At 46.8% G+C, this 142,889-nt stretch overlaps 3 protein-coding genes across 10 annotated transcripts; 2 read left to right on the top strand and 1 right to left on the bottom strand.

Annotated features, from left to right (window-relative positions):
* Window positions 1-16,059: 16,059 nt before the first annotated feature.
* On the top strand, window positions 16,060-22,935 carry znf507 (zinc finger protein 507). Of its 2 annotated transcripts, none has more exons than XM_085908527.1 (11): window positions 16,060-16,171; window positions 17,765-17,975; window positions 18,877-19,446; window positions 19,555-19,997; window positions 20,056-20,403; window positions 20,510-20,921; window positions 21,064-21,184; window positions 21,266-21,374; window positions 21,982-22,086; window positions 22,158-22,292; window positions 22,375-22,935. In XM_085908527.1, exons 3-11 carry the CDS (start codon window positions 18,880-18,882, stop codon window positions 22,724-22,726), a joined length of 2,592 nt encoding a protein of 863 aa, XP_085764653.1. In that variant the 5' UTR covers window positions 16,060-16,171; window positions 17,765-17,975; window positions 18,877-18,879; the 3' UTR covers window positions 22,727-22,935. The 2 variants fall into 2 exon arrangements, with proteins under 2 accessions (XP_085764653.1, XP_085764654.1); XM_085908528.1 differs by lacking the exon at window positions 16,060-16,171 and adding an exon at window positions 17,263-17,366.
* Window positions 22,936-24,981: 2,046 nt separating this feature from the next.
* On the top strand, window positions 24,982-37,745 carry dpy19l3 (dpy-19 like C-mannosyltransferase 3). 5 transcript variants are annotated; one of them, XM_085908397.1, is made up of 19 exons: window positions 24,982-25,160; window positions 25,401-25,547; window positions 25,648-25,775; window positions 27,614-27,704; window positions 28,828-28,949; window positions 29,058-29,203; window positions 29,398-29,521; window positions 29,610-29,744; window positions 29,849-29,980; window positions 30,450-30,551; window positions 30,961-31,034; window positions 31,487-31,645; window positions 31,711-31,833; window positions 33,181-33,292; window positions 33,897-33,953; window positions 34,388-34,470; window positions 35,937-36,069; window positions 36,727-36,885; window positions 36,967-37,742. In XM_085908397.1, exons 2-19 carry the CDS (start codon window positions 25,412-25,414, stop codon window positions 37,135-37,137), a joined length of 2,187 nt encoding a protein of 728 aa, XP_085764523.1. In that variant the 5' UTR covers window positions 24,982-25,160; window positions 25,401-25,411; the 3' UTR covers window positions 37,138-37,742. The 5 variants fall into 5 exon arrangements, with proteins under 5 accessions (XP_085764523.1, XP_085764522.1, XP_085764525.1 ...); XM_085908396.1 differs by having other exon boundaries at window positions 31,696-31,833; XM_085908399.1 differs by lacking the exon at window positions 24,982-25,160 and having other exon boundaries at window positions 25,483-25,558; window positions 31,696-31,833.
* Window positions 37,746-40,283: 2,538 nt separating this feature from the next.
* On the bottom strand, window positions 40,284-142,496 carry LOC147059742 (neural-cadherin). Of its 3 annotated transcripts, none has more exons than XM_085908218.1 (39): window positions 142,265-142,397; window positions 138,126-139,444; window positions 111,455-111,652; window positions 110,743-110,968; window positions 110,064-110,268; window positions 108,862-108,973; window positions 106,396-106,645; window positions 103,480-103,622; window positions 97,501-97,673; window positions 95,054-95,222; window positions 94,466-94,636; window positions 94,191-94,363; window positions 92,235-92,402; window positions 89,809-90,058; window positions 87,978-88,105; window positions 87,706-87,892; window positions 85,062-85,205; window positions 81,374-81,494; window positions 81,054-81,216; window positions 80,039-80,503; window positions 79,776-79,967; window positions 78,902-79,093; window positions 78,024-78,467; window positions 77,620-77,950; window positions 76,578-76,671; window positions 73,080-73,264; window positions 69,379-69,608; window positions 69,024-69,301; window positions 62,031-62,245; window positions 58,024-58,151; window positions 55,815-55,942; window positions 55,543-55,666; window positions 52,840-53,020; window positions 51,388-51,554; window positions 49,731-49,995; window positions 48,906-49,089; window positions 46,758-47,002; window positions 44,156-44,310; window positions 40,284-43,677 (listed from the first exon to the last, which is right to left on the bottom strand). In XM_085908218.1, exons 2-39 carry the CDS (start codon window positions 139,108-139,110, stop codon window positions 43,108-43,110), a joined length of 8,739 nt encoding a protein of 2,912 aa, XP_085764344.1. In that variant the 5' UTR covers window positions 139,111-139,444; window positions 142,265-142,397; the 3' UTR covers window positions 40,284-43,107. The 3 variants fall into 3 exon arrangements, with proteins under 3 accessions (XP_085764344.1, XP_085764345.1, XP_085764346.1); XM_085908219.1 differs by having other exon boundaries at window positions 138,126-138,267; window positions 142,265-142,347; XM_085908220.1 differs by lacking the exon at window positions 138,126-139,444 and having other exon boundaries at window positions 142,265-142,496.
* Between the last annotated feature and the right edge of the window lie 393 nt (window positions 142,497-142,889).

Genomic DNA, 142,889 nt, shown 5'->3' with positions numbered 1-142,889 from the left:
GCTCCATGAAAATTTAAACGCGGCGAAATGTGCGAATTAGGGGGATGCTAAATTTTTCAACGCTGCCAAATTGGCTGCACTCGGGACAACATTTGGACGTGCGCGCGTGAGGACCGTGATGGTTTTGACAGATCGTGTCAAGAGGAAGCATTGTGTCTCCTGTCACCCAAAAAAAGTACATTTGTCATCCAAATGAGCGATTGGAAGGACATTTTCAGTGCAGTGTGCTCGGGAATGGCCTTCCGCATACTTTGTGACTACAACCGTTTTGGGTTCACTTCAACAACTACAGTGTGCTTTCATGTGGCTAAGCCAGAAAAGCACACAAATACGCGGCACGACAAGCTGCCGTAAGCCACGGCTCACACTCACACACGGGACAAACTGACTCCTGACATCATCAACTTGCCACACCTTTGGTATAATCATGGAATCCTCACTTTTTATATATTTTTTATTGTGTTTTCATGACTGGCGTTTGTTTTTCTCTTTTGTCCCGAGTAAAGGGCTCAGCCCATCTCAGTTGAATTTCCACTTTTGCCGGCCAAATAGTCTAAGCGTCTTTATAAATGTTATAAAATTGCTTTTATGACTACAGACGTTTCATATGCTCTTTTTATTTTTATTTCCAGCGTTTTAATGGACTGGATGGATCGCGTTAAAGGCAGTAAAGTCGCGTTTTTGATGAAAACGTCGGCCGAGCATATGGACGTCGATTATGCTACGACGGCGTCACGGCTGGCGTGTAATTACTTTTATGGAAAGCATCACACTTGACAGACATGACAATGTTCCACGCCAAACAAGAGCGATTAAAAGCGACAGCCGTTTCCGCTCTACGCTAATTGAAATTTGCACTTTTTTTTTTTGGTGCTCCGACAGAACCTTCATTAAGCACAAAATCCAATAGAAGAGTGTCAAAAATGTTGCGTTTACAACAATAATATTGATATTTTAATTGTCAGGTTCGTGTTTTGATGACCTTATTTAGCTACGCGAAATATTAGAAACATCATGGTGTGATTTTTCACGGCAAAGGATTGTTCAATTGCTCGCTCCCACAGGATGGCTTTTTAATGAAGATGATATTTGGTTGGATGACATAAATCGTGTACCTCATTTGGAGAGTTACACAGATGACAGAGTTGATATCTTTGTTTGCTTGGAATTTGTTCCAAAGTGCATTCTTGAATTGTTCATAGTTTTTTTGTTTAAAGGTTTGCCATCTTGTCGATGCACAAGGTCGTTGATTTGTTAAGTGGGTTGCTTTATTTTTGGCTGGCCAGTTTTACAATGATGGAATTTTCACACGTTTCTTCTTTGCTGGTCAGTTTATTCAAAGGTTTGCAATCCACAATTTGTTCATTTGCTGGTTTAGTCCATCCTCATTAGGATCACACTAATCACGCATTGCAATCTGTTTATTGTTTGCTAGTTTGGAATTTTTTTATTTTTTTGGTGAGTTAATTGATGATGTGAAATATGAGGTTTGTATGTTTATTTTTTTGCTTTCGCAAAGTAATCCGTTACTTTGCTGACTTGGACTGCGTTGTATACTTACGCTAGCTAGCAAGCGTCGGCTAAGCATGAGCGTAAGCTAGCAAGCGATGGTAGCAAAAGACGAGTCAACTGGGCAGCATTTGGCCTGACTGGAAATAAATCATTTTGATGTGTGATGAAAATGGAAGTCTCATGTTAGCAAAACATTGGAGAAAGCAGTCAGCGGATAAAAGCTAGCGGTTTTGTTTTGTTTTTTCATTCCATCCGACTCGTTTGCCTCCTTTGCCTGTGTCTTTTTTGTCCTCTTTTTGACAAGGCTCCAGATTGCGTGCACATCAGGTGACAATTAAGACATAACAACGCAAATTATGTGCCGTCACATCCACTTAGCTTCACTCGCTGACAGTTTGTAGTGCGTTAAATTAACGGCGCCTCTTCACCGCCGCAACGCTCACCTGTAATGAGCAATTAACGCCGACGTCAGCCCATCTGTAAAACTTGATTTTCTTTCTTTCTTTTTTTCTTTTCCTCTCCCCAGACAACGCGACGAGCGGCGTCGTCAGCGCCACTTAACGCGGCACATTTCAAACAATGGCGAACCAAGCTCCTGAATAATTCAGCGGCTGCAAACATAAAACAACTGTTAACACGCCAGAATAATTAGTTATGCTTGCTTGACATGTTTGCGCCGTTAATAATTAATGCCTTTGTCTTAATTAACAACAACACTGCTTTTCGCCCCTCTTCCGAAAATAAAGGCGAAAACAGGCAATTACGCCATAAATATTCAGCGCGCCCGCCCGCCCGCCCGCTTATTTCCAGCTGGCGTAATGGGCCGAAGACATTCCGGAATGATCTGTTTCAAGAGGCCACTAGTGCTCTCGCCATTACAAGTTGCATAAAATGCAGGCTAATTATCCGACAGGAAGTATAAAACACCTCGGGCCGGGGAGCGCCGTTGCCGTGGCGACCGCTGCCAACCGCCGCCACTGTTGACCGACCGACCGATCGGCTGAGGCTTTTTTTCTTTTTTAACATCAAAGACACCGCCACTTGCATTTCCTTAAATAGCAGGCTGGCTCAATTCTGGGTTCGGAGGTCTGAAGACTAGGGTCCATAGTGAAAGCTTGATTTCAAAGCAGCTCTCAAAGCGCCATTCCTCCACACGTCGAGGCCTTTGACCCAATATCTCCTTTTATTTCTCGACTTGATTCTTCCCCCCCAAAACATTTGCCAGGTTCTCTGACTGACTCCATCCGGGCCACGGCGGCACGTATGATGAAGAAGCGAGCCGACGGTGACGCGTGAAGAAAAATGCCGGGCGGGAGTTTGCCCATCTAGTTGAAAGCGCTGTCGTCGCGCCAGCGTTTGTTGCGCAAAGGTCAGCGAGTAATACTGCGTCGGCTTACAAACACGCGGCGCCACTTCCCTTCATGCGTTGTCACAAATCGCGGCGGCTAATAAGCGCACGTAGGCGCCGTAAATTGGCTCTCGGGGATGATTTATACGCCCGCGCTGACCCGCCGCCGCTTGACAGTTGCTTTCATTTTCTTCAGCGCCAAGGTCGTTTGGCCGGCGCGGGAGGCTCTCCCAACTTTTGCTGGCTGCGACACCCCCAACCCACTCTTAGCCCCCCAAGCCTCCCCCGCCAGGCCCCGCCGGCCCCATGAATCATCCCGTCTTTCCCCATCGAACCGTCGGCCGCCGCCTCCTCGCAACCGGGCCGATCCTTCTTCATCGCGGCTAACAATTTGGTAATGAAATATTGATTTTTAGTTAGATTCAAATGGATGTTATTAACTTTGCATTGATAAATCGCTGGCCTTCCCTTCTTCTTTGTCTCTCGGCCCGCCTCCCCTTTGGGCGCGCCGCCTCCTGACCTACAAGGTCTACGAGGCGCTTTTGCAACCTTTATTGAGCCGAGGCGCGCGCAGCCGTGCCTCGACGTACGAGGAGGTCTGAACAAGCGATCAAATTCAAATCGACGTACCGTAAGTGGAATTTTCTAATCGCAAAGGTTGGAAAGGAAAACGTTCCGCACTTTATTCCATTGGTATCTAGGCTTTGCAAATGGAGCACTCAGGTGTCTATGTCTCGATTTAGATTGTGTCGCTATCCATAAGTTGATTTTGTAAAAAAAAAAAAAAATCCACATGAGACATAAAAAATCAAAGAGAGATAAAGTCACAGATTTGTTTGCGTTATAGTGGGGATGGCTGAGTATCGATATCTTATTCCAAGGTATCGGGTCTTTCTGAAATACCAAGCGCCGATACTAAACACAAAAAATGACGACCATGAAGAAACAAGTGAGTATTAAATTGCAATATTGAAAGGAAATTTTTCGGCTGATCCTGAAATTTCACCCGAGTGGCCCAACATTTTTCCCGGGCCGCGACTGCCGCGGTGTCCCGACCACTCGCCGTCCGACGCGATGACTCTATCGGTGCACGATGAAGCGAACCTTTCCAAAACATCAAAATTTCAGAAAATACACACACGACGGATTCATTTGAGACTCCCGTTGGTCTTTTAATACTTTCAAAAGCACAAGTAGAGACTGGAAAGTTGAATGCCCAAAAAGTCCATGATTGATACGGCTTTCATTTAAATGTCCAAAGAAAAATGCACTTTCCTGTCTGCTTTGTTTGCACACACGCACACACACACACACACACACACACACACACACACACACGCACGCACGCACGCACGCACGTATTAAAGGCGTTGACTTGACACAAGATGGACGTGGTGGACAGGCGGGGAGCCCAGGGGACACAACGGAGGGCTGCATGTGAGGCGCGGGCCAGTTACACGAAGGGCCATTTACATTTCTGTGCGCGTGTCGCGCCTGACAGCGACACAATTTCCTGTTCCGAGTGGCGAGCTCTTGACTGCGCGCCTGCGAATGTAATCTTTGGGGCTCGCAGCCAGAGCCGGCCGGCCGGGCCTCCCGAGAGGATTCCCTCCACCAAAAACCTTCAACTCCGACTCGGGTAACATTTCCATGCCGCGGGGACATTTTTGACAAATGATCCACGTAAATAAGCTTAATTCATTGTTGTACAGCGCAAACACGCTTGTACCATCCACAAAGTGACTAACACTAAACCGTTTAAAAACCAAAGGGCTATTTCCCACAGGAAATTATTGCAGGCTCGTCGATCCGTTCTGGACATTCAAAAAACAAAAGGATGCCTTTTGTGGAAGGTAACTATAGTTTAGCATCTGGAAAACAATCTGAAATAAATATCAGTGACTTATGAACGCTTTATTTAGTACCTCAACACCTACAAATTTGCTATCATGATAAACACGATTCCTCCCAAATTCCATTTGCAGAATTTTTTTTCAGGATTTGATCTTTTTTCCCATTTGCATCGGTCGGCTGCAAATTAGCGAACCCCGTCCAGCATTGAATCCCTGACCTAAACCCGAGTCCTGGTCCTACTTAGCAGTGCAGAAGAAGAACGAGCGGACATTTCCAAATGAGCTTCCCCCGAGCAAATTTGTTGCAGGAGCCGGCGCGCGTCTTTGATGCAAGCGCGATTGCGTTGACCTCTGTTGCGCCGGCCCAATAAGGACGCGTTCCATCAAGATAAGGCCCAGCGTATTAAGTAGCGCCACAGTCTCATGCTACATGTAGATAACCTCCCGTTATTAGCTCCCCGATGGCCAATCAATACGCCACTTCCCCGAGCCGCTCCCTAACCGAGATAATCATCTCCCCGCGCCTGACGCCCGATAATTGCTTGCCGCTCAATTGCGGGCCGCTTTGACAAGGCTGCTTTGCATATTCAACCCCAATAAACAGCCACGTATGCATCCTATCGGGAGATAATTGAGCCGGGAGTCCGAGCCCCGGAAGCCGAGAAGAAGAACGAGCGGCTGATTATTGGTGCCATGGCGTTTGGAAGCGGCCGCCTCCCTGCGGACGGCTCTTCGCGCCGACCAAACCGACACCGTTTGAAGAAACGTTTGGTTTCTTAACATCCGTCCGCTGCAAAACGGGACAAAAATGTCCACGCAACAAAGAACATTCAGAACCCAGGCTGGGCATTGTTTTCAAATTGGTGCCACGTCGCCTCGTATTTGGCCCTCAAAGTGAACATTTTGGTTGGGACCCGACTTCTTCAACAAACAAACATACAACTTGAGTTTTTATCAGGGGTCACTTTGGGTTCTTTGGCTGTCATGCTGGCGACGGTCGGTCCCCCGGCGCCCGAGGGCACCCGTGTGCCAGTCTTCCGACGCGCCGTGTCAGAACCGGAGTCCAAGCGACCGAGCGCTCGGCTGGCAGAAGCTCAACTCCGTCGCCGGGGGACGCCGTTTTTCGGGGGCACGGCTGCGGCCCCTCGCCTTGGGAAGGGGCCCCGCTTTTGAGGGCAGATGTTGTCATTGCTGGATCAGTGAAGGAGGTCTGGAGCTGCAGGTTGAGAGCGCAACCCCCAAGGGGAGGATCTCGACCCGAGCTGGAGATGCCGACCTCGGAGGCGCGCTAGCAACATGCGAACGTATTGCTTCTAGGTTCTGAAATGAATGTTCTGCTTGGATACTTTTGCAGGCGGACGTGCAGCATATGCTGGCTCTGCATCGATTAGCAATAAACATCGAGAAAGTAAGGCACGTAATTATTTGTGTGTGAGTGCGTGCGTGTGTGTGTATTGACAAGAAACTGACAGGAAGTTGATTGCGGAGCAGGCGTGAGGTGTGGCGTGTCTCGGTGGCAGCTGGGAGGCGCCACTGAGGAGTGACGAGACAATCAGCCAAGTGTGTGTGTGTGTGTGTGTGTGTGTGTGTGTGTGTGTGTGTGTGTGTGTGTGTGTGTGTGTGTGTGTGTGTGTGTGTGTGTGTGTGTGTGTGTGTGTGTGTTTACGTGACACGCGGGTGGCATTTACAGTATCACTGACAAGGTGAACGCTGATTTATGACTTGTCTTTTAGTTTTGGCCCCCACACCACCCAAACATTCCACATTTGACGGTCAGCGTGCCATCAACTTGTTACCTCCTCCAAGGAGCTTGTTATTGTTGAGTCTGTGCACGGATGACACTTTGGATAGAAGGCTCATCCACATGATTTTTGTTTTGTTGCATTGGTAAAAATAGAAATAGAATTTATTCTAGGGTCAAACAAGCTTGAATCACATTGAAATCATCTTGCACAGAAAAGTTGCTGACTGGTGACAACAAGAGCTGGTCAGTCTTATTGTTGTCAAAATGTGAGTGGTGGCAAAAGAAAATGTTTTGCTTAGCCGCTGCAGTGGTTGAAAATGGGACGTTTTGTGCAACTTCAAAACGTGAGTGGTGCCAAAAGAAAATGTTTTGCTTAGGCGCTGGCTGCAGTGCTTGAAAATGGGACGTTTTGTGCAACTTTCAAGGCGTTTTCCTTACCCGAAGACGACTTAAGCGTCGGGTCGCAAATATCAAGAAGGTTCAGTAAAATGATGAGGACGGATCCCAGCTAGCCCTTTCATCTCCGAGCCGCAAACGGACCTCCACTATGGATGCACGTGTGTGTGTGTTTGTGTGTGTGTGTGTGTGTGTGTGTGTGTATATGTATGTGCGCGTTGCTTTTAAATGTCACTTATGCAAATTTAATGAGCGTTTTTAATCGCATCTTTTCAATGCTCGCGCCACCGCACGGCCCGATGCATAATTAAACGGGCCCAAAAAAAAAAAAAAATCTGCTCCTTTTGCCACCTTTTAATTTCACACAAAACAATTGCATACAGATAACGCTAAAACAGGGCGGGGCCGCCTTACATGCTCCACGAAGGCAAAAAAACGTTACGATCCTGGAATACATTTTGAATCCAGATTCCATTCACATTTTTCTCGAGTAAACCAATCTAGACTCTTGTCCAGTGGAATCGCAACATTATCGAGGAAACCAGTTTACGCACACACGAGGACACTCACACACACGCTCACACTGATAAGAGAGCAAGAGACAAGCCACAGCGATAAAAAAGACATGATGGACACGTCTCAGCGTCTGGATGACAGCTTCATCAATAGCCTCAGGACACACACTGACCCCCCCGACTTGATTGACAGCTAGCAGGTGTCTGGTGTGCAGTGAGGCCAGCTGCTGCGTCGCCGTGACAACAGCCTCAAGGCGTGACTTGAAGACCTTCTTCGAGCTGATCTCCCCTCAATGCACTTGGAGCCAGTCAAACTAAAGATCTCACTTTTTTCTCTTCAAATGTCTTTTAGCAGCCAGAAAAAAAATCGTCAAGATCGGAGACCGCGAAACGCTTTTACGTCCACTGACTGCTTGTGTGCCGTCATTGGTTGGTCTCCATCCCGGAGAAGAAGAAAAAAGAAATTGTGCTTTGTGCGTTGTCTGCAATCAACTTAGCTGATTAGCAACAATCGTCACGTGAAGATGCAAGCTCCCTTTTGTTTCGACATGCAAACCGTAGGCGATTACGGAGGTGCTCCATAAGCCTTCCGGATCCCTTCCAAAAAAAAAAAAGGCCTCACAATATCCTTTGGCTCAACTTTCACTCATCTTTCCTTCCAACTTCTCAAGTTAAAGTATCTTACTTTGTCAGAAGGTGGCACGTTAGGAAAGATTAAGCACATTTAGTGGCCAGAAGAAATGAAATACACATGCAAGTTCATCTTTTGTCTGCTGGATCTCAACAGGTGACTTCTTTTCAGAAGTCCTGTGAAATTTAGTCAAACCCTGCTAAGATTTGGGGATTATTATTTTTTTTTTGCAAGATGTAAGGAAATCTTTTGCAGCCATTTGAGGAAGTCCGACGTGATTTAACGCAATTCTCGTGGGAGTTTATGAAAATCTTGTGAGATTTGTGGAAGTCGTTTGGCAAGATTAAATGGTTGACTTGTGAGGTTTGAAGAATGTTGCCAGATTTGAGGAAGCCTGGTGAAATGTGTAGCTGTCACAAGCAATCTGATGAAATCTTGCCAAGATTTAGCCAAAGATTTTTTTCCCGCGTGATTTAGCTGCAGCCAAAGAAATGCAAGTGGATGAAAATGTCCAAAGAAGGACATCATGACTGTAGCTCTGTAGCGCCCCCTCCAGAGTGTTGGTCATGCTCCGCGGCCTCAGAGGGCAAATAAATGGCCACATCTTATTGCGCTTCACATTTGATCTGGTGGGCCGGGCTCGCGCACAATCAAAGTCATCATTACGGACACAGCGAGCCAGCGAGCGTGGGGGGGGGGAGGAGTGCTGTGCGGCGCTTTTTCAAAATGGCTCCGAGGTGACCAGCGCTCATCTATTTATTTTTATTGGGCTTTTGCGCGTGAGCCACAAACTTGATTTATATCCGTGTCCTTTTAGGGGGGCGAGACCCAGACGTTCCCGAATGAAGTGGAGCGCTGCGAAGAATTCCAAATGCACTTTTAATACAACATACACACGCTGCCCCGCCCCGCCCCTCCCCTCCACCACCTATTGACGTTTAGCCGCGAATCCGTCTTTTTTATTTTGGTCATTTCTGCCATCGTTGGACTCGCTCGCTATATTTGTGCCAACGTGTGTGTGTGTGTGTGTGTGCGGCAACATTTATTTCCTCTCATCGTCTGTTGGGAGCAAGAAAGGAGGGGACGGGGGTGAGGCCGTGTAATGGTAATCTTTTTTTTTTTTTTTGAGTGCTCCCAGGGTGTGAAGTGGCCCTTGCAGAGGACTTTCAGATTGATCTCTTGCATGCAGATGCACACACACATACACACACACGCGCACACACTCCACGCACCCGCCTCTCATCCTCCTCATGTGTCGCCGTTTGATTCATGGTCCAAATATGCCAATAAAAACATCAACACAATTTCCTTCTTCGCCTAACACAGGACATCCGCAGAGTTGTAAAAAGTCCAAATGTGGTTTTGCATAATGAAGGCCTTCAATATACCGACTAAAATGAAACCTTAAGACTTCGAGATGCTTAAACAAATGACACTGCTTTGTTGATTGCTCCTTGCAGCTTGCCGTCAAATTAAACTATCAAAACAAATCTCTATTCAAAACAAGCGCGTCAGATGAATGCTAACACGCAATGCAAACTGTTGAGCACAAAACACAATGTATGTAATACTCACAAGCAGAGATTCTTTATCCTCGGCCAAAAAGGACTTTGACTTTTCATTGTTCTTCCAAGATCCATTGAAAATGGACAACCTGAAGATTAAAATACAATCACGGAGCTGCCTGATGATAATATTGGGGCCAGAGCCTGCACGCACAGCCAAATTCCAAACTTGTTGTGTTGAAAAAGTTGTTTTCCAAAAGAAAAGCAGCAGCAAATGCGGATAAATACTTGGCAGCGTCCTCAACATCAGCTGCATTTCCAACACGCTGACCACTAATTGACATTTTCATTCTCAGCGTATTTATGGTCCTATTTCCTGTGGGTGATAATGACCGTTTCCCCAGCGCTGTCCTAATGGACATGAAAGAACGCAGGAATCCTGTTTAATTATGCTGGGGGGGGGGCGTAACTGTCTTTTCACACTCTGTGGCCAAGGGCAATCATATTCACTAATCAACGACTTTTATTTGGAGGAAAAAACACTTTTCTGTTTGTATCTTTTGTTGGGTTACGTATGCATCAAAACAGATGTTTGCAACGGTGTGAAACCGAGGTCAGAGGTCGGACCAAAACATGTGCTTCAATATTGAGGCCATGTTGTTGTCCACCATCTGGTCCACAAATTTCCAGCTTCTGAATCCTAAAAATGTTTCAAACTGAAGTCCTAAATTTCAACTTTTTTTCCCCACCTAATGTCCACGGTTGAAAATTTCAGAAAAAAATGCTCCAAAATGTTCCGTTTTGGTCCAAAACTTGTCATTTGAGCCCAGAATATTTATAACTGGCAAGAGTTAGCGCTCTGACATTAGTCATGTTTCAGCGGACAGCGGGATTGACTGTACGTCCGTTTTCTTTTGTCTGTGTGTGTGTGCGCGAGAGCCACTCGGACGCAGCTAATGGAGACGTGAGCGCCGCCGCTGAGCCGTTAGCGCTGACACTCATCCTCTGGTGGAGGAGCGTACCAGATTAGATTAGCATCATCACTCGCTTTTCCAGATAGCGACAAGCTCTCGGGAATCATTTATTTGTCACTGTGTGGCATCTTTGACGCAGCGAGAAGGCAAAACTGAGACCAAAGGGTAAAAATGGCATCTTTCAACATGTGACTTTCACACAGAGCCCGGCAAAAGCCAATATATATGTGGCTGTGTAGACTCTTCCGTGCAGAAATCCAGAAAAATAGCCGGCATTTATTTGATGCCTCTGTCTTTCATACGGAATCAATCGTTGCCTTGTCTGCTTGTCTTTCACACAGAACCCAGTGAAACAGGCTATTGACCGGATTGTGCGTATGAAAATTCACTAGTATCTTCAAAAGGGCGGGTAAGTGCTTTGTTTAAATATTCTTTCATGCATCAAGGCCTTTTTACACAGAACCCAGCAAAGCAAGGTATTCTCATGTGGGACCTTCCAGCGACTGTGTAGCCTCTTTCATAGTGGATCCATCAGAGGCAGAATTCTGGCATTTATCCGTTGCCTTTGTCTTACGCATGATCCAGCAGGATATTGTAACTGTGTCGCTCCTTTTGAACAGAGATCCCGCAAATATAATACTGCTTGTGTTTATTTACCAGAAGTAGCATCTCTTTTTTCGTCTCTTGCCTTTCACACGAAACCCAGCAAAGCTATTGATATGTCCGTGTAGCCTCAAATACACAGTGGCTCCATAAAAATGTTATCCGGTATGAAAAGGTAAATCTGCCCTTTTTCTCCCTTTCGCACAGAACACAGTGAAGCCGGGTTGCTGAACTTTAAAAGTATTATCTTCCTCCGATAAATGAAGTTTCTGTATTTTGAAAAAAATAATTAGCAACCACGTTAAGAATTATGATGTATCAAAGGGGTAGGAAAAAACAAGCAATAGCTTTTCCCCTCTCCTTTTTTGAACATGTTGTTTGTTTAAAATTATGTGAAAATGTGAAAAAGTAATTTTGTGTTTGGTCGATCTTATGTTCAGAAATAAATTTCAACTTCATTTTGGTTGAAGAAATGTGCCACCTATGCAATGAATTGCCATTGGAGTATAAACAGCTGGAGTTTTAAAAAACATTTTTGAAATGTAAAAAAAATGTAAAGATGACATTTTTTGAGATTTTTAATCCAGGTCATATAACACGATTTTCCCGTTTTTCTTTCCTGCGTATCCATATCCTAACGAGCGCGTCTCTCCCGTATTCAGTGTACATTAATAAAGGCTGACTGCTTATTACGGCGCGTGGCCGTACAGTGAATAATTTTCAAATAATTAAGCGCAGGATAAACAAAACATAAATTTCGGTTGGGGGCGTGTTGCATTTATTTGGACGCGCGCTCAAATACGCGGCGCGCACGTTGTTTTAATTAAAAGATAAATCTGCGTGACACGCCGCTTCCCAGTTAATTATTCAGCGCCGTACAATAAAAACAAAAAGCCATTAAATATGCCACACACTCTATTTCTCCATTAACAGTAAAAAGCGCTCATCCTGGGGACGACATTTCACATCCGTGCTGCTTTTGCTTCTTCTTTTATTTCTTATTTCATCTTTCTTTTTTCTTCAGGCCCCCAAAGGCACATTTGCGTGCTTTGCTGCTCCTCGGTGCGTTTGAAAGTTTACAGCGCAGGAGGGATTTCCTGCAAACTTTTCCTCCACTTTTCACACAGCACGGCGGTTGCAATGAATGCAGATGCAGCACCGCTCGGAGTTCCTCCTGTTGCTTTCTTCAGCGGTTCATACTGGCTACGGTCTTCCCCTTTTTTTCAATGGTCTGGCCTCGCTGCTCGTCTTTCAAATTTTCTTTGTCTTTCCACTCGTACGAGACTCAACTTTGGTTTTGTTGTTGTTTTTTTAATGGTTTACATCTTTATTATGATTTTGTCTTTTTGCCTGTGTTTGTTGTTGTATGACTTGATTTTGCTTCATGTACTGCACTTTGCGGTGGTTGTTTTCAAGCGCTTGAGTTGATGAAAAACGCAGCATTTATGGGGCGTTTCAATGTGTATCATCAGAAAGTCTGCATCAAACTGTTTTTGTTCTCCAAATCCCAAAGTAGTGTAAGAAAATGACACAATGCAGTAGCGATTAGAACGTCAACGGCAAGGCCGTCGGATTAAAGCGAGCGGGACAATAGCGGGGATTATTTGGGATTACCGGAGTGAGACGATGACATCATCCTCAGAGACCGTCAAAGAAAATGCTGCCTCACAAAAGGTCATCTTAATGCATATTTACATGAACAAATTCATGATACACCAGCTAGTGCTATCTTTAAAGTTACAGTTCTTCTTCAGCGTTGTGAACATGCGTAATGTAAAGTTTGATGATAAAATCTTCAAGGCTCTTTATAGCAAACAAAGAGCCCCCATGTCATGTAACACTAAGGAGTACGCCGCCACGGCAACTCGCTTGGCCTAGCCACTTAGCGATCTTCACCACAACAAACGCGGAAATCCTCGACTGCAGTTGCAGCAACAAAAATGATCGTACCAATTTTGCCCCTCTTGGGACATATGTCGAATTTCTTTGGAAAATGTCGGTAACTGTCCAAACTATGTCGACGCAACATCAAGTTTTATGTTTTGGTTATTTTATTTGAACTTGTTGCTTTAAAACGAACAAAACAACAATCCTTGCTAACATTCAACTTTAGCAGCCAAACATCAGTAAACGTAACAATGAAAGATCTTCACGGTGACCTTGTAGCGTTGGTATTTGTCCGTGAGCGACAATATCGACTTTTTAGCATGAAGCTAGCGTGAAGTGGCTAGCGTCAAAGTTTTGCCACCCTCAAAGAGTCATTGAACACAATTTTCATTTGAACTTTCATACGTTCATGTATTTCATTGGCCTTCAGAACTTCTCTACAAATGTAGAGGACCTTATCCCATTTGACTTTACGACTAACTATTGTTGCACTACAATCCAATTAGCATAAGGAGCGCTACAAGACTAGTTGCGGGTCAGTAGTTAACGTGGCGGGAATTAAAGAGGACAAACGCGATTGGAATTTTGGCGCACCTCGGCTTTGCCGCGCTACATTAACAAACAAAAAGGGGCCATGGCGCTGCGTTGGCAGGCTTTTGGACGTTCCGCTTGTCTGAAGTTGCAGATAAACCGGGCGGGCGCTCCGCACGCAGATAAAAGGCAGATTATTTTCCATTAATTTCACACTCGCTTACATTACGTTAAGTCCGACAGGCGGAGGATTTCATCCCGTTTTACGCCAGAGCCCGAGCGGGTTACGAGCGCGCCGCGCTTTCTGCTGTTTGTTTGGGAAGAAAGCGCAATCAACAAGGCTTTATGCACCAGGAAATGAAATAGAAAAAGTTGGAGAAAGTTGAGTTAGTGGAATGGATGCCAGATTCTTTTTTGTTTGGGATTAAACCAGTGGCCCAGTTTAACTTTCTACCACTCAACTCTTTATTTTCTTCCTGCGTACGTTTGAAAATCTTTTTTTTTTACCTTCCACTCGGTCGGCAATGTGTTTCTCTGGTATGAAAACATAAAGTCGGTGGTCTTCACGTCAATTACCGCGTTGCTTCCGTTACACTTCTCATTCGCTCAATGATAGGCTCGCCAGTTACTTCACCACTTCTTTTTTGGTCCTAGGTGCAATAGTGTTTAAGTGCCACTCAATGATCTTCCGGGTCACAGTCTGCAATCATTTGTTCTGTCTACATGTCCATCAATCCATTTTTGGATTGGTAATTTCATCTATTGCCTGATCTGATATTCCGGTCTTGTGCTGCCCTCTACTGTGTGTGTGTGTGTGTGTGTGTGTGTGTGTGTGTGTGTGTGTGTGTGTGTGTGTGTGTTGTTATTTTCCGTCCTATTTCTATTTCTGCTGATTTTCCTCACTAACTGACTTTGTTTCCTTCATTGTTGTGTTTTTGCGGCAGCATTATTATTGTTATTATCATGATGATCAGCACGCAGCCTGGCCAAGAGCCTTTGAGAAGAAAGAGCAAAGAAAAGACAGAAATAAAGCAAGCCGTCTTGTTTTCATTAGTGTGCCACTATCTTAGCCGCTTAATTAACCCCCTAAGGCCCCGTCGACATGGAGATCATAGCGAAGCGTGCGCGGGCGCATGCGTGCACACGCGATGACAACGAAGGGTTATCGAGGACAGAGGCATACATTTGTTTGCGTTTAACCCGGACGGCCGGCCGGCCGGCTGTCTTTCTTCTTCCCTTCTCACAACAAAATTCTCCTTTTGGATTTTTTTCCAGATCGGAGGCCTTCGTTCAACCGTCAAATGACTTCAAAGTATACGAAAATGAGTCCGCCCGAAAATGTTTTGCTATTACGGTGATTGCGAAAGATCGCTTTTGGTTGGTTTTTGCCGCTTTCATCACGTTAGACTTTTCACACCGAGAAAAAATAGGTTTGACCTCGTGCACACGACGCGCCGGCTAAATATAGACTTTGGAGTGCGTCCGCTTGCAAGTACAGTTAAGCGCAGGCGTCAACAGATGGCGACGATGGCGTCCAATGACTTGCACGCCGCTTGGACCACAGCCAAAGACACAAATACGTACTGTGTGTGCGTGTGCACGCCGGGTACATAGTGTACATCGTATGTTTACATTCAGCCATATGTAAAATAATTCAAGGGGGAAAAAAAAAACAAGCTTTGTAATCGTATGAATTTCTTCCGAAATGCTGCGATTCTTTCCGGAAGACCGTTGAAGTGTGAAGAGGCGCACGAACGCACGTAGACAGAAGGTGTAAGCAATTAAATGTGCTAAACCATCTGTCCACTAATTATTAATTGATGCATTTTTATTTAGCGCATACTCACAAGCACACTCACACGCTGTTAGCCAATGAGCTGCTCCTTCCTTAAACTGTTAGCCAATCAGCTCTTTTCAACCTGTAATATGCAAAAATCAAAATGCAATGGAGCCGTGCACGTTTTACGCTTTGCAATGTTTTTGGGAAAAATTATGCAGACAAACCGAAAGAAGAAGAAAAAAGGACTTGTTTTTATCTGTATGCAATGCTTCACTTCTTTTTACACTTGATTGACTCACTTGAGTTTGAGTTTCAAACCTGAGTAAATGTTTTTGGGTGTTGTTTCAAACCGGGGGGACTCTTTCAAAGTTGAGTGTTGAGCCAATGTTAAGGCTTTTCAAACTCGGGTTCGGGTTTTCAACAAGGCTTTTCAAATTGGGGTCAAGCCAATGTTTGAGTTTCAAAGTAAAGTGCCAAAAATGTGGGTTCATATTCTACATTTGTCTCCTAATGCCAATCCCTCAATTACGTGAACATTAAAAACAACATAGAAAAAAAAAGGCGGTCACTTTCCTACGCACAAAATTAACAATTTGCTTTTTTAAACCTTTTGTCACTATCCTTAACACAACACGCGCACGCGCACGCGCGCGCTCACGAGAAGCACGAGAGTCCACCTCGTCCTCCCAAATAAGTTCCATTAATCACACCGGCTGCACTGTAATGTAACTAATACTTTACAATTAGACCAGACACCACACGCACGCACACATGCCATCCATCTCCCTTACCGCACAAGCGAGCGCGGGCGCGCGCGCACGCACCCACACAGGAAATCGACAAATGCACTTGATCAAATATTACAGGAGGTTTGTGGAACCATTGCTTGAAGGTAAGAAGCTTGGGAAAAAAGGATCGATTTTGTTTTTTTTAAAGTTACATTTGACAGAAAAGAAGCAAAATAGAAGCCTTTCTGCATAAATATTTATCCTAGTTTTAGTTGAATTCTGCATCAAACTAAAATCACTCAAGCATTTCATCTGTTGATTAAAATAGGCACTTATGAATAAAATTAACAATATGAATCAATGCTTAATTTGTATTGATGCTTTAAAAATGTTCAATCGTCATTTTATTCGAGTGATTTATACGCATCATATTGAGCTTTGCAAAATCCACTGAATTTTTTTCTGAGCAAAAACCCAACTCAATGCAAGGTGAACAAAAATGCCTAGCAGAGCATGACTGGCGCCTGGTGGTCACTGTTGGAACAGCAGCACAATTGCGAAGACGTTGAAGTCAATTAAGAAGAACCTAATGTGATAGGAAAAATAATGATGATTGGGCTGCAGCGCAAAAAAGAAACTTGCATATCGAATTAAATTGGCTCACCTATGTTATTTTCTTGAGTTGAATTTCCAGTCATTTAATTAGAATGGCAGATGTCAGTCATGTCAAATTGATGAACTGTGTCTCCATGTCACGCACACACCAAAACGTGTGAAGAGTATCTTGAAATGTAAAGGGAAAAAGTCATTTTTGTGTCTGGAGCAAGCACTGAAATGCTAGCCTGAAGTATGACTTTAATACAGCAATAGAAATAACCTGCTTTCAGCCACCATCTTTTTCCACGCCCGAGGCCAGGCCCTAATGCGCCACGGGAACTTTATGAGCCATCAGCTGGGTCGGACGCCGGGCGCCCACCGGCGTCCGATGAGGTCGGCGTCTACATGAGCGACGCTGATGAGCGTGCGCTCATAGCCCCCAGCCCGCTGATGGAGATGGAAGACAAACCCATCATGTGTGGACGGCAGAAAGGAAAACCACTTTGAACGGACTGACTGCAGAGCCCTTGTTCTTCTGTTAAGGCCCTCAAAGGGCTTCACGTTGACTGATAAGGCAGAATCAGGGGCAACAGTTTGAGGGTGCTCAAGGATACCTCCACATGGTCACAATGGACGGGACAGGTATTCGACCCCCGACCTCTGGGTTGGTAGACGACTACAACACCCCCTCGAGTATTAAGAACTAGCAAAATATAAAGGCTAACGACAATGAAAATTCCAACTTTATTCCAACCCCGCTAGGTAAGGATATGTTACGCAATGACGCCAAACATGGTTAGATGAAGTCCATGATGGACAAACTGCCGCTTGCATTATGTGTGGGCGACAGACACAAGTTTGTTTGACGTGAATGAACTCGCATATGCTGCCATCATTTGTGAGTAGAGCTATGTTGTGTTTGGATTTAGGCAAACAATTGATATGATTTGGCTTTCAATGAACTGTTAAAAGTCCGAGAAATGAAGTGTTCAAGAGTAACATGACAACTGTCATGTTTTTACACAAGAAATAGCTTTTTAATCAACAAGAAGACATTTTATCAAAACGTTTTCTATTCTTATTTTAGTATTGAATATGTTTGCTCCGTTAAACGGCGTTGAAAATAAGACGACTTTGTATTTTCCAAACTGTCTCTGAAGGTAGTGAAGTGCAGAAGTTTACTGAAGTCCCGTCCAATCGGCAGCTCGAAATTTGGTCACCTGACGCCAAACTCTGAGTCACGTGACCCAGGTTCCATCCTCGCCATTTTGCAATGTGGGCAACGGAGGCTACCTTTCAGTTTTTTATGACTGGCGAATAAAACCAACGTGAGCAGTTGCATGTTTGAACGACAAAGAGGGTGGCGACCCGGTGAGTATTTCACTCAATTTACGAGTCCAAGTGTAGTCATGATTCGGTTACACATTAACCGGAGATGAAAAGTCATGGCTTTCCGGCGGCGGGTTTTCCCACGCTTGTATGCTGGGTTAGCCTCGCAGCTAGCCGATGCTAGCGTAGCCAAACTTCACATTTCACCTTTGTCGCTGCTTTTGTGGCTCGAACACGCGATCTCGCCACTTAACACTACCGCGGGCGTCACGGACTGTTAGATTACACCACGTTTTATGTGTGTTTGAATCTGAAACCTACAAATGGGCAAGAAGGATTGACATATTTTTAGATGCGGACGAACAGGTGTTCGCTGGAGGCTGCCCGGGCCTCACGTCCTCCACATTGAGTCTTTCAACGTTTACTAACACGCTCAACTTTCAGATCATAAATACATGAATGGCTAAGGGTGTTCCATACGCGTGAGTCACTCTGCAAAGCAGAAGTGGTGAGAAAAGAGGAAGGCGATATGTAGTGAGAAAGTGACGGATTGGTGAAAGATGAAGGGAAGGAACCTTGTGGTCATCTTCTCTTCAAATGGCTATGTCAACAAAAGCACGTGTATGTGTCCTTATCACTAACTGCCACTCGCTGTCACCACTCTCCCACTTTGCAAGATCAATAGAGCTGTCCAAGTCACTTTTCCTCTAGGCACACATTGACACGATTTCAACGCACCAAACCAAACAAGAAATAGCACAACGATTACCCTGAAGTCTTACTAAACAAATTGGACTTGCTTTTGTGACTTGTAAAACTCCAAAACAATTCCAAGAAGGCAGAGAAAGGGCCAATTGAATCATTTATGCACACTTTTGCAGCAAAGACACTTGCGCCTTTGTGGATTCCAGCTTGTGCTGACATTTCATGTGTCTCGCGCTAGGTCATGGAGGACAACAGTGTTGCCGTGCTCATCGCTGCCGCCGCCTCTTCCTCGGCTGCGCCGTTGTCCGAGCCTCATGAGCTGGGGCGTGACGCCGAGGCCCCCGAGCGCAAGGAGGACACCGACTCTCTCATCCAGGTCATCGAGAAGCTGAGTCAAATTGTGGAGAAGCGGCCCCAGCGCCGTTGCACCCTGACGGGACACAAGAGGGGCCAGCCGAGAGGAGGAGGAGGAGGAGGCTCTCCTCACAAGAAGCTGAGCGTGGAACACGTGCACGGTGACCTCAACAACAATAACAGCGGCAGCCCTTGCCAGCTGAATCGCGCGGCCACGTGCTACCAATGCAGCCTATGTCCGTATCTGTCGCCCACGCTGCCGCTGCTCAAGGAGCACCTGAAGCAGCACAACGAGCACAACCAGGACCTCATCCTCATGTGCTCCGAGTGTTGCTTCAGCTCCCGAGACCAAGCGCAGCTGGAAGAGCACGTCAGGATGCACCTGGACAACGGCGCCGACGCCAAGGAGGGCCAAGACTGCGCCCGGAGGGACGCCGACCCGGCGGGCTCGGAGGTAAGCTCGCCGAGCTGTACTTCACTCGCTTGGAATCGCTCGTCTGCAAGATTGTCCCAGTTGTGCTACCAAAACGTTACTAACGTTTGCTCCGCTTGTCCGTGCCAGTGCGAGTGCGACGGCGAGCGGGGGCAGCCGAAGAAAAAGAAGTGGTATGTTTTTGAGGAGTACGGCCTGTACCGCTGCCTGATCTGCAGCTACGTGTGCAGCCAACAGCGCATGCTCAAGACCCACGCTTGGAAGCACGCCGGACTGCTGGACTGCTCCTACCCCGTATTCGAAGAGGACGACGCTACCTCGCCGACAGCGGCGCCCGCCACCTGTGAGGCGGACTCGCAGAGCGTCTCCGCCACCTTCAAACCGCACGCGCCACTTCCGGAAGGCAAATCAAGTCCGCCTCACCTCGCCAAAGAAGAGCAGGGCCAGTTCGCCGTCCAGGATCTGAGCCCCGAGGAATCTGAGTTGGAGTTGCACGTCGCCACGGAGACGGAGGTGGAGACGCCGTCTGCGGATGACAGCCTGCTGACGTCGGCGCAGAAGATCATCAACAGGTAACCGGTTTTAAAGGCACACGCGTGCATCTGTCGGCTGACGTGCTTTCATCCGCAGCAACCCCAACAGCGCGGGACACATCAACGTGATCGTGGAGCGCCTGCCCACCGCCGAGGACGCCGTCATCGCCGCCGCGCCGTTGCTGCTCGACCAGGAAGCGGACGCCGGTCAAAGTTTATTGGAGGTCAAAGAAGAGGTGGAGGGGGAGCGCACGCCAGGCGGAGACTTCCCCCCGGACGAGAACGTTCCGCCGGCCGGACGCAAGAGGACGCACTCGGAATCGCTTCGTCTTCACTCGCTGGCCGCGGAGGTCCTGGTCGCCCTGCCCACCAGGACCCCCGAGTTCAAATTCGAGACCACGACCGTGGCAGAGGATCGCCAGGACGGGAACGAGGAGCCGCGCAAGTATGCAAAATATCTGAAAGACTTTTTTTTCTTGGTTGATTTGACAACAAATGACCCAATTAGGGTGCAGCAGCAACAAGTCATTTGTGCCATTTGAAATGCCCAGGAATCCCGAAGGCCCCGCCGCCAACGCCGGCATCAGCTCGTCTCTGCTCACAGTCATCGAGCGTCTCCGCGAGCGTTCGGACCAGAACGCATCGGACGAGGACATCCTCAAGGAGCTGCAGGACAACGCCAACGCCGCCCCCGAGTGCCCGGGCGGGCCTCCCGACGGGAGTATGGTGGACTACGTGGCCGGCAGCGAGCGGCCGTACCGCTGCCGCCTGTGTCGCTACAGCAGCGGCAACAAGGGCTACATCAAGCAGCACCTGCGCGTGCACCGCCACCGGCAGCCCTACCAGTGTCCCATCTGCGAGCACATCGCCGCCGACAGCCGGGACCTGGAGACGCACATGATCCACCACTGCAAGACCAGGACCTACCAGTGCAAGACCTGCACGCACGCCTTCCACTACAAGGTCAGCCCCGCCGGCGGAAATTCCCAAAATATGATGAAATGAGCTTCTGTGAAGATTTCCGTGGGGCTCGAGCACCAGACACTGCAAGCATATGCCACCTACTACAGAGATGACAGCTTCCCGTTTGTGTTTGGCGCTTCAGAGTCAGTTGAGAAGTCACGAGCGGGAGCATCACAGCTTGGTCAGCGCCGACGCATCGGCGCTGCCGGCCGTGGATGAAACGGCCGCTGCGTCAGAGGAAGCCGAGCGCGACCCCGACGAAGGTGAGGGCCGTCGTTCCGGGCAGTGGATAATCTGTGGAACTGGTCAATGTGCTCATGGACTTTTTTTTCCCCCCTCTCCAGAAGGCGGCCTTCAGAAGACGTTCAAGTGCGACGTGTGCGACTATACCAGCGCGACATATGTAGGCGTCAGGAACCACAGACGCATACACAACTCAGACAAACCTTACCGGTAAGGCCAACAGTTGTTGTCTTTTTTTTGTTTGTTTTTTACCCCAAATGATTTGGAAACCCCCCCCAAACAACAAACAAAACAAATTAAATGGCTATGTCAACTAAAGTAAACTGGTGTTTGCTTTTTGAAGTTATTCATTGGTTATTTAAATGGCCCTTTCTCTGTATGCATGCTTACACAAATGAAGTTGAGCATCTTCTCTGAGCCTCCATGCTGTTCTACCTATGTCCACTAAGGAGCGGTAGAGAACCACAAAAGCTCTTTTCTCTGCTTTTATTGCAGGAAGGTCAAATGTTGGCACTTGAATACAAAGCAAGCTGCAGAAGGCTGTATTTTCGTTGTGTTTGTGATGCGAAAATGTTTATCTTTTGTCAAAGTGTGTGAAAATGGAGTTTGAAGAGGTAAAGGAATGTGTTTAGAAGCATTTGATCTACTCTGCAGATAGAACCTGAACTTCCTTTTCAAGCATTTGGGTGGTCTGGGCTATTGGGGAGTATTTTGCTCACAGCAACATTGGACAAATGGATTGAATGCAATCATGTATCTATATTGATGTTGCTGATGTGACAAGAGTGCTGCTTGACACTCTTTGTGGTGTGCGCAGGTGCTGCAACTGCGACTTTGCCACCACCAATATGAACAGCCTGAAGAGTCACATGAGGAGGCACCCTCAGGAGCAGCAGACCATGCATCTCCTCGAGCAGTTCAGGTGAGAGCCGAGGACCGGGCGTTTCGCCGCCAAACGCCGGTGCGCCTCATAACGCCTTTTCCGGGCGCCAGGTGCTCGCTTTGCGGCTACGTCTGCAGCCACCCGCCTTCCCTCAAGTCGCACATGTGGAAGCACGCCGGGGACCAGAACTACAACTACGAGCAGGTCAACAAGGCCATCAACGAGGCCATCTCGCATAGCGCCCGGTAAGCGCCTCGTGCAATACAATCATCGCTCTCTGTAGTGAGGGGGAAAGAAAAGTTTCAAAAGTATTTGGTGTTCATTCAGAATTTCCGTGCCGTCGTCAACGGGACCGGAGTCTCTGACACCGTCCTCGCAGGACGGCAACGACGTCCCGGCCGAGCCCTCTCCGGAACCTCCCTCTGCGCTCCCCAATAGCGGCTCTGAGCCCTCGCCCCCGACCCCTCAAGGGAGCCCATTGGCCCCGGTCCCTACCCAGCTGCGCGGTGGTGGCGTGGAGTACTGCGTGCTGCTCTTCTGCTGCTGCATCTGCGGCCTGGAGTCCACCAGTAAGGAACGACTGATGGAACACATGAAGGAGCACGAAGGTGACCTCATCAGCATCATACTCAACAACAAGGACGCGCACACCCACGCGCACACGCAGGCAGCGCAGTGAATGACCACCCAGGAATTGACTCGAATATTTCACACGCTTGTTTACCTCAATGGTCGCGCTTATCCCGTTAATCGTCTCAACCAGCTTCACAGAGCAATAGTCCAATGTACAGTTCACCTCCACCAAGGCCAACCAAGCACAATTTGGATCACATTCACAATTATATTCCTGTAGGGGTTTTTTTTTTTTTTTTTTTTCTTCCACCCCCCTCCTTCAATTTCAACTAAGCTTGTCACTTCAACAAATGTACAGCAGCAGCAGGAGGGCAGGGCAAAGCAAAAAGTTGCTCAACTAGTCAAATGACCATCCATCCCTGTCAGAAAGTGCCGCATGTCCTTTGCATATGGCCCTCCCCAAATTCACACCTCACTTCCTTGGCGGAGACAACAGAAAAAAGGACCCGAAACTTATTTCCAGCCATGTGGTGATGGAGCGCTGGTCCAAGTTCATACCTCGTCGAAACAAAAACCATGCCGGTGAAAGGCAGCTGTTTTTTTTATTTTTTATTTTAACAGCTACTGTCATATTTAATTTTTATTTAATGAAATGTGTAGAAACTCGATCACGGCGTGAGTTCACAGGTATTTATCCGTTTCTTTGTTCGCATGATTGTTCCACGACACTTTGAGAAATAAAAGTGGATTATTTTGAGTGAATTTGTATGCCGCGCGAGTTAAAAACAGCTAATGTTTAATTTTCAGAAAGGGGAAAAAGGGACTTGAACAGAGGAAATCTGCTTTTTAATTTTCCCGGAATGGTGCCTACAAACACAAATGTCAAACAGTGTCAACTGTATTTTTTTTAGCGTGTATGCATATATAGTGCCCCCTGACATGTATGTTCTATTTTTATATGTAATCTTTTTGTTCACTATTTTAAAGACTTTCTAACTTAAACAAGAAAACTGCTGTGTCCATCAACGCCCAGGTAACAATAAAATGTGTCCTGCCACAGCACCATTGTGTGATTGTTTCATTTTAACACGACATACTTTTAAGCTGAGCTTATTGCTCGTGTTATTTAATGCCCGTAATTCTTTTTCCTGCCATTGCCATCAACCGCCGTCTTCTAAATCCAATATGGGCTTCTTTCCACAAACATGTTGCATTTTTAAAAAGGTAAATGTAATCCCATTACTCCAACGTGACATCTGTACAAGTAGAATCTGCTTTTCGTGTCTTTGCAGAATTAAACCTCTTAAAAGAATGTCAACGGGAAGATGACAACGAAGAAGTGACTGAAATGAGGCAAGGATATTGACTCCTAAGCTCTTTTAAGGCAGCTTTTCTACTCTTATGCTTAATCCGCAGATTTTGCTGCTCCGTGGATACTAATTTGTGAGGAAGGAGACCAACTGAAGCTAAAATGTCTACAAACAAGTGAAGATGATATGTTTGCTTCTAAAGTAATTATCTTTTGACACCTGTGTTGCCACTTCCATCTCACAATAGCTCAGAGTGACCCTCCTGAGAAGAAGCGCTGAGGATCACGGATGCTTTAGTTCCCGGTTGTGTCACTTGTCGCCAGACAGAATTCATATTCCGCTGCACTGCAGAGAATTGGACTAGGAGAGTGGCAGCAACAAACTCAAATGCCGTCGATAATGGTTGCATTCTCCAGTCTTGTGAGGGCACTGAAATTCTCTGTCATTTGTTGCCAAGCAGAATTCATGGGGCACCACCCTTTGTGCCCTACAAGACAGCAGGGAAAAGGCAAGGCTGACAAACGCTCATTAAGTGCATGGACTGACACTGCAGCACAATCATGCTCTGGATTGCAAACATATAAAATAGACCAAAAAAAGATGACTTGGCATTAGCTTTGCACCACTGCTACATGTAATGTAATGCTAGCATAATAACTCATCACTGCTAACTACAACCATGGGCCTCTTGGGCACAGTATCGGTTAACAGTGTAATGTGTGAAATAATTCAAAATATATCAAATGTTTTTTGACGAGAAAACCTGGCACGTGACGGTGAGGTTTTTTTGTTTGCTCATTTTGACACTTTCTATTGTCTTCATGTACCGGATAGAGCCGTGACAACGACGGAGGACAAAATAAAATGTACTCACATGTGAAATGTAGTTTAAAAACTGCTGTGCGCACTATTTAATCGCGTTTTGGTATATTTCATTCAATTTATTAAAGGACAACAATAACATCGATCACAAGTTGTGGGTATAATTACATTTTGGGAAGACTTGTGATTTTATTTTGAAGGCAAACCCTGTCGAATTCCGGCGTGAATACTCAATCGAACCCCGGGAGGTGACAAGCCAGTTCAAGCAATGAATGTGTCTTCTCAAGGCAGACGAGACCCCAATAAATGGGCCGCGGAGCTAACCAAGACGGGTAGAAAGCAGACGAGAGCCGCCTAAGTGGACGTTCCTTGGGCTGCGGTTCGGACGCGTACGTTTGGGTTTTCCCGGTGCGTGTTCGTCTGTTTTGATTACGGGAACGCGCGCCGCAAAATCACAACAATGTCGCCTTATTAGTTAGTATAAGTCACATATGAGATCCTAGATCAATCTTGTGTACCAAAACGGTATATGATCTCATCTCGTTTATAGCCCCCCTCAAATATTAAACAAAGTCATCCAATCGACCACAGTCAGTTTCGAAAACAAACACAAGGTGGCGTCGTTGTTTACATTTGGATCTGTGACAGGGCCGCGCATCATGGCAGCGCTGCGCCATAGGAAGGGCAGCCGGGGTAAGTGTCCCCCCCAGAGCACCCCTGCCGACTGTAAGCCTCAGCAGCCCCATCAGTCCAACTGTTGCCCCCAGCATCATCACCAGGACGACCTCCTGCAGGGTGAGTTCCAGGTTGGCTCCATTCCATACCACCTCTCTGTGGGTGAAGTTCACTTGACGCTTCCTCCTCATGATCCTCACGCGTGCATGCACAACGGCAGGTGACTGGTCGTGGGGGTCCATCGTGTGCACGTCGGTGGGCTGGTCGGTGTCGGTGGGCCTGGGCCTGCTGTGCTGCATGTACATGGCCACGCTTCACGAGAACGACCTGTGGTTCTCCAACATCAAGGTTCTTGCTCCTTGTTCTATTACGCCAAGTTATCTGTATCATTAATGCGACAGACTCAAATTAGGTTTCCCCGTTGAAATGAATCGAAAGCCGTTCTAACATTAAGCCCGTCGGATCTGCTTTAGTGCTCGAGCTAACGGTCACAGCTGCTGCCTGTTAACTTTTTAAAAAAAAATTTTTATCCGTTAGACATGTGTTTATGTGTTCAGAACCTTCGGTGGGATTGAAGAAAAAAAAAGGTAGTCTTGCAACAAAGTCTGAGCTTGTTGTTGTAGCGCTGACTGTGTTACCACGGCAACAGAGTGGCCACAGCGTGTTTGGAGTTGACATCATCATTGGCAGTGCACTATGTTCTTCATGGACACACACAAACACACACTCCAAGAAGACGTTATCCAAGTATCAGACCTCCAACACTTTGGTTCTTCTGCTACAAAAGAAGCTTAACAGTTCCACCGCTATGTCATATCCTTGTTTAAATCCTTTTTAGATGAAATTGTATATTACATTTTCTGTAACTTTCTGTAACCTTGGGGGAAAAAAAAGCATCACATGTTTTTGACATTTACACTCATATTCTCATGGGACGCTGAGTTTCTTAGACGGATAACAAGGACAGAAGCTGGAAAGTTCATCAGTTAATCTTATTGTTAGATGAGCATTTTTATGAGAAATACTTTTTTAGTGATTAATGTCCTTGTTTGCAGTACAAAGTGAGTGGCGGGAAGTTATAAAAGTCTACCAGGGATTTTGTTGCGGAATGACACACAATTAGCAGTGCAGTTCATTTAGGGCAGCGGAGCTCGCTCGCTCGCCCGCCCGCCCGCTTTCATTGTGTGCCGCTAGCCAAGTCCACGTGGCTCGCAACAGGGAGTTAATTTGGGACGCAGCTGGACGACACATCCACAAGTGCGCTGGCGTTCCCAAACATTCCCCCCACTTCCTCCCTCCCTCCGTCCTATTCTTATAAAAGGTCAGGCGAGCCACAGTCCACCAGCTTCCCACTTTTCCATCTTGGTCCTGCACTTCGACTTCTGGCAGAGCACTTTTTTTTACTGGGGCCTCAACAAGACACCACAAAGGCACCGGAGGGGATTCAAGTCCAGGGCCAGCGCGTCCGCTTGAGATCCTGACCTGCTCCCCCGTTTTTTTTTTTTTTTAAGCAGAGCGGAAGGTCATAAAGGAGCTGCTCATTTCCCACGAGAGCACTTTGACATGTTTTCTCTGCCATGGAGCTTCAAAAGCTAAATGATTTGGAAGCACTTTGAAGACACCTCGGCCGCTCCTCGTACATTTTCTCCAGATTGATTCGGATCTCTTCTATTGAGCTTTTCACTTTGGTGATGGAGCTCCGCAAACGGCGACGAGGTACGACCAAGGATGAAGAGGAGGAGGATGAGGGGAGCTCCGGATCCGGCTCTCTAGCTCCAGGGCGAAGGTGGCGACGGACTGTTGCCACGGCGACAGGGCTGACGACGGCCGGCCTGCTGGCTTTGACGCAGGCCTGCTGTGTCAACGCCTTGCACGAGAACCTGCTGTGGTTCCAACAGCTCACGGTAGCGCCCGACAAAACATCTAAGAACCCGCAAATTCTAAAACGACAACACAGTTTGACCATTGGGACTCGAGGAAAATGAAGTCATTTTTTTTTTTTTTTTTTCAGCATTTTCGACAAAGCCTTACATATTTAACTTTCTTTCTGACACTAGTGCGTCTTAACAAGGTATAGCAAGAACTGTATGTTAATGCTAGATGGCTGCGTTTGGAGTAAGTGTCACCATATAAAGTTCAAGCAAATTTTAGAGGCTAAACTGAACTGAGCAACATTTTTGTTCCAGGAGGTAGAGCGTGAGATCTCCTTCCGGACCGAATGTGGACTTTACTACTCGTACTACAAGCAAATGTTGAACGCCCCATCCATACAGGAAGGTACAGGATAAATCACTTTATGCTAACTTGAAAGCAAATCTCATTAGGCCTTTGTTCATGACCTCAACTTAGAATTTAGAATCTTTATATTTCTGTTGTTTGAGTAAAAGCAAACGTACCACAGACAAATCAAGTGAGAATTAGACGAATTAGCATTAGCTATGTTACAGTGTGACTTCTGAGCGCTAACTAAATGTCATCATGCGCATGTTTTAACCGTGGTTCATTACCAAATATGTTCTCTTAATAAATGACCAAAAAGTTACACCTTCATTTCACAAATATTGTTGGCCTTAAGTGCAAAAAGTAAAAACAAAAGCAATTTGACTTATTGTTGTTCTTATTCTAGCTTACGTTAGCAGGACACATTAGCATTAGCTTGGCTACGCCCTCCATTTTGTGGCCCGACGTCAACAGTTTATTGCTAATGATGCACGTGGGTAAAATGACTCCTTGTTCCCATCATCGCGGTCATTAAAATTCCTTCTTTACCGCAATTTTCCACTACACTCTCTAATCGACTGACTGGCCGCGAGGAGAGGAATGAAGGGAAGGGAAGGGATTTTTACAGAACGAGGGAGAGATAAAGAGAAGCGTGTGGGTGGAAACGTAGACGCTGTTTCACGGAAAATGCGGCCGCTTCATCCACCGGAGCTTCGGGATGACGACAGCGGCCCAAAGTGTCTGGAATGTCGCAAGTTGGCATCAGGCAGCGTTTCAATCACAGCAAACTTGTTGTAACCATTTCCAGCCCCGCCCGCGGGTCTCTTTGGAATAATCACAGCAGTATGGCTACAGATTCATTCTGGATCAGAGTTGTTTGTTCTGGAAGAACGACTGTATTGTGGCGCACACTCGCAGAGATTTGAAGGAAATCATCTACATGGCAAAGTTCCTGTGTTATTTCGAGCAGGGCTCCTTGAGACATTTATCTCATGACGGACGTGTCGAGTGATTTTCATTTAGCTCAGTAAAAGTCACTTCAGGTGTTGAATCTGTAGAGCCTCGCTTCTTACGCTGACCGTCTCATCTAAATGTAAATTTTGAGTTGGTACTAATCGGACCACCAAATATTGTATTTTGTATGTTGAATTTTCATTGATTTATATTTGTTTTTGCTCAGGATTGTCAGAGTTGATCCATGACAACTTGACAGAGTCCAAGAGGACCATCAACCTCCTGCAGAGGATGAACATCTACCAGGAGGTCCTTCTCAGCATTCTCTACAGGCTTTTGCCCATACAGGTAACACACACAAACACACATGCACGACCACGTGAAAAGTTATATTTACAAAAAAAAAGAAAACCTTTGGCGGGGGTCATGCTGACAATTTTGTTGCCTGTTTTGCAGTCATACCTGGAGCCCATGTACTTCTACATCTACAGCGTGTTCTCGCTGCAAGCGGTCTACGTGATGGCGCTCTACCTGACAGCGTGGCTTCTGGCTGGCTCGTGGACGGCGGGCGCGCTGGCCGCCATCTGGTACATCCTCAACAGGTGGGCACCGAGCAAAACTCCCGCCAGCTAGCTAGCTTCTCTTTTATCTAATGTTCACAAAGATCAAAACAACACATTTCTTGGACAAATCAATAGGAACACAGCCTGTATTGATCTGTGGAGCTTCATCCACGACCATGTCATGTTGTGGGGATACTAACAGTGCTCAGGATGACTTCTAAATGTGTTTGTAGGGTGGACACGACTCGTGTGGAGTTCACTATCTCGCTGAGAGAAAACTGGTCTTTGCCCTTCTTGGCACTACAGGTTGCCGCCATCACGTGCTACCTGAGGCCTCGGCTGGGCACTTTGCAGCAGGTGGGCGCGCGTGGGCTAACGCCAATGCTAACTCCCGTAACTGCGTCAGCATTAGGACTTTTCTGTCTTTTCTCCTTCCACTGGGCAGAAGGTGACGGTGTGGTTGATGTTCGTGTGCAGCTTGTGCTTCTGCGTGACCTGGCAGTTCAACCAGTTCATCTTCCTGGTTCAGGCCCTCGTCGTCTACACGCTGGATTGTGTGGACGTGCTCACCGCAGCACAGGTATGAGCGTATATGGTCATTTGCTGCCCTCTTGTGACTGCGAGGTGGGTTTTTTTTGGTCTGTTCTGTCTGAGTGTTTTATTTGGGGGGTTTTTTCTTCCCAGGTGACCACGCTGTACTTGGTCCAAGTGAGCGCTCTACTGAGCGTCTGGCTGCTGCAGTTCTTCAACAGCATGATCCTGGGCTCTTTGGTCCTCAGCTTCATCGTGGCGGCCCTCCTCGTGCGTCACGTCCACGTGCGTAGACGCGCGCAAGATGGATGCCACGCCTGGCACGCACGCGCGTACGCGCGTACGCGCGAGCATGGCTTTGTTTAAGCTGCCGATAATTCCACTTTGTGAGCAGGGACACATTTCCCCGTCAAGTCTTAATGTAATTTATTCCAATCCGATCTTATCACGGTGACAATTAGGAAGATATTTAGCGTGGCAGCGAGACGGCGCAAGGCTCTAAATCATTCATATATGTATGCTAAGTTACTTGTTGAAAGTAGGCTGCTTTAAGAAAAAAAGAAAGCAGGATGAGTCATTCAGACGCTGTTAAATTAAAGTTTCCTAAAATGGAAGCTTGAATGATACCAAAAAAAAGACTGTTATGATTAGGTAGAGTAAAAAGTGTCCCCAAAATGAACAAAATTTATTATTTCTCGAAAACATTGTCTAAAATATGTGATTTGATTTTTTTTTTTGTGTGCTCCTGCGGCAGCGTTCTCTGAAGACGGGAAGTTTTGCGTCCCGGGTGTTCAAGCTGATTATCCACAGCACAGCCGTCCTCCTGCTCACCTTCGCCATCAACTTCCTGACCAAGGTCTGTCCGCCATTTCTCTCCTTTCTCCAACATCCATTTTCCGCAAGAAAAGGGTCCAAAGATGGCTTGCGTTTTGTTCTTTTCATTTGCTCTTATGTTGAGTTATTTCTTATGGTGTTTTGCACTTGAGGGCCAGCGACTCGGCGCCACCATCTACAGGGACCCGTTAGCCATGACAGCGCTTTGCTGTAAATAGTTGCATTCCACTTAATGAACACAAACGTTCACGGCAGCAGTGAATTACCGGTTCATTACAAGCGAGCGGGAAAAAGAGAGAAAATACATTTCCCTCCCTCTGCAGTTGAGTAAACACACTCTGGAGGCCACTCTTCATCTGACACGTGTAGTTTTGAGGCGAGTTTGTTTTTCTATTTCATTCCCAACCTTATCTGCACGCGTGTGTTTGCAGAAAGCGCTGCGGCTGCGATCCGACGAGCACATCTTTAAATTCATCAAGTCAAAGTTTGCCCGGGGGCCCACGAGGTAGGAACGGCAAACGCGCCTCGCGCTCGTCTCTTCGGGTTCTCAGCTCGTCCGCCGTTGTGCGTTTTATTCCTCCGACGCCGCGGCACCTGTGCGCGTGAATAATAGATGAGCGTTCGCACCATCGATTAGCTCGGTGCGTCGTCGCTGGCGAGATAACGCCGGCTCGCTGCGCGCCAGCCAGCGGCCCTTCAATTATTCAGCAGCTGGCACGCGATACGACGTTTATTGTGATATTCACACGTGTGTTGGATGTATATCTCTGCCATATCTTGCTGGCACAAAATGTACAAGCGGCATTATTAAAACCTCTGTGAAAATGCTCCAGAAATGTTTCCTATCGCTCCGCCGGCCAGCCCAGAAGGTTACAAAGAGCACAAACGCACAATTGTTGACGTTACCTATCACGCGCAAGTTTCCGTTGTTGACGGCTCCTTTTGCAATTTTTTCAGGGACTTTGACGCCAACCTGTATCTGTGCGAGGAGGCCTTCGGTGCGCTGCCATTGGACACTTTGGAGCGTCTGTCCGCCAGCCTCCTGCTGGGCCCCTACGCCCTCACGCTGGTGCTGATGGGCGGCGCCCTGGCGCTGGCGGCTCTACGCAACCTCAGGTGCACCCCCGAGGGAAACCCAACTAACTTAACTAACTTCAGCCAACTAGTCCTTCCCCCCACAGAACAAAAGGTGGCGCTGCGGAGAGGAAAGCCGAGGGTCCGGCGGTGGCGTCCTTTCGTCCGGACGTGGCCTACAACCTGCTGCACACGCTCTTCTACGGCTTGCTGGCCCTCAGCACCATGAGGTGATGGCAAACACTTTGCATTTCATCCTCTGCCTTGTTGCTCTCGCTACACTTTTTATTTTTTGCCGCCAAGCTAGTATGTTGTGCCTCGGGTGACTTTGCGGTGCCCTCCAAAGGTAACGTAATCCCATCCCTCCAATTCGGCACACAGCAGGACGCCTTCCTCGGGTCCAAAAGCCAATCGCCGGACGCAACCCTTGCGCCTGAACCCGAAGACCCCTCTTCTCGCCTCTTTGTCTCTTTTTCTTTTGAGCGGTGCCTCGCCGTTGTCACGGCAACCGCAGCAACACCGCCCGGCGCCGAGCTTCTCTTATTATTCTGAAAGCATAGTCGTTTCATAACCTACGCAATGAAAGCGTGTGGATGAGTACGTCCGTGCGCGTCACTCCGTGTAGCTCCTCTGTGACCAAGCCAGTGCGCCGACAACTGCAACAGCGATAAGTCGATAATCGGAGTTGTGACTTTTGCTTTGCGTCGGATTCATTTCAAGAATCTCGCAGCTCGTTACAAGCTCGGTACAAACGTGCCGCGCATTCTAGACCGAGTCGCTCACGTGTTCCATCTTTGGCGCCGGCATGGGAGCTTGAAATGAAGTCTTGAAGGCGGAGTCTGGCTTTCAAATGGCACTTTTTGCCCGGTTCACTAAAAGCCTGCTTCCTCTCGTTTGCTCGAGGTGCGTTCAATGACCGCTAACAAAGTAGGACACTTCTCAAAATAACGTCGAAAAAATGTATTCATTTATTAGGTTAAAAAAACAATGCCTGGCACTCGAGCACACAGCATTTTATGGCTTATTGGATGTAACGAAATCAGCCTCAGGGTGTAAAGGAGGGTCAGGGTTTCAAGGAAAGGCTGGGTAGGGTTTCAAATATGCCGTCCTGTCGACTTTCATTTGCAAGATGGGCTATGCGCACGCATTCAAATAAGGCTTTCGTGTTTCAAATGTGGACGGGCTTTTCAAATTAGCCTCTTAAAATTAGGAATTAGGATTAAAAAATCACTGTCAAAGGCAGAATTAGAATTGAATTCAAACCTTTTCACCCGCAGGTTCAGCTCACACGAAGCGTTTGGGAACGGCGTAAAAGAGAAGGCGGCGGCACAGTTGAGGCTGTGTGTGTGCACGCGTGTGTGTGCACGTGTGTGTGTCTGTCTGAAAGCATTAAACAGCAGCACAGAGACAGACTGCACACAAACTGACAAATTGGATTTTTTGGCTCCCTGTAAGTGCTGATGAAGAGCAGGAGGCCAAAAGTGCAGGCAGACTGCGTTTCTTGTTTTTTTTCTTTGGCTTCTGCATCTTGAAAAAGTTTGTTTTCGCCAAGCTTTCACATTCTTTGTACCGAGCAGGATGAAGTACATCTGGACGGGACATATGTGTGCCGTGGCGGCGTACGGCGTGTGCGGGAGGGACGTCTGGGCCGTGCTCCTTCACGCGCTCCGATGCAACACCAAAGTCACGGTCAGTGTGAACGCCACCAACGAGGCAGGCCAGGCTTTGGATCTTTCGTTTGGGTACCGTTACAAAGGCCTGGCTTTCAAATGAAGCCTTACAGAAAGGGAGGAAGAACGAGAATGACCCAGAGCTTTTCAAGTAAGGCAGAGTTGAAGTCGGCTTTCAAAAAGTTGAAAAAGTTACGATTTGAAGACAGCGGGACTTTTTTGGAAGCAAAGATTGCATCTTCAGACTTGCGATTTCCAAATAAGGTTAGCAGTGGCCCTTCCAGACACCGTTTGGGTTTCTGATTTTTGGTTTTTTTAAAATGAGAATTGGAAGTTGACAAGTCATGCCAAATATTGAACAATTTCAGTGAAGGCAGAATTAGGATTTTAAACAGACGCTCAATGTACCCGCAGGTACCTTTTATCGCCAATTTGCGGGGGGAAGGGAAAGGGAAGGGGGGAGCGCATCATTCATTCCCAGAGGCGTCCAGACTGGCAGGCAACCTGCTGCGACGTGCCAAGTGCAGGGTTGCGGTTAGAGGTGGCCACCAGGGGGCAGTGTGGCTCTTAGGCTTGGCCTTGAGTGACTTGTGCCTCTTTGCTGTGTGTCCTCCCTCCGCCAGCTGACGTTGGTCCGCTACGCCGCGCCCGCCGCCGTCTTGGCCTTCCTCTCTTACAAGGTAGCGCAACACAACAATACGCAAACAAGAAGCGGCCATTGTGCGCCTTCAACCAGCCACCAAGTCCTTTTATTCTTTCACCCCCCTCCCTTTCTATTATGTGACCGTCATCTCATAATACCAGCAATATTTTTGTATACAAGCAGCAGGCAAAAAAGAAGCAGCAACACCTTTGAGCATTTTCATTCTGCTGCTGCATTGTGCGCTCGCTCGCACACAGAAAAAGACTTTACACTTGTCAAATTGACATTCATAAATCATTTGCAGTTTTCAATGCCAGCTATTTTGAATGACGGTATTGCTTAATGTCTCAAATGTTTAAAATTCTAAACACCTACTGTCGACTGCATATTGGGCGCCACTTGGCCGCAATGACTCACTTTAACGTTTGTTTTTTTGGGGCATGATGACATCATTTTCATGGTCGCCTGCAGTTCTGGCCCAAGATGGTGGAGGAGCTGTCTGACTTGAGGGAGTTCTACGATCCAGACACTGTGGAGCTCATGACCTGGATTAGGTACACACACACACACCATCATCATCATCTCTGACATCAAAGGCAAATCTTATTAGTTTCCCCACTTTGTTTGATGTTCTTGATTAGGCCGTGTGTGTGTGCATTGTGTGTGTGTGTGTGTGTGTGTGTGTGTGTGTGTGTGTGTGTGTGTGTGTGTGTGTGTGTGTGTGTGTGTGTGTGTGTGTGTGTGTGTGTGTGCATTGTGTGTGTGTGTGTGCGCGGGTGGCCCCTGACTGATGAGAGCCCAAGGGTCTTGATGAATAAGAAATAGTAGTTGTTGGAAGAGGCCCATCTTCTGGCAGTGCTCCGGTAGCCCCCTCCCCAAGCCCGCCACGACCCACCCCACGAGGGTCTCCGTGGCCGGGCTGCTGATCAAGAGCGCCGGCCTGGTGGGATATGGGCTTTGGAAGTCTGGCTGCGGCTGCTGTGCACTTTCCAGCGGCTGTCTCACTACTTCTCACTTAATTGCTCTGAGGGACTGCTGACATGCTGCTGTTTTGGTTAGCAACTAAGTTGCAATGCAGCTCAGCTCAGGTAGCAACGCTTTCATTTGTGCGTATTGCTGGCTCGAGTCAGGCTCGGTTCGCGAGTTTCATAATAGGCTTCGACAAATTCAAGTCGGCTTTGGGGTTCTCAAATGAAGCTTTGGACACAGTCGGCGCTTAAAATGAGGCTTTCCAAAGCGAGTCGGGCTTTCGCAGCAGGCTGGCCCAAGTCGATTTGGTAGGTGCTGATGATTTGTTTAGCGGAGAGTTCAACCGCTCCCAGCTCTTTTCAATCTGATGTTTGCGTGTGACCAATTTGAGCGTCACCACGGTGTTTTCGCGACACCGCTTTTACAAGGCTGCCATTACCCCGATTGTCGTGATGACTGCGGCTGCTCGTGCTAAAATGTGTGTGCGTGCTCTTCGCCTCAGGAGCTAATCCCATTAGGATGCCAGGATTATACGGGTTGCGCGGAATTACTCGGGCGGGGAGGGGCTAAACCTGCCCGCCGCGCTAATTACATTCCGGATGAAAGCGTTACGGCGGCGAAGGAGGCTCGTCTTACGGCCGCGGCGTCTGAGCTGAGTTATTAGCTTCCGTGCACGGGAAATCAGGCTGACTTCAAGCCGCGCCGCCTAACAAGGAGCGAAATGAAAGATGGATGACTCGGCGCCGACGTTTTTGGTCATTTGGAAAAACACTCGTTTGAATTTGTCGCCTGATGCAAGTCATTATTTGACACCGCGGGCGTTCAAAATGGAACAGCGGGAAATACGTACAGCATTGACTTCCATTTTGCGTCCAGGTCGGGTGGAAGATAGGGTTTGAAAATAAGGTTAGCTTTTCAAACAACCACTTCAAGCTCACGTGGCCTCCGCAACAAAGCCGACACCTTCCAGATTCCTTTGTTGCCTGGCCCCTTTTCTCTCTTTCCGCCGCGTCCTCTCCTTAATCCGCCGGTGCTATCGTTCTGTCGGCAGCACAAAGACGCCGGAGCGGGCCGTCTTGGCGGGAAGCATGCAGCTGCTGGCCGGCATCAAACTGTGCACGGGGCGAATCATCACCAACCACCCGCATTATGAAGACGCCGACCTGAGAGAGCGGACCAAACAGGTAGCGTCAACACACACCAGCTGGCAAAATGGCCGCCCGGGCGGGGCCAATCAGTGACGCAGCTGAGACGCGGCCAAGGTCTTCTTGTCTCAACTGAGGTTTGTTCTTCATCAACATCTGGAAGGAAAGAAATCCAACAAACCCCAAAGGCCTTTTTCAGTGCAGCCAGAGGAAATCAAATGTTTTTCCACCTTACCAGACAGATGTTGGTGTCTTTAATGATGGAGCCCCAAAAATCACAGTGAAATGTTCCCAAATGGTTCAAGTTGCAAATTTACTCCTTGAATGGGAAGAATAAAACTCATCTAGCTCTTAGGCTTTTATGATTCAGGCTTTAGTACTTACTGCAAGTGTGGGCTTTCTTTGGGTACTTTGTCTCTTTGGACCTTCTAAAGGCTCAGTAGATCTAATTGGGAGGTTTAGCTCAGTGCATAAGTCTTCGTAGACTTGCCTTTGATTGACATTGTGGGTTCAAACCCATATGACATTAGTCATGTGATCAAGTCAGACTTTTAATTATTCGGAAGAAAAGTTTAAAGAACACAGTTTCTCGAAGACATGGTAATTTATTCATTTTTTTTTGCTAAAAAAGCCTATCACGAGTGAAGAAAGACAATTCTGGCCGCCTCACGCCGGTTGTCCCGCTTTGCCCTGTAGGTGTACCAGGTGTACGCCCGGCGCTCCCCGCAGGACATCCACGCCATCCTGCAAGGGATGGGCGCCCACTACGTGGTGTTGGAGAACTCCATCTGTTACGAGCGCCGCCACCAGCGAGGATGTCGCCTCAGAGACCTGCTGGACCTGGCCAACGGACACGTGGGTCCACTTCCAAATGAACACCAGATCGTTTTATCCTCCTGTTTGTGACGGTCACGTGATCTCCTTTTGTCCAATCAGATCATGGACGGTGAAGGGGATAACGACGCCGACCTGGTGGCCGCCGCCCACCCGCGATTCTGCGACGCCGTCAAGACGGACTCGCCGGAATACGCCGCCTTGTTCAAAAGAACCTTCCAGAACAAAACCTTCCATATGTACCGAGTCAAGAAGAAAGCCAAGAAGAACTGACGCATACTTTGTGTGTACCAAGAAGCACATATCTTTGGCACCTTTGGACAATGCACAAGAAAAGGAGTGCACGTCAATGGCTCTGGAAATGCTAATATGTTGGGAGTCGGCGACAGTGATTTTTTTCTTTTTTAAGGGCAGACTCATGTGAGGTCTAAACTACAGTATTTTACTGCCAAACAGATCAAATGTTAACAAAAGGCTGCCAGTGATTCTTCATTTGAAAAAGTCAACCACTACAGCATCTGAGCGCTTAACTGCCAGTGAGAGGCTACCAAAACATTAGCAAGACGTGACCAAGTGGTGAGTCACGAAAGAGGCAAAAATCATCTTTTTGAAACAAGTTGATGTTTTGTGGCCTAAATGTTACGAAACAGCAAACCAAATGACAGCAAAACACACGCACACACAGCTAGATTAGTGATGTGCATTCCAGTTCTTTTAAGTGGACTGAATCTTTATAATCAGTTCACTCAAAAGATTCGGTCAAACGAATCGTTCAACAAATCGGCGTCGTCCCCCGCACACACACAATCATGGTCAAAGCTTTACGGAAAGTGAAAAGTGCCACACCCGCCCTCACCCCACTTTCTGATTGGCTGGTTGATCTGTGACGTCACTCGGACACTTTATTAGGTACACCGCCATTTTCACGTGTTCCTAATCACGGGCCACTTTATTAGGGAAAAATCATGGTCAAAGTTGAACGGAAAGTGAAAAGTGCCACACCCAAACAACCCCCCACTTTCTGATTGGCTGGTTGATCTGTGACGTCACACGGACGCAGGTGTACCTAATCAATTCATTAAGGAAAAAGTTTAAGTGAAAGTGAAAAGTGCCGACCCGCCCTCACCCCCACTTTCTGATTGGCTGTTGGATCAGTGACGTCACTCGGACACTCCATTAGGTACGCCGCCATTTTCAGGTGTACCTAATCACAGGCCACTTCATTAGGGAAAAATCATGGTCAAAGTTGAACGGAAAGTGAAAAGTGCCACACCCAAACAACCCCCCACTTTCTGATTGGCTGGTTGATCTGTGACGTCACACGGACGCAGGTGTACCTAATCACTTCATTAAGGAAAAAGTTTAAGTGAAAGTGAAAAGTGCCACACCCGCCCTCACCCCCACTTTCTGATTGGCTGTTGGATCAGTGACGTCACTCGGACACTCCATTAGGTACGCCGCCATTTTCAGGTGTACCTAATCACAGGCCACTTCATTAGGGAAAAATCATGGTCAAAGTTGAACGGAAAGTGAAAAGTGCCACACCCAAACAACCCCCCACTTTCTGATTGGCTGGTTGATCTGTGACGTCACACGGACGCAGGTGTACCTAATCACTTCATTAAGGAAAAAGTTTAAGTGAAAGTGAAAAGTGCCACACCCGCCCTCACCCCCACTTTCTGATTGGTTGTTGGATCAGTGACGTCACTCGGACACTCCATTAGGTACACCGCCATTTTCAGGTGTACCTAATCACAGGCCACTTCATTAGGGAAAAATCATGGTCAAAGTTGAACGGAAAGTGAAAAGTGCCACACCCGCCCTCTCCCCCACTTTCTGATTGGCTGTTGGATCTATGACGTCACACGGACACTCCATTGGGGGGACACAAACTCATATAACAACGTAAAACACATATCAAATGTCAGATTTTTATGTTTTAATTGATGAATATAAAGACACGGAATAAAAGACCAGACAAGGTTTAACATAAATGTTTATTAAAATAATAATAATACAAGTAAATCCAAACCAGCAATCTAATGTGAAATAGCAGTAGCTATATTGGACAACAATATTTCGGCGTATATATGCATACACGTTATTTAAAAACTACTATAAGTGTTATAAAATAAAGTGACCCCAAGAGAAGCATAATCTCCCCGTTCTTGCATAACGCTTGGAGAAAACGTGCATAAAAAAGTGGTGTGGAGAAAACGTGCATAAAAGAGAAGTGGCGTTTCATCTTCGTTTTGTTTTACGGTGACGTCGGTGACGTGGCACGGGCTTCAATGCGCATTACCGACACCCACTGGTTGAAGTCATATGAACTGAAACTTTAGAAAGTGATTCATTCACTGAAAAGATTCGAAGCGTTCACTCACGAGCCAACACTACTAGCCATAAGTAGTCTGGCAAATTCACATGCTAGCAAATGGCTTGTGAAACGCAATGAAATTGCTTGTAAAACGTGAGCAAAGTCATTTGACTGCATCGGTGCTTAGTAGTTGCAGTTGAGGTTCAAACCCCTCGCTAAATGCTCACAAACATTGCAAAGTGCCACCAAGCAGCTAGCGAAACGCTATTAGCCGGCAAGGGAGCCATGTTGTGATGTCTCTCATGTTTTTGCTTTCCCTTCACCACCGCTATTCTCATCAGTCGAAGCTTCAACCTTGCACTCCAATCATCTCAGTCGCACACTGCCATGAATAATGGAAGCGGTGAGGAAATTGCGGCGCTGATTCTCCGCGGCAATCCACAATAGCACCAATGAGTGTTGCTGCTGCTGCTGCATCACTTGTGGATGAAAGGAAGCTTTGCGGCGGCTGAGGGGAGGAACAATTGGACCCGAGTGGAGAACGTGCCAGACTGATAGACAAGCGGCGGCGGTGCTGCCGGTGCCGGCGGCGGCGGCGGCGGCCCGATGCTTGTCGTGATGACTGCTGCGCCCGCCTCAGCTCAGATGCTTTGGATTCAGTGGCTGCGTCGCCGCTCGCATAGCGAAAACATAAAATCGTATAAAATAAGTCAACATTAAGATGAGGGAGGATGCCAAAAGAATGGAGTTAGGGAAAAAATAAAAAAAAATGACAAATAAATGCTTTAAAAAGGTAAAAAACAAGGAATAAAAGAAACTTCCTTTTAATATTTATACAAGAACACAAATGTGACAACAATCTAATTCTAACTGCCAAATACAACTGAACTGCTACTCAGCAATGATTCTAAACATGCTTTCATGAGGGGAAAAAGAATGTGTTGAATAAGATCATGAAAATGAAATGATTAGAACGTGGAAGAAATCAATCATTTGGTGGCTTTCAAAACAGGATGACAATGGATTTTTTTTTAAGCGTGGCAAAAACATCTTCAAAATAATTAAAAATGTGTATTAAAAATGATTCAAAGTGCAGAAATTGTCAAATGTCAAAATCAAACTTATGTCAATATCGAGGTTTTCGTCCAGCCATGTTGATGACATTGGTCCAACAACAAAAGCACGTTTTGTATTTTGCAGCAGCGGTGCAAACAAATGAAGTTTATTGAGGAAAACAAATGAGAGCAAATACAAAGCACAAAACTCTTCAAAGCTCATCATCACACACAACCTTTAGAAAATGATTTCGTTTTTTTTTGTTTGTTTTTTTTTCCACTTGGCTCTCGCTTTCTCCTGTTTGTCGCAGGCGGCAAGAGCGAGTGTGTCACGTAAATAATCTTTTCCTCTCTTTATGTACAAGGTCGGGCGAAAAAGCACAACATGCGTGCCCTCAAAATGACAATGCAAGAAATTAAATGACTGCGAACCAAAGTCAAAAGAAAAACACCCTTCGTGAAAACCACATGGACAAAAGTTTTGGGACAGGTCTCTTCATCCATCATTTGGTGTCCACGTTTGGATAAATTTGGTGCGAGAGTGCTCGACTGAGTCATCAAGATGATGTGTGACTATCAAAAAAATAAAAACTTTTTGGACATCACATTATTATGGCCTTTTTTTTTTTTTTGCAGAACAGCCTGGAAGTGTCTCAATACTTTTGTCCATTTAGCCTTGAGGCAGTTGTTTCCATAAACCTGTTTCAGTTGACATCATAACCATCCACTCATCGAAACATTGGCATTTCTCCACCAATTTGAAGAATATTTTCACGTGATGAAAACCTGCCTCCACCTCGGTGAACCGACAAATCAGGCACTTGATGACATTGTCAATCTTACTTTTGTCCTGCCTCGCAAACACACTGAGACGCGGTGGGTGTGTGTTTGTCTTTGTGGCCTGTTAAATGTTTTTGCCGTTATTGATTGGGGGTTGAGGGGGTCAGCGGGCGGAGGTGAGCGAGGAGATAAAACAGCTCCTCGCAGCTCTCTCCGTTGCAAGCTCGGCAATCGCGGAAATGTACAAGATGTACAAGGATTTCATGGAAAAATGCCCACTCAGCAGAAACAACTCACTGTTTCTGTGTTTTTGAATGGAAATGGACCGTCGAAAATTGTTCCAAATATTTGTGAAAATGAGGAAAACTTCAATAAATACCACAAAGATTGTAATGACTGCAAAATTACAAAATGATGAAAAGGGGCTTTTTGTCTTGACTCGTGAACATCCCGTGACCAAACAAAGACAAAAGGTCAGCCCTGACGTTGGCAATGCTCGCCCGGGGGCACTTTGATGGCAAGTTTAGTCTCCAGCAGGGGGCGGTCGAGAACAAAATGGCCACCCCCTGTGATGGCTGCCTTTATCTCCTTCATCCATATTCCTCAAATGCAATATTAATCACAAGGGAATGTTTAGACAAGTGGGGGGGGGGGCACATGAAAATATAATTGCAAAGAACATTTCGGCCTTGAAATCCCATTTAAAATCACGAGTCAAACCAAATTGTGCAAATGGTCTCGTAATGAATGAAAAGGGTCATCCATTTTCTCAGTAACATCGATCGGAGAAGCAAGTGAGTGAGGAGGAAAACAAAGAGCCACAATTATTAACTCCTTGCTGCTTTGATGATCAATAATGATTTTTCTTTTAATCAACGCAATCACAACAATCACCTTTTCTTCACGGCGGCAAAGCGGCGAGACCAGGCCGGGCCACAACGGCGACCCGCTTGTGTCACGCGTGTCCTTGAGCGTTTTGGCATTTGTTATTTTGCCGCCAGCCAGCCAGCCCTTCTGCAAGCGGCCGCTTTGTTTCCTGGCTGTCGCAATGCAAATAGGGACAAGAAGGAGAGCGCAAGATCAAGTAGCCAGATGTCGCGCCAGAAAACACGCCGTCGCTCCGCGCGAGTCCTTGTAAACGTGTCACGCGCCATCTTGGGCCAGTTTATTTGGCACAGAAGAGATTTGTGGCAACAACAACAAAAATAACAAAGGTGGACTTAGTCTGTTCCTGGCTAAACTCGTGGCGTCAAAAAAGTTAGAAAAAAAGCTCCCTTTCAGAACCCGCACACAAAAAGTTCAAAAAGTCATCGTGAGCGAAAGTGTTCCACGCCGCAGCTATGCGGTGAAGCGACACGTTATCATAGCCGTTGCTAACGATTCCAAATCAAGTTGTTTTTTTTGTCAAATGGACTGAAGTGAAAAACAGCCCGTTGGCAAACCTTTACGTGAAGGACTCGCCTCCCGAGAACAGTCATGAAGTCATTTTAAAAGCTGTTCACATTTTTGTTTCAATCTGTTGGTAAATTTTCATCGCACTCATTTTCATTTGACCGCTTTTCCATTTCTCACCACGTTTTGACAATTTCTTTCTTTTAACAATGAATATTCTTTTCATTTTTAAAAACTCTTTCACTCACATTTCTGACCAATGTGATGAGTAGTTTTGTGCAATTTTATTGTACAATTCCTAGTTTGTGTGCTGACAGTTTTGACCCAGGAACAGATCAAATCCATCCCCATTCCATTACATATAGTACGTGCTTTTCTGTGTACCTAATAAAGTGGCCATTTGGTGACACAACAAGAAACAGGCAAAGAGGCCAAAAATAAATTTTTCGGTGTCTCTGCTGTGCCTGCATATATGTATATAAAAAAAACATTTGTTTTCACATTTAAGGGCCCTCGGTTGACGTCCATGACGGCGACGGCGTGGCTCTGCCGGCCCACCCCAAGTCAGAGCTCAAATGGCACCTTCCATTATCCAGCCGATTGATTGACAGCAAATAACATCGAGAGTCTGTACGTGTGTGTGTTTGTGTGTTTGCGGGAGGGTCACCTTTCCCCCTCGAGAGGGTCCCGTCCGGGCGCTTAGAGGTCACTGGCCTCGGCCCGCTCGTACAGCGCCCTCAGCTTCTCGAAACGCGGCCCCCACTCGCCGAGCGTCTCCTCGCGCCGGGCGTCGGCCGCCCCGTCATCCAAGCCCGCCGAGCTGAAGGAGCTGAGCGAACCCGCCGGGGAGCCGCCGCCCTCGGTGGAGAAGACCTGCAGGGAGTCGAAGGGCCCCGTGTCCGGGTGCTGGTCGGCGTCGCGGATGATCTCGCACAGGTAGCGGGCCAGATCCTGGCTGGAGAAGGAGAGCGAGCGCCGGCCCAGCCGGGGGGGCTGCCCCTGGGCCGGCAAGCGCGCCGGCGGCACGTCCCGCCGCGACCCGCAGGCCTTCCCCGAGGCGGATGAGGACGCCGACGGCGTGCCGGAACTGGCCGTCCTGCTGAGGGGGTCCGGCGGCTGGACGCAGGCCGGGGGCGTCGAGGCCTGGTGGAGGAGGTGCTGGTGATGCGCCGGCGGCGGGTGGTGCAGCGCCCGGGATCGACAGTATTGCACCGACTGGGCCGGGCTGGGCTGCAGAGACTTCTGGAGCTCGGCCATGTCGTACGCGTTCTGCACAAAGACGCCGACGCACGGGGCCTCATTGGCAAAGAAAAACGTTGCGCTTCACGGATGAGCTGGCGTTCTTTGGACCAGATTGGATTTTGTCCAGAGATGAGCCGCGGCTAATTGGGATGAGCTTCGGCATCACCCGAAATCATTGGGTGGAGGAGAAGCTCTTCTTAATTGACCCCCCTCGGAGAACGGGCTCGCAGCACGAATGCGACATTGCGGGCGTGGAAAGGCCATGCTTTCAAGTAGTTCTTGTGGGCACACACTGATTGTGTTGATTTTGTCTCTTGCACAGCACAGACAAGCGACGCACATGCGTGCCTGTGCTTTCACCAACAATCCGACATGGTTGAGCTTTGCCGTTGCCACGGTTACAGCATCAGCATCCGACGCGCCGAGCGCGCTAATGACACATTGCGTCCACGGCCCGACCGAAGCAAGCATAGCGTATGCTGCGTGTGTATATTTTGCGGGGTACCTGGTCCTCCTCGCCGCCGCCCTCCTCGTCGTAGTTGAGGACGTTCTCTCGCACGTCCTCCCAGCCGTCGTGGTGCGCCGACACGTGGTACACGCCCTCTTTCAGGCCCTTGTAGCTCCTCCAGCGTGTGTACAGGAAAATGCCCAGCAGCAGCACTGAAATGATGACAATCATTTGGATTATTTTTGCCAGCAAAAAGTTCTTTTATCAGCAAAATGTTGGTGATCTATATTTTTGGCAGTTTTGACGCTCTTTTTATTCCCAGATTGATTTCATTCTCACTATTTTGGGAGGCTCGTTGTAAAAATGTGGCCTCGCTGTCACTCGGGTCCTTAAAGGCATCAATCCCAATTAGGTTTTGGCCATTCTTTTATTGTGTCGTCCGTCACGGCGACATAACGCCGGCGCGTTTGATTCCCGTCATCCGCACATCACGAGAAGACGACGGCCGCGTGTCACGAGCTGACGAGCGCCGCTGGTCGTCAGCTGACCGTCAAATACGCTCATCGGGACGGAAAAAGACGGAAGAGTGAAGGAGAAGCAGGTAAGGGCCGATCGATAGTCATTTACGGCTGCGGCGTAACTCCATTCTGGCACATTTGCTCCATCGAGAAGAAGGAGGACGAGTTGAGGAAGAGATGGAGATATTTGGTGAAATGGTTCCCCCCAAAAAAGCAAAAGAGAAGTGGCCGGGAAAAAGATAGAGAAACAATCAAAAAGTGAAAGCAGCTAGATATTAAAAATAAAAAGCCAATAAAATGAGAAGCCAAAATAAAAAGGAGTCTGAGATCAGTTTCAGTAACTGATTGGTTCTTGTTTGGCCAAGCTGGCAGATCAAAGGGAAATAGAAAATAAAAAAGAGTGGGAATGTGAAAGCAACACCAGCACACACGGATACGAGATGAGCTGCTGTCAAGACACGCGCTTCGCTAGCATCGATTTCCGACGCGAGCAGAGAGAGAGAGAGAGAACAACAACACAGCCTACAGGGCCGACCGAGTGCTGCGTACTTGTGCAGAGGTCAGGGCCAAGAACAAGATGGATATTGTTGGCTCAAAAGGCCTCTCTGGAGGACAAACACAGATATAGAAGAACTCATCAGTGCTTCTGACAGTGTGTGTGCGCACGTGCGAGAGAGTGAAACATGATGTGTTTATTTGTTTTCGCAGCCTCCAAAGTCCCAAAGCTTCCTTCTTCCGTTCAACTTTCCCACTCCTTAACTCTCGGGTCAATGTGGACTTCAAGTAGATTTAAAACAATGCTTCAAATTGACGTTTCTCACTTTCTCTGAGAGGAAATATTCACACAATTGGGAACGGGAGTCTCTCGGGTGGGATGAAAGCGGATTTGGCCGTGAGACTATAGGGGGGGGGGGCATTTGAGGAAGAATGAGAAATTGGACAGTCAGCAAGATGTTTTCATCGTAGTAGTCCCCAAAATAATTGTGAGATAACAAAAAGGGTCAAACGAAAACAATAGTTAACAAATGACTGAAAGTTGTTAACAAAGAAGAAAAATGGCGGCGGGAATTCTATTGCATCATTGGCGTCTTTAAAATTTAGGTGAAAAATGAAATCAAGGATTTTTTTAGTTTTATTATTTGTATTGTATTCAATTTTAATGAATGAGTTCATTTCAATTTGTTTTGAATTGCCAATTCTACTTTCAGCAAGCATCTTTCATGTCTTCAGCTCATTCCACATTCTGTCCGCATGATCAACTGCAATCAGATGAATCATTCATCTCGCACGGCCAAACTTTTCTCGATGAGGCAAAGACAAACACCCCACTGGGATTGTGGCTCCGATCGGCGCAGGCCGACGACACTGGGCTGAATTGAAATCAGCGGCGAGATTGCTCCCGACTGACTGATCATTGGCGCCTACGCCACGTCGGTCACGCTTGTCAATCACGGCGCCGTTGACATCTTGCCAAGGTGACAAGATCACATCAGACCGCCAGCCACCATGACAAAGGGATTGGCAAGATTGAGGAAGATTTCAGGACAAAAGGCTTTATTTGACCCGTCCAAAACCACTTTTGTTTTTGGCTTTGTGGAGAGAAGAAGGCGAGAAGCGCCATTGAGGAGGAATGGCTTTTGCCGTCCGTTTCTCATCTTCCCCTTCTTCTTTTTGCACGTCGTGTCTGGTTACGTCGCTGCGTGATCTGCGCCAGCCGCCTGCTGTGTGCATGTGCAGGCGTGCGCCATTGTGCTCAATTAAATAAGGCCAAGATTGTAGCGGCGCTGACAACAGCTCGTACCCCGCGGCACCTCCTTGTCACCTCGGGCGGCCTACGAAACGGCAGAAGGGAGGAGGCCGCCGTTCGCCACGCTCGCGTTTAACACCACGAGGATGTGAACAACATGCAAGCGTGAATCCTTTTGCAATTATCAAGTCAAAGTAGATGGAAAGTGTTTCTACGCAGCAAGGAAGGGGACCTCAGCTTTGAGAATGATGGACATTATTTGGCTGGCTATACAAGAGCATATTCAATCACAGACAGAACCCTAACCCTGACCTCTAACCCTAACCCCCCCCCACACACACACACACAAGCAGACGGGCAACAACAAAGATGGCTCCAAGATGGCCGCCATTACCGAGAAGGGCCATGAAGCAGATGCAGATGGCGAAGAGCGAGCCGAAGCTGAGGCCGACGTCGTCGCTGTAGACGGCCAGCGCCGTTTCGCACAGGCGCCCCCGGTGGCCGTCGGGGCAATGGCAGGTGAACTTGGTCGGCGACTGCGCCACGCAGGTGCCGCGGTGGCACGGGCGCGTGGCGCACACGGTGTACACGCAGGATTTGCGGCTGCCGTTCACGCGGATCATGTGGCCCGGAGGGCATCTGGGGAACAAAGGCAAGAAAGGATTGCATTGAAAAGACAACAAAAATCCACTGTCGATTACGACGACAACAACCTATGAAACGAAACAGAAATCCACTGGACAGAAAAAAAAATAGCAGAGTACCGAGAAATCAAATGAAAAACAACACTCGACTGCCAAAACGACTCTGAACCAGAATAACTTTCACAGCAATGGAATCGCCAATTGGCGCCAATAACTACAAAGTCAGATATTGTGATTAGCTTTAAAATCGTATAAATGTCATGTCGACTCCCCTGCTTGACCTTTTTACAGGCAAGCGCGTGTGTTTTTTTACGGGACGTTTTACGGCAACATTTAACACCTGCTCGCGTCCGCTCTGCTCCCACCGGACACTCAATCGGGCCTGCCGATTGCCTCCGCTACTCTGGAAAGCCTAATTGGGTTTTATCCATCCACGCCGCTAGCTCCAATATAAAGAAAAGATGACTTCTCAAAGACGAGCAAAGTCATTGATATCCAGAGTGATCGCTGGCGACTTGACGTGAGCTGACAGAAAAAATGGCGGCCATCCGCAATCCACTCTGATAGAGCAGGTGATGTTAGCAAGGAGACGCCGTTAATGAAATCTGAGTGTAAAAATTCTGCTTTCGGGAGTGGAAAGGCACCAACATGTTTTATGCATGCAAATTCTCTGCCCAGAAATGTCCCCCCCCCTCCCGCCCCCTAAACGAAAAAAAAAAGAAAGAGAAATAAAAATGAAAACGTCTGATTTAAATGTAGTCTGCAGCTCCCGACGTCATTAGTAGACTTTATCACTGACACTTGACGCTTTACGGCATCGTTAGCGCGTCGCCTCACTTGCCGTGAGAAAAAGGCAGACGATGCGCCTAAGGACTCCTATGCTCCTTTTTTAAAAAAGAATTTCATCAGCTAGCGGGTTGTTGCCGTGTTGCAAAAGAACCCCTCCCAAAACAAACCTGGCGTTAGGTGTTTATTTTGAGAGTAAACAGTGAGAAGAGTCACAATTGCGCGTCTGATCCTTGTCTGCGTTTTCTTTCCAGTTTGCATGAATAACTTGAAAAAAAAAAATCTCTCTTGGTATCTGTATAAAAGCTGACATGACTTTCAACCACAACAGGAAAGAAAAAAGAAAAAACAGATATTAAGCACCATAGTCTTATAAAATAAATAAATAATAATACAACATTCTTTTTCATTGTGAAGTACAATTAATCTGACGTGAAAAAATAAACAATAAAATGTCTGGACCACTGAAAAATAAAACAAAAGAACAATAGTCAGCAGGTTTGGCCCACGCCTGCGACACAGCCGTGCAAAGAGAGAGAGCACTTAGCGGCGCCCAGCGCGGGTCAAGACCGAGACGGGACGCGGAGGAGTCGGATGAAAAGGCACAACGGAGAAAAGACGTGCGGGACCGGATCGCGCCGCCGCCGACACATTAAAAGCAAAGAGGCGGAAATCTTGCTAATTAGCTCCAAGAGCCAGCGGGCGGACAGACGGGGGAGGAAAGGGAAGACGAGGAGGAGCGCGACCAACAGGGTCATGAGAAGGAAAGAGAGGAGCTGGACCAGGAGATCAGGGAGGAGAAAAGAAAAGAAAAACACAAGCCCAAAGAGGATGGGGAGGAAGACCAGAAGAGAACCAGAGAGGCTGAGGGGCACCAGGTGAGCTGGGCAAGCAAATGAAATTATCCACGTTAACTTTTAATGAGTCCACCGGAGGGAGCACAAGTTGGTCGTGCTCCATTTCTGAGTGGTGCCAGGAAGCTCTTTTGGCTCCCACCTCAAAGAGAATCAAAGAGCAACTCGCACACTAACAACTTGTCCATTTGCCCGCCCACTTTCTCCACTGCTCATCATTTCCAATGTAGCTGCACAGGTACGCACGCACGCACGTACCTGCATTCGTGGACTCGCCACAGGTCCACGCAGGTGAAGGGCGGGGTGCACTGGTTCCTCCTGCACGAGTCGGAGGGGCACCCCAAGGCCAGGCCTTGCGCGCTGATCTGCGACACGCCTTCCCGCCAGCTCTGGCCGTCCATCGGCAAGTGGCGACCGTTCAGCCGCAGGTCCCTCATGCAGCCTGTTGAAACACGGAAGAAATACATTGAAAATATTTTTGCACAAAATACTTTGCGTCTGAGGTGAGGCAATTCCACACTTGCCTCACGTTTTTCCTGCTAACAAACTGGCTCAGACTTGTTGCAAGGGAAAAAAAAAAGCTCTGTGGCAACGTTTCATCGTTGAAAAGCTAAATGCTAACTTGAGACGTCATATTTGCAACAAAAAAAAAAAAAAAGGCAGGCGCGCTCTTGTCTCATTTGTTGCAACGGAGACAGTAACTACCGGGAGACTTTGGAAGTGTTGCATGCGGAAGAAAAGTCTTCTTTCTTTTGACTCCGGCGGAATGTGCGCGAGGCTGTCTCGTGGCAGCCGATGAATTTCACAGGCACTTTCCTCTGCAGCTTTGAGCATTCTGCTGTGACGACTTTGTTTGCTTTGTTTACATTTTTGTAAATGAATGCCGAGCGCAAAACGCTCTCTTATCTGCAAGCGCGGTTTTAGCCGCATATAAATGCTGCCAGGAAAAAAATGGAAGTTGTGCTCGACTTATTTTCTTAGTTCCGAGAAATCGCCTTCCGTAGAATGAATTCAAAAATGAAATTGGGAAATTCTTTTGCCAATCAAGGCGTCAACGTCGAAAAAGTGCCACGGTGGACTCACCCTGGAAGCTCTTATTGAGGGCGGAGGGGAAAGCGTTGCCCAGCACCACCAGCGTGGGGTCGATGACGATCTCCCGGCTGCGTCCCGGCGCCCCCGTCACCTCCCGTCGCCCGCCGCCGCCGTCCAGCCGCAGCGTCATCTCGTTGTCGTGGCGCTCCAGCGCCACCTGGTGCCATTCCCCGTTGTCCAGCCGGTACGTGGGAACGCTCAGGTTGTGGTCCCCGTCGCCCAAGTTGTAGAAGACGCCCAGCAGGCCCTGATAAATCTGATGGGCCAACCAGGAGAAAGCACAATCTTTGTTTAGAAGCCTAACCAAGGTTTGACAACCTAACTAACCCAGTTGAAGTTATTTGTATTATTTATTTTTATGATTCTTATTACGAAGAGCGAGTGAGTCAGCGAGCGAGCGAGCGCAGGCGCAGGCAGCATGAAAAAGTGTCTGTCAGCTTTCATTTTGAAAAAACAGTTTTTGAGGAGGCTTGTGCTTATTTCAAAGGGCTTCCTCCAAGTGTCCCATTGTGCATAATTTCCTTCCCTTGGTCTCCTCATCCTCTTCTGAAACGTCCGCGCCGCAAACATGCAGCCAGATGACAGCGGGAGACACTAAAGAGGCGTGGGCGCCCCATGCACACAAAAAACACACCATGCCGCTTTGGCTCTTTATTCAGAGCAAGGCACGACCAGTGTGTGTGAGGGGGGTGAACTGGTCGTCATGGATACCATTAAAACAGGACCGTGGCGAGATGCGGCCAAAGCCACTGAACTGTTTTGACACAGGTTCTCATTCAATCATTAAAAATGGTAGAGCAGTCGCAAAAAATATATAGATAAATACATTTCAAATCAATAAATAGAAGAAATGAAAAAAAAAACCAATTGGGATGTTGCGGGTTGGTGTCAAAACAGCCTTGAGCGAGATGTTGAACCCGCAGTGGAGATCGTCAAAACAGTCACACTTCAAGTGAGGACCATTTCCCCTGGGCAGTCATCGTAAAGCTTTTGGACGAGCGTCAAGCTAACGCTGCGCGGAAGTGCACCAAAGCAAACGGTGAAGGACACTTGGAAATTTGGATTTGAAGTTTCAAGAAAGTGCTGCACTACACTGCACTGTGCCTCATCTCGCCTGGCCTCATCTCATCTCCCAAAGTTATCTTGTCACTTGTGCGCCTCCATCCGTTGAGAGCTTCCTCATATTCCTAGTGTCACTCTCCCTCACGCCTTACTGCACGTCCTTCCGTCTGTCTCCCTTCCCGTTAGCGGTCTTGGTCATTGGAGCCCAAAAGTCTGGCGGCGGCGGCGGCGGCTGGTTTCCAGGCTAATGAATTCTATTTACAATCGGCTGGCCCTCTGCTTTTAACCACCTGATTTTAGCCCCAATTAAAAGTGAGCAGGTTGGACTCCCGCCAGGATCCTCCCGTGGCGAGTGCTCCTGTTTGCTTCTCATCTTGGAGGAGGCGTGGCTTATTGCCGTAAACAGTCCCCGCTGCGGGGCCGCCGCTGAAGTTTTAATAACATGGCATCAAGCCACGCTCAGGGTTCAAATTTGGGCTTCAAGCCAAAGTTACAATGGCAATTTATGGTCTCAAAACACAGTTCAAGTTTCAAATGAAGGCTTGGAGGCTGGATGAAAGTTTGTCATTGAGTTTCAAAGTCCTACCTCCAGTCTCAGGTACTCGCTCTGCTCTCTGGAGCTCAGACTGAGCAGGGTGCTGCTGTGCTTGCGGGTTCGAACCAGGATCTGCACCGCCGTCCTGCGGGCCGGCAAGGGCGAGGCCAACTGGTAGCGCACGTGGCTGTGCCCGTCGAAGGAGTACTCGGGAATCTCTGCGCAACAAACGGCGTGTCAGAAGGAAGAATAAAAAATGGTGGATGTTGCTGATGATGTTGTTGTTGTTCCCCCGGGGTGAGTTCACACAGCAGCCGTCTGTCTGTCTGTTTGTCTGTCTGTGTATCTCCAAAGCGCGTGCAACTTGCACTTCTTCTTTCATTCGGGCACGCTTAAGAGGCCATAAGTGTGGTGCTGGGAGGCAAAATCATCGCACACTTGCTGCTTTGTTTTTGTCTGCCCTGACTTTTTGCTTTTTTAACCTCTGCCAGCGGCAAAAGTGTGAGGAAAGAGGTCATGTTTTTTTTTTGTTTTTTTTATATATTTGCCTGAACGTTTGCTGCTTTTGTAAGCGACTCCAAACAAAACAACTTTTTCAAACTTTTGTGATTTCTGCTCTCGTCTCAGTCACTCAGGATAAGTATGCTACATTACTGTTAGCCCATGAACCAAAAAGGTCACGCTAGCAATAAGCTAAGCTATCTAGCTAAAGTCATTGTTTTGAGCTCGGCAGCTTCCTGGAATGAGTTGTTTTCCCAAAGATGTGGTTGTGTTTGGCCTTTGCAGAGCTTTGTGCTCCAAAGAGCGTCTGGGAAGTCATTCTTAATACTGTGCAGCTATTCTTGAGAAGAGACTCGTGAAAAAGTTTTGCCTGTCCTTCATCTTTAATGGCAGTAAGTACCAGAAGCCTGCACTGTCAAATCTCAAGCGAACTATTGAACGGATGCCAGAAAGCTCGACGCCGTTTGATCGGCCGTAAGTGCTGTAAGCTGCGCTGGTGTACGAGCTTTTTCTTTTTGATTTGTTCCTTGTTTCTTTGTCTGTGTGTTTGATTTTCACACGTTTTGTTTCCTTCCTTTGGAGTTGTCTGTCACGCTGTGGACGTGTTCTGTTGTTTCATTTGTTTTGGAAGTGACGCCTCGCCTCGCCTCGCCTGTGTGATTTAGCCAGCGCTTGTCTGGCTGCCAGTTGTTGTCAGCTTCCCTGCCAGGCTTTGTTTCCTTCTGCGTGATGTATTACATCCAGAACCTTTGAGGGCCCTGTCATTGATCATTGATTAGCGCTCAATCAATTCTGTTCTTGCGTTGACATCACATAAAAATCCTTCAAACGTTAAAAAGAACAAGGTAACGTGGTCATTTGACCTCTACGAGCGGCTCGCGAGTGAATGAACGAACGAACAAACGACTGAATGAATGAACGAGCGAACGAACAAACAAACGAATGACCAAACGAACGAACGAACGAACGAACGAACGAACGTCATTGTTTTTTTTTGGTTACCCTCTTCACACTGCTGCCCGCTGTATCCGGGCACACACTGGCAGCTGAAGGAGCCCCACTCTCCATGGCAGTGTCCGCGGCGTCCGCACGACGGGTAGCCCATGTTGACACAGCTGCCGTCGGTGGCCTGGCAGCCCGGCGAGCTGGACTGCGAGTCGGCCGGGGAGCTTAGATCGTACAGCTGCAGGGACACAAAGACAAGAAAGAGAGCGGCCCATGAAAAGCAACGCAGCGGATGAAGAAGTACTACAGCTCTCAACTCCCTCTGTTGGACTTCAAAGATTAGAGAACTCAGAGAGAATGATGAGCGGTCCGATCTTTAAAGATACGCTTCTTGAAGGAACCCCCACCACGTTCGACGATTCAAGCCGAGACATAGACCGTGTAGATCCACTTCCAAACCTCTCCAGTGATTCAAGCTGTGAAGAGAGAACTTATGAACAAGTTCACTCGAATCACTTTGGTCTCTAAGACAAGCATCTTTCTGTTTGAGCCATAACAGGAAAGAAACCCTTTCTAATCACGGTCGTGACTGGCTCTCAACTCTGAGAAAGTCTTGTTCTTTGGTCTAAAGGGCAAACGCTCGCTCGGGATGGCTTTGACCACGGGGTCCCGAGCTCTTAAAGTTCAGAGCTTTGGTCTTGGTTTTGAGTGGCTATAAACAGCATCCATTGAGTCACAGCGAGGCTGCAGCCTTATCAAGCCGCCATGAAAATCAGATGTCATGACTTGTATTTAAAAAAGCAGACGGCGCTTATTAAAACACGGCCGTCTGACGCATTGATCTTGTTTACAGCGAGCCTTACATTACGTCCACTTTCTATGCTTTATGTTCTCTGCTACTCACTTTTTGATTTATGACTCAACATTTACTTTCCTGGCTGCTGCTGAGCTTCACAGATCAATGGCTCAGAAGTCCACAGTAAGGCAGGCAACTGAATGGATGAAAAAGAAAGATTTGAACTCCCAGACAAAAAAAGCAGAGTTCATACAAAAGCAGGAAAGAGGAGTTCAAATAGGTGGGCTCCACCATATCCCCATTTAGAATGCTTTAGTTTCATCGACTCTGCTTCAAGACCAAGACTTGTTCAAAAAGCCATCTTGGCTTAGGCTGGGTATTCATTTTTGTTTAAGACTCAACAGAGACACTTCAAAGTCTTGTTTCAACTTGGGAAAGTCAGGGTCTTGTCTCAGGCCTCAAACCCTCAAAGGTTTGGTCAAGCAAGTTTGATCCCAACCCGGTCTTGACGCTCAGTCTTTGTCCGATTCAGGTTTGACTCGCAAAGTCATAGGAATGACTCGAATGACCAATACTGGATAACTCAAAGTTCATCTTGTCTCAGTCTTAAAATGTCAAGTGCTTGGCTGTGACAACTCATTAAGCACAAAGTCGAGGAAATTTGCCATCCGTCCAAATTGTTGAACCGATGAACTCCAGAAGTCTTTTGTTCCTTGAAGTCTTATCAGGATAAATCGTCTTCACTTTTTTGATTGGATTGCACGGCTCCATTCGGGTTCATGAGGAGGTCTACTGTATGCTTACAGATAAAAGTGTACATGACTTTCTATTTTTCCTATTTTCTGCCTTTTTTTGTCAGAGTGCCATTCAAACGACTCACACAATTCATTCTCACTTTGTTGTAAATGAAGTCTTGGGGGACTCCATCACGGCTTCGTGTATTTTTAAACAGAGCCTGTATCCAAATTGATAAATGTCAATTTATTACCTCAATCCAATAGGCTAGGTTGAAACGATTAGCATCCTTCGCAACAATTGGCTTTCCACTTTCAAAGTTGGTTGTTGTTTGGGGAACCAAAAATTCTTTATGAATCAGATTTGAACCAACAAAGGGTTAAGTCCAATCCTTTTTCAACAATTTCACTGATTTTAGACGATTTGAACTCCAACCTTTGGTTTCTTCATTACCGAATAACTTTCCAAGAATGTCTGGCACTTGTGTTTTGACTCCCAAAAGAGGTGAGCAGAAAGTGTCCTATTGGGTCAGATGGGAATGAATGGGATGTCTGAAAAGTGGTGAAAGTACTTTTTGAGTTGAAAAAGCAGAGCAGCTTTCAAAGGCCAGTGGGGTAAAAGCATGCCAGTCACAGGTTAGCGCCATGCTAGGCTAAGCAGAAAACAGGCTCTGGGGTTCACATTTCAGGCTCTGGAGGCTCACAAAGGGCGCCGTGTTCACTTTAGTCAAGCTTGAATTGTTCTGCAGGAGCAGCCAAAGGTAAAAGAAACCCTTGACAGTGGCTTGGAAGCCACTCTTTGTAGTCTGACTGCAAAATCCACTTCACCTTGCCAGTGCACTCGGCAGGGACATGGAGGACCATACAAAATAGGAACTCTGTCTTCCCCCTGGGCAGGAGCTGACTTGCATTTTTTTGGGGGCTTTTTCGGGACCAATTGTCATTCGCTTTAAATGCGTCATGTCGTTTATTTAGGTAGTGCTTTAGGGGGACAATTTAGACAACTTTTTACTGTTTTCATTCTCAATATGACTTCATAAAAATGTTTTCTTGATGTTATAAAGTTCTAACAACCAGAGAATTTTGTTCATGAGAAAAAGTTATAGGAGGAAAGAAAAATAGGATGATGTAAGTTTTTCATAATAATTTGTAATAAAAGAAAGTCAAAAGTAAGTGAAGGCTTGATTCCGCTTTTTGTTGTTGTTGCTATTTTGCCGTGTGTTGTTTTACCTTGCTATCCACGACGAGGTTGCGTATACATCCTGTGAAGTGCTTGTGTTGAAGCTGAGGGTAAATGTAGGGAATATCCTCGTTGACTCCGCCCACTTGCAACACTTGACTCGTGTTCAGGTATCTGCAAAGTGTCCGTATTAGGTATCGGTACCGGGTATCGGTAACGACGGACAATTTTTTTGGGGTGATCGTGAATAGGAATGACAAGAACAGAAAATTGCTCCTGGTGTCACTGTAAAAAGTTGAAAAGTGAAAAGCTGGATACGTACCGGTCGGTGTTGGGCGTGGTGGCGGTGACTTCGCAGGACGAGTGATCCTCGGTGGTCAGCCAACTTCCCAGACCTTCCATTTCCTTGACGGCCGCCCCTGAGCAGCGATCCAAGGTGAAGCGAACTTCCTGAGAGAAGAGGAAAAAGACCTCACCGTCAACCCACGTCACGGCTGCGCAAAATTCAAAATGGTGCTTTCAAGCTAGCGCTCACAAAAGACAAGGGTTAGCCAATGCTACAGCTATAAGCTATGGCTAGGCTTTACAGGAATTAGCTTTGTTTCCAAAAATTTAACAATAACATTTCTGTCAAAACATTCAACAACATTTAATAACGGAATTGTATATCGATTATTTTTATGATTTATATCAAAGGTCATACAGGCTAATAAATGCTGGCAATGCCGTTAAACGTATGCCCAAATAAATCTGCAATTGAGTGCGCATTAGCGCTCATTTGCATAAAATGAGCAAAACAAGGGGTGCAACAAAGCATCTGAACGAATGCTGCAAAAGGCTTTTTTTTTTCAATCCGCTTCTCATTCCCCAACTGTAACCATGGCAACAACACAGCACCTTTTAAACACTTGACATCTACTGATGACACAGTACATTATGTTCTACTCCAGAGAAAATCGCAGACAGGCAGACAGGCAGGCAGACAGGCAGGCAGACAGGCAGACAGACAGACAGACAGACAAACAGACTATTTGAGGTGAAGTGGGAATTTTCTCTGGAATGTAAAATGTCATTATTTAAAAGTGTATAAAGGTGAGGGGACGTACTGAAACCGAGATGAGGCTTTTATTATCTCCTGAGTGGCAAAAAGTCAACTGCTGAGCCGGGACTAGATATTATATTTGCCGTCCAAATATTCCCGGAGCTCAACGGGCTGGCGGCGGGTCGCCTCCACGCAAAGGCTGACCAAATCAGGGGCTCCCACTTTGTGCCGATACACACCTTTCAAAACTTCCTTTGATGCTTTCAACGGCGAGTGAAAAACGTCAACGTTTTACCGGCAAATGACTAAATTGAAGCAATTTGCGGGAAAAGGCGACAAATGAAGTGAGGACAACATGTTTCTTGTGTCGGAAAGTAAAAGCTCAATTTATTAATAATTGCTGGAGGTTACATTTTCCCTGCGCTAATTTGGTCAAAGCCGCGTCCCGATTGGCTGCTGGGAGACAAGTAAAAAAGAAAGGGGAAGAAAAAAAAAAAACACCCTCCGGCCGGCTACTCTCAAAGTATGAAAGCCCCCAAAAAAGCAGGCCAAGCGGCACGGCGTCGGTCCTCGGAGGTGAACGCCTTCCGGGATGGCCGATAATTGAATTCTTCTTGGCTGAGAATGTGACGGGAGGGAGGGAGGTCGCTTTCATGCGGGGAAACAACACCATTAAAGAGGGCTTACAAGGGACCAAATGGTGGCCAAGGGCATTTTTCTGCCCGCTTATTTGAAGTAAAGACGTGGTTGCTACCATTGAAGGCCACTTCATCAGCAAATGACGTATTTGGCATTTATTACATAGTAATAAGTAAGGTGGAGAGAAGGCCTTTAGCTACAAACCTTTTACTAAGGAGGCGTCTTTCTGAGCTGAGGCACTCACTTACACAATTGGCTCATAGCAAGGAGCCACTGCATTTATTTGAGGTAAAGTGTCCATTGGAGAGGAGAAAAATGAAGATCTGATTCACCTCTGTTTTAGACCATGAAAATTAAAAAGAGATGTATAACTTGAATGGAAAATAATTAAATTGGCCGACTGTTAACAACAGTCACCTATTGTCAAAGTCTGCTTTCTTGTGTTCTTGAGTTCTTGTTTCTTTTCGTCTTTTGCCTTGACTGTTTTGAAAGACATTGCAGAACAAGGAAGAGAGTGTCGCTCTCACTCAAGGACTCTTGAACACCTTCAACAACCACCACAGGAAAAATGAATATGCAGAAAGATGTTAGTGAAATGTGATTGAAATGAAAGGAGCTTGAAATATAAACAGTCTTGTTGGTGGACAAGACAGTTGGGCTATATTGTTGATATAAATCCTGAAAATAACTGGACCGAGTATAGACCCCTGCGGAATGCCTTTGAGATTTTTTTTTCTTTTCTCAATTGATTCTCTGCTCTCTATCGGCCAGGACAGAAAACAACATTGCTCCTCTTTCAGTGGTTTAGAACTCGTATTTGTCTCCAGACAATAGTAAAAGTGTGGCCCACCTTGCTATTGCTGCGGACGTCCAGCCGATGCCAGCGCCTGTCGGCCACGTTGACGTTGCCAGGCAACTGTAAGACCACCGTGCCGGAGCCGTGGTTGATTTTCAGCGAGGGCGTCCCGTCGATTAGTTCTGAGTGGAGAAAGAGCCGGTAAAATGGAATCACTTTCTATCCAACGGCCACGTAAAAACATTGATCACGTAAAAAGATTTGTTTGAAAGTTTCATTGACCCCTCCCACACACATCAAGCAGATACAAACATTCTTAGCATATCATCACTATCGCATAACATCATTTGAGGAAATAAGAGGCACGGTGACAGCATGCTAGCATCAAGCTGTTTTCTCTTTGACTGTAAAACTGACAAATAAATCAAACATTGTGTATTGAAACAGCAAAATGTTCAAAATGTTTGGTCGAATGAACGTGCAATAGCTCAATGCTTACATGTAATGTTAAATTCCATAGAGCGGCTAACAGACATTAGCCTCGGTCTGGCCATAATCATAACAACTTACTATTGGAGATTAGTTGGGGACCTTCTCTGCCTCTTCTCTCAATTCATTTCTCTTGGCGGAAGTGCAGGTGCTCAACTCTATATTTAGACTACCGTACCCTATTGTAAGAGCATACGGAAAAAAACAACAACATTGCGAAAGAATGGGCAATTCAGCGTAGGCGCGAATCTCGATGGAGCCGTGCCTCGGTGTATTCCAGCATTGGAAAGCGCTACCCGGTGCTCTCTTTCTGGAAATCAACACGTCTGACCAAACATCCTCATTCATCACGGCCCCCGACTGACGTTGCCCATCTGCAGGCGAGCGAGACGGCGCTGTTTATTTTTCCTCCCGTTGAGCAGCATCGCCGTTATTCTTTTCCACCCCGTCCGTACTCCCGACTTACTCAAATGGGAAATTAAAAGTTAATGAAGTGTTGCAAAGCTCGCCAGTAGTGCTAGCGGTGGTGGTGGAGACAAGAGGATGATGCATATGCTAGCTGGTTATATGACCGGAGGGGCTTGAGAATTTCCTCGGATAATCTGGGGGTGGTAGTGGAAGATTTTTTGGGGGGATTTTCAAAATGCCGATGGATGGATGGACGGAAGGATGGATAGATGGATGCTTGCTTGGGTAGGTTGATAAAAAGCCAAGTAAGTGAACAATGTAAATGCGTGTGATGGTCATTCATCCTAGGAAAAACAATATCATACTTTTTTCCCCCTCCATTATGGCTTTTTGTGCTGTTCTTTCTCTCCATCTGAACGGAAATAACCTCAAACTGAGTATGAAGCAAAGTACAAGAAGTGCTATTAACGCTGGTGCTCAACTTGTGACTCTGCTTTTATCAGGTTGCTTTTCTACAAACACGCCAAACATTCTTCTCCGCCAGTCAATGGCATCACTTTTATGACGCCTTGGCCTTCCGTTGGCCTATGGTGACATCAAAAACGTGGTGAGGATCAATTAGAGGCCTCGCCGCCTTGACTGACTGGAGAGCTCTTCAACGCCGTCTCCTCACTCACTCCAGTCACCTTTACAACTTGTCTTTTCATAACACAGCGTGCCAAAAAAGGAACCGGCGGAGTGGTGACTCAAAGAGAGGAAAGACGCGTAGGACAGACACGCAGACACGCAGACACGCAGGTAGATGGATAGATGGATAGATGGATGGATGGATGGATGGATGGATGGATGGATGGATGGATGGATGGATGGATGGATGGATGGATGGATGGATGGATGGATGGATGGATGGATGGATGGATGGATGGATGGATGGATGGATGGATGGATGGATGGATGGATGGATGGATAGATAGATAGATAGATAGATAGATAGATAGATAGATAGATAGATAGATAGATAGATAGATAGATAGATAGATAGATAGATAGATAGATAGATAGATAGATAGATAGATAGATAGATAGATAGATAGATAGATAGATAGATAGATAATTTAGGGTTTTCAACAAAGACAGCAAACAGTGGGCTGTGGTAATGGCAAAATTCCTGGAGCAGATAGCAAAATTCTTTGAAGACGTATCACATGATGATATAAAGATACCATGTTTTTTTTTCTTCTCAATTTAGAAGGAATAAGAATAATAGAAAAATCATAGTCGGCCGCGGTTGGCGCGACTGCGGGCCACATTTTAATTGCCGCTGTTTGGCCCGGGTCGCGGCGACAAAATCTTTCGTAATTGCGGCCTCCCGGCAGAGTCGCTCCCCGTGACAAGAGATCAAACCGACGTTCCCGACAAATGTGACGAGAATGAATTCATAATGAAACCGCCGAGATAAGACAAAGACGCAAAGGAGCCATGCCCTAATTCAAATGGGCGTCGCTCTGATGTCCATTAAATCATGGGAATTGAGTGACGAATGTGCGTGGAGAGCAAATGTTGAAGAGCGCTTCAATCAGCTGCCGCTTGTTTGACAAGAGTCAAGAAGTCGGCTTGGCGCAGACCTTTTCAAATTGAGAGTTAAGATTGTTAAATTAGGCAGGTAGAAGCTTGGTCCCAAACAGTGGCTGGTTGACTTTGAATCCATTATTATTATGATTATCTTTCATGTAGTTTATGTTGGCAGCATTCAAGTATGTACAAAGTCGTTTTATTCCATCATGAATCTTGCAAATTTGTACTTTGGATACTTTGAAGTCTGGAAAGTGCACCCGTGTATTGACTTTATAATGCTAATCTCTTTTATTTAGGGCGCCTTCATCTAAGTACGAGTCACATCCATCGATCCAAGATGGCCGCTTCAGGAGAACACGGCGTGCTTGAAGACAAGCCTTATTTTTGGGGATGTTATTTTTTTTTCCAAATATTTTTTGTGCTCCTTTAAGACACAGTTCACATCCCGTTGAGTGGAAGCAATTGCCATTTGAAAGCATGGCTCTTCTGAGCTTAATGAGGTCGCGCCGCGTTCACTGACCTTTGTTTAGCCTTACGTTGGACCGGGCAAGCGCAATGACTTTTTCTCGCCCTTCCTTTCATGTTCCCGTCACTTTAATTAATTTGAGGATTGAGGAATTCAAATAAGTACGCGGCGGACAGCTGCAGCGCTTAACTGCGAGAGTTTTGCTTCTCCGAGGATTCAAATGACTTTGAAGAGGGCCGGCCGCTTAGCTTCATTCAGAAGCCATCGTATGAATTTAATCTACTCATTGACTGTTGTGTACGTTTCGATCGAGTGGAATCCAACCGTTTACTCCCATCGACGTTTCTATCCGTCAAGTATGTTTTTCAACAGGAGCGTCTCGCTCAGTTTGTTATTGTGGTGAGTCATCATCTTTTATGGTGTGTTTCTTATTTGCTCCATTTATATACTCCATTTGAAGTCAGATCTTACTGAAAATCCAAACAATTCCGATTCAAGCGCCGATTTAAATCAAAGCAATCCAAGTTTTGACAAGGGGATTATGGAAAATGACGGGAATTGGGGGAACGCACATCGTGGCTTTCCATGTCCGCCCGCAGTGTAGCTCATGGAGGCGGATTAATTACATGCGGCAGGTGAACCTTGAAACAAGCTAATTAGAGCTCTAAATATGTAGCGCCCGACGCCAATTAGCACGCACGCTGCGACAAGTCAGCCGTCACCCTGCTGCTAACCATCCATTAACCCTGGTGGCTCCTGGAAGTGCACGCACACACCCACGCACCCGGTTCTCACGAGAGTGCGTTTGTTCCAAAGCCGAACCCTAGCTCCACGAGCGTGCCGTGCCGTGCCGTGCCGGCTTGTGTGTGAAATGAGTGTCAGCTTAGCCAAAATGAAAAATTCTAATCCCCCGCTAGGTGGAAAGCAAAAGGGAATTAAAGCTCCAAAAATGAATTGAACGTCAAAGAACAGGCTTTCATTTTCTGGGCTGAGCAGCAAGAGAGAAAGAAGAGCAGGCAGATCTACTTTCAAGTATTTCCATGCTAGTCTTGCCTTGCTAGAATTTCATCCAGAATTCCAGCGATCCATTTTCAATGCGATTCCAAATGGATTTTGGTCCTACCGAGAGCCATGAAGTCCTCGTAGTCCCAGGCCTGCAGCTGCGCCAGGGGCCCGCTGTAGAGCAGCAGACCGTCGGGCACCTCGGTGATGAACTCCAGCGAGATGTGGCTCTCGAAGCACGGCGTCATGGGAGGCAACCAGGCGTAGCCGTTGCCGTGGAAACTACGCTTGTTCTGCTGGCACTCGGGACCCTCCAACTGGGCCGGGCACTGGCACCTGGAAAAGTTACATATCGTTAACCTTTGGCTTTTTTTGCACTCCACGAATCCAAATAGTCGTAAAAAAAGATTCAAATAAAAATAAGGCTAAATATGAAAATGAACAAACCTGTCCTACAAATGATTCAAAAGCAATTGGTTGAAATGTCTCTACTTTGCCTACGTTTGTGTGATTTTCCAGCAGGTGGTTAGTTTCTTTTTGACACATTTATTTGTGGCTGGATGACTTTGGCGGTCTTTTTCCCGTCCTCTAAATGTTTCCCTCTCCTCGCTCATCTTTGCAACTTTTTCTGTCCGGCGTTGACACGCCACGTCTGGTCTGGTCTGGTCTCTGACTTGACAAGCTCTCTTGTGCTTTTCTTCTGCTGCTGCTGCTGCTGTATTGTTCCCGTGCTCTGAGCAGCAGCGTCTACCTTTGACTGCGCATAAAGTTCTTTGCAGATGTCAGGGAGATGTCAGAATGCGGACTCATTCACCATTAATACTAGCGACAACATTTGACGCTAATGTTTTATTACAGGCAGCAAGATCTATCTTTGTTTGTTTACTGTCTACTTTTTTGCCTCGTATTTTTTAGTATTTATGGCTGGGGGATGTTCTTCCCAGGATGTTCTTGATTGCGGATGCTGTTAAAAAGTAAAAAAAAAAGAAAAAAAAGGTGTGCTTTTTTTCTTCAAGTAAAAAAAAGAACTGCATGAGCCAGAGAATCATATTTCTACAAAATCTTGCATGGTATGTTTTTTTTGTAATGGGAATCCGTTTCATATATTGCTTGTCATTACAACAACAAAATAATAAAATGAAATAAAAATACATAGTGTAAGGTGATTACATTTAAAAATACATAGTGTGTAGTGATTGACTTTTTTTTTTAAAGAAACATACTATATATAATGTAAAAAAAAAATGTTGAAAAATGATGACACTCCAATGTAAAATTGAAGTCATCATGACTAAAAATATTTTTTCAATAAAAATCAGAAACAACGGTAATCATTCAAGAAAACACAATCAAAATAAAACCTACAACTATAATTTTGAATTGATCAGTATCTTGGATAAACCCATTGCTTTGAAATGTACAATGTAGCGGGGAAACAAATGAAGAGATACTATAAGCAGCATCCATCATGTGAGGGAGGGAGGGAGGGAGGGATTTGGTACAAACACATGAGGACCATCAATTCACTGGCCGCATACGAATGACGTTTTGCGTGTGTGTAATCCCGGGATTATCCGGGGTGGTCTGATGTGGATGTCGTGCACGAGCAATGGCATCATGCTGCCTGCCCTCCTTTTTTCCCCTTTTCCAGCTGCTTCTAATTAAACCAAGCTGTGCACTCAAATTAACTTTTACCACCACATATGCTCAATGACTCGTGTGCACGTCTGCGTGTCTGTCTGTCTGTCTGTCTGTCTGTCTGTCTGTCTGTCTGTCTGTGTGTAGCACACAATGACACAAATACACACAGATACTTTTGGAGGATCTTAAATATGGCATCTACAGGATCTATCGAGTTGATTGAAAACTTGAAAGCCTCAGTTCAAGTAAATGTAAAAAAAAAATGGAATAGCACAAAGGTCAAATAAATAAGTAGCGCTTGTTGAAAATGAATTCAAAAAGGAACCTTTAAAATGAGTCCTGATAAAAACAAGTGAAGCCGATATTAAACATAGTCAAATCGTCCAACAGTTCAGGATTAAAATTTGATCAGAGGTGTTTTTAGATGAACTCCACATCAAGATTAGAAGTGTTACCCCCCAATTTCCACTTCTGGTTTATCATGTGTGTTGTCATTGTGCCTTTGAATGAAATGAAAGATGACAGCAGAGCAATCAAGAAAGATTGCCTGCGTCGTCGTTGTTGTCGTTAGCGCTTCATTACATTGCTACGCTAACCGTTCAATTGGAGCCGCAGCCAAACAAACGGAAAATGAAGCTTTTTGTTTCACACTAATTGCAGCAAATGTTCTCAAGCTCCCTGCGCTAAACTAAACCCCCCCAAAGATCTTTTACACGCAATTTGCTCGTCAACGGCCGACGGTTGTTGGCCGCCTTTTGTTTTCTTTAATGAGCGTTATGCAACTATGGATGAAGTTTAATTAAAAGAGAGATGTAATTACACTCGGCATACGGGCGCAGCTGGAATGTTACACTGGAGCGAGCAAAGTGATTATGTTTCATTTTCCCTCTTTTATTGTTGCCGTTTTTTTGCTTGGCCACGGACCACAAAACAGCCCTAAGAGTTTATCGGCCGCCTTAGCCCAACAGACAAAAGTCTGAAGTGGCTTTATTGCCGTTTAGCTTTTGCGCCGGATTGCAAAAATCATTTCGTACGGGTTCGAACAGTTCAAACTGAAAGTTTGCGTGCCGACACTGTAGTACCACATTCTGCCACAATATGCCTGGCAGCACTGAGTTCAAATGGAATTCAGATAAAGAAGAAGGCAAAGGTCATCTCCAGTCATTTTGGTTCTTCCCAAAGAGCAGTAGACATTTGATGGTTTATTTCTTGAAAATTGTCTTTGTTCCCATATATTTTGGGTTTAATTCAACTGCTGCGGCGGTTGGATTAAAATTGCTTTCCATAATTTGTCGTCCTACTTGCAACTCTGCATATTCTATATTTGCCGCGTCAAGAGCATTTTGGACGTCAAATCTTCTCATTAGCATGGAATTGTCATCTGGAACGGTGTCTGGGATGCCTTGGGCGTTTGTTCCCAATTGCCGTTTGATTGGTCGCTCGCTCGCCAAGCCAATTTGGCCTCTCATTTACATAGCGGCACTCACAAATTTCCAGGTTGGAAACTTTGAAAGGGTTTTAAACAGAGAGTTGGAGAATTTCACCGAGTTCAATCCTGTATTTCGTTTGTCTTTTGAGCTATCACGCCAACTGCTTTTCTCCAAACATTGCGGAGGTGCGGGCCAAAGAGAACACTCTTAACTTTTGGTTCTATCTGGATAGCATCCAAAATTTTCTTCCCTTTGCTTTACTTTACTGTGTAAATTAATTCCCACATGACATTCTGCACCAAATATAAAAAAGGAAGCCTTCCTGCTCTCTCCTAATTCCACACATAGTCTTTCCAAATTGGGAAATGAAGAGATTTTGTGTGTGTACTTCCCCCTCCTACATTTTTTAATCAATTTGAAGTCTCCTTTTCCACCCGACAGCAATTTCTACACAAATGCAAATCTCTTTTCGACTTTATTTGAAAAAATAGTACGATTGTGTAAGCAGGAGTTCAATCCGTACTTGGACGAGTCTTTTGGTTTGTGTACTTTTAGCACTTGTGCACCAAGAAGGTCCGTCCGTCCGTCCGTCGGTGTGAAGACAAGAGAATGCATTTAGCGTGATAACGCCAATGGAGCACGCCTCTCACGCGTCTAATGGAGCGTGTGAAGGCCTCTTTGAAACCAATTAAAGCAGACAGAAGATGCGAACTCTTCGTCTTCTTCTCCCCTCACGCTTTTTTTTCTTTTCTTCCAAGCGGCGTGATGAAATAAAGAGCGCTGTATCAGACATTACGTTGTTGACGACCAGCAACCGGCCCTTGATTAACAATTCACTTACAAGCTGCTGTCTTTAAAAAAAATGGAGGAAATGTTTGTTTTGATGATTTGCCGTTGCCGCCCAGTATTTACGTCGTCGTCTGACAAGCAAAGTGGTTAATTAGTCATATCCGGAATGTATAGACAAATGGAATGAAATGTGATGGTGTCACGTAGACCCGGGACGCGCGTGTGTGTGTATAATATATATATAGTTAATTTTGCCTGCCATCATGATGTCAATAAAAAATGTGCTCGCTGAAAATGTTGTTGTTGTTCACATGGCAACCATGCTTTTAGGCTAACAACATAATTCTTCCCTGACAATACGAAATTATAAAATGGAATTGAAAGATAGCAATTCATTTTGGCAACATTTCTTCCAGATCAAAATTATTGTGATAAAGTAGTTGATATTCACTGAAAACAAGTGTGTTTATCTTAATGAAAAAATAATCTCATAGGAATAAAAAAAAAAAAAAAAAGATTTATAAATTATTAAGCGAATAAGCAGATAACCACTTAATGAGGTCTCCTTTCATTCCAACGTGTCTTTTATGGTGGAAAATGTGTTTGTAAAAAAACAAAACAAAAAAATCGTTTCCTGCATGTCCTGAAGAAGAATGTTTGGACTTTGGTACATTTTGATGCTAATAATTTAAACATGAAGGCGTGCAGATGGTTAAAGATGTACGCCTTCGCCTGGTTGAATTTTGCTTGGCTCTGCCCAGCCAATCAGAGGCCAGAGAAATGGTGATGTCACCGAGGGCCAGCACTCAGACCCTGTCAGGGTGAATTTGAATTTTGATTGACAAAACACTCCCATTCATCAAATCGTTTGAACGTACGTGAGCCCGGGCACGTTACGTTGGCGTGGCATCACAACTTGAACTCTGATTAGACAAAATAAAAAAAAAAATCTGAGCTCCAGCAGAAACACTAGGAATTGTGTTTGGAATAAATTCTTACAATCTCATATTGCTAATAGAAGCATTTAAGGTGTGAATGTAGGTCACCTTATGATTTGTGGACAGTGTTTGTGCCCTAGCAAAGCCAAATTGCTCATTGGCAATTAGCGTCTGATCACCTGCAGCGACACCATGGCGGCGGGGGAATACTGCCAAAGCCTTGAAATACTCGGCAGGGAGCCGTGCAATAAAGCGCCATCAGGGAGTCCTAAATGCAAATAAATATCCAATTGTTGCCAGTCCCAGTTTTTAATCCCGCCCCCGCAGAGTCCTTTGCATATTTGCGTTCTGATATTGTAGAGAGAAAACTGCTCCCGTGGGGCATCAAGCAGGTGGCTAATCTGCATTTGAGTCAGCAGGTGGCGCTAAAGTGGATGGAAATTTAATAGCAACTATAATGTTTTGTTTCATAAACCGAGCGGCCAATTTTTTTAAGAGTGATTTCATTTGGGATCTCCTTGCCTAATATGATTATTTATTGAGTCAAAAATAAATTGTGAGTTAAAAATCAAATATAGTGTATTTTGTGCTCTGCAATAAAACAGTCAGATTCTGCCTTGCAAAAATGTTTTGATTTCATTTGGGTATGTGAAATCTTTCTGTGTACTTTATTTGGTGTGTGGAGCAGCAATAACCGAGTATGACAGGACATATTACTTTTTTTCGAGCCCCATAAATTCTGCCTAGCAGCAAAAAAAATAAAATAAAATCTGAGCCATTTTCCTCCATTTGTTATGTAAGGCATGTAGGAAGTGGCTTATAGTGTCATTTTGTTTGTTTTGTTCTTTATTTTCTTTCATTCATGAGCATAAACATGAAAATTCTGCCAAGCACCAAATGTACAGACTGGGGGGAAAAAAAAATTCAATCAAAATCGGAGCAATATCTTCTCGGATGGCACTTCAGTGTGTTGTGATTTGGTATAAAAAACATATCTAACATTCTTTATGATGGCGTCTGCAGAGTCATTTCTAGATATGAAGCCTATCGCAGTGATTGCTTTTCTATCAAAAGTTGGCAGCATTATTCATGAGTTTCAATGTTTGTTGCCGCTAAAAGTCCTTGAGGACTGGCGCCGCTGACTGGTCGCAAGGGCAACTCACTGGATAAACACCATGAAGGCCTTTCGATGCCTTTATTGTTCAAATAGTCATTTAAATAGTGCCCAGTCGCATTTGGATGCCTTTGTGGCGAGCGAGCCGGCCAGAAGCACACATTCTGCTTCTGCTGGGACCTTGAAAGGAAAACTTTGGACATATTTAAAAAGCAGACAAAGTGTCGTGGGGCAGCACTCACAAAAAAACACAACAAAAAAAAACAGGGGAGGGCTCTTTTTCTTATTGACAAAATTTGTGGCGCACAGACATTTGCAGACCCAAAAGGGGCAAGGTGCCAAACCCAAGGCTATGACTTCACCAACCAAAATTAGTGGGGCAACCTCATTTGTGCCCCAAAGCTCATTCAAAAGAAGGGAAAGGCTCAAAGAGTGTTTGCGTGGCGACAAAGTGTTTGTTTGAAGCAGGACGTTCCGACATAAGCTCCCGGGATATTGAGCCACATGCTGCTTCACCCAGGAATGACCCCCGTTCAGACCCCTCCGATGGCACGGCGACATGCTGACGCTGGCGTTTGTTTGAATTCAATCAATAATGAGCCAGACGAGAAGGTTTGTCTCATTTCAGACAAAACGACCAACCGCTCGGAACTTGATGACATCTTCTGAATTATGGATGTGCGCAGTGGCGAGCGTTGACCACAGGGGGATAATCTTTTGTGATTAGAATTACACTGACATTTGTGACTCACTAATCCGCCAATTCAATGCAAAAATATCACGTGGCAAAAAAAGATATCATTATTAGAAAATCTCCTTTTGTCAATAATTCATTAAAATTTGAAAAAATAGAAACGAGGACACGGATTAGAAATTATACAGAGTAAAAAATAAAGGTCACTGCACGCTTTGCGCGATGAAACGCATTTTGTGCGATAAGGTAATTGCTCCACTTGCCACTTTTGCAACAAGACCACTGCCTTGCATCATAAAGATAAACGACTCCAAAAACAATGAGAATAATTCATAGGTCAAGCAGGCACAACGTGTGACGGAAAAATAACGCAGATGACAACAATCCAAATGGACACAACCACCAGAAATATTCCACAAAGTGGAAAAAAACAACAACGACGAGGTGAACACGTGTCGTACGTAGATACGATCGGCAAATAGAAATAGTCCACACGGACCCGACTGACCTGTAGCCGTGTTGGGTGTCCACGCACGCCCCCCCGTTGAAGCACGGGTTCTTGGGGTAGGCGTCGCAAGGCCGATGCGCCTGCTGGCGGCCCGGACAGGCGCAGACGGCGGCCGCCTCCACCGTGACGGACACCAAAGCTACGGGGCCGCAGTCCACCACGGCCGGCGTGTCCTGGACATCCACCGCGCTGGCGCAGCCGCCCGCCCCGCCGCACTCTGACCTCGGGCACTCGTCTACGCGCACCTGGTAGACGCGCACCTGCAGGAAGGACTGAAGCTGCAAGGAAGAACAGAAAGAACGGCCCGGGTCAGTCGGAGGTGCGGCGGTCGCCTCTGGAAAAGCGGCCAAGTGACCTTTTGCTTGTGAGCCGCCAGATATCCGTGCATCTTCTCAGGGGGCAGGAAGGCGGCGCCGGCGCGGGCGGCGAAGCGCACGTCCAGCATGCGTCCGGGGACCTCGCTCAGGCCGAAGACATTGACGTCGGACGTCGTCGCCGACAGCATCTCCGAAAGGAAGTCGGACAGCAACTCGTAGCGGCTGCGCTGCTTGCCCCTGGGCTCCAGGAACTCCGTGGCCGTCATGTCTTCCCAAAGAGGATTATTTTATTCCCAAAGTCATCCAACGATTGTAACATTTGAATGGAGGATGAAAGTGGCATCTCGAATCAGTCAATTTTCACAACTTTGGTCTGAAAATGTTTGAGAATCATCAAACAATACGTCGCCGGAGCGGCAATTGCACTCGTGCTGATGCCGAGCGATTAAGGAAAACATTTCAATTCAATAGCGCCAAAGCTGTGTGGATGAATTATTGAAAAAGGCTTCTTGTTATTTAGAACATTAGCGTGCGCGTTGGGACGCGCGCGCACGCGTTAGCTTGCATGCGCTCGCGAATATGCAAGTGCTCCAGTTAAAGGTGATTACACCGTGGACAATTTAGCAGCTTCATTTCCAATCACCAGCGCGCCAAGCGAGATGGCAGTCAACTGGTGTTTCATTCGCAGCGAGTCGGGTTGGGCCTTGAAATCGGGGCTGCCAGGGAAGGCTTCCGGGCTTAGTTGGTCTTTGGATTGGGGTTAGCCTCACATTGGGCTTTTAGTTATTCTTTGGAAATGTGGTTTCAAGTTGGATTAGGGTTAAGAATCGGGACCCGAGCTCGTATTTGAAGTCAGGCTTAGTATTTCGAGCCAGTGTTGGGTGTGAAGTCAGCCTTAGCGAGTGTCAGGATCTCAAATGAAGATTTGAAGACAAGCTTGCAAAATGTGCCTTTCGAGGTTGACGTCTGATAAAGCCTTGAAAGGAAGGTAAAATAAGCGCAGGGTTTCTTTCAAAGAGGAAAGTGAGCCACTGATGAGCAAGACTAAATAGCGTACTTGAAAGAAAAGCAACAACAACACCAGGCTTAATTTGATTGTTAGTCTATCATGACAGCTAATTGACACGCGGCGCTACAGCGGTCGGTGGCTTTCTCTTGATTGGCAGGATACGCGGGAGCCCCGTGTTGAAATTGCGCAAACAAGCCAAAGCGCTCTTTCATTTAGCCATCAAATGAATGAAATGCAACGAGAAATCCGCGTAAACAGCGGCCGGCGATGCTTTGCTTTTTGCCTTCCCCGCCTCGCCTCGCCCCGCCCAGAGAAAAACAAGGATATCAGAGGAAAGGCACGCATCAAAGACAAAATCAAGCAACAAGCCGACAAAACTATTGGGACATGCCTCGTAATGAAACACAGATGTACAAAAGTAACGGGACGCGGCGATTGGGCCTGTTATCCACTTTGTTTGCCAACATCTGTCCGTCCGTCCGGCCAATCTGTTCGTCCGTCCTTCCTTCCTTCCTTCCATGCGTCTCCCCCTTTATCATCCACGATCTATCCAGCCTTCGCATCCATGTAAAGTGAGAGCTATTCAGAAAGGATCTTAAAAAGGAGGTCGGACAAGCGCCCGCCGAATGAACGTTGGAGGCAAACGTCAGCTCTCATCCATCCATCCGGGCGGAGGAGGCCGGAGCGAGGCTGACAGGGAGACGGTCGGGAGTAAAGTGGGCTGCGGGGGAAAGCCTGGTAAGTTCTAACACTCTGTGACAGCCTCTGCACCTGGCGCACATCCAAACACACGGCTGCTCTCTCCTCCCTGCAGGCTGTGTGCCTCCATCTGAATACATTATCCCGCACACACACACAAAAAGGCCATTTAAATGGCATGTGCGGCGGAGGACTTTTTTTTTAAAGAGGTTTTTGAAGGCTCCCGAGGTTCTGAAAGATGCCTTGAAAAACAACATTTCTGCAGGTTACTTCAACAACTGCGCAAGTTGATTAAACGCAGAAGCGCCAAGGACTCTCAAATGTTCTTCTGGAACATCTTCTGCAATGGCTTTTTTTGAATGACTGAAACAGGATCAACTGTTGCTGCAAAACAAAATGGCTGACTTGCTGAATCGTGTTGCTTTTTTGTTGTTGTTGTGAGTCTACTCATGATTGACGCGCATGGCAGAATTGACATTCTGGGGTGAAAGCGGCTCTCGTGGCAAAACGCGGCTGAAAGGACTTCATCCTTCAGGACAGACACAAGGGCAAGCCGAAAGCAGAAAACCATTAAAGATATTTTCCCAATTTCTCGGCAGTATCGATCCTCGCTGGCCTCGCCGGGAGGGAGGGAGGGAGAGAAATATTTGGGCAATCTCTCACTTGACCGTGTTGCCTTTTAAAGGTCAAAGCCTCAACAGGAGCTCTTCATCAAGTGGTGGTCCTGCAGAGGGGGCTTTTGTGGACTTTGAAGGACTCTGCTTTTTCTGCCTTTTTCAAGATAGCCAGGCGGCCAAAGCGGCGGCGCCGGCGACTGTTGTGAGTTGATGTCGGCGCTTTGCATTAATCTCATGCCGGGCGGCCATTCAAGCGGCGCGCAGTTATTGCTTTCTGCATTTGTTCCCGGGAATAGGATTTAGAAAGCCGAGCCACTCCGTAAGTAAAGCTCCAAGCGGAATATTTTCAGAGGGTTCCAGCACGCTGACGGCCGATCGATGAGAGCGCTTATGATTGCATTGACACACTTTCACCTCTGGATGATCTCAAATTCAGATTTTCTTTGATGATTTTCTCAGCTCCGAACATTGCGTTTCATGTTTGTCTCGTTTTACGAGGCAGCGTCGCCGCCTTGACTGCCTGGAAGTGCACTCGTCATGGAAAATTGATATGTCAAAATAAATATGTCAGTGGCACTGAACGCTCGCTCTCCATTGAACAAATATCAACGTGGTTCATGGCAGTGAATGAGTTGGAAAATGATCATTTATTCACTTTGTCAGCGTTGATTATGGACAGATTTGATCCGTATCTATTTTGGGATTTTTCACATCAAATGAAGGCTCTTAAGTGAAATTTTATTTGGTACGTCAATTTCATTTTGGAGAGATTTTATAATTGGCTATTAAAAATCTTGTACGCCGTACTGAAATTCTAATTTCGCATGAAATGAGCATCTTGACAATTTAAAGTGAGCGTGAGAGCGAGCGAGCGGCCATCCAAAGAAGGTGTCACGAGTATCTCTCTATTTTCTTTGCAGGCCAACTGAGCAATGTTTCCACCGGCTGCTCCGTGTCACATTCATCTACCTGCATCCTGCCTTGGCAAGACAAATCCTTTTATGTGCAAGTACGATGAGGCACGGCACGGCGCGGCGCTCCTTCCTTCCTCCCTCCCTCCCTCCCTCCATTCCTCTCTTTGGAATGTTCTATTTCAATATCTGAGAGATGGTAAAAGCCCCTCAGCCGTGTCCTATTTCTCGCAGGCAAATGTAAAGTGGAGGAGACGGCGGAACCTCTGACGTGCACCTGGTAACTGCGCAAGGCTGTGTTGCCTGAGATCCGGGATGGAAAATCAGCCTTCAAAGTGTCCAATCGGGAAAACATCATCAACTCACTGGAGAGAATTTTCATTTTTTTCCAAATGTTGGATTTGTTTGATATTTCACATTGGTTTATATTGACTTAAAATAATGAAATGAATTCATTCATCACAAAAAAACAAATAGACGTAAAAAAATCGATCATTTCTGACCTGCAAGGCGGAGCGACGCCGAGTTGTGCACGGCGTCGTCGGGCAGCTCTCGTACGTGCACCGTTACCGCGGAGACGGCGTCGGGCCACACGCCGTCCGAAACGCGCACCAGGAACTGATAGTCGCCGGACGGGGCGTTCTCCTTGATGATCACAAAGCCCGTGCGCTTGTTCAAGATGAAGTAGCTGCCCACATAAAAAAGGCAGCAATTGTCAACCAAATGTCTTCGCTTTGATATGAAAGGCCAACAATAAGTGTGATATTTTTCCCATTACCAGTGCTGAACTCTTTTTACAATTTGTATAATGCCCCCCCCAACTGCTCAGCATTGGAGTCGGGCTGCACGAATGTCGTGCGGGAAGGTGGCGGTTCGGGCAAAGCGTGACCTTCTCCCGCCTTGCCAAACAACTTCAAAGTCCTCCAGACACTTCGGGGGGAGCCGGCGTGAAGCAATTAAGCCTGGATTGTCTGGCTCCTTCTCACTCGGGGAACGTCTCTAGGGGGCGCCGTGGGTCAAAGCGCGGCCCGGCCAATTATGGGACGGATGCTCCGGCTCATAAATTAAAACAGTCGCCGCCTACGGCCGAGCGGCGTGATTGGAAATGTTGGGACAAGGTCGAGGCCAAGCCGTCGGGGGGGGGAGCTGCCGACGTGCTGGCCCCGTGTTGACCCAGGAAAACCCACGAGCTTGCCATGTCTCTTTAAGGATGCCCTTTCATTGTTTAAACGGTACCTTGCACTTGTGTGCGTGCGTGCGTGTGTGTAATTCAAGTCATCAACTGCAATCAGTGGACTGTGATGCATGTGCGCAATGAAGCATCGAAATGCGGACGCCCATGGACACGTCTCATGATGCAAAAATTAAGTTGAAAGAAATGATCCAACTGACTGTCTGTCCATCAGCTGTCTTTAATTTACTCCATAAATCCATCCATCCATCCATCCATCCATCCATCCATCCATCCATCCATCCATCCATCCATCCATCCATCCATCCATCCATCCATCCATCCATCCATCCATCCATCCATCCATCCATCCATCCATCCATCCATCCATCCATCCATCCATCCATCCATCCATCCATCCATCCACTTACAGTATTTATTCAATTCATGTCAGTTCCATTTATTTAGAAAACAATTCACACCACTTTTGGTGCACTACGAAATGATGCTAACTTAGGTAAAAAAAAAAATTCAGGTAATTACTCATTTTTCAATTATATTTTATATTCACATCATTCACTAGTATGCATTTTTAATTGCACATTTTGCAAATATTTGGAATGCAAAAAAGTCTGTGTCGTCGTGGTTTTTCTTGTATTGACGATCACATTTGTTTTTGTTTTTGTGCGCGAGCGAGCAAACAAACGGCTGAAACTTTTGCGACAGTCTCACGAGGACGACAAATAAAAGCGTGGCGCCGGCCGGGCCAAACCAAAGCGGGCGAGTGAGGCGTTGACGAGGTGTTAACGAGGCTTTAAAGTACAACCTCCTCCTCCTCCCCTTCCAACCTTCCTTTCGGAGGATAAAACAGGGAAAGGGATGAAAACACTCCATCGTGCGCTTTTACGATGTCTTTTATGCCCCCTTTTAGTGTTTACTCCATTTCCCGCCGTGAATCAAGGTCCCCGCGGGACAATGATAGACGGAGGCAGTAAGGCGCTAAGGCGGAAGGATGCCTGACAAACGAGCCAAGATGACTTTTTGGGTCTTGCCGTACAGATAATGACTTTGTTTGATTAGGGCGGAGACCCGTCAGCGGCGCCGGACAGGATTCGTGCGACTCAACTCCCGAGAAAGACTTTCACGCGCGGGTGCCGGCTCATCTGAAAAAAAAGTCTACACACCCCTGTTTAAATTGGGGTTGAAGATTGCGCAAGAATGAAAAGTACTTGGACGACTTCAGCAGTTTTAAAAATGACAACGCTATTAACGGGTGGATTGATCGAATCTTTATTTACCCACATGAGAAATTGACGGCAAAGGTTTGAAGTGACAGCAGCGTTTACATCTGCTCATAAAAAAAGCCAAGTGGCGCAGTAAAACAGGCCGAAAGCGCAGCGCGATGAGCTACGACGTGCTTCCCGTTAAAGCCCTGTTTTTTTTTTTTAACCCAGCTGACAAAGATCACTGGCATGGAAAGTTAGTGGCAGATGTTTTGGGTGCACCGACTCTGAGGACCAGGTGTGACGGAAAGTTTGGCAGAAGTAAGTTATACACATCAAATATGGATGGAGGGGCTTTGTTTTCACCCCCCTCCCCCAATAAGTGCGCCAAATCTTTCTTTCGGGATGCAGAAAGGTGAGTGTGGCCTTCGATGAATACTTTCAGTAAATCTGGACTTTCTTTTGACTTTTTGATGGGGATGCACAGGGCACAGCAGGTGGGCGCCAAGTCTTTTTGGATCTAGAAGGGGGTGAACGGTTTAGGCCAATAAAATATGAAGCTTACCAATTCGCTATTTTAGGCTGTGGGCAGAGACAAATGGGGATGTGCCAACAAGTCTGTATTGTGAAGGGGGCGTGGCCTAAAAAGACAATGGGCTGTTTCAAAACAAAGCTGGAGAAGCAAAGCGTTTTCTTGGGTGTGAAAGGGTGCGCCAGATAAAGGGGGTGTGGGGGATAAGAATATTTGGCCCTTGAGCCCAAAAATTGCCACGGTGGGGGTTTTATTTTGACATTTTTTCAGGGTGTGGCCAGATGAGAGGGGGTGCGCCAACTTTGTGTGGATTTCAGAGAGGGGCTGGCTCTTCCATGGATCATTTGGGTTGTTGCCGGCAAAGTCGATGTCAAACTTTTGTGTAGATCCACTACCAAAGGGGGTGCGCATCTTAAAGATCCAATGACAAGTCCGTTGGACAGTATTGACACGTGATGGATCTTCGCTATAATCCGCCAGTGAATTTAATCAGCGCGTGAAATCCCACAAGTTTCCCGGCCCGGCTCGGTTGCGGTGATTGATGGACGTGTGAATAATGCAAAGATGGGAGTCCAGGCGTAGCCGTGCGGAATGTGGGCCAGATGTTGGCGGGCTGGCGGGCGCGCACATCAATCGCGGCAGCTAATGAATACCCGCGCACCTTATGGATCGCCGGTGATTCGGCCAAAGAAGGTGGAAGCCTTATTTCCTTGTCAGCTTGGCCATCAGCAATGGGCCGAACGTATCGATCACACCTTCCGCAACTTTATGGCTGCATTGGGGTTGCACAACGTTTACACTCTAGTGTACCATCTCTCATGTTTATACACCTGGAGTAGACAATATTTATTTTCTGTAGGCTTTTAATGGAGCGTATTTAATGGCGATCCACTTGGAATCGACCATTCGCCCTTGATTGATCCTATTTATGGTAAATGCAGCTCGACTACTCGAGGACCACGGTATCGGTCTGAAAAAAAGTGGTATCGAAATATACAGAGTAGCAAGTGTTTGGCAACTTTGGAGTCATACTTTTTTATCTGTATTTGTGTTGACGAAGATGAGGAGGACTTACGTGGGTACGTCTCCCTCGAAGACGTACGTCTTGTTGTCCCAGTCGTCCGGGTCGGGCGCGTACACTTTTCCCAGAACGGTGGTGGGCATGCGGCCTGAAGACAAAGAGAAAAATAAATGAAATAAACACAAAAGGAGAAGAATCCATTTCTTGTTTCAGTCTTGCAGAGCACTTTGAGGAGGAGTGGTGAAGGTCACATGACAGGAAGTGGAAAAATTGATATGGGACTTTGCAATAACCTTCAAGGAGATGCCTTCAACCATTTCAGAAGAGGTTTTCCAATACAAAACAAGGCACTAGTGCACCGGCTTGCAGCCCTACTTTCAAAGCCTAAGACTCTCTTCAATCCTTTCCAAAAATAAAACCAATTCCTTCTTCCTGTGCAATTTTAAAAATGTAAAGCTTGAAACCCTACTTTAAAATCATCAACCCCCGGTCATGACTTCAGAAGTGTAGCTTGAAGTACGACTTTAAAAGTCTCATTTGAAAACACAACTTGGGCTCCATACCTTAAGACTTTTTTAAAGCCCTACCCATTGCATTTGAAAGCCAACCGTTTTTGTTGATGATTTTTTGCAGCAGTGAAGGTCAAAATCCTCCCACGCGGTCGTGCAAGTCAAATAAAAGACCCGCACGGTGGCACAAAGAGCAACGGGACAGGAGGGGTTGGCGGGCCGACGCCGTCGTCTGATCCGCGGCTCAAAAGCCTTCCCGCCATAGCGAATTTGCCAATTCCGACGGAGGCCCGATCGGCTCCCGCGGCGCTTTGGTGCGACGGCTGGCGGCGCAACTATAAACGATTCGACTGAGCGGCGCCGCGGGACACCTGCTGGCTAATGGACAATCACGAGGACCATGAAAATGTTGACGATAATGATCCGGGGAGGAGAAGACAATCAAAATGCAGACATTGCCTTCCATTGCCGCATACTGATGAGAGCTTAATTGGAGGAGAAACGGCACAAGCTCCTGGACAAAACTATTGAGAGGCCCTTGTCTGCTGGAAATTTGAAAAACCGGAAAAAAAATCATTCCAGCTCACCTTTGTGCGTGTTGATGAAGACGGTCTTTTCGCCGGCGACGTGCGGGTGATCGTTGTGGTCGCCGACGGTGACGGTCAGCGTTGAGGTGACCGTTTTGGCGGGATGCCCGCTGTCGCTCATGACCACGGGGATGAGGAACTCCTTCTGACGCTCGCGGTCGAACGTCCGCAGCGCCGTCAGCGTGGCCGTCCCGTTCAGGTTGTCCTTCAGGTAGAAGTCATTGTCGTGGCGATAGTCGTCGGGGACGGTGAAACGGAACGGCGCGCCGTTCTCCGGGGAGTCGCGGTCCACCGCCCGCAGCAGCGTGGACGTCTCGTTCATGGCTACAACCTGAAAATGTATTCAGACATAGATTGGTGTGTGTGTGTGTGTACACGTCATGACGCGTCGGTGGTGATCCTACCTGAGGTCCAGGAAGGTTCTCAAAGACCACCGGCGCGTACTCCGCTTCGAACTGCGGCCCGTTATCGTTGACGTCCAGCAGGGGGAGCTCCACCGTGGCGCTACCCGACAAAGCGGGCACCCCGCGGTCTGTGGCGATGACCACCAGGTGGTGCTGGGCCACCCTCTCGCGATCCAGCGGCCGGGCCACCGTCAGGATGCCCGATTGGTCCACGGCGAAGAGTCCGTCGGGGTCGGAGTCTCGAGACAGACTGTAGACCAGCTGGCGGTTCTGACCCGAGTCCAAGTCGCTGGCCACCAAGCGGGCCACGCTGGTCCCCACGGGGACGTCCTCTGACAGGGGGCCCAGAGACAAAAAGTGCGGGATGAAGACCGGGGCGTGGTCATTGTAGTCGTCCACCTCAACCGCGCAGTGAAGAAGGCTAGAAAAATCCAAGTCTTCAACCTGGAAGGCATACAGACAACACATAAGTCATGTTCAAGCAGTTCAATTTGTAAAACCTAAGCCTTGCCCGAAACCCAAATGTGAAAACGCAAATCTGGCATATTTGCAAGCTTAACGCCGCATCTGTAAAACTCAAGTGCACCATTTCACTTTTTTCACGCGGGCTGCACTTTGCGAGAGACGGAGAAAAAAAATAAAATAAAAATAGAGTCCATTGGCGAACTATTTGAGAGGCAGCTCGCTGTTCTGCAAAAAAGCACAAAGTGAATCATTGCCTTTCATGTCCTCAAGTGACTCTTAAAAGTTTCCAGGTGCGTCGCTGCCGATCAGCTCAATCTTTGCAGAGTCAGTCGCGTTGTATGTCTACCATTGGTCACAGCTGTCTAAACGGAACGTGATTGCACCTCAAGTCGCTTGGTCCACGAGCGATTCACCTTGATAGTGAGGTTGAAGCTCTGCTCGCCGTGTCTCTCGTAGTCGAGTCGCTTCTTGAGTCTGAGGCTTCCCCGCTGCTCCGCTTTGTTGCTGACCACGTAGAACTTTTGCTCCTGGTCTCCGGCCACCACACTGAAGGTCAGCTGGCCGTTTTCTCCCGTGTCTCGGTCCTCGGCCTTCAACTCCACGACCTTGGACACAGTGGACACGTCAATAGCGCGGCGGCGTTTTTACAAGAGGCTCGTCGGACGGATGCCGGAATTGCATTCGGATTTTGAAATCGGATTCAGCAGCCACGAGAGCGTCGAACACAAACGTCCGTCTTTCTATTTCATTCACGTAGCCAGACGGGGAAGGTTTGGATGCGGCTTAGTGTGCATGTTCAGCCGTCTTGAACTTTTTTTTTTTTTTCCCCATCGCAGAGCTGAGAACTCAAAGCGAACGCTTAAAGGGAATATAAAAGCTGCAGTGCTTTTTTGGGATCCTGAGCCAGGAAGAGGAAAAATTATTTCCGATGAAAAATATCCCCCCCAGTTTTTCGCATTTAATTTTTAATGGCGGAAAACGTCAAGTAAAGTTTGAGTTTTTGTTTGGATGCGTATGTACCAAAATCAAAGTGCACTCGGGGGTTACCACGTTTTGCATTGGAGTGGATACAAAAAGTAACAGACCATCATTGAGTCAAATTGGAAAACACATTTGTGATCAATTCAGCAATGATTTGATTTTCATCCATTAAAAAACAACATTTATGCAAGTCAGGAATCAGTCCATCAATTACAAGTGATTGACGGATCAAGCGATTATTTGTCGAGATATCGCAAAGACAGATTGGGATGGACGATACGATTTGAAAAATGGCCGCCGGCTCACCTCAGCGTTGGGCTCGGCGTTTTCCGAGATCCGGGCCAGGCAGACGTGTTGGAGGAATCTGGGCGCGTGGTCGTTGACGTCCGTGACCTGGATGGTCGCCGTGGCCGTTCCCGCCATGCCTCCGCCGTCCCGGGCTTCCACCACCAGCATGTAGGCCTCCACCTGCTCCCGATCCAGGCCGCCCAAGGCCACCTAGCAAAAAGCACATTGTTGACGAAATGGATGCTTGCTGTGTTGGCCGGCTGCCCGAATCCCAAACAAACCGTGATGGTGCCAGTGGCGGGGTTGATGGCAAACATCTGGGAGAAAGCGGCAACGCCCCCCGTCCCGTCCAAGCTGCCCAGAATCCTGTAGGACAGGACGGCGTTCTGGCCCACGGCCGCGTCGTCCAGGTCGGTGGCCGTCATCTCCATCACCGACGTGCCGGCCGGCGAGTTCTCGGCCACGTCGCCGCGGCAACTGGAGGCGCAGGTGAAGACGGGCGCGTTGTCGTTGATGTCCCACACGTTGATGATGACGTCGGTGAAGCCCGTCAGGCCCTCGCCGCCTTCGTCCGTGGCCAGCACCACAAAACGCCAGGCGGCGCGCTCCTCGCGGTTCAGCGTCCGCTGGGCGTAGATCTTGCCCGTCGCCTCGTCGATGACAAACTCGCTCTCGGCGCCCTGGCCGTGGAGGGAGTAGCGGAGGGCCTCCTGGTCGGCGTCCTTGTCCGGGTCGGACGCTGTCACCTGCGACCCCAAAGGTATTGAAAGCGTGCTACCGGGGGATGAGAAACAACAGCGTCGCGTGTACGATGGCGACGTCAAATATTTGAAGTCGTTCTTTTTCTTACATTTTTTCCATTTATCAGTCAAAGTCAGCTTGATTGTCAATTTCTTCACATGTTAAGACACACAAAGAGATCGAAATGATCTTCATCAAGCTTCATTCGCTATAATTGCATTCATTGTGATTTCATCATATCTTTTTTCTAAGTTTGGTCAATTTGAGCTTTTCTTCAGATTTTTTACAATTGAACGCTTCATGAACAAGAGTTGTCCAAAGTGCTTCACAGAGAAGAGCATAAAACACAGCAAGAAATCATTCACCGATTACAATAAATAACAAAAACAAAGCTGAAAAAACGCATTTTATACATATATTGATATTATTTCGGAATGATCATAATTCTGTTTAATTGTCTTGTAGTTGATTTCATGTTTTATTTACGATTTAATTGTGAGATGTGATCGTACGGCAATGAAATCCATGTCGATGACTTAAATTCCCTCGAAATACCTGTAAGACGAAGACGGGCGAGCCATCCAGTTCTTCCGTCACGCTGCCATAGTACTCGTTGACGGTGAACACGGGCGCTTCGTCATTCTTGTTGACCACGTTGACCGCCACGGTGGTATAGTCCTCCCATTTGCCGTCCGAAGCCAGAACACGCAGCTTGTACCTGCGACGATAACACGACAACTGACACAAGTGGCTCCTCGTGTCGACCGAAAGCTCTTTCCCGTGACTTGTGTCAACAACTGGCACCAGCACTTAGTTGGCTGAGAGTCTTCTCTGTGTCACACAAAGTTTGGAGTGGATAAATGCGGTCGGTCTACCTTTTATTCTTCTCGTAGTCCAGAGGCTGAGCGATAAAGATGGTCCCCACCTCTGGTTCCACGTCAAACACGCCTCCCGTGTTTCCTGACGTGATCTGGTAGCGCAGTTTAGCGTTCCCGCCTGCGGAAGAGCACATAAGCCTCAGCAAAATGGCCGCAGCTCACCGTGACGAGCTGATTGATTTCCTGCGAGGGAACCTCCTCGCGGGGAAGCGCTCGTCTCCGAAGCCGTCGCCCGGCCGCCGACGGGCCGGCCGCTCGGCTTTAATGGAGAGCATTAGCGCACGTTAGCGGCAGGAAGCGTAATCAGATAGCGGGCTAGACAAAAGGTGATTACTCGGGCTTGGCATGTGAAGAGCCGCTCCTGATGAGAAATCCATAGTAAGTTTATCTTGCTGCCTGCCTGATGGAGGAAAAGCTTCCAGGTGGATCTTTTCAATGCAATGTGGCAAAAGGTTTGGATCCGGTTCTTCTATGAGATCCCAATATCAAACTGCACCTATTTGACGTTCATCGGCCAAAAAGCTATCTTTCATTTATGCTGAACGTGTAACATCCAATCTCCTTCACCACTTTCTCGGACTTCAAAGTGTTTTCAATTCAGTTCAGGGTCGAGCGGGAACATTTGCTCTGCATACATCGCAGCACGCACTTCACCTCTCAATTGTATCAAAAGGACAAAAACTTGCTCTGCACTCCGCAAGGTCGGCTTGGTTTTCTCGTGCCGATGTCCAATCATGACGTCCTTTTGAAGCCCTCAAAAGTGCATTGTGATGACATGTGATTGAAGCATACAGTCGTGAGTCCAGAATTTCAGAATCAGTCCCTTCTGCCCCCCCCCCCTCAATTTTTACAGCCATTAAAACAAGTCAGTGCCTTTTCAATGTGTCGTAACACGTTTTTCTGAGCTGCCCTTGAAGGCATAATGAACAGTCGCCATGCAGACAATCCATCACACAGATGGCAGATGAGGCAGACGCTGGGGAAAAAAAAAAAAAAAAAGAGGCCAAGAAAAGTCCTCGAATTTTTCCATATTTTTTTCATGTAAATTGAGCAAAACTGTCAATAGCAGATTTTCGACAAGGAGAGACTCAGGGGAGGCAGTTGAGGCTCTGCCTCACCCATCATCATGATGACCAGGAAAAATGAAAGAAGAACAGAAAATGAATATTATTTCAAATATTTTTGTCACTGGAGTCGTAATCCAACGGCAGAGGACGACGATTCGCCACTGCGCGTCCGCCCGCCCGCCCGCCCGTCTGCCTAGTCGCAAACTAATGGCCGCATGCCTGCCAGCGTGGTTCAGACAATTGTGTCACGTAATTCCGATTAGCTTTATGCTAATTCCCATCACGCAACCACGGAGCCGGTATTGGTTAAGGCGTAATTGGCCGTTCTCGGCTTAACACAGCGGAAAAACGTTGTCTTAATTGCAAATGGCGCAGAGTGTGCTAACACCGCGCTTCTTGGCGCCGTTGCTTCCCGTCTACTCACGCGTGAAACATGAACGGTGTTTGTTGACTTGGGCCCAAAATTGGTTATGTTTAGTAAAGGATATCTTTACATGAAAACATATTTCTATTTGACCTTGTTGTGCGCTAAGCAACTGCAACGCTAATGCTAATCCACCTGATTGTGTTGTCTTTCCAAACGAGACATCGGGGTACGTGCATTTGCAACCTTTCTTGACTCCAGTTCAGATTGTCCCCATCCCCCCCCCCATGCACTGTTTCCTAATTATCCACATGGCTTGAATATTTGCAAATAACTGCGAGGAGCTCAAGGACGGCGGCCGTCAAGGGATGATGCGCGGTGTCCAAACAAAATCAATCGAATGTTTTTCGTTTCTCTCATCTCCCAAGTGGACTCATTTCAAAAGTCTTTTTGTTTCCCTGGATGCCCCCCCCCCCCCCCAATTTATGGCAACCACGTGAAATACTTAATAAAGAGAGCATATATATGCAGCCTACACAATACGCTCGGCCAATGCAAAGTTAATCACACCTTCATAAATGACTTAGATTTCTGCTGGAATCATAAAGTGCAGGTGCTTTACAATCACAAAATGAAGATCAAAAGATATACTGCTTACAAGCTTTGACATGATTATATTGGACTTAGTGGGAATTGGATTTACTTTTATTTGCTCTCATCATTTATGCTTTTTTTTTTTTTTCAATCACTATGCTACGCTGAAGGCTTTTTATTGATATGGTTGCTTGGTATGAATGTGTGGAGTAATACGCACAGCACCCCAAAAACAACCTTCAACATCAAGGCAAGCATAAAAATCTACTCAACTTGGGGCAAACTCTGAAATGCGCCTAACCCCGCCCGCCGACGAGCACCTGACCCCGGCAAATCCAAAGAGCGAGCCCAACCCCTCTGCTTTCCCAATGTGGTCCAATCAGTAAATGGAGTTTGTCCGCGGGTGTTTTGGAGCGACTCTGGCCGGCACGGAGGCTCTAACGAGAGTGCGCGTATTGAGCGGCCGGCCGGCCGGCCCTGGCATTTAACGAGACTACACTTGTTTACCGAGAGAATTTATTCCGGCTTTTTGACATTCGACAAAAAAGAGGAGGGAGAGTGGGGGGGCAAGAAAGACTCACTGGCGGCAGTGGGAAGGAGCTAGCGGACGCTGCCCTACTGTGGGATTTTTATCGATTTTAGCGATAATGACGTCCCGAGCGAGGGCTGGCCTTTTAAGTCCAACACAGATGTTGCCTCGCTGGTGCGGCAGATTTCAAGTTGTCACATTTGCATCTAATGAGCACTTAATGTGCCCCAAATCACAAGTGCTTTTGACATTGCTGCTATTTTTTTCTTGTATTCATCATCATTGACTTTGGCTTTTAGCTTTGCATTTGTTAGTGGCAGGTGCCCAACTCTGCACTTAGGCTTGTTTGATGATAAGCACCACAATTACCATTAAGGTGACTCATTTTTAGAAGCAGGGCGTCCGTCTCTCGTTCGCCAGAAATTCTTAAGAAAAATGACGAATTTCACAATATGATTGATTTTTTAAAATACATTATTCAAACTATTATAATAATAATAATATGATTATTATTTCATTTGTATTTAAGATTATTATTGCCCCCTCTGTTGCAAAATGACATCAACGGAGTGAGTTGGCCCATTTTTTTCCAATTAACAGTGAAGAAAATGTCAAAAAGTCCAACTGAGACAAAGTGGACTTACGAGGTTGTCAGGCGGACAGCGACAAGATGCTAATGGTGCAAATTAACATTTGGACAGCCCCGCCGGGCCCGAGAAAAGCTCTGAGAGCACCCGCGCTAGCCCGCGTAGTAAAAAGCCGACATTATTACACAGTCTATCTTTTCAGAATTCGAAAGATCTCAGACGAGGAGTGGCGCAATTCAACCCTCGGAGCAATAATATCGCCGAGTTTGCTTTAAATCTGGGCGACCGAACGAGGACTCTTAATTAGCACTCTATAATAGGCGGGTGAATTGAAAAGGTCAACGGATTGTTGCTTTTCTAATATTGCCATCCGTATTGAACTGTTGAGTTCTGAGTAATGTTTCATATTTGTTGATGTACATTTGATGTTTGTCATTTCCACAGTAATGAAGGCATCCGGAATGTACCTCATTTGTCATTTTCAGCGCGCTTGTTTAATGTGGCGTCTCGTGTGCAATGTTTGCATCGCGTCCACTTTGGGCACCTTCGTCTCCGTCGTTGGCGCCGACGGTGAGGACGGCGAATCCCACGTCGGCGTCCTCGTCTGCGTCCACCTCGTAGGCGGTCTGGGCGAAGGCCGGCTTGTTGTCGTTGACGTCGCTGATGAAGACGCGTACGTACGCCGTGTCTGACAGCAAGAACACAAATTGGAAATCTTTTTACCGCTTACAAAATTGACAAAATAGCCTTGATAGTGAAAAGCAATCATTCATTTGTGATTTTGCTGAAATTTGCGCCCGCCCTACCTTTGACCTGCCTAGCAAACGCGCTGACAAAGGAACGGCGTGTCTGCGAGTGGCAAGGACGCAAAAACAAGACGAATCAGAAGAAAGGCTTCCAGAAGCCAGAGAAAGCTGCTATTATCAGCGCCTAGTTGTGCCTATTCTGTCACCTGGCACATCTGTCGCATCGCTTTGCAGCCTGAACACAAACGTGTTCACCCACGCTGACGCGCACCAAAATAGGAACTCAAAGCGTCCTCCCATCCATCGCCCGCCACTTGTCTGTCGAGGAAAACGCACACACGGATGACGCTCGCACACTATTCCGCTTCAACCACCTTGCCATGCAAAATGTTTATGTCATTTATTTGACGTCATTTATGTATTTTTTTTGATTCATTTCAGTGACACAAAATCATGTGAAATTAAATTAGTCCCATGTTTTTTTTTGTCTAATATAAACAGTATATGTCGCTTTAATTGTTTTGGAGTTTGAGAGGTCACAATATATATATATATATTAGGGTCAAAGTCGCCGGTCTGCCAGACATGTTTCTACTCACCAAAAAAAGAAAAAAATCATTTTCTCCACTTTTGGGTCAGAAAGCAATGTTTTGGGTGAAACTTAGACATTTTCCGCTGGTCATTTGTGAAGAATAGCAAAATGCAGACACAATTTCTTTTCTACTGAAAGAGCATCATCTCTTTTGGTCTACGATCTGAACTTGTTGACTTCACCTCTCTGTTGACATGTTTACATTTCATCATGACCTGAAAGAAAAAAAAAAAGAATCTACTCAAGTATTTGTACTTTATGTCCCACCAACGCTTGCCACGGAAAAGGCCGATGGAAAAGCGCCACCGAGCAGCTATCATCGCTCGCAGACCACGGAAGAAGCAAATCAAGCCAATCCCAAAAAACGGAAGCTGGGTCGCCACCTGGCACGGCGCCACGAGATGATGTAGCATTGCAAGGACGAGTGCGAAAAGTGGCATGAAGCAGCTGAGCTGCCGCCTTGACAAGGTTGGCACTCCAAACAATCACACCGCTAAGTGCGAAGCGTCGGAGACTTATTTTCCATACAAGCGCCTTCTGAGGAACCAAGTTTTTTGGACAAGACGCAAGGCACGCTTGTCGGCCATCTGCTTAAGCGGAAGGTTACGCGTGACAAACCAGAAGCTTAGGATGGGAATGAAAATGAGTTCAGGTGTTTTCCTAGCAAGCCCGCATTTGTTCTACAACATGTTTGACACGGAGACTTTGCCGACTTTAGTTAAAAACGCTCATATCGGATGAGTTGACCAAAAGCATATTGTCCTCCGTCCTCCCTCGCCTTTCCTCAACGCTTCTTTCCGAACGAGCCGTCTGGCCGAGCATCTGCTCTCCTCCCGCACTTTGCGAGGCACGTATGCGCTTCATCTGTCGCCTCGGAAAACAAATGGAGCCTTAAATGAAGCGCAGCTGTCCAAGCATCCCACAAAGGTCTCCCTCCTCTCGGTTGCTAAACGGCGGCCGCGTTGGTGCCGCTCATCGACAAAGTCACAATTGTCGATTATCAGGTGTGTTGTCGATTTTTCCTTATATGGGGTCAATAAGTCATTTAAACGACGACTCAGTCACAACATAGGCCACGCCCCCAAAATTTGGTCCATTCAAATTTGCACGGGCATCAACTTGTTTGCCTAAACGTTGGCTTTTTCAGCTTGAGAGCTGTAACGGCACCACAAATGATTTTTTTCTGCTGGTCCATTCCTCTGGTTTGAATTGACGCCAAAGAAAAGTGCTTGTATTTGGTGCAAGCTGGAGCAGATTTGATAACTCTGCTAGAAGTGCAGCAATCAAGAGTGCTTTTCACGCCGACTGATTTGAGCGTTGATGTTGTTGTCTTTTCAGTTGTTGTGGAGCCAAAACAACACCTTGCTTATCTGCAAAGTTGTAAGGCAACAGGTGCTGTTCTAACACCTTTCCCTCAGGACCTTTTCAGGTCCTTTTCAACAAATCTCATGTCCTCCGACACTCAACGGATGACATTCACATCATTTGAAACTGATGGCATCTATAATAAAAATACAAAAGAAAGCATATCGTATGGATTATGGTTTGTTTACTCACTTGGAACATCTCCAAATGTTCCAGCTAAAGGAAGAGTTGTCGAGTACTTCTCGTTATTCTCAACAAGACAAAAGATGAATCGAGGCATTTTTGAAAATTTGGAGCAAAGTCCATTAGGGAGGTTTTTTTTGCCCCTCAAAAAAAAGCCTTCAAAGTATCTGAGAGACTGCGCGCTTGAAATGTTTTTGAAGATCATTCCAAAGCAATTAGTGCCTTCAAATATTCTTTGATCCTCAGTTCTGCTTAGCTACAAAAGGTCGAGGCCACGGCAATCCATGAAATGGAGTTCTTACCGGAATTGGGCTGCCCGTGTTTGCCGGGTCTGGCCGACTCCCAGCCGTCCACCGATTGGACCTCCAACAGGTAGGAGCTTTTGGTTTCCCGGTCAAAAACGGTCTGCGTGTAGATGAAACCCAACTCGGGGTCGATGCGGAAATTCTGGTGATCGCCGCTACGATCCTCGAGCAGCGAGTAGGCGATCTAGAACATGCCATGAAAAACGGGACTTCAAATATCAATGTTTGGTTTTTTGTTTTTAGTACGCGTGTGTGACTGCACATTTCACCTTCCCGTTGAGGCCCAAGTCCAAGTCGTTGGCGGACACCTGAAACACCAAAGTTCCCGATTGGGCGCCCTCGGTCACCGAAGCCTCGTAGATGGAGGATGTAAAAAAAGGGACGTTGTCGTTCACATCTGGAAAATTGGGGAGAAATTTCAATTCATTTCTAACATATAAGTACGTATGACTGCACGTGTTTAGGGTTCGGGTTAGGGGCTAAGGCGTTAGCATTGACCATAAAGGGGCTAAGGCGTTAGCGTTGACATTATAGAGTAGTGTTTAGGACACTTGATGACTTCTTCTCAGAAACCTTTGGTCCAACTATAGCAAGTTCCAGTATTTTTAAGCAGAAAAGAGACACTTGAAAATGGAGAGCTGGTGGGAAGATATTGGAAGCTCAGCCGCCAAAGTAGGCTTGCTTGCAGAATGATGGCTGCCCATTAGATGACTTCATGGCTCTTTTGAAGACGAGGTTGCGAAAGATGAGGTACACTTGTTACACCCATGCAGTCTTTGGGGACTCGAGAATGAGGGCTGGGATTGGTTTTGAATTTTCTGAAAGGTAGTCATTTTTGGAAATGAGAAGACTACGAAAGTCGGTGCATTGCACTTTTTTCTGAGTGGCCGCGCGTGAGCATACGGGCGTTGACCTTTTGTTTATGACAACACTTTATCTTTGGCATTTGAGAAGGCATTTGCAATTACAGAGCGCAACCTTTGGGTTTCCACAGAAGTTACTTTGGCGCTTCAAAGGTGACAAGAAGTCTTGCGGCGTCTTCTCTAGCCCTGACACTTCTTTTATTCTCTCGCTCAACTGTCAAGCTCTGCGGTCGGACCAAAGGGGGAGCTTTGCCGGGCTGTCGTTCTGACTTCTAAAGGCTGCGGGGAGATGAAAAAGCATTTGAACTCTGGACAAATACCAGCTAACTTTGGGATGTGTCGACAGAGGGACGAACATAAAAAAAAAAAAAAGAAAGAAAGAGGGAAGCGCTTCTGGTGTCGGTGGAACACACAGTGTGAGCAAAATGTCTTATTCTTTCCACCACTGAAGCGAAACATTCTAGTCAAGAGATTATTCCACAAGGCAAGTCCATTTGCTGGGCTTTGATTTGAGATCTTTATATTCCATTCTGTGGGGAAAAAGAAAAAAAAAATTCTACAAATGATTGGGAAATGGCGAAAGCTACACACAGTATGGAGTGTACGCTTGGGTTTAGGAGGTCGGATTAGTTTAGCCTTAAAGCTAACATTCATGAAGAAAAATGGAAGTGGGCAGCTTTCTATGGTCTTAGGGTCCACTCGGTTGTCACATTTTCTATTCTACATGGTCGTTTGACGAGTCGTCTGCGAGACTCCCCATCTATTTTTCATTCACAGTGTCGAGATGAGGTTTGCAGCTCAGATCGGACAGATCAACTGCCGACAAAGTCGTGACACGGCGCCGCCAGGACCGCCTTGAAGCCGTGGAAAGGGAAGAGATGATTCTACGGCGTCACCGAGCAGGTAGCAGAAAGTCCAGTCAAAAAAAAGAGATGTTCAATAGACTCCATCGGTAAAGTGACTTGAAGTAAGCAAGAATCCACTCTGGAAAGGGGCGGGGCGGGGCCTAATCTCACAAAATCTCAGCAGTTTCATTAGTGCTTGCTGGACTAAGGTCAAGACTTGGTGTTCTGGGGCTAGGTGAAAAGAAAACGGGATTAGGTGAGAGGGGGGTAGAAATCAGGACTAGGGTTGAGCTAGGCTTCAGAGACGACGGTGTCAATCTCAAAACCGGCCCGTCACATTATTAGGAACACGATCGCGAGGTCACGCCAACAACGGGAGACCGAAGACCGACCTGTGACGTTGACGAAGACGGTGGTGAAGGCAGCCAACGGGACGGCGGCCACGTTCTGGGCTCGAACCCTCAGCATGAAGTTTCGGGTGGTCTCGTAGTCCAGAGGCTCCGCCACCAGGATGGAGGCCGAGCCGTCTTCCCGGTTAGGCGTCAAGTAGAAGCGGACGGGCATGTTGGTCTCCGGGACCATGCCGTCCTCCAGATTGTACGTCACCCTGGGGTCCCCCAGTGGGGAGGTGGCCTTGATGGTCTGGTTGTTTGGAAAGAGGTCACAGAAGGTTAAAATCCCAAAAGCAAAAAAGCCATTTCAAGATTTGGCCTCCACCGTCCGTCTCTTTGTTGCAAGAGGTCCACCTGGGAAAAACCAATCTCTGTCACGTTAGCTTGAAATTGCACGCCACGGTCCAGATGAAATCTTTTAATCTATTCCCGCCTCCAGAGACCTCCTGGCACATTCGGCTCTTCTACTTAGCGGAAAGCGATCAGCCCCCCGTGTTTTACGGCGCGCAATAACGTAAAGTCAAATATTAAGGCCGTAAATTTCCGCCGAGGCTCCGACATGCGGAAACCCGGCGGGATCTTACAACGCCATCTTCCCCGCCACTCCCGCTTCATTCTTGCTTGGCTAATTAAGGCCAACGCCATGTAGAAGACATGGCCGCACGCTCCCAATTAAGCTCCAAAGCGCCATCTCGGACAGGACCCCGGCGACCTCGTTGAATCCGGTCAAGCCCCCCGAACGCCCGAGCCGCCGTAATGAGACGGCGGCTGGCAAACATGGCGGCGAGAGCGCTCATTTCCACGGCCGAGGCATTAGCAACATCGCTGTCAGGCCTATAACCCCAACCCTCACTCATAGGCAGAACCCGGCCGGCCCCGTGCGTTAATCAGACACTGGCTGGCAAACAGAAGCATCGTGGAATGTTCCAATTTCCCCATTTTGGCATTTCCGTGGGCTGCCATTTTGGGAGATCCCGTGGGCTGGACGTGAAGGACCCTCGGCGGCCGCTTTGTTTCCATCCTCGCGATGCAAATATCAATCAGCGGCTCTAATGGACTTAATTGCTTTGGAGAGGCGCTGGGAAAACACTCGTGATTAGCCGAGAAGGCATAAACGCCAGTGCGGATGAATAATGAAAGATGGCGATTAGTGAACATCTGCAGCGCGCTGAAAAATCAAGCTTTACGTGGCATGTTGCCGTTTTCTCTTTGCTCAACCTGGTGTCAAAGAGGATGGCTAATAATCCAGCCTTTTAAATGTTATTTGCTTGCTCAACCTCGTGTCAAAGAGTGTTTACAGGTTCACATGGATGGCTAATAATCCAACCTTTTAAATGCTTTTTAAAACCATTCAGGGTTCCCAAATGGAAAAATAAATGTGCTCTTAGCTTTAAAGTGCAAATGGGGAGGGCGGTGCGGTGCGGTCCATTTCTCGGGATGATTACGACGCATCTGTGGGAAAGAAGCTCTTCAACGTAGAAAGCGGATTCAAAAATTGAATTCAAAAACTGACCATCTTCACCAAGCCATCGTTTGCTTCTACTTTTGGTTTGATTTCAAAATAAGGCGATTGAGAATATTCACGATATTTTACGATTCAAAGTTTGGTGAGTTGTTGAGTCTGCTCGGGTGCACCATTTTGTTGCCGGAAAATAAAACATCAGGCAGCAATCAAGCTCATGCCTACATGTTCATGGCAAACAAATGAGTATCATCAAATTTGGACGCCAAGACAGCATCAGCTTGGCAATTTCACGTCACCCATCTGTTTCCATTTGGAGCCCTTTTGACAAATTCCCCAGCAGGAACCTTGGAATTTGATCAAATTGTGGTTTCAAAGCCAAATGGCCAAATTCCATTTGGCGTCATCAAAAAAAAAACAAAAGTTGCAAAACTTGGCACAGGGCTCATCTCTCTGGTTGACCTGTGCTCGCTATTGTTGCAACAGCTCGGGGAGCCGTTTCGCAAAGGTCGAAAGTTGCACCAAAAATGGCTGCTTCAAACCAAAATGGCTGACTCGGACATCCAATTTGGCCGTGGGCCTTTCCATCTTGTTCTGCTGGTCGTGCCCGCCCAATTTTTGTCGAGCTGCGTCGAGGGCTGATTCTTTTTTCTTTTTTTTCCACGTTAATAATTCATGGAGCAGTTCATACATTTTAATACAAATGCCAAATTATGCAGCAGATGAATGTGTCATTCGGAAGTTGAAAACGAATATCCATTGGATGCAACCGTGTTGATTCTAGTCTTCACCCGGGTAGCCAAAGTTGAAGGAGCAACATTTCGGGGGTAATATGAGAGAATATTAAATGTAGATATTGACAAACATGTTGGCTGACAGCCCTTTATATTCCTTCCTCCCTTCCCTTCCTCCCTCGGTTTTCCACTTTCCGCATGTTTTTGAAGGCGACCAGTGTGGGACTTACCACGACGGGCGTGTCGCGCACGGTGTTCTCGGGTATGACCACGGCGTAGCTTTCCTTCTCCCACTGCGGCGGCTGGTTCTTCACGTTGGTGATGGTCACGGCCAGTTCCACGGAGCTGCTCCGGTTCCCGCCGTCGGTGGCCACGATCTCACGGGTGATGTAGGTCCTCTGAATTCACGGGGAGCAAATGCCAGTGAGTCAGTCATAAGTAAGGACTCTCCTCCCTAAGAGGCTGATTTGCAAAATGCCAGTCCATTTGGTGCACTTTGCTATTTATGAGATAATGGAACATCAGAGTTCCCTGTATGGTGGAGTTTTTTTTTCAAGGAAAATAAGAATCTCCAAATGTATCGCTAATGCTTGGCTACTTTCTTTTTTTTTTTTTTATAAGCCCCAAAAGCAGGTTTTTGCATTTGATTTTGATCAGTAAAACAAAGCAACTAGTTGGCCACGTTGATGCTGGACGATGATTTGCATGCATGTCCACATTTAATTCCAATTTCGACGTCTTAAAGGGGAAGTCAACCCCAAAATGTTATTAGTGATAATATGCACCTGTGATTTTCATTTGACAGGAAGTGGCAAAATGGCCGCCCCTGAGAGGGATCAAAACGGGGGAATTTTGCACACACACAACATACGAACAAAAAGAAAACTTTTCCCCTGTAATTGTATTTTTTATGAATAATGTGACATAAATTTGCCATGGCCATTGGGTCCTTATCGCCTCTTCCATTGGACGCGCCAAGCTAATCAAGCTAATGCTGCCACTTGAAACGTCTTCATCTCAATCAAACGGCACAAGCGTTCGTCACATTTCCAGGCTTTCTCCCTGATTGCGCAGACGCCGTCTGATTGGTTCAACGCCGGAGCCCTTTCTTTGCTGAAAGCAGACGCCGGCCGGCCGATATTTCCTCGGGCCGCGCACGATTAACGGCGTGCGCAATCTCTCGGAACACGCGCCGGCAATCCAAGAAATTGCACGTCGTCGCCGAGATGGCGGCGGTGATAAAAGTCCAACGGGAGGAAGAAGTTTCCCACGAGAACAAATGCACTCGGGACGCAATGTTTTACAGCCGGGGAAAATATCGTTTTCGACGAGTCGCTACACCAAATGATTGTGATCCTTTGCCAATTATGATTCTATCATGATACAGCACTTTGCTGTACTAGAAGAAATGCAATGATCTCCTTAAAGATAGAGAGAGATACAATCCATCATGACATACGTACTTTTTGCCCTAACAACAAAAACATACAACTGATGTGTTTCAGTTAAAAATAGAAGAAATCTTTCTTTTTATCCCAAACATGCTTGATTTCGTTGGGATAAAATATATTATAAATAACAATATCATATAAAAAAAATAATAATCATCTGACACGCATGATTCCCGTAAGAATATATGCATCATTGAAACAAAAGCAGCATATTTGCAAATATTTGCTTTTCATTGGGCAGCATGTGGAAGTCAAAAATATAGCAAATAAATTCAATAATTCCGAAAAAATGTAGGTTAAAAAAAAAAGCAAAATACCCACAACCTTAAGTGAAAATTACCAAACAAAGAAATTTGTATCTATTTTTTATAAAAAGCCTCTCAACCTATCAACCTGTGTTGACTTGCTTCTTTGCAACTGAATGTTTCCTGTCAAAACTGATTTTCCAAAAGGAAGCAAATGAAAAAGGAAGGTCACATCACCCGATTTTCAGGATTTTTTTCAAGCGCTTCAAATAGCAACTTTTCTTTTCATATTTCGACGACCTCAAGCTTGTTCTTCCAAAAAACACTTTGCACATCTTTCTTACATTCATCATTTTGTTACAATTGTTAAGAAAATCTTTTGCACATTTTCTCAAGAGCTTCTTCCCTCCAGTGTGTTTATAAATGTGCGTTGAGCTCTTTTTTTATGATGAGACTTTCAATCCTTTGTACCTAATGCTGCGCGCATTACCTGCGAGATGGGCTGGTTGACATACACCCAGCCGGTCAACGGGTTTACCCTGAGGTACTCCGGCTGTTCACCGGACATGGAGTAGGTGACGGCGGCGTTGGTTCCAAAGTCGTCGTCGTGGGCCGCCACTCTCAAAAAACTGGTCCCGATCATGGTGTCTTCTCGAAGGAAGTCTGCAAAGAAAGAATTGGGCCACTTGTGAAACTTTGCACAAGATTTCATTTGGCAAATGGCTAAAAAAAAAAAAAAGTTTTTTTTAATTTTGTTTAACTCACACTCGTAGCGAATGTTCTCAAACTTGGGGCTGTTGTCGTTCTGGTCCACAATGAGAATGTTGAGCTGGCAGATGCCAATCAGCGGGTCGTTGGCCCGGTCGGTGGCCGTCACCGTCACGGCGTACTCCCGCTGGCGTTCCCGATCAAATTTGCGAGCCGTGACAATCGTCCCTACGGACAAAAGCGCAGCAAACGTGACGGCCGCATCGCATCGGGAACCTTTGACATCGTAAAGAGCAAACCGAGGAAATCAAGGAATCACTTTTGATTGCATCCCGCTGCGGCGATGAAAAGCTCGATTGCTCTTCCGAGCCGTAAAATCTTGTTGTCATGACACAGACACAATTTATAAATATGTTGAATTTTAAAAAGCCAAACTATAATGAGAAAAGTCAGTGTTAGTCATTCAGATTCGGAATCTGACAAATCTTGAACTCATTCACTGCCAACCCAGTAAAAATCTTTGACGTCTATAACCGTCGATGGCACTGAATGAGTTCAAACTTGTTCCATTGAGCTTTTTTTTTTTTTTTTACATTCTGAACGACGCTACGATCTGTTTTCATAAGCCGGCGTATTTTTGTCTACCTGTTTCGGGGTGGATGCTGAAGGCGGGCACGGTGGAGTCTTTGTGCATGAAGCCGTACGTGACCTTGCCGTTGGAACCCTCGTCGGCGTCCGCCGCCTCAACCTGCAGCACAAAGGTCCCGGCCGGCTGGTTCTCCAGAACCCTCGTCTTCTCGCGGTACTGCTGGCACTGAGAGAAGGAGGGAGGGAGAGCACAGCTGATTTTTTTCATTGATTGCACAAGCACCCACCCGTCTTTTAGCCGACGACTCTGACCTTTGACAAACTTGATGAGCAGGCTAACACAAAAGTTATAAGTTCATAGTTCAAAGTCCGGCTGAGGAAGCAATGTATGAAAGTAGCGTGTGAGCCTCATGAGAACTTGGATTTGTTCTCTTCTTTGAATTGATCAACTCAAGCGTGCTGTCGACTCATCGGCGGCCCCTACTGAGAGAAACCGTCTGGCGGTGGGAAAGCGTCTCTCGTGCCCCTCACATTTCCTTCCGAGTCGGTCGCGTCGCGGCGAGCGCTCGAGGCTGACACGGCTTTAATTTGTACTTCTTGATTTCCCCCCCACTGAGTCTTGACTCGCAGCAGTGGGCCTGCCCCCCCCCTCGCCCACCCGTCCTCCGCAGCGCCAGTACGTTTGCAGCACAGGGCTCCTCTGCCTGCGAGGAGTGAGACTTTCAAAATGAATCTATTATACATAAGGTAGCATTTCTCTGCGCCAAGATGTTTGCGCCCCCACAAGCTGTTCCTGCTTTTCCAGGCCAAATTGCGTGAATTAATGAAGCTCGCTTAGAAAAGTACTTGATTCTATTTTCACCGCTAACTGTCATGTATCTGCACCAGCCGCTTGATTTATGGGAAGTTCCACAGCAATTTCACGGAGCTGCTTAACGGCTCCATTGAGGTGGAAGTGCAGAAATGTGCGACTATTAATCGGATATTCTGGCGGAAAGGTTTGCGTGGGATTGTATATTCTCATCATATTGTGATTCATTGTCACTGTTTACCATTATTGTGGGCTTGGAATTCAGGCAGGCAGGTTTTGTGCAAAATTTCAACCATAAGTCATAAGTAATCATAAGTGTATTGACGCACAAAATGTTTTTCGAAATTTTTGCCCCAAATACCAAGTCTGCCATTTTGGTTGGTAGCTAGCATTTGAGTGGAGATGAGCAAAAGGTTTTTGTTTTTTTGTTTTTTTTGTGGCCAAAATATAGCCGAAGAATTTAAAGCCTGAACCATAAAAATGAAGCCAAGTTAGTTCAGTAAAGTTTGCTCGCCAACTTCAATTTTATTAGTCCTGATCATCCTAAATCGACCCATTGGAAAAAATAAAGACGTTTTTTTTCCCGGCATCATTTCCCAGAACCCTTCACAGAAAAATCTGTTTTTTTCCTTAGACCATTTCACTGATTTGTTTTTTTTTGGTAAACGTACAGTTTGATCCTTGAAAGGATTGTTTGGAAAGTTGAGCTGGAAGAATGACAAAAGATGCAATAAACAAGCATGAGCGCTTATCTGGCAGCCTTGCTCCCCTTTGCACTCCACATCATCTCGCCACGATAAGGCCGAGCGCGTTAGCGATTCCTCGCTAAATTTGCCGGCTCAGTTCCTGACCTCCGCGACACGGCTGGTTAGTTTTACCGCTGGAGTGCGCCTTGAGGGAGAGCGGGAACTCCAGTTCAAGTGCTCACCTCGCGTCAGAGGAGGACGCCGCTCACGTTTTAACCAAATGTTGGAGCTGGAAGACAAGCTTGAAAGCTTCCCGACCTCAACTGGAGAATATATCCGTTTATTTTTTTATTTATTTTAACACCACTCTGCCTTTAGACCTGAAATATAGAGTGGATGCACACAGCGAACAATATCATTCTGTATATTTGTGAGAATATGAATATAAATAGTTTTGATTTTTTGGGGGGTGGATTTTTCTATAAATATCTCCAAAACATTGGATGCTTCTGGTGAGACCAGTCCGAATTCTACCGTTGATTATTAAAGAAGAGATTCAAATTGAAATACTTTTGTCCAGCCAGCCAAAAAAGATGTCTGTCTACTCTTATTTTCCGTTCTTTGTTTCAGAAGACAACGAATGCTCTGTCTCGAAAGATGTCTGAAAATACAGCTGGCAGGGAAAGAAGAACAGTAAAAATGCAAAACCGGGCCCGTGAAAGTTTGGCTCGTTTGCAAACGCTTGCGTGGCGCTCGAGTGGGACGTCGAAGCTTTGAACGAGGGTCCGACCGGCTAATCGCTCCTCCGGGGAGCCCGATAAACACACGGCAGCTCCAAAGTCAATGCGCTTGAGTGGCAAAAGACGACTTATGTGGGATGGAGTAGGATGGCGGCGCCGTCGTCACGGTGATCGAGAGGCGGCTGAACAAATGGCCTCCCGATACCTTTTTCAAGGACCACCTCGAGCGCTCGCGAGCTGCCCGTCGCTCGGCCGGCGCTACCTCACCTTCTCGAAGACGGGCTTGTTGTTGTTGACGTCGTCCACGCCGACCACCACCTGGGCGGTGGACGACAGGGCGTGAGGGCCGCCCGAGGCGTTGTCGTCCGTGGCCGTCACGTTGAGGACGTATTCCACGCCCTGGAGCTGAGGCGGAGGGCTGGAGCGCAGACGAATCAAACCTGGACGACAAGCAAAAAAAAGGGCGGAGCTTAGCGGGGCGCGCAAACGCAACGCCACCGTCCTACTTTTATACAATTTCCGTAGTGCCGGCTTACTCCTTTGATATTATGATTCTTGCTGTTAGCGCTCGTCGCATCGGAATGCTTATGGGATTCTACGATGGCAAAGCGTGGCGGCGGTGTGCGGCGACTTCCACTTGACGTTGTAAAATGTTCTCCTTAAAAGCCACGTTAGCTGCTTGGCGGTTGCTAAGCGACGCCCACGTACAACGGCGGTCTGATGGAGACTCTGTACCCCTGTCATGCTGTGGGCGACTCATCTGCATCCCACTCGGCTTTGAATGACTCTCTGTGTGCCCGCTTTGTATTCATCTCATACCCCGGCTGCTCTGTTTATGTTGTGTGTGTGTGTGTGTGTGTGTGGGCTTGAAGTGTGAACAGTGCTTATTACATCCTCCTTATCTTCACGGGCCGGGCCGGGCCGGGCCAGGTGCTATCGCTGTCATGTGTTCATTTGTTTGTTGTGTTTGAGGAGAGCAGGGAATTGCGTGCGTGCGTGCGTGTGAAATATACCTGAGTCTATCTGCGTTTACCAGAGCAGGGAAGGTGATGGCAAAGATAACAGCCACAAGATGATGTACGATTTTGGTTTTGTTCATAGCATCAGACTATCAGCTGCCTGCGTCTGCGTGTGCGTGCGTGAGATGTCCCCGCCTGGAATTGTTTGTCACAATAGCCAGCCGCATGCATCCAGGTTAGGTGCGACGGTGACGCACACAAACAGACAAGGAGAAAGCAAAGAGGTGGCGAGAGCCAACTCCAATTTGCAGCCAAGAGAGGTGCGAGAGGGAGGCATGGCACACGTTGCCTCACGTCAATGCACCCGTGCGGACACCACGGAATAAAAACCCGAGCAGGCCACGCACACGTTCGGCAACAGTTGCAGTGCAATTAAGCCGAGGAAGGACTTGTTCCCCCCCCCCTACACTCTCTGCCGTCTTTCTTCTTGGTGTGTAGTGAGGCGTCGCCTTTTGTATGCTGATGTGCGTCTTTGACATGCATAGCGCCACTCCGTTTCCCCGATGACTATACCCGCACACATTTAATCTTGTGCATCCCCCTGAAATGCGATTATATTCAACAAAGCACTCGCGTTGGGTTATACTTGCACAAGCTAGCTCAGTGCACCCCTTTGGGCAGCCGGCGCACCCAATTCCAAAATCTATGATACTGAAGCAGCGGGGCAGAATGACTTCACGTGCTAGATTGCAATTGCGCTCCCCAGGTTTGGGAACACACTCTTAAGATCCCAACCGAAATGGCGCACCTCCACACCCCCCACATAAAAAAAAACCCAAGTAAATATAAATACATTCAAAATATACACATTTAAAATGCAAAAATATATATTTTTAAAATATAAATCTAAAATAATAATCATAAATAAATAATGTAAAATAAAAGCAACAGGCAAGTTGCTCTTTAAACCACGCCCTCTTTCAACATCCCGACAAATTGGCTTTTGAACTTGCGCACACTTTGAATTCCGTTCTAAAAAGCCCGAATGGTGTCTCGGATGAATGTGAATCCGTTTCCAGCGAACATGAAATTTGATCACGTTTGCAAGAAGCGCACCAAACACCAAATGAACTCGTAGTTTCCCTGGTGGTACAAGGTGGTACTAAAACAAGGTAAGGCACGCAATCGATTTGCAGTGAGCTTTTGTGAACATGGTTCGTCGAGAAGCTAATGAGGGAGACTACAAAAGAAAAATCCCGTCTTTAATTAAAACAACCCATTGTTGGCCGATCAATCAATTAATAAAATCATCTGTGGGTTATTATTGTTTCACGATTTGAAGCTCAGCTGTGAAGAAGCGAGGAGTCCCGCGAGGAGCAGGATTAAACACGAGACCAGTTGTTGAAAACGTTTTTAAATCTCCCTTTAGGGGATGTGGGCTTTTTTTGTTGTTGTTCATTCATGTATTCTTGGATTCAAGCGGCAAAGTTGTCTTTTTTTTTTCGTTGGCAGCATTTCATGTGATATATTGAGTTTGAGTTATGTTGTCTTTCAAGTGGTAAATTAAAAAAGAATAAGCAAGTGCAAAAAGACCAAAGGCGTTCCATAAATGACATCTTACAACTCACAATGCTTTTCATGTTGTTATTCATTTCGAGAGCCGAAAGAAATCCTTATCATACGTGTAAAAAAAAAAAAAAAGAATAAAAATGAACAGGTTACAATTTCAAGTAGTGCATTGGAACAAAGTCAAATTGTGTGTTTCGGGGACGCTTGTCCAACAAATTCTCCCGTGGGAAGTTGGAACGGTAAACAAGCACGATATCCTACGCAAGCTATTTTTTAGTAATATCTCGAAAAAAGAGACAGAATTTGGAGCCAAATTTGAGTGAGTTCATTTTTTTGCAACGATTTTATATCGTTGTCATATCGTTGGTGGTGCTCACACTTAACTCGAGATGTATTTCGACAAAAAAAGCAAAAAGTACATCTTGGTTTTATTTATAGTAACTATTTACTTCTTCCACCTAAGGACTTGACTTGACTTGACTTGATCGGTCAAATTACGCTGAATTTTGGGATTATTGCAAAAGTTTTGGAGGCTTTTTCCCGACAGCAAGCTTATTTGTACAAACTGATTGACATATTACAATTCCCATTTGAAGATGCTCTTTTTCTCACGTACCTAATGAAGCGGCCGCTGAGCATATGTTCTCTCAAATCAGCCCAAACCTAGAGGGAATACAACTCGTGCGAGTGAGATCGGCGCCATTAGATCGTGACTCCAGCCGCCCGCCTTTGAACTGCAGTCAAATATTCATATCATAAATCAATAATAAGACTGGCAGATTGCTGGCGCGTAAGAGGAAGTCTATTAAGCTCGTAGATAGTCAGAAGCGTGACCCTGGCTCGGTTGGCGCGCGCACTCGAGGAATCTGCATGCCGTCTATTTCCATTTCAACTTTGACCCTTCCGCCACGCTGCCGTCTCGCTCTTCTAAGGCGGCTTCTTGAGTATTCCGTCTGCGCCGGCTGCTGATTGTCAATTAAAATGAGGGAACGCTCTGGCGTCCGCCTGCACTCGGTTGCACTTTCCCACCCGGACACCTTCATTACAACGTTGCCGCTTCCTCATTATCCCCGCGGAATCGTGCGTCATCGTGTGGCGTTCCTTGCCAAGTTAGCTTAATGAAGTTAGCCGATGACTTACAACCGCTTACAGGTGGGCCAGAAGTCAGCTGGCGATGGATGGATGGATGGATGGATGGATGGATGGATGGATGGATGGATGGATGGATGGATGGATTCAAGCCTTCAAGTAAATGAATCGAGAGAGTTTTCGACCGAGACAAAATGACGAGGGAGTTCCAATGTGGAATTTGAAGTCCTAATCGGAGATCCGGCCGATTCTATAGATCTCCGGAGCCCGCATCATATATCATATCACATATTGTACATCCGCCAGACTGCAGATACGGCTCAGTTTGATAAAAGGCAGGCGCGCGTGCACGCACACATACACAAAGAAACATGCGCACTCAGGTTTAATGAATTGAGACTCAAGGCCAGATAGATGCCACTGGTTTAGACACGGCCGGGGCCCCGCTCGGCGTATACATCATATGTTTCCATTTAGCCGAGACGCATTACACGTATGTCGAGGCCTCCCGAATGGACTATGAAAGTAAGAGCTGAAGACGTGAGCCCAGCACGCAGCGTCTAAGTGGATGCAAATGCTACACGGAAAAGGTTTTAGGCTCTTCCAAGAACACAAAGGCATCAAGGTTCATGTATCCTCTCATCTTCTCAGACCTTTGCGTGTCCTTGCCACCGCGCACGTCGACACTTAGGCGCACTCCCCGGCCGCTTCATTAGTGAATCTAAAATCCAAACACTATCCGTGTCAAAGCAAAACATAAAGGCCAGCGGTCGCTAGGTAGGGCGCATGACACGGAGCGGCGGATTGCAATTTACAGTAGATGCCCAGCCAGCTGGCTCATGTGAAATTAGGCTGGCTACAGAAGACGTCGTCGGAGCGGTCGACCGAGATCTAATCGGATTTTGATCAATTGCAGGTGCGTGCGTGTTTCACACAGACTGGACTTTGAGCGCAGATCCGTCAAGACTGGGAGGAAGGAAGGAACCTTGAGAGGATGTGAATCTGAGGAAAGGCGATGGGGAGGAAGAGGAGCCAGAATAACAATACATTAGCCTGAGGGAAGCGGGTGTAAAGCTGAGATCAGATGCGGGTCAGCTGTCAGACCCAACGGAAGCTCAGGGCCAACCGCTAAAAAATGGAACAACAAAAATTCCAAGAAAGTCATGCCGACAGTGAAACAACAAGCGCCGACAGTGAGACAACAAGCTTTCTATGCTCGCACTTTGATTTGAACACACGCACAAAAAAACAACTCCACCTGAGTCAAGGCACTCCATCTAAGTGCGCACTCTGGAGTCGTTTGGTCTCCGTCTGCTGCCATTATCCAGTCATTTAGAGCCAGTTCAGGGTCATTTGCTTCAAGTCCGACTTGAGTCGTTCGGCTCACGGTCGTTTTTTTTTTTTTTTCTCTCATCTCGGTTCACGCTCGCACTCGCGCCGCTCGAGTTGATCTCGGTCAGTCCGAGCAAGGAAACGTTTGGAAATATGATCAAGTCAAAAGCCATAACCACAGACAGAGCGTCATTTGCCAGCAAGAGAAAAAGCCGGGAGGGAACCCCAAAATGCAGTCGCGGACGAAGGGAGGCCAGCGGGGGATTTGGCTCCGGTTAAGACCACAAGCGTCACCGGGACGTCGGCTCTGATGCGGCAGGAGTCATTTGTTGAACTATACAGCCCGCCCGTCCACTCCAAATTCCCATTTCAACTTGGCTCGTTTGCACTCCCGGAACACAATGTGGCACGGCGAGCGGAGAAGACGCTTTATTGGCAGCCGCCGCCGTCGCCGCCCGTTTATTTAGCGCTTGTAATCGGAAAGCCTGATCATCATATTGACCGAGCCGTTGCCATCTTAATGGCCCCCTTAAATCTGCCACAAAGCCACTGTAGTATTTTTTGGGCTGACTTACAAGCAAATTGTAAGCGTAAATTGCTGCCCTTGGAAAGATCGAAGATTGTGTGTTTATGTTTACGTGCAACGCAATCAAGGTGTTCCATCACCATCAGCGGTAAAAGAGGGAGGAGTCCGATGTGCTCCGCGTCAATTATGAGATGATCAAAAAATCATTTTAGAGAGCAAATAGTGAGCTCGTCGGCGGAGCGCCTGACGGACCTCGCTCGCGTGTCACCTTGCCTGTCTGCGAGTCAAAGGTCCCAACAAAGGGAGCGCAATGTTCATTATGCTCATTCAATCAATGTTAGCTTCTCCGGACACAACATTAGGTACACCTGCACTATAAAATGCCACCCAATAGCGGAACTGATTGATTGAAAAGAGTGGCATAAAAAATGAACAAACATTTTCTTCAAGTAAGCCCGAAGTTTATTTATGACAGCATTTGCCTCCCATGACGTGAATTGTGAGGCCGGAATCGGATGATTTGGTTGCAGATCCCGCCGCCCCGCTTCCCCTGACCGAGATTCCAAACCAGCCCCTTTGCTCGCCGCAATAAAATTCAGACGTCGTTTTGTCGTCTTTGTGAGAGAATATGCAAGGAAACGCTTGTCTGGCTGCACGCTGCTGATTATTTCAAAGTCTGCGCCACGCAAGCTGTCAGAATTTCAACACGCCCGGGCGAGAGAGCGGAACGAAGCGTGCGTCCTCGTCAGAAGAAGGCAAAACATTTCCTACCTTTTTGGCTGTCGATAACAAAGTTGCCCTCCTGGTTTCCCGAGGCGATGCGGTAGGTGATGCCGTCTCCGTCGGGATCCTTGGCCAGCACGGTCGCCACCAACGTGTTGGGCCCGGCGTCCTCCGACACGAACGTCCGGTAGCTGAAAGAGAAAAGACGCAACCATCCTTGACAAACTCATATCTTCATTTATTTATTTGTTTTCATAACGTTTTTATCTCTTTATTTATTTACGGCATAAAGGCCGATAACGACAGAAGCATCGTCGGGAATTTGTTCCGTTTTTATTGGGCCATGTGGCCGACTGGTCATTCAGTCAGGTTGAGCGTCAAATGTCAGGTCATTCGCTCTACGTCTGGGGTCGCTCCCTCTCACTTAAGCATCGTTTCCCAGTCCAGATTGAGTCTGCAAGTAAAACTCTTCTCGGAATGCGTGCAACAAGCCTCGGCAAACGTTAGAAGTCTTTTTTTCAGGCGTTTGACTATTTCCTGCTGCGCTATGTCAACAGGAGTGCTGTGAAGAAGATAGTTGGAAAGAACAAAGCTCGCAGTGGGCTAACAGCGCTCTCTCTACCTGGCTGCAAAAACTCACACTTGCACGCCGTTTGGTGGATTTACTTGGAAATAATGTTAATAGTAATTGTGCCCCCCCCCCCCCCCCTTCGTTATCTCAGTCCGCAGAGTATTTCTAGCTGGAAAAGAGCGCCGCCATTTTGAAGAGTCACGCTCAAGGTCCGCCAGGTTAATCCGACTCGACGGCGCAACGACCTGGCCTCGGACGTGAATAGAGTCGTATTTTAGCGAGCGGACGGACGGACGCAAACTTCAATCAGGTCGGCTCCACGCGGCCAGGCCGGCCGGCCGGCGCCGTTTTGGACCCTCGGCACGTCTCCAATTTGTTCTGATCGATGTTGCAATCAAATGAAAAGCACCTCGGACATACACCAGCACACATTAATTACTTTTTAACCTCCTTTTTTTTTTTTCCTCGTGCGTGCAACTTTGTTTTCTCCGCACGCCGCCTCAGCTCGCAGAAAAGAGAAGCCTCCCGCAGGCCCGCGGAAATTAATTAGTGAATTTAATTATTGACTTGATTTGCTTTGTGGAATTGGAGGACGGTGGTTAGCTGGCGATGACTGGCCTACAATTCGAAAAAAGGGAGGGGAGGAGTGGAAGCAGGGGGGGGGGGTGTGATTGCGCCATTCATCTGGACCCCCTCCTCCCGCGAGTTCTCAAGCAACAGGCGTTGGATTGTTGGATTGCGGAATTTTCGCTCGTTAGCGCCACGTGAGCTCAAGTCAGTCCTTTTTTTTGCTTTTCAGAAGATAAGCTTGGCGCAAAACAAGGGAATTGTGGCTGCTGCTGAGAGTCGATTGATGTCAAGCGCGTTGCAATCAGCACATTTTTGCTTTCCACGTGGAGCGATAATCCCTTAACTTGAAATTTCTCTTGTTAGTCAAAGAGAGCCGATCGATTTTGCCCTTGATCCGAGCGACGCTGAAATCAAACGTGAGCTTGCTTCCTTCCACGCGGGATAATTATTCCCAAAAGTGTGTTTGCTTCAAATTTGTTTGGACTCTAATGGGGATGCGAGGTGAAAAATGTTGGGTCGGCGTTTCGTCTGAAGCCAGCGCATTGACGCTAATTGTGTTTTTGCTTTGATACGTGGCAAAAATACGGAAAATGTCCAAGATGCTTGAAATTGAGATGACTCTGGGATAAGGTTTGAAATTTGGATTTTTGTCAATGGCCTCTCGTCGGAGACAAACCTTGCCGGCCGCATTGGAGACTTTGATCACAAAGGTGACATTTAGGAAGTGGAGAGGGATGCCTCTTTTCTTTCTCCAACTTTGGATGAATGAAAATGATTTTGTTGCGGTTGCCAAGGCAACAGCTGCAAATTGGCAAGCCACGCAGCGACGGCAGCCCGTCGGCGCCGGGTGGGAGGAAAGGAGCGACAGCTCAAAGCGACGCCGTCGGCCAAGACGGACGCACGCTGACGCCTCTCGACTCCTTGCTGTCACCGACGCGTGTACCCCCACCCACCCACCACCACCAAAATAAATAAATAAATAAATAAATAAATAAATAAAAGGTCCATCATGACGCCTTGCCAGTAACACGCAGAAGCTCTTTTTATTGCTTTGCTTATTGCTTTTTGCTGTCTCTTTTCTGTGTGTGTGTGTGTGTGTGTGTGTCTATCAACTCAAGTGGCAGCAGGTGTTTTGTCTCATTTTTGTCCATTTTCAAGCTACTTGCTAGCAGATTGCTGTCATTGTTATTTTTTAATCCTTATTTTATTCGTTTTATTTAATTTTCGCAAATGCTTCACTTTAGTTGGATTACTTTCTTCATGTCTGGACTATTTTTAGTCTTTGTTTTTCAGCGGTTAACTCATTCACACCCAATGAATACATTTGACGTCTATAACCGTCAATGGCACTGAATGAGTTATAAAAAAACGACAAAATCCACAATTCAAACGGAAAATGTCACTGCAGCCTGACAAAACGTCGCATTGAGGACGAGACCTTGCACAATATTCGTACGCTAATTTGAGTCGAGATTGTGTTTTATTTATTTCCAGTGATACCTGAATAAATAGTCATAAATATATGGCAAAAGCTCATGCATAAAAACCCCAAAACATTTTCAAGTATTTGGTTTTTTTTGTTGCTATTTTGCTTCGAGTACATGATAAAGCTTTTTTCCGTTGTAATGATTTGCTGAATTATTGTTAATCATGATAACCTTGGCACGTTCCCAAAAGCCACGCTGGTGTTTTCGCTTTTTGTCAGGGCCTCTACGAGCGAGCGGCAGACAATGACGCTTGTCTGTCTGCCTGTCTGTCTGTCTGTCGGTCGGTCCCCTCCCAAACTAATAATTACGTCAGGGACGGCGCGTGGCGCTACTCACACGTGCTGCGAGAAGTCGGGCGGCTCGTCGTTGACGTTGGCCATGCGCACCCTGACGGTGGCCGTGCCGGTGCGAGCCACCTCGCCCTTGTCCACCGCCATCACCACAAACTCGTACAGGTGGTTGGGCCTCTCGTAGTCCAGAGGCCCGGCCGGGAAGATGGTGCCGTGCGGCGACACGGTGAAGTCGGGGCTCAGCGTGTAATACGTCAGCTCCGCATTCTTCTCCGAATCGCAGTCGCTGGCAGAAACTGGGGACACAAAAACGACAATTTTTACATATTTGATGTTTTTTACACTTAAGAGAAAGAAAACAACGAGAAAAAAAAAAACCCCAACTTTGATTAGTTTGCTGCTAACAGCGGTTGGCACATGCAAAGCTAACTGCTAAAATGACCAAGTTCCGCTTCATATTTTACAGTGGATAGAAAGAAAATGATTTTTTTTAAATAAAAACTTTTATCAGTTTGCCGCTAATAGTCGTTGACACACGCTAAGCCAACTGCCAAGACAGCCAAGTTCCTATTTAACAGTGGAGAGAAAGTTCCCTGTTGATCCAAACCAAGTTGTGTTAGCAAAAGCGCTAATTGCGCACGGTACGACGTCCAATCAACTAATTGTCGGGCTCGAGCGAGCGAGCGAGCGTGTTTGGATGGGACTCATTGGGAATCCATGCGGGTCGAGCGGCAAAGTGATTGCCTTGCGGAAAGGCCGCGCGCCACCAGGGACATGAGCAAGCATATTTTCCGCTAACGAGAACTTTTTTCACTCGGCGTCAAACTCTCCATTCTCCAATTTATCTTACTTTGCATTTGAATAAACGGGACGTGACTCGCGCTGCTTTATTGCCGTCGAGGCCTCTGGCAGTTGGGGGGGGGGGGGATCCAAATAAAAAATGCTTCAAATGGAGCATCCTAGTAAATGATCAGACGCTTTTATTAAAGGCGGCTTTATGAAGTGGCATTCTCTTTTTCCATTTGTTTGATTCTGTAATTGCGCTGCTGCTGCTGCACGGGGACACAACGCAAGTGACACCTTTTATGAGCCTCCGAATAATCATTTGCTTTACTTTTATGAAGTGATTTATTTGAAGGTGCCTGATTTAAAAAGAAAATCACAACCCGATGATTTACACAAATAGTCACCAAGTTTTCATCTTCCTCTCGATGTGCCTGGCTTCTTTTTTCACTTGTATGACAATCCAGACAAAAAGCGCAACAATTCTTTGTCGTCTTTTAAGGGACAAAAAAAAAAAAAAAAAGGCCGAATGGGGGTTGTCAAGGTCGTTAAAAGTTTCAATTTGTGCCTTATTGATTATTGGATTTGACGTGATTAAGTTTGTTGATGAGCTTTTTTTCTTAGCGAGCCCGACCCTCGACGCTAACCGGCGCAAAGACGCTCGTCCCATTGAAGGGGGAAAAAAAAAAGTCAATTGTTCATTCATCAACGAGCTCGTGCTGCGCCCATTAGTCAGCATTGTGTGCGTGTGTGTGTGTGTGTGTCTGTCTTGTATTGCTCAAAAGACGTTGCCTGATGGGGGACGCTGCAGGAGGCTCCAATCGCCATGGAAACCACATTTGTGCAAGAAGTTGCTTTTTCTTTGCCAAGACGTGACATGATGGAGTGAGATATATATGTGTGTGTGTGTATTTGTACTCCATTGGAACAAGCTCCTCTCCCCTACCTTTTCCACCTCCCAAGGTACACCAGCCGAGCTCACACATTTTTTTTTTCCTTAATTTATTTAAGCCCGGCAGCTAGCATGAGAAGAAACAAGTATTCAAAAGTATCATTCATTCAGCTAAAAGTTTTAGTATCGTAATAGCGGCCCATGTGTTTATGGCGCAGTCCAGGTAGAGATTGAAGTTATTGACATTTGTCACTTGAAGCCAGCGATTGTAGCGGTGCCCGCAGCACACCGCCGTGGCTTTGGCTCTTTTGTCTGCTTGATGTCTGGTGCGTGGCGTCACGCATGCGCTATCGTGCAGCGGAGCTCCCGGGAGCCTTTTTGGCTCCCGAAGAAAAGCAAACCTAAAAAAAAAAAACACTCAAGCGCCGCACTCTATCTGTCGAGTGTGCAGAGGCAAAAGCTGTGTGCGTCAAACATGGCAGGATAACAGTGGAGGGCGTTCCAAGTGTTGTCACATTGTTGACATCAACGGGGGAAAGAAAGCTCTTTCTTCTTTTACAAGCAATCATCAAAATATCAATTTCCATCTTATAAATTTGCTCTTTGCCGGCCAGCCGGCACGCAAGCTGTTTGCCGACCGTCGTCGTGGCGACAAAGCTCTGCGGCCGCCAACGGCGCCGACAGTTGGCTTGGTCTTGGGCTTTGATCATCCAAGACTCGCTCAGCAGCGCCCCCTCGCGGAGTGGGGAAAAGGCCATTTTGAAGAAGCTTGAGTTCCAATTTGCAAGATGACAGTGCTTGGAAAACATAGATGCCCCCGCCCCGCCCGGTACACACCTTGAAGGAGTGACGTGGCTGTCATGACGGTTTCGGCAACGCCGTCCTTGCTGTAGATGGACTGCAGGAATTCCGGAACGCAGTCGTTCTCATCCATGATGATGACTCGCACCTGGGGACATGGTTTGAAATTACTCCAAAGTCCCACGTAACAATCAAGAGTTACGTCATGTAAAGCTACCAATAAGATCACTTCGGAGAACTTCATGAGTTACGTCATTTAAAGCTACTTCGGGGAACTCCAGATGTGCGTGCGTGTCAAATGTGGTCATGAGGGACCTTGTGTAGTAAACTACATTTTTGTCTTGCAGATGCACCAGCCTTCATCATTCTCACTCACACACACACACACACACACACACACACACACACACACACACACACACACACACACACACACACACACACACACACACACACACACACACGCGCGTGCGCCAGTGTGTGTAAACAGCGCTGACATTAATTCCCGGTCGGTACGATGAAATTCTGTAATATCAGTAAATCCTTTTGTAAATATCAGCCGGAAAGATGGACAATAAAAAAAAAAAATCCCACCATGTCGAGTCCCTGAGGTGATTTGTGTGTTTGTGTGGATGCCAGCGCTTTGTTGGCTGTTGTGTGCGTGTTCCTGTGCGGGGAGCACGCAAAGACTCGTACATGGCGTGATTGCGGTCGCACGGAATTGAAAGGAGAGGCGGGCGGAAATGAGCCCAGCTCAGACAGCAGGCCGCCGCCGCCGCTGTCGCTACCTGACACGTGGTCGCGCTCGGCCACAAACCACAAATCAATGTAGCTGGAATAACAGTCAGCAAGAAGTATGCCTGTATCAATAAATAGTCCACGTGTAAGCAATATCTAACCACTGTACTGTAACCGTCTGTCTTTCTGTCACGACCCAAACACTCATTAACTCATCAACCAATCGTGGAACAAACTCACTCACTCACTCACTCACTCACTCACTCACTCACTCACTCACTCACTCACTCACTCACTCACTCACTCACTCACTCACTCACTCACTCACTCACTCACTCACAAGTAATCCAACAACTGAGTAACAAACTACCATCCAACTAACCGAGCTACGTAGCTAACATAAAGCTATTGACCAAGCATCTAGCAAATCTAGCAAGCAAGCAAGCAAGCAGCGATATGGCAAGAAAGCATGTGAGGAAGGGATGGGACGTAGAGGATACCTCGGCGGCGCTGCTCATGCCGTCCTGACCCTCGCCGGCTCGCACCAGCAACAGGTAGCGGTGCTGGTCGCTCTCGTAGTCCACGGGCCGGGTCAGGCTGATTTGGCCGTCCTCGGGCGAGATGGAGAACAGGCTGCTGGGGTTGATGAGCAGGCTGTAGCTGATGGCCTTCTTCTGGAAGGAGACGGCCGTCGCCGCCAGGAACCTGCCCGCGCCGAGGGATGAGATCAGATGATGGCGAAATATGAACGAGCCTAATTCCCTCATTTTGGACGGATCACCTTTATTTTCAAGCACAACTTTATTTGGAAACCTCGGCAGCAACTGTAAACACTGGTTTGAAATCCAAACGATTAACGCCAGCGATAATGAGAGCGAGCCGAGAACGCTTGCTGTCACAGCAAACTTTGTGTGTGCGCCAATAAACATGATCTAACACACCATAAAAGGGCGTCCTGCCTTTGTCGTGCAACCTTTTGTTTCTCGCTGTGTAAATCAATAGCGGCCGTGCAGTAATCACTTTTGTGCTGCTTGTTAAAGGCGTCGAAGGCCACCGTGGCGGCGGAGCGCTCTTGTTGTCACCCCGGCCAGGGAAAATCAAAGTCAAGTCTTCACAAAACGCTTGATGGAAAGGTTCGGCTCGCCATTCCAGCGCGGTCCTGGGCGCGTGCGTACTCACGGCTGTCCCTCGGGCGTGTTCTCCGGGACGGCGACGGTGAAGGAGGCGTTGGCGAACTGCGGCGCTCGGGGCCCCGCCACCACCGACAGCACGGCGGGGACGCTGCGGGCGCCCAGCCGGTCGGCGGCCACCACCGTCAGCAGGTACTCGCGGTCGCGCTGCAGCGGCAAGCCGGTGGTGCGCACCTGGCCGCTTTTGCGCTCCACCTCGAAGCGCCCGTCCCCACCTGGACAAAAGGGAAGGAAGGATGCTTCTCAACATTCAAGTCGAGTCTGTGAAGAACGGAACATTGGTCAATTAACGTTTTGTGAAGAGCAAAAGGTGTCCCCAAAAGAAATCCGGCTGCACTTTGATTGATTTTCTGTGTGTACGCGGAGCCGGTAGAAAAGAGTCACGTCCCCTTGGGGGACAATTAAGGTCTCTTCTTCTGCTCTTTGTATAAAAAGTCTCATTCTGCCAAGTCACGTTGAAGTTGCATGTGCGGCGGAATCTTGCGACAAAGCCAGGCGCATGAGAAAAAGCGCCAGTCGGCCGCCCGTCAACGTCCACTTGACGGACAGCTCGTCAACAAATCGAGGAGACTTTGACGCGTGTGAGGGAATTTCCAAGAAGCAAGCTGGTAGGAAAAAGGAAGGCTGTCTGGCCTCAGCCAAGCTTGAAACTCATCTAAATGTGAAACCTGAAAACAATTTCAACACCCGTGGTGTCTTACCGTCCGCCAGGAAGAACTCCACGTCGCCGTTGAGGCCCTCGTCGCCGTCCTGGGCGTGCAGCTGGTAGACCAGCGAGCCGGCGGCGGCGGCGGGCGACACCACGGCCAGGTACGGCTCCGGGACCATGCGCCATTCGGGAACGTTGTCGTTCACGTCCGTCACCGTTAATTCCACTCGCACCGGGTACCAGTCCGAACCTGCCCGTCGGGAAATATAATCATATATAATCAATTATAAAGTAAATAAATAATAATAGATAATAATCAATAATAACGTTTTTATTTTTGTTAAAAATAAATACAAATAATAAATGTGCATGGATAACATTTGGATCTTTTGGAAAGAAGAAAATTCAAGAACTTGAAGCACAGTGGCCAACTTGAAGCAAAATTTGCTTGCAATGAACCACCGACGCTTTGCTCAAGTCAAAAACTCCCTTTTTAAAAGGTTGAAGTGATTTGGGCTCAGTCAACAAAATGATCCTTTTGCAGAATGTTCCATGTTCTAGTCTGGAAAGCCAAATTTCATATCCTCAAGCAGGCTTGAGAAACGACGTATATGGGCCGGACATTGGATCATTGAATGCGAGCTACTGTAAAGCTGTCGAAGGAAAAGAAAGAAAAATGTTTTTTGCATGGGCTGCAGGAAAAGAGAAGGCGTTCCTTTGGATTTATTTCTTGTTTCCCTCTGCGGGAGATAAATGGATTTCAGCACCTCCAGTCACTTTTTATAAAATGTCAGCAATCCACACTGAGCCGGCCCTTTTTGATTGACTTCTACAGTTAACTTGAAACTTTAAGACGCTAACACGAGCCTTCCTTTGACACCCAAAAAGTTGTATATCTGCGTCTCGGCGCCTAAGCGCACCTTTTATCACTTTTCGCTATTCGAACGTGGCCTTTGTGGGCCCTTTTCTTCCCTCTTTGGGCTCCTTGCGGACGCATCCCGGCAAGTCGTCGCAATCAGACGTTATCTGCTCTTCCATCAACGGCAATCGTGGACAAGAGGGTGCAAGGAGCTCATTGGAGAGCATTTTTCTCTGGGCCCACAGAGCACAATCAGTGGTTGCGGCCCACCGAGGTAGAAAGACATTTCCACGCACGCACGCACACACTTGAATCGCATTGATGGTGCGTGAGAAGCAAAGGGTCCACGTAATCAAGGACACACACACATTCTCATCATTGTGATGCAGAGTTGCTTTGAGAGCTTTTGACATGTTGTGTTAACACGGCTTGTGCGTGCGTGACTGTTGAGAGCCACACGGAGCATTTTGACAGTGAGCAGGTGCAATCAGGCAACATGTTGCTGTTATGTGTCTAGATAGCTGGCCGTGGCCGTGTGTGTGTGTCCGTGTCCGTGTGTGCGCGTGTTGGCGAACGCATAGTCGACGGAGGCGGCACAAGGCTGCGAGAGAAACTGACCCGGCGGTTGTTATAGAAACACAAGAGGAAGGACAAGAGGAAACAAAGCATTGACAGTAAAGAAGCAATGAAGATAAAAGGAAGCACGACACTGTCTCGTATCCTCAGCCCTGTGATTATTGCAGACTGCTAAATGAATTGGCTAAAAAGGACAATGCGGCTTTACGGGGCAGAAGAGAAGCTATTCCTAATCGATCAACACAATCCACCAAGAATCAGATTGTAAATACACATAGCCTCACACATGACATGTCAGAGAGGCACATTGAGAAAAATGAGGACCGGGGTCAAAGGTTACGGGAAGTGTAGCGCCGTCCTGGAGTCATCACGCTTGGCCTCACAAACCTCACGTGCGAGACGACGGGCCAGCCATCCGATTGGCCGATTAGATGCTTAGTGACCGGACTCGGGGGAGAAGTCACACGCTTGTCGGTGCGAGGCTGCGTCTTGTCACAATGCGTGCGAGAGAGAGCGAGGCCGACATCAGCTCCAACAACAAGCTCGCAGCCATTGTTACGTTACATATACTATATTATTTGAGATTATTTGAGTTTATCCAGTACATTTGGTACACTTTGATACATTTTGTAGTTTGCTTCAGAGCGAAAAAGCCACTTTTCCTCTTTTTTTTTCCGCACAAACCGTTTCACATTTTGAACCCAACCAGAGCCGGGACAAGCATGCACAAAGGCGGCGTTTGGTGGTTTCCCTCAAAGTAGCATGACTTTAACATCCGTTTTACAAAAGTGAGCACATTGCCAACATTCGTTGACACGGATGTTCCAAAAAAAGTACGTGGACGTTTATTTTTTGGTTACGTTATTCCTACTCGAGTGAATGCAGCTGGAGGCCGAGCAGCTGCTCTGGAGGCAGTCCTTATTCGTTGACCTCAAAGCGAAGTCAGAGAAGAAGAAGAAGGAGGAGGAGGAGGACAAGGAGGAGAAGCAGAAGAAGTCAGTACGAGAAGGTGAAGAAGAAGTCGGGACAATGCCGCGACAAAGAGGAAGTGGTAGCATCTCCTTATGGTTGGAGAACATTCCAAGAACTCTGTGAAGTCAAAATATCCCATATTTCAATATTCCAGGGCCTGATTTAATATCATCTATGTCACTTACAGTATCGGCGCTTTTAAAATGATAACGAGAGAGACATGTAATCACCGAATATCTCAAGAGAGAGCAAATGCAAAATTTCACCCAGCAGGTCAACTCGAGCACATCGGGCAGGTCTGAAGGAGAGAAGAATTGACGCATGGGAGGGAGGGAGGGAGGGAGGGAGGCAAGGAAACACACCAACGGACAGATGGACGTCAGCGTTGCCACTTAATTAAATGTTCTGAGTGAGAATGACAAAGAGCTAAGTCGCTCCCATCTGTAATGCGCTTTGATGAAGCGCTGACGGCGGAAATGTCATTTTAACAAAGACAATTTTCAGAGCTCAAATTGACACAAATGGCTTCATGCTAGGGCAGTTCACCGCTGACGCATAGCTGATGGGGCTCCTACTCAACATTAGCTGTACGCTACGTCTCGGCATTCTTAAAAATAGACGCGGCTACGAGGTAAAAGACAAACAAAACCATGGTGGTACATCAAACCTCCGCAGTAGTTTGATGTCAGGACGTGAAGTGACGTGAAGGTCCTGAAACGGCCCTGAAACTGCTACACGCTAAAGCATAGGTGTCAAACCCAAGGCCCAGGGGCCAGATACGGCCCGGGGGCCAGATACGGCCCGCCACGTCACTTTAGGTGGCCCGCAAAGACAGATTGTGCATCAACTTGTGTCAATACTTCCAAAATTGTAATTACCATTCATCTTTTTAAAATGTTTGAACAGTTTTTACTAGTCTGTGATCGTTCATCAATTTGTTGTGTAGCATATGCTGTACATAATAGAAGGCCTTGACAGTCATAATAAGGAAAACGATGACTACAAAAATGAGTTTGACGCCGCTGCATCAAAGTGAAGGTGTTTCTATAGGTGGATGATTTGTGTGCAGCCCGTGACGCAACTTTAACAAGCAACGTCCTTAACGAACAACAAGGACGGACGGCTTTATCTATCTGCTTGACTTCAATTCACTTGAGTGACTTTGTCTTTTAATCAAGCATTTGTTTGAGCCTCCCTAATTGGTCCTGTTGAAACGAGCTCACTGGTTATTGTTTACAATTTACGGCTTCAGAAGTGACAACGCAACAAGAATTTTAACCTCGCCTTTAATGCTCTCGGGACTCCTGAGTGATGAGATTTTTTTTTCTTTCTCATAAGCCTAACACCAATTAAAGGTAACTAGCAAGTGGGCTCCGACGGTTGTTTTTTTCCAGCAAGTAGCATTAAAATAGAGTTCAAGTGATCAGAAATGAGACACAGCTTTTGGATTTTCATTGCTAATTAGCTTCATCAAAACAAAAGTGATTTGGAGTGAAAAACAAAAAGTCAACCGAAAACTGAAGCGCACTTGGGCGATGATTCTCAAAGTGTGCTCTACTATGTGGAATTCAAAAGTTGCCCATTTTCAAGGAAAAAGAATTGGTCGTGGGGCGATAACAAAAGCAGGGTTTTTTTTTTTTTTTTTAAAGACAAGGACTTGGAAATCAATGAGAACAGCAATAACATGTTTTTTTTTTTTTTTAAGAAAAAGACTTCTATGAATCAATGAGAACTAAGCCTTTTTTTCAAATGGAATTTTTACAAGAACAAAGAGACTTTTGTTGGATTTATAAAGTTGTCTAATCCTAGAAGAATAAAGAAGTTTTCTTCCATATAACTTCAAAATTGGACAATAGAAAAAGAGTGAAATTTCAACTTTTGTCATCACATTCTGCCTTTCATTCGGAAAATAGAAATACTTGAAAAATAGGTCTCAGAAAAAGAGGAAAAATATATATTTTTAAAATAAATATAATAAAATAATAGTGGCTCAAGATAGTTATGTTTTATGAGTTGCCCCCCCCCCCCCCCCCCCCAGTCGCTAAAATGAGGTCATTCCTCTTCACTCCAGATTAGCTCAATCCCATTAAAGTATGATGAGATCCAGCCGGGATTACGAGTCACACTTGGAACTTTATGTTTTTGCTTCTTTTTTTTTTTGGTTGTTTTTATTTATTTATTTTTGAGGGCAGATGTTAAGATGGCGGCGAGAGCTGCGAGGGAGGCATCTGTCGCCGCCGTTCTCAAACATCCTGAGCTCCGGCCTCGACGTTGGACTTTCTCACAGCTGGGAAAGTCCAAATGTTGGATTTATGCAATATTTGAGCATCATCTGAAGCGAGAGAGATGAATTTCATAGCAAGCTGTGTTGAGTCTAAAGGTGGCATTTTCAGTGTTCCTAAATTTAACCTGGCAAGATCACGGCGGCTGAGGCTGAAGACGTGACTTTGCAACTTTAGAATGTCCGTCAAGAAAAGAAAAGAAGTGAAGCGGTTACATTTTGCGTGACTCTGATTTGCTGCCACGTCCGTTTCACTACATTGAATCAATTAAATATTCCTCAATCTATCGGTGTATATCAATCACGACTTCATTTTAAATTAGATTTGCATTATGCTAACGAGTCCCCCATTATTGGGCAGATTTGACTCGGGTACTAAATGCTTATTTTATCTTATCTTGCCGATCACACTTAATTGAATATTTTCGACATGTACTACATTCAGCAGTGAGAAATTAACCAGCGAGTCCTAAAATAGGTGCTGATGTGTTAACAACACGTTCAGCAATTTTCTGGCACCATTCTTCGTCTGCCTTACTTGCAGCAAAAGTGTTGCTTTTTCCATTTATCATCTTTTTATAGAAGTGGTAAGCCTCCATCATCACAATTTGTGAAATACGCCGTTCTCGACTGCTCCATTTGTTTTTTGCACGGAAATGACAATGGCTTAACAAAGCCAGTCACGTTTTCAGGCTTTGCCGTTCCAGAACTTTAGGGCCGTGTTCAAATACTTTTGCCGTCTTTTACACAGTAATTTCATTAGTTTGAGTCATTTCTCCTCATTTAAAAAAAAAAAAAAAAAGAAAGAAAGAAAGAAAGAAAAAGAGCACCCGCTGATTGATTAAATGTGAGCTTCTGTCATTTACCTTCCTCCGGTCGGGGCCAGTAAATTCTCCAAAATGAGTTTTTGTGGGCCCCCCGAGCGACACCAATTACATCCGCAGTCCTGCGGCACGGGCGCAGGGGGGGCCGTAACGGCGGCCCGCCCGCCCTCCATTAAAAACAAATCACGTCCGGAAGCACAAATGCACACAAATCTTGCAGCTAACGTGGCGCTAAATCAAACGCTTCATTAAAGGCAGCTCCATCTCAGTCTAGCTTGGGAGAATGTGTTTGCTTTTCTTTTCTTCTTCTTTTACACAAATATTTTTGCCTACTAAACACACACACGCACAAAAACTTTACCGGGCTGACGAGAAACATGACATTGTTTTCACGAGTGACAAGCGTTCACGCAAAGATTGCCTAGCGGCAGCTAGCACACCGAGCTAACGTAGCAGTCCACATATCCACTCACTACTCCTCAAAGTTAAACATTAGTCACACAAAGACTTGTTTACAAAGTTGCTGGCTGAAAACAAGTTATCATGCTGACATCTTGAATGATGTCAAGCATCAAGATCAGAATCATTTGTTTACAACAACAAAAAAGAACCCCGTTAATCCCTCCATGCCGCCTGGAAACGAGTTTGTGCAATTTTTTTAGGGCGTTGCATTCTTCGATGTTTGTCGAAAGCGATACCGCTTTTCTCGGAACGTCAACAAACAGCGGCGTGTGAAAGCGGCTAACGGGATTATTAAGTGGATTATTAATGAGCGGGCGTGAGAGGATTAGCCAAATGCTTTGAAGTGGATTTGAAAAAGAAGAAATTGACTTCTTCTTCCTCTCCCCCCTCCTACTCGCTTGTCTTTTTGTTTGGCATCCAAGCCGCTAATCAGAGGCCTTCCCAAGGCTGCTTCCATTTTACAATCCTGCTAAGAGAAGTCCAATGGAAAGACCTGGCGGTTATTTTACGAGCCGCTTTTCGCCCTCATATTTTCTGATGGTCCTGCGGCGCAAGCAAGCAAGCGCACGCCATTCGAGGTCTTTATTGCAGGTCGGCGGCGTCTATTGGAAAGGAGCAGCTTTCGCCCTAGTAAATCCTTTCAATGACGTCCACTTTATAGTACACTGAGATGAAAATAACTTTTTAACTGTTCACAAACGTGGAGGCAAAAGACGTTCATTGTCATTCGCTGGTAGCGAGCTAGCGTGAAAATGGACAGAATGTTGTTTTGGCTGACGCAGCAAAATAATCTGAAATCAATACACCGTAGGCAGGAGTTTTTGGGGACCGTGTCAAATTTGAAAGAATATATGAGAGATGTTAAAGTTAAAAAATAAATCCCATGAGTGTGATTTACAGTAAGGCTGTTTTTTTTTTTTACAGTTGGGCGACTTCAATGTTTCACACCCCCCACCCACCCAACAGCGTGGCGACACGCATCTCTCTTGGCCCGAGGACGAGCACGTCCTTCGTATCAGCGTCACTCCCGTCGCATCGTGTCTGTCCTCGTCACAGGCCTTGTTGTCCTGTTTGTCACTTTGTTTGCATCACAACGCTTTCAGGCCGGGCGCCAAGATGCCGGCCCGACCCGAGTCTTCCGACACACTGATAGCGATTCCGGATCGGTGACAACGTGACAAATAGCGCGCGGGCATCAATCGTTGAGGTTTTGTTAAGGTTTTAATCAGAGTCGCCCTGTCAAAAACTGGCGAGTCACAAATCACAAGAGTTCTTGGCGTTATTTATCGATTTGAAAGAGTTGTATGATATTACAGCTGCTATTTATTGGCAAGGACAGGGACTGACTGGGCTGGCCAAAATCCATGCACATCTCATTTAAGGCAATCATTTGACATTTCATGTGTACCTAATGAAGCGACCAGGCCCGTTAGCCTTGGTGTTTGCGTGCACCCGGCGAGCGATGCGCCATTTGGAGAGGAGTGCTGGTTAATTTGCGTTTAACGGCTTAACGTCGCCGCTTAATGTCGCCGACATCCGTCAGAGCACGATCTGGCCGCTCGCTCGCCACCGCGTTTGTCATCCCGCGAGACGTGCGTCGCCGCTAATGATTCACCCAGCGTTTCGGCTTCCTCGTTAGAGCCTCGTGCTGAAAAATGAGCTGGGCTTCCTAGTTGCGGATTGATGGCAAAGTGACGCTTTACATGGCAGTCTGAGGTCACGTCCCTGCAATTTGGATGTCTGTTCAAAGGATCAACCTGTTTTGTAAGCAACATGTTTGGGTTTTTTCTCAAGAACATACAGAGACAAATTGATTTTGAGAATAAATGTGTTGAAATGAAATCTTTTTGAAATAAGTCAATATTTATAAATGAAAAATGATTTTTTTTTTTTCTAGTGTCTCAATTCTTTTGATTTCTTATTTTACATTCATATATTTTCAGAAAAGGTCTGTTTTTTAAAAAAAAAAAAAAGCAAATTTTGAGAAAAGCGCCAGAAGAAAAAAACAACTCCACTACCTCAAAGGCACACAGTGAAGTGTGTGAATGTTGTTTCTCTCCATCAAACATGTATGAGCTCATAAATGTTGACAGCCGTGTTGCACATCGCCTTCACCCGGGCGATGACACCCTCGGACAAGCGCGGCGAGCGGGACGGACGATAACGCAGATTGGCACATGCGAATCCCGCCCACGGACGCCACAACAACAACAACAACGTCCACGCAAAGAGAGTCGCTCGTTCGCTGCGTCTTGCTGCTCATCGTCGTCAAGTCTGTTCAAGCGCATTTTGCAAGCATCTGTGAGAACATTAGGAGACACACACACATTCAAGCACTATCACATGCTCCCAATTGCTTTCTCTCTCACACAATAGCTGATGCTCTCTCACATACACACACACACACACACACACTCTGACTTGCCCCCCCCAAGCCCGAAGCACTCTCCACCCAGGATTCCCAGAGGAGTCGGTGGCATCAGCGTCAATTAGGATCAGCCTGCACACTGGCTGATGCGGTTTCCCACCAAAAGCTTCTCCACCGCCTCTCCCGTCGTCTGTCGTAGCATGTGTGTGTGTGTGTGTGTGTGTGTGTGTGTGTGTGTGTGTGTGTGTGTGTGTGTGTGTGTGTGTGTGTGTGTGTGTGTGTGTGTGTGCGTCAGGCCATCCCGCACAATAGCAGACACGAGTTTCAGCCTCGCAAAGACTCCCGAGACTGCCGTGTGGGTGACAGGCCCATTAGAGGCCCGCCGGGGACTCGAGATGCTTTACAGGCACCGGGAGCTCCTGAGACCCCGGCCGGCACGTACGCTGCTTTAAACACACACATACACACACACACACACACACCGGAGGCGCTTTCATATATTTGAAATTCATCGGCGGCCGTCTGTCAGCCGTGGACACTGGAGCGCGCCGTCGTACATTGGAGGCGACCAATGTTCACCAGTGTCAAGTTCATTTCTTCGTCAAATAAACATTTGCAACAATGCAAGATCTTTAAACGTTTTTTGTTTTTTTTTAATCACTGGATCCAGGTTAAAGCTAAGAAATTGAGTGAGGGTATTCAAAAGTTAATATCTATAAGCATGGAAGCACTGATGAAAAAAAAAAAAAAAAAAAGGTCTCTGAAAGAGGTCTTTTATGTTCTTTCATCACAAAAAGTTCAAAATGTTACACCAACGTTTTTATGTCAGGTTGCTAGGCAGACTTGCCAGAGTCTCCAGTTCTCCAAGAAAAGCAAAGAGGAATAGTGGCCATTGATTGAAATGAATGACAAAATGCATTCATCTTCATCTGCCGTTCATTTTCCCAACAAAACACTCAAGCAAAAGCCTTTTTTTGTGTGTATTCCATTGCAAGTTAACTGAACCACAATGACAATGCAACATTTATGACATGTTCCTTGGAACAAGAATGCACATGTACTCTCTCACACACGTACACACAATTCACACAGCGAGTCTTTCTCACTGACACCTCTTTTCTCTTGCCACTTTTTTTTTTGTGTCTGTCACACTCGCCCACACACATGGTTTGGTGTGCACGCCTGTGCGTTTGCTGTGCCGCACACACAACCTGCCGCTACTGAGTGAGAGAAAGGTCAAGCCAGAAGCTCACCTGCAAATTTTCATCGGCTATTTAGGTCATTCGGGCCACTTGGAGGAGGGGGGCAGAAAAAAACCTCAAGTCTGCGTTGATGTCGGCGGCGTATATGACGGAGCAAAGTCATTAGCCAGCCAGCCAGCAGAAGTCAACTCATGAACACGGAGCTGCGCCTTCCCGTTAAATGCGAGGGAGGCAAAGTCGAGCGAGCGAACGAGCGAGCGTCTGCCGTTTGTTTTCCGGCCGGATGCCGACGCAGCTGCCCCGGCCGTCGCTCGCAGTCTAGACAAACGTGATCTCCTCCGGCTCCACGAGCTGGCCCCAAAGCGCTCCAAAGACACCACGCCGTCTGCTTGCCAACAGGATGGAAGTTGGAGATCAGGCGCAAGACCTTTGGCCACACGTGAACTCATCTTTTTTTCCTTCCCCAGGAAAAATAAGCGGACAAGAGACGGCAGTTCCAATCGTTTGGAAATTCTGCTGTGACGTCTGACCTTACGTTGGACTTAAAGTCCAATAAACCCTCGCTGTCTAAAATGGAGGTGACGTCACTGACAGCACCTCCCGTTGCTAACTCAACATCTTGCCGCTATTCTTAATTCAGGCTTTTCGAAACGTTGTTACCCGAGTGCTAAGTAGACTCGATTATTTCCTTTCCGTCCCTGAGACTTTTTATTGTTAACCTTCGACAAACACACATACACAAATAGAGGCCCTTACTCAAATACACACCCTACCGTAACCCACACACACATTCATTTGTACAGAGGTGTGTAGACTTTTGCTATCCACTGTTTTCTTGTTGTCACACAAAGAGAGAGCCACGTACACACACACACACACACACACACAGTTTGAGTAAATGTCTTGAGGGCGTGGGGTATCTCGCTATTGCAGCATCGTCAATCTGCCATTTCTCAAACGCAGGCTTAATCTGTTCTCGCTTCTACCTTCCGCTCGCACCAACACTACATCTCCCTCTGGCTAAGTCGTGTGTAGGCACCATGGGAAATTCTGATGGATCGCCTTTTTCTGGAGCAAAACACACACACACGCACGCACACACGTATCCATACGTAGAAAAACACAAACAATCACCTCGGCCAAAGCTCACGCCGCCTTCAGGCTTTTAGTCGGTGCTGGCTTGCTCGCTCGCTCGCTCGCTCGCTCATATGGCGGTGAGCCGAGCCGAGCGGCGAATTTGATTTAATAAAAAGGATTGTCGAGTCAAGACGGGTGGGGGGGATTAGGGGGGCGGGCGAAGACGAGCGAGGGAGACGAGCGACGGCGGGTTATTACGGTGACGAACGAAGGCGATCGGGCTATTGACCGCGATAACGACGGGAGGTGATTAAAATGGCTCCGGCTTCCCGAGACGGGAAGAGCGATAACGATGTTGACAAAACATGATGATGATGATGACGAGGCCCAGAAAACAACACGCCCGCCGCTGCCGAAAAGGATGCGGCAGCTTTCTGGCACGTTGGCAAGAAGGAGCCATGCTGTCAAACGCTCGAGTGCCGACTAGAACTCGAAGGCCGGATCTTCTGCCGGCGGCACTCAAAATGGCCTCCTTGACACCCTCTCGACGGGTTTGATCCAAATTTTGGCCACCCGGATGCCGACTCGAACTGAACTTCAGAATATCCGACCTCGGGTACATTTCAACGTGTTACGGAAAAGCCCGCTGCTTGACTCGAGTGATGATGCCACCGCAGCAGCTTTTTTTTGCCGTTTTCCCACGAGTCAGCAAATATTTGGTGGATTTTTTTTTATAATGGGGAGCCGAGCCAAATTAGAGGCACCAAAGGGCACCAAATCGTTTGCATCGGGAATCACCGTCATCATTCATGATTGTTATCGCAAAAAAAAAATCCTAATACAGTCGTCTTATTATTGTTCTAATAATATTTACAATATATATTCATTCTAAATAATATAAATGGCAAGAACCGCATATGTAATTGAGGTTTTCACTGGATTTTGTTGACAGTCTGCGGCCGTGAAGACGAACTGTGAACCTCACGCAGGGAAAAAGAGGATCCGAGCATAAAGAGTTTCCCTCGGCCGGCCGGCCGGCCCGCCGTCTGCTGTCGGCGTAATGAGATGGTCAAGTGCTCTCTGCTGCCTTTGCTTCTTTTGTAGCGTCTGTCAATTCACCTTATTCAATATTTGCTTTGACCTTTAAACGGCAACAAAAAGAGCACAAAAACAGCGACGGGAGGAGAAGGCCGAGGACAACGTCTCAGAAAAGAAGAAAAGCCAGCTTTGTTTTCATTGGAGAGGCTAAGCAGACAAGAACGTTGAGGAATATTCCAAAAGAAATTCAAAGGTATGTTGAGCCGCCATAGAGGAAAAGTTTGCGCCAGCTGTGAGTCAGCAAAATTTGCCCGCCGCGCGACTCCCACAAGGAACGTCTGCGTTTTATGTCGACTCATCCAATTTTGACACAATGCCTCGCCTACACATGATATCCAAACTCCAAAAGTTTGCAATTCAGCATTGCCCATCTGTCTGCGTTGACCCGTGTCTCGGGTTGGGTCGCAGTTGAACAAAAAGGATTTGGTGGAATTGATTTCAGATGCTTTTCTCGTAACAAAATGGAAGACTTGATTTGGCTTCTTGAGACTTTTTTGAACCCTCCCCCCCCAAATCTCACGAGTCAAGCCCCCCAAAAAAGCCAGAGTCACTTAGCAGTATGGATTTTGGTAAACATTTCAATGATGAGAAGACCCACAAAACAATTTTGGGGGAAGGATGTTGAGAAATTCAAACCTTAAGTGTGACATTTTTGCCTTGAAATCGTAATGGACCAAAATAGCAGATGTGTCTTTTCCAGCATGGCTTCTTGAGACTTTTTGTGTTTTTTTTTTTTTAGATAAACACGTCTGCCAAATTTCATGCTGTTAAGGTGACACAGGCTTGAGGGAAAAAATTTGGAACATGCTGGAGGCGGATATCAATATTTTATGACACGCACAGTAAGTCAACGGTGACTCTTTACACAATGGCAGAAAGACATTTGTAATTCTCGGTTGGCGACCGACTGACAGCTGAGTCAATAACACGTTTATTTCAGATGTTGTTTTTCTTGTCAACTTCAAGCAACAGGTGACAAGCGTAGCAAGGATCCTTTGCACAAATCCAAATGTTGACGTCTGATGCTGCCGCGTAGCTTCAAAAGTTGTTAGCGACATTTTCTCACCTGTTGCCGATTTCCGCGCACGTACGTCGTTACTTGGAAGCAAATTATACGCACACAAACCATTGCGATCCTTCAGTCGTTTTCTTCTTTGCATTTTGATTTTACGACAATGTCGACGTGTCTTGTTAGTGGGCTCTCGAAATATTATTTTTCAATTTAAAAAACGCAATTCTTGAAAAATGACTATTCTGGACGGCGATATGTTTCTCCTCTCGATTGCAAAATGTGCCACTGCCATATTTGTTTTGCCAACTTACAACAGTTTTTTTGTTGTTGTTGTTGTTTTTTTGTTAAACAAAATGAACGGCATAATATAGTGAAACTTTTTTTTTGGTACTCACGCATGTGTCATGTTAGAACTTAACGTTTGTGTGCGTGGGTAACCAAAGAGGAAGCCGCCAGAAGACAATACATCACCTCGGCACCAAAACTTTTGGCTGGGTCAAAAGGTGAAGTGTCAGTGTTGACTGGCGGCGGGCACGCCTGTTTGACAAGATGGCATTAGCATATGCCAGGATTGCGTGATTAAAATTCGTACAAATATAGAAAAGATTCACGGCAAAACCTTGTTGCACGAGAAGAAGTGCGATTGGATGTCGCACGAGTAAAAGTATCACGACTCGTGACTACAAGTTCGATTTTAAAACGATAAGGAAGGCGGGGCTTTGGTTAATGTGAGTAATCTAATGAATACTTTGTGTGTATCATTCAGTTTGATGGCTAAAACGTCTTGATGACAGCCAATTAGCCCGCCTGCCCGTTCTCAAAATGAATCAGGTCTTAAATGTATCCATCTGCCCGGCACGTGCACGGGCTTCATTATTATATTTGTTACTTTTGACAGAAAATCAATGAATGGATCATATTCTGGACGCAGGCCAATTGGTTTGATCCAAGAGAGGCCACCGTATTAGGTACACCAGCCAGAGCGCCGCCATGCACAATAAGTTGCATGCAAAGAAGCCGTTGTTTTTGCGCGCGGGACCACCTAGCATGAAATGAGTTTTCTTTTTCCCATCACAAGAATTAGGAAGGAGGGCGTTGGACCAGTAAATAGCTGGAAGACAAATGGAACGCGGGAATGGAGACGACGGTGGCAAACACACGTGCACGTGTGACAGAAGTGGAGGCCATGTTATGGATTTCATTTTGGCTATAATGACATGCTGCATCTGCTGCATCTGCTCTATACGACGTGTTTTGTGCAATCTCGCTGATGTTCACTGACTAGCGTCATGCTAACACATAATGGGGAACTCCATAGACAGGCTAACGAATCACATGTACGTGACGATGGAAGCCTTTTTTGGCCTTGCATTCTTGCTGCTCACTAACTAGCGCGATGCTAACGAACAATGGGGAACTCCATCGACATCTATGTGACGACGCATTCTTGCGTCTTTCTACTCTGTAGTCGTCTCGCATGCGTGTCTGCTGCAGTGGCTGCACACCTGCAATGCAGTGGGGGGGGGGGGGGATCCAAAGGCATCTCTGTCTTGTTGAAGCTTTTAAAGCGCATTCCGACCGCTTCTTTTTGACCCCGAGGGACGCCCCGAATGGAATCGGCTCACGTTGGGTGGGAGTGATTTAACGGGCTGTGGCGGCGGTGGCGGGAGCGAAACACCCTGCGGGGAATGTGAGCCTCCATCGAGTGGCCGTGTAACATTTCCGCAGAGGGCGGTAAAAATGGCGGCACCTGGGCAAAAAGTGTGATACTCAAGCTAGATCCGAAAATGACTTGAGCAGAACACGGAGAGGAGACCAAGACAGGACTTTAATGTCCTCGCAGTTCTTTTCAAACAAGGTTTGGCTTTTTTAGCCACACTGTAAACACAAGATGATCGCGACACACACTTTGCGCTGCAATTCATTGCGACGTATACTGAACTCGGCTTTTTTTCCCAAGTGTGAAGTCCCGAAACTCGTCCGACTTCTCTTTCCCTTGTAATCAACAAAGTCCAACTGGTCATTTTTATCTTCTACTCAAAAGCAGACTTCATAAAGTGGCTCACAAGTATATAAAAAGATGTGTTTTATTGCTTTGAGGTCTTCACAATGGGTTAACTACTTTAAGACGTGTATGAAACTCAGCAATGTATTGTAAATGCAAAACAAATTGAAAAGGAATAATAATAAATGAATAATAGATTTGAGGGGGAGTTTTTTAAAAAGGCAAAAAAAAAAAAAAAGGGAGCGAGAAGAAGAAATAGAGCCCTATCTGAGCTGAGGATTGGTATTTCTTCAAAACAACTTCCATAGAGGAGAAGAATGCTTCAAGAGGCGCTTTCACGGACACACGTTTCGAGGCTAAGCTTTTGTGAGGCGGGAGGGAGAACAAAAAAGTTACCACAGAGAACAATTGAGAAAAGAAACAAGAATGAGGAAGTGGGGGAAAAAAAAGGAAAAAAAGTTGTCTTCTCTGGGGGGGGGGGGGTGGCGTTCCCTCGGGGGCCCGCCGTGGTTAAAGGCAGCCATTTAATATACAAGAAAAACCTTGGTGCGTATGAATACAGACAAAGATGAAGATGTTAAACACTTGCCGGTGACAGAATGAGAGCAGTGATGAAAAGGCGGCGGCGGCGGCACAATGAGCCTCAATCAAAAGACGTGATGACTATCAAAAATGTCTTTGAGCCACAGCGCTAAAGGGAAAGCTAACAGCGGCGCTAGCGTGGTGAGATGTTAACCACTGTTAACTCGTTAGCTGCCCCGGACGTGCCGTTCGTCAAGTGGCGTTCAATCCTTTCGAGCCGCCAAACCTGTCAAGTATGGGAATTTTGACGTTTGCAGAACACTGTAATCACTCACACTTTCCTGTAGATGGCAGCATTTTTTTTGTAAATCAGCACAGTTTGAGTAAAACATTTGTTTGAGGGTGAGAAATGTTCATAAGGAAGTCGGGCAAGTTGATGATGATTGCAATTTTAACAATCATGATGACAATTGAGGCTTCGACAATCAAATGAAGCTGATTGTCAGCAAACCCGTGTTGCTGACGATCAGCTTCATTTAAAAGAAAAAAAAATCGCGATGTGAATTCGGTAGATTCACGCAGAGCCTCGGCTAGAACGAATGCAAAAGGATGGACGGGACGGGACGGGCCGTGCCGGATTGCATTTCGCAGTTCATCAATGTGATGGCGTACTTTGCGGCCAAACAAAATAAAAGGGAAATTTCTGACAAAGGCGTCCAAAAAAAGCCACCAGCTGTTGCCGACATCTGCCGGCTCAAGAAGAAAATGAGAAAGAGGCTACGCCAGCCGGCTGGTGCGCACAGAACTTTTCTTTTCTTTTCTTTTTTTAAAATGGAGGGCTTTAACCGAATGCTCCATAACAAGCGGGCGCTCCATCCCGGCACGAACATGTCAGAGATGCACCTGAGTGGCAATTTGCTCTAGCCTGAAGACAATGCAACCGGCTTGGCACGTCTTAATACACAGACACCAATTTGGGTTTTTTACGCTTCTGTCTGCGTCTAAAAATATCTCGGCTTTCAGCGCAGAGAGCTTGTGTGTGTGGCGCCCTGCTTACCTTTGCCCCGCCACCACTGCAAGTCCACGCACGCACAAAAAGGGGGCCGAGGCTGCTCTCGCCAGTGATGGCTGCCACCTTGCACAATAGAAATTGTGGGAACCAACGGAGATAATGGATGCCAATGATGCCTTCACCGCCAGGTATTCATGATAACTGGCGCCGTAGGAAAAAATAATAATAATACAAATAAGGAATCCACGTTTTCTGTAATTACTGTTCAACCCTGGTTAGTAACCAATGGTTACCATGAGTGAAAAGTCCAAAACGTTACACTAAAACTCTATTGTACAAAAAGCAAAGCAATTTTTCCCATAGGAAATAATGGACAGCAGATGAATCCGTTCCGGACACCCAACATACTTTTCATAGAGGATAACTATAGTTCCACCCAAAGAAAACAATAGAAATTTGATATAAGTGACTGATGAGTGACCTTTACTTGAACATATCAGACATTTAAACCAAGGCAAACCATGTTGGAATATGTTAGCACCCTCTAAAACTTATTCTGCAGACAAGCTGTCAAATGCCGAGGTCATCAGTCCGCCATCATGTGTTGGACATTTTGGAGGGCGGAAAGGCAACAAACAAAGTGCCAAAAAGCCTGAAAGACCGACACTTTGCTTTCAATTGACCAATTTTTGGCTCACTTCTAAGGAATCTTGAATTTGGGGGGTTCGTGATGACAAAGCCCTCGCACAATAGAAAGAAACCAATAGACGAGATGTTTATTGGCGCATTGCTCACGAGCCAAAATGAATAAGTGGCAGCTCACGTTGGATAATGGGACAATACCATTGTGACAGCGGCCCGAGCGTGTTTTCATCTAGTTTGTGCCGAGCCGACCACTGGCGGCTTGTGCTCGCGTCTCATTTTCCAGGGACGCTTCTACCTTGATGCGCACACGCTCCGCTGGGCCGAGCCGGGCCCTCAGGTGACACATAAATAAATAAGCGCGGCGGATGTGGCTGGGAAAAAAACACACACGCGGAGAAGGAAGAAGAAAAAAAAAACAAGACGGATGAAGAGGAAAAGAAGAGTTGAGCTGCATGCTGGAGTTTGTCTCCTCCTATTTGCTCAACTCAGCCAGCATAAGAAACAATCAAAGTGGGAGAAAATAAAAAGATGAGACTCTGCCGCTGTGTCGCGATGACGTACACTCTTGCAGTCGAGTCTTCAAATGTGGTCAAATCAAAGAACGTGGATTTCATGTTGGGAAGATGAATTGAAAAAAAATCATCATCAGACGACCATTTTTTTGTGGGGCAAATTTCCCATCGGCAAACAAATGCAAACCGTGAACCCCGAGCACATGTAGGAGGATGCAATTTCAAGACAGGGTTGCCCCACACTCCCTCCCTCCCTCCCTGAACACACGGGGGGGGGGGGGGGGAGGCAGCGGAGGCGATGCTCCCGGGTTCCCATAATGCAGCGTGGCACTCGGCCTGATAGCGGGAAGTCCGATAAAAGCTCTGCGGGGATTGTGGCAGGTGGACAAGAGTTGTTTAACGAGGCAATCTAAAGGGCCAGAGCGTTGGATGCACCCCCACCGAACCCATCGACACTTCATCCCGACTGCAACACACACACAGATAGAGGGAGGGATTGATCCCCACGTACAAGGCCATTAAGTGTCGCTTGTGTCTGGGCCGCTGCCGGATGGATCAAGAGATGTTTTTTTTTGTTTGTTTTTTGGGTGTCTCTCTCTCTTTTTTCGTACTTTTGCTATCAAACTACAAAGTGGAACTTTCAAGTTTTTTTTCTGCTGACTTGAGCAACTTTTGCTCTCAAGAGTGATAAAACGGCGCTGAGATCAGCAAAAGGCACGCAGATGGGAGTTTGCCGTACCAGTGGCAACGCACGGACACGCAGATGGACTTGCCAGTGTGCAGATTTGGCGAAGAGACTTCGGGAAAGGACGGGTTGTCGTTTGTGTACGTTGCGCGGATAGTTCCCCGGAGGTAAATTTGTAGAAAATAATACGAATTAAACAGCGCCAATAAGTCGGGCCCTTTGTCTGCTGGTATTGACATGGAGCCAGAAGAAGCAATGACAGCACATTCATTTCCGCCGCCCGAGCGTCACGTATGAGGAGGAGAGGCGGCAATTAAAGGCGACAGCAGCAAAAGCAATCCACGTCTCCGGAGAGAGAGTAAACATCTCGGCTCTACTCCGAAGGCCTCCGTTCAATCGAGTAATGCGAGGGATCGAGTAATCACGCTCGCTGACAGCCGTGAAGGAAGATGGAGCGACGATCAAAAAGCAGGACTTGCTATTGCGTGCCGTCGCCGGCCGGATCGTTTTGGGCTAATCTCGGCTAATCTCATTCAAATGGCCAGACAGGTGTTCTTTGCGTCAAAGGACAGACGCAGATTGAGCGTCAATGAATCCCGAGCCGAAGCAGCCGGCGCCGATCCACACAAACAAAGGCGAGTGGTCGTTATGGACGCGCCATCGCCTCGGCCCGATAGCCACGGCGCCGCTGATGCACACGGCCTCGGTTGGGCTCGCTCCCAATATGTGACAAACAAGTTACGTACATCCCTTCACGCTTTCGCTGGAAATATGTTCTGCGTGTAAAGAGCGTCTCAAACAGACGGCGCTCGGAATGCTAATCATGCTGCTGATACATGTCGGGAAAGAAACCATTTGCGTGTGTGTGTGAGAGAAAGAAAGAAAAAGAAAGAAAGAAATGATAGCTGGCATCCAATGAATTCATGTTCATGCCTCAAAGACATGAAATGAAAATATTCACTTTGTACTGGTATTCCAAAAATGCACATCATATGTAAAAAGCACAAAAGCACAACATTTTTTTTTCTTCAAAATGAGTATCATACACGTGATGTAGTTTCAATTTCGGATCATTCTAATAGCCTTGATATGAAGGGAGAGACACTTTTTTTTTTTTTTACATTTACATGTGCAAATGGGCATCTGAATGGCATCCATCTTTGCACGCACACACACACACACACACACGAGGGCGGGCATGCCGAACGGCCGACCGGCCGGCCGCGTGATGAATGGCAAGCGAGTGGTCGCTGGAGCAGCGAGGGGTCGCCCCTTAATGTAAACAGCAAGGCGGCGCATCCGCACCATCCGTCACGCTCGGCGGCCCGGAGAGAAATCCGAGCGGGATGCTCAGGCGTCAAACTGATAAACGACACGGCGGAGGATCATGGAGGCCCCCCACGCCTTATCCGAGAACGGGGGAGGCTCCAGACAAGACGAATGGGAGAGCAGAAGAAGACCGAGCCGAGCCGAGCCAGGCGAGTGTTTTGAGGAAAGGTCAGCGTCTCGCCTTTCATTTGTCTATTGGATGGAGCCGGCCTATTAGCCACAGGCGGCGTGACCGGACGTCGCCCCGGGGCAAAACCAGCTAATCGGCCAAAGATGAAGGCGTCTCGTCGCCCGGTTACCGTGGCGACGCAAAAGCGACGGACATTCAAATTCAGCCATTAGGTCAAACAGCAGGAAAGACCTCCAGTATCGGTCATTCAAAGCATCACCACACGTCTGACGGCGAAAAACAAAGTTTTTAGTTTGTGCTTGGGTTGGGATTTCAAAGCAGGTTCTGGAGATGCGCTTGTAAAACAATCAATCCTGCCAGACACACGAGATGACAATGAGACAATCTTCTCATTCCACAGTGAACCCGCAAGTGGCCGGCCAACCAGATTTGCAATCAGAGAAAAATAACTGAATTGAATGCTTTTTCCTTTTCTATTCACGTGTCAAACTGAAATCATTTTATTTCTTTCTTTGTTTGTTTGTTTGTTTGTTTTTGTTTGTTTGTATTTCAGATGTTCTAGTCGGCTTTTCCTGCCATTTATTTTTTTTTATTTTCCTGCCAGCAGCCTGACGTTGAAGTTTTGAGCCAACAGAGACTCAATTCTAAATTGAGACAAAGCGGAAAGTGCAAAATAGTTGTGAAGACAGGTGCGGTGCGGAACGGGTGCAATTAAAAGGCCGCCTCCTCGTTAAGCGTCTCTTCCTGCACGTTGAGCGCTAATTAAGAGGTGTGGCTAATCTCGCGCACGCACTCCACTCCATTTTTTTCTGCGTTTGCGGATTACAGCTCACAGTATGCGCTCCTGTTATCGTGGCTCACATACGTGCACGCCCACACGCGCGCGCGCGCGCAGCATGAATTGTTTATGTACTAAAGCGGGACTGCGTCTTGTATGACACCTTCAGGCTTTATTTGCATCTCTAATTAGCACACAGTGATGATGCAGTGTAGGCTGACATGCTCGCCGCGCTCGCTAATGGGCTTTGCTTTCTTTGGATAATTCAACTAGGGTGCACGCACACACGCGCACGCGCGCACACAGAGTCAATGGTGGGGAAATGTTTGCGGACGCGACGTGGAGAGCTTCCTTCCACGCCGAGGGACGGTGTCACTTGCAGTCGACGCTTGTTTGCAAACTAGCCACCAGTGGCTCATTACACTCGAAAAACTGCTGGCTCCAAAAAAATATCCAATTTGGGTTCAAATTTGTTTAGAACAAAGCAAACCCCAAAATTGAGTTGTGGTAGCTGGATGGGTCCAATTCTTAACCCGGCACTTTTGAGGGTGACAAATGAGTTTTTGGAAGAAGACTTAAGGAGTTAAAAGTGGGTTCAAACCCACAATAGTTGTGAGTGCAGCAATTGGATTGGCGGACACAGAAGCAAAGCCGCCACGTTGCAATATTGGATGGATCCATCGCAACACAGCTTCTGAGACCTCATGAGGATTGTTTACATTCATGAGACATAAAAATGCTTTTTGTTGTCCAGGAGTCACCGAGGTCTAATGGAAGCGATTCCCGTCAAAACCCTTTCAGGGTGACGAATGACCAGATAATAAGGTGGATGCCAGACCTTCTTTCCATAGCTGCTATCATCGCCTTTGAGTCATTGCTAGTCATTTCAAGGGGAAGCCAAGTCAAGCATTTGCTCGGCAGTCACGTGTTCCAAAACAGCGGCGGCGACGGATGACACAGATCAGGAGCGTTAATGCGTGCGTGTACCAATCCAATCTTTAATTCACAAATTGTCAGTCTTTAATCAGACGAGCAGACTTGCTTTGATACGGGCGCGAAAAATCAATTCATTGGCATAAAGCGGAACAATTGCTTCACAACATGATGGCAGCGGGGAAAAAAAAAAAAGCACAGCGCTCATATTCACGGACAACAAACATTTGACTTTAGCCAGAGGGGATACTCCAAAGTCCAAAGTGAGATTTGAAGCCAGGCTTTGAGGGTTCAAAGTCTGGCTTTCAAGACAAATGTCTGCTTTCAAACAAACCAAACCAAATGATGTGCTTCGGAGCGTATTTGTCAGCGTTTGACAGTCTCCCGGTGTCTTCGTCCTCCCGCTTGGAGTTTGCACAAAGGCCCCCATTGATGACTCGCCGCTCCGTCAAACTAGCCAACAAGCAGCAATAACCAAAAGGATATTTGTAATTTCATTGAATATACATTTACTACAACCGTGTATGGTGGAGGGGGAAGTTCCATTCAATGGGCCCCACAATTAGTCAAATGATTTGGACAAAATTGAATAGAAATGGATTCAAATATTTGCTTTCATTTTCCTGGGATCCTTCTAAAAAAATAACTTTTTGAGATTTTTCTTAGATTTCAGCCACTCATACCATACAATAGGCAATACATATATATATATATCTTTTAATTAGAGTGCATTTGAAAGTCAAAGCCAATTGCGTCTTCGTCCATGTTCTCTCTCGACAAAGAAAGTGACTGTTTGAGAGGCTTGCCCGGCAGCAGTACATAAAGATACACAGCGCGCAATAAATTAATGCTATAGCTTTTTCGAGCCGGTGGCCTTCTTGTTTATTATGCATTCACTTTCTCTACACCACTGACTTTATTTTCCCATTTGCGCTGTCAGAGCAGTGGAAATGCTAACAGTGCAGCTTTAAGACTTGAACACTGCAAGCTATAGATTTGATTGGCTTTCCATTACTTGCATTATATTCCCATTTTAGAGGCACGCCTCTCCTCTGACTCGCCGTATTATTGTCAACATGACAAATACCGCCACTGTAGGGAGAGGAAAGAAAGAGAAAGAAAAAAAAAAATCAATCAATGCAAAAAAAAAAAAGTTAAGACGCGCATGTCGGTCCGCATCCAATCGCCTCTAAATTGAATCCCGCCGTCTCGGGCGTGTAAGCATAAACCAAGACGGGCTCTGATGGATCTTCTTGAAATTAATCTGCAGTTAAGTATTGCATAGTGGCTCTCTTATGGGCCCGCGCCAACTATAAAAGCCGGCGCGGCTATTGTCTCCCGTTCCTGGAGGACGACGGACGAGAAAAAGCTGCAAATCAGCTGCGTCGTTAAGCAGCTAAAGGATAGCGCCGCTCTTTCAATTCAATTCAACTGGAGGAAAGAAAGCACAAGGACAGCCGCCGGGTTACGTGACCAAACATACAAAACATCACACATGCGCAAGGTTTTTTTTTGTTTTTTTTTCATGTATACTTAATACTGGCCGCTTTGAATTCCAGACTGTCGATTTGCACAAGTAAGTAGTCAGTGGTGTTCAATTCAAGATGGCCGACGCGCTTGGTGTGTTTTTTGCTTTAACGACGTTGCTGACTTTTTTACTTCACAACAGGATATGTTGCATATCACGCCAAACTCAATGATCCACTTTAGTATTGTTGATGTGTGTGTGGTTTTTTTTTTTAACAATTTTATGTAAAAAGTTATTTGCACTTGATGTTGAACATCACATGGGAGACGTTTTGGGTCTTCTCAGCAAAGTTATAGAACACAAGTTGTAAGAATAGCAAAACACCTCCTTATTGTTCCAAAAAAGAAAAAAAAAATGAGGCCGCCAAGCCCTTTTATCAGCTTTTTGTTATTTTGTTGTGTTTTTTATCGGGCGGAGATAAGCGCCGGGCAGACTTACGAGCTCTTTGGCGCTTTGCGGAGTGTAGTGATTTGCTTTGCACGCAGCGGCGGACTATTAAATCATCCATCTTTGCCTTTTCTGACCATCTGCTGCGCAAACAGCCCGCGGGTCACACAACACAATCGTTCCTCCATTGCTATGCTACGGTCAGCGGGAGGGAGGGAGGGAGGGAGGGAGCGAGGCTCCACGTCCCGACCACCGCGCGCAGTCTTGCTTGCTGCGTGTTGATGATTCAAGAGTGCCTTCAAGAACCGTTTCTTCATTATTTATTGATTTACTCCTTCATTTATTATTATCATCATTTATTTATGTATATTTTTTTATGTATTTATTCATCGTTATTATTCTTAATCGTCATTTGACGCCCCAGGAGACAGTTTCACTGAACAACAAGACATTTGTAGGCAGCATGTACGTTTATCATGACCCGGGAAGAAAAAAAAGTCATGTCTGTAAATGTTATATAAATAAAATGCAATTTTGGTTTCTTCATCCCGCTCCACCTCTTTGTGGCCTTTACCGAGGGTGCCGACTTTTGCAGCGGCTCACTTGACAGGAATGGGAAAAGGTCAAGCGGCAGACGCTGCATTTCCGTGATGGCGTGTCATCAGCCGGCCCTCTGGTGCTCGCTTATTCCATCGCACGCTTGCTTTAGGAAGGCCGGAAGGTAGTCAGTCGAGGCTTTTAGCCTAACGCTCGCTGCTCCGACACATGCGCGCACATGATCTCAAAGTCACTCATTCACCCTCTCACACACTAAAACAAAGAGTTGTGTTCAATCAGGCTACCGCTAAATCCCTGACGTGAAAGTGAAAATGAGAGGAAGCGGTGCTGGAGTACAAGGAGAGGGGACAAGGGGGGGGGGGTCAACAAGCAAGGGGGTGAGACGGGATTACGGAGATAATGCGAGCAGATGGAGGGAGGTCGCACTAAACTCTCCAAACAGATTAAACGGACGGGGAGTGAGCCACCCGTCCAAAGGCCGAGCGAGCGCTCGCCTTCGCACCCGCTCCGGCGCTGTTTACGCTCAAATTGAGGACACCCAGCTGGCTGTAATCCTCAAATACTGCACTCGATATCCAAATGTATTTAGGTATGCGGATTACGGCGGATTAGACGCTCAGATGTGCTTTCTATGCACTCTCTTGCGGAGGCATCAAAATAAATACCAAAAAAGAATTGACCCCAAGATGGCACGACCAATGTGGATTTAACCTTAGGGGACCTTCGATGAACCAGAACAATAAGTGCGTCTAAAACATCGAGCACAGCAAAAACAGCAAAAAAGCACTGAAAGTAGAAAATAACATTTTTCACATTAGATGAATATGAACAAAACGTGGGATTTTTTTTATTCTATGAATACACTGGTGCTGCTAATGTCTCAAGTCAATTCATTGTGCTGCTCCTTCTGGGGTGCCCGCCTTGGCCACCAAGTATCAATGCTAATTTTCGCTCATTGGTGTTTTGCTTTCCGTTAGCATTAGCATTGCAAGTCAGGTCACTCTTATCATCACTTTTTGTCCTAATGTTCTACATACTGTACATCTAGTGTGTCTTTTTTTTTTTAGAACTCCATTATGGCCAAAACAAAACCCAGTATTGATTCTGAAGCCGATTTGAAGAAAGAGGCTCATCTCTGGTGCATTCACTCCACCTTAATAACACTGGTTGAAATGGAGCGCACTAGTCGGGCAGCTCTGAAAAGCAGTTTGACTCACACCAATTTCAATCATTGACGACGACTCCGCATGGAGCAAAGTGTACACAAAAGACCCGCCGCCGCCATCCACAAATCCAAAAAACATCACGACTGAATATTAGATAAATATGAGCAAAACAAAGGGTGGCTGGCGCAAGATGGTCCGGCGCTATGTTCTCGTGAGCAAAAGCGAGGCTAAGTGGTCGGGACGCGGCAAAGCAACAAAATGCCCGATGAGACCGTTTCTTCAATTAAGACCAAATCAGTCACAATCCATGAAAGCAGAAAAAGCTTAGCTGGTAGCGCAAATAAATTTCACGTTGGACAAATGATAGACAAAATTGGATTCAACTTTTGTTCCCCACAAGCTATGAAACTCAAAATATGATAATCCTGTATCTATTTCATGATGAACTGTAAGTAGAGAAAATTCACATTACATTTGCTAGTGATTTGTCAGCACAGCACCACTTAGTGGCCAACGTATGAACTACAATACAAGAAAGTGCCTGATTGGATAGAACCACAGCTAATCCCTTGCGATATCCTCCCACACTGGATTGTAAAGATCTGGATTCAAAATGTCCATCCAGCTAGCATCAAAGAACTAACACTTGACTTTTTGTTTGGCATTTTATAACAAGACTTTTTTTCAAATAAGAGGTTCAACAGGGCAAATTGTTTTCCATTTGCATTTACTCAGGAAAAGTTTTGCTTATTTTTACATCACATTACTTTTGGCCAAAAGTGACAGCTTCAAAGCAAAATACTCAATTCAGCCATGACTGCTTGAAACTTTGTCATATCAGTCAGTGAGTTGTCTTCAAGATGCAGGTGCCGATGCCCACCAAAATTTGCTGTGAAAATTATTATGACTAACATAACGAGAAAAGCAATTGAAGCCGTCTCAACGGGGAGGGGACTACATTGTTGGCGGAGTTTTGCTATAAACTGGAAAACTTTTCTGTGGGAAAATTCTCTGCAGAATCAAACCTCCATCAAATATTCTCTTACATGTGAAGGACGTTCTTATTAATCCAAGTGTTGCTTCTTTAAATTATTCAACACGACGGTTAGAAGGAGTGTTTGTGTTTGTGCAGCACTTCAGCACAAACATGGCAAAATCATGTACATACACGCATCCATTCCGCATGGACGGGGGGGGGGGGGGGGGGGGGTCAAATATTGATATTGTATGTAGCAAAATAAGCAAAAGAACCAAATTTGGTGGAGTTAAAACACAAAGAGCATAGCAAGAAGAAGCCAGGTGTTTCAATGGCAACACAACAACACAAATGTCATTCTTGCCACATGGAAAGGAAGAAAAATGTTTTTTGTTTTACCTACTCAATTTTGGCCTATTTTCTAACATGCTTTGAAGCAAACCTTTCCAGACTTAAGTGTGCCAGTGTCCAATTATTTTGAAATCTTACATGACAATTCTAATAACCCTTGAAAATGATAATGAACCGTTTTGAAGTTTGAGCAAACATCAAAAGGCATGCTACTTCAAAATGAATTAGAAAAAAGAATTGGAGGCATGGGGGGGGGGGGGGCATTCAGAAGGTGGGGGCCGATGCCCACATGTCATTGTTAACTACGCCCATGTATCATCACTAATTCCCAATTGATAGTCTTCAATACTGAAAGTCAAAGTGGGCTTAATGTGTTAAGGTGTAAAGGTGCGTGCGCATGTGACATATTTGGAAAGCGTGTGAACGGGGGAGGCACGGAGCCCCCCCACCGCTGTCAACTACGCCCCTCACTCACCTCGTTTGTCGTGCACCCTGACGATGATCTCCACCAGCGGCTCGGTCTCTCTGTCCAGCCGGCGTGCAATGACAATATCCCCGGTGTCCCTGCCCACGCTGACCGGTGAGCTCTCCGCGTCCATCAGCTCGAAGGCGGCCGCCTGGAAGCGCACCGGGTTCAGGTTCATCACCACCGAGCCGATGCCCGCGTCCTCCGACACGTTGATGAAAAGCGGGCTGCTCTCCGCGTCTCGGACGGACCTGGATGCCCGGGCGGGCGCTTTTTCCCGGGTGGCACGGAGCCACTGGCGAGGGCTGACTTCCAAGTTGACCCCTCCGCTGGTGCGAGGCGGCCAGCCTCGGTCCCGAGCGAACACGGTGAACTTGATGGCTCCGTCCCGGCCCAGGATGGAGTCCACCAGGAGGATGTCGCCGCTTTTGGGCACCACGTAGAAGGTGCCGTTCTTGGGCATGGCGAAGTAGAAGAGCTCCGCGTTCTTGCCGCTGTCCTCGTCCCGCGCCGTCACCGTGTAGACAACCGTGCGCAGCGGCGTGGCGTCGTCCAGGCTCAGCCTCACGTCGCTGTCCTGGAAGGCTGGCCGGTGGTCGTTGATGTCCAGCACGTCCACTTTGACGGACGCCACCTCCCCGCACGAGCCGGTGCAGCACATGCCGATCCCCAGCTCGTATTCAGCCCGCTCCTCCCGGTCCAGAACCTCGCTCGTCCTGAGCAGGATGTGACCGCGGTTGTGGTGCGCCAAGACGCGAAACTTGTCGGCGCCGTCGCCCAGGAGCCTCCAGTGCGGCTCGGGGACGCCGGCGCCGCACTGCCGCTGGGAATTCAGCCTCCGCAGTGGCACGCTCAGCCCGTTGACCCGAGAACCCGGCGACGCGTTTTCAAACACATGGCCGTGGAAGAAGGGCACCGGCGCCGGCACCGGCTCCCCGGTCCTGTTGGCGAGCGCGCACGACAGCAAAAACGGCAAAAGACTTCCCCAGATCATGACGAGCGCCTTTCACCAGCACAGCGCCAACTCCACGGAGGCACCCATGGGTGCACTCATCGCACGCCTCACGGGAGGGGAGCCTTGGTTCCTTCGGCCGCTTCAAATCCTCCAATGTCCAAAGAAAGCAGAGCAGAGCGGAGCGGAGCGGAGCGGAGCAGTGAGGCGTCACACTCGAGGATGCACTGTTCTGCTCGGGAGAACTTTGCATGTCCGCCTCCTCTTCTTCTTCCTCTTCTCCCGCGCTCTCTCAACTGGCGCGCGCGCCCCCGAGAGCGTAAGTGGGGGCTTCTTACATCACTGGGGCGCGCACAGCTCCTCTCGCTGCATCTTCCTGCGCGCAAACACGCGTGATCAGCCTCGCAATTGACACGGGGCGTGCACGCGCGTGCGCATTTGACAGACATCTATTCATTTTGAGCGCGCGCGTCAATGCGGGCGGGTGGGTGGATGGGTCATGAGGAGTCCTGTGGGGGAGCCGACCCCAGCCTCTCGTCACGTTGATCAATGTCCGGCCCTGCACACACCTCCCCATCACTCTTGTCCCCAATAACACGTCACTTGAGTGGATTAAAATAATTCCGAAATCGATTCACTAAAGTGCTTCTGGCTGTTGCTTGCTGGCTGGCTGGCTGGCTGGCTGGCTGGCTGGCTGGCTGGCTGCGTGTGTGTGTGTGCGCACGCGCGCGTGCATGTGCGCGTGGAGTGAGGAAAATAAAGGCCTGCAGGGTGACAGTCAAGTGGTGGAAGTGGTTTAGTAAAATGTAAAACAATCTCTTGCCATTAAGAGTTTCAAATGAAGGTTTGAAGTCAGTGTTAGGGTTTCAAAGTATCAAGTAAGAAGCAATGATGAGAATCCAACAGAAAACCATGGCGTGGTCTACGTAAACCTCAAATCATCTTCAACCCAAAGTTGATTTTCATCTTTTTTTTTTTTTATTCGACCCCAAGATGAGTGTGCGGTAAAATTCTGGCCCTGTGACAAATCGAGTTGGTGAGCCAGCTTTGAAGTCCGCTTTGGGTTTCAAATGAAGATTTGCAACCAGCCAGAGTTGGGGTTCAAATGAAACTTGCCAACCAACGTTGGGGGGTTGCAGTCGAATCAATTGGCTGATGTTCAAAGTGGGCCTGCAGCGAGGAACATGTTGATTTTAAAAAAAAAATGGATTTCATGAATGTCATTTGTCAAGTGGATGCGTTGAGACGTTCCCAATCAGATCAAGTTGACTTTTTCAATTTGCCTTTTGTTTGCATGACACTTTATCTGAGACCTTCTGCCGACTGGAGCGTCACTCTCAAAATAAAGCCACGCTTGCTCACGACGTCAACCATGCGGCGGACGGGGCATCTTCCGACATGGCTAATGATTGGGAACACAAACACGCCGCCCGGCCTCGTTTGGGTTTCCATTCATCTGCGTCCTCCTCCTCTCATCAGGCCGGCAAATCTCGATGAGGCAATTAACGCCTCCCGCCCACCCACCTTCCCAATCAGACCGTGTGTCCCCCGTATCGAGTGAGGCCAAGTGGGGAAGGAGGAATGGCTTCATTATCCGCGCGCACGCTAGCACCTGCGGCGCCGCACGGCTACCGAGGGAAATATCGGCGCATAAAACAAACGAGCGAGGGGGCGGACGAGCAAAGTGGGCACGTTGCGAGCCACGACGTGACTGACTACATGAGCATCTGGGACAAGAGCTACTTTTTGACCCACTACATTAACAAGTACGTGACATTAGCATAGCATTACCTACTAGCAAGGTAAGCTGTTGCACTGGCAATGTGACCAACTACATTCTCCACTGCATGAGCTACTAGTTCTACTTCACTAGCGACTTAACCTTTGGTGACCTATCACACGCTACTATGTAGCCTAGCAACTCATTGCGCTAGTAAATGAGTTGGGTGTCAAATTCATTTTTGTCACGGGCCGCATCGTAGTCCCATTTTCCTTATGACTGTCAACCCGAATAAATGTATGAACAGTATACAGTATAAAATACAAAACCAACTGACAAATTATTTAATCAGACTAGTGGAAACTTTGCAAAAGGTGATTTTGAAAAGTGAAGACAATTTGTAATTTTCGTCATGACATACATTGGATGCACAATTTGTCTTTGCGGGCCACAGAAAATGATGCGGCGGCCCGAATCTGGCCCCCGCGAACGACATAATCTACGATCTGACTCGTACGGGACCTGCACCTGCGAGTTTGACTTTGTGACCTACTTGATGAAGTAAAAAGTGAGCCGCTGTGTGACCTGCACGACCCACCACGTGACCCGAGGGCAGAAAGCACTTGCTCGTCCAGACGAAATATGTCAGGAGGCGGCGGGGACGTCGGGCTGTTTGGCGGCGATCGTTGCGGATCAGAATGTGGAAAGCCGCAGCGGCTACATGAATTCGAATCTGCAGACTCGGGTGCTGGACTCCAGATACGCCAACAAGCGCTCACATTTGCTATTAAAGAAGCCTGCCGAGCTCATAAAGCTTTTATGAGTCAAACGTGAACATCTGCGCTGTGTTCACGAGCCTGTTAGGCCTTTGAAATAAAAGCCGGGCTGACGTGAGCGTATACCATAAAGGAGAATCACGAGGGCCCCGGATGTGGAGGAGGAAACATCTCCGCTCGGGGCCGGATGCGGAACGGGGCCTGTCCGAGCCTGCGCGCTCACTTCGGAAGAGAAGATTGGCGCTCTCTTGTTAATAATGCATGAAAAGATTCTTTTTGTTTTCAATATTCAAGTGCGGGAGGCTGCAGATGATGCTCAGCAACTTTGACGCAAGAAACATCCAAGGGACATCGGGCAATGGGATGAGTCATAATCAATGACATGTTGCGCAATACTTGATCAAGAATGTAGGCATGAAGGTAACCGCCACTAAACAGCTCCAACTTCAATTGGCTACTCAATTAAATGTCATACGGCAGCCACAAAACGAGCTAAATCTTTGAAACAGTGTCCATTTTGTCGCATGATAATGTTCCTTTTCATGATGTGCTCATGCAAGTCTTGGGTAAATCAATTCATCTTTGAACATTTACACGCGTAGTTCACACATGGTGGAAGCAAATGAGGCCACGTATAGCATTCAGGAATAATCAATCGATGCCAATGCATAGAAAATAAATAAATAAAAAGTTTGCTTACTTTCCAGGCAACTTGAGTTCCTTCCGATGGCTCCACGCTGCAGCGTTTGCTTGTTGTTTATTTTCCATGTCCATTTAATGTGGTGCGCGTGCATTGAAAAGTTGATGAAAAATCAAAATGCTTAATAAAAAACATAGCGGCTGTCAACAAGCAAACAAATTCATCCAGAAGCCCAGTTCGCCGTCCAAACAAACTTTGGCTCCTTCCTGTCAAACGTACCTGACAGATTCAACAGAGCACGTCGCATTCACGAGGCTGCGCGCGCGCACACCAAGTCACGTGCTGACCTGAACACAAAACTTTGGCCACTAGGTGGCTCAATCGCCCATTTTTAATTAGCCTGAAACAAAAATAGAATGAAGCAAAATTGTCGCTCCAATAAAGTCACACTACAATGTGTCCATTTAAATAAGCAAGTACACGTCACGAGGCACTAAGAAACGTCTTACATATTTGACATATTTATCTATGTGAATTATTACATTACATTTTTATGTGAGTGAATATTTTGCCTCGCTGTCAGGAGTATTTTTTCCCCCTCACAAAAGCAAAACGTCCGCTAGTCATTAAAACTTTTTCCCCTTTGTGGAAACTTTTTGTGCTGAAGGACGCTGTCTGGGGGCCA

The sequence above is a fragment of the Syngnathus leptorhynchus genome, chromosome 3, assembly GCF_054491065.1.
Source record: "Syngnathus leptorhynchus isolate UIUO chromosome 3, UIUO_Slep, whole genome shotgun sequence".
NCBI lineage: Eukaryota > Metazoa > Chordata > Actinopteri > Syngnathiformes > Syngnathidae > Syngnathus > Syngnathus leptorhynchus.
The sequence above is the reverse complement of the archived record's forward strand: the minus strand, read 5'-3'. Positions and strand labels throughout refer to the sequence as shown.

What these genes read in the sequence shown, in the direction of transcription:
- znf507 (XM_085908527.1), top strand. Translation starts at nt 18,880, where the DNA reads ATGGAGGACAACAGTGTTGCCGTGCTCATCGCTGCCGCCGCCTCTTCC. An exon ending in CGCACGCCTTCCACTACAAG is followed by an intron (nt 20,922 to 21,063) that starts GTCAGCCCCGCC and finishes TTGGCGCTTCAG; the next exon opens with AGTCAGTTGAGAAGTCACGA. An exon ending in CATCTCCTCGAGCAGTTCAG is followed by an intron (nt 22,087 to 22,157) that starts GTGAGAGCCGAG and finishes TCCGGGCGCCAG; the next exon opens with GTGCTCGCTTTGCGGCTACG.
- dpy19l3 (XM_085908396.1), top strand. Translation starts at nt 25,412, where the DNA reads ATGGCAGCGCTGCGCCATAGGAAGGGCAGCCGGGGTAAGTGTCCCCCC. An exon ending in TGTGGTTCTCCAACATCAAG is followed by an intron (nt 25,776 to 27,613) that starts GTTCTTGCTCCT and finishes TTTTTGTTCCAG; the next exon opens with GAGGTAGAGCGTGAGATCTC. An exon ending in GGCTGGGCACTTTGCAGCAG is followed by an intron (nt 29,522 to 29,609) that starts GTGGGCGCGCGT and finishes TCCACTGGGCAG; the next exon opens with AAGGTGACGGTGTGGTTGAT.
- LOC147059742 (XM_085908218.1), bottom strand. Translation starts at nt 139,110, where the DNA reads ATGATCTGGGGAAGTCTTTTGCCGTTTTTGCTGTCGTGCGCGCTCGCC. An exon ending in GGAGTTCTTCCTGGCGGACG is followed by an intron (nt 110,969 to 111,454) that starts GTAAGACACCAC and finishes CCTTTTGTCCAG; the next exon opens with GTGGGGACGGGCGCTTCGAG. An exon ending in TGGCGGCTCACAAGCAAAAG is followed by an intron (nt 69,302 to 69,378) that starts GTCACTTGGCCG and finishes TCTTCCTTGCAG; the next exon opens with CTTCAGTCCTTCCTGCAGGT.